A 139,754-nucleotide genomic window follows, 5' to 3' on the forward strand; every position below is an offset into this window, starting at 1 on the left:
CTTCATAGCAAGTTTAGTTTATGCAACAAACATATATAATAATAATAGACAAAACATATCTAGCAATTCCTTCGACCCCAAACCGAGAAGAATTTTTGATGGAGGCCAATAAAGCTCAGATATGCACAGCTTTCTTGAATCCTCTTCCTTGCCAACATCTACAGTGATTCTGTATATAAAGAAAAAAGAAAGCAAAGCGAAAAAAGTAAAGGGAGGGCGAGATGCATGGCGCTCGCAGTCCCCACCCATACTTTGAATTCAAAGGAGCTCGCCCATTGGCTTCAATGCAAGGAAAAAAGGTGAAAGTCGAGTGACGCACAACCTAGGAACTAGAAACAAGGAAAAGTGGGTTCGCACAACTTGTTCTTTCTTACTATCCGGTGGATTCGCAAGGAGCGTGTTTGGGATTTGAAGGCAGAAGATCGACAAGATTACGCATCTTCAGCTTAAATGGAAACATGTATGTAGGTGACAATTGATGGTGGAAAGGTGTTGAGCTGGGAACTAAAGTTTTTTGTGCTGCAATGGTGTCGTTCTTCTATGGACATTCGGTTCCTCAAGACCTCCCTGGTCTGCATTTGTTTGGAATCCGATTCCACGGCTCTGCTGAAGAAAGAAAAAGAGAGGGAACTTCACACCCGCCTCGCGTGAAAGGAGACCTGAAAGCGAGAGAGAAGGAGGGAGGAAGGAGGATGGAATCGGGGCGCGGGGCCCAAGAAAAGGTGGTTGTGCTGCCTAAGAAGGGGACACGAGGAGGTCCCGCAAAGAATGTAGGGCGAGACAGAGTTGTCCTGAGTACCTGTGCTCGCAGCAGCGGCAGCGGAGAAGGAAGAGAGAGAGAGAGAGAGGAACGCCGCAAACAGGAGGCAACAGAAGCAGCAGCACGCGCGTCCTGTTCTCTCTCCGTCGATTGAGCGAACCGAGCCGGGAACCCCCACCGAGAATCTTGGTGCGCCCCACCTTCCCTGGACGGCGACCGGACCTGGCCGGACTGCTTCACGGCGGCCGTACGCCGGGCACCTGCCAGTCTCCAGTCGCTTTCGTCAGTCTGGAAAGTGGAATCATCGCCCTTCGCTCTTCCCGGTGCCAGCTTTACGGCCCGACGGTTTGAACTTAATTGGAACTCTTATTAACCGAGAAAACCGTCAGTAAAGGGCGGACGCTCCTTCGCGTCCCCGTCCCTCCGACCGGAAAATAACTCGGTTGCCTTTGTGCGGCGATCCATCCGGACTGCTGTCACAATTTCTCTAACTAACTACAGTACATTTTATACATGTAATTTAGTGTTACGCCGTTTCAAGTGAAAGAGCCAAAAACAACAATGAGCATGTAAGGAAAATAAAGTTACCTACAACATCATTTACATTTAATCAGGGAAGGAAAGATTAGTTGTTAAGATTTGCCTCTACAATGAGCACGTAAGGAAAATAAAGATGGAAAAGCTTAAACAGCTTTTTAAGCCAAAAACAACAAGAAAACCATGATGCTGGTCAAAGAAAAAACTTGTAGAGGGCGTCTGAATGACACCCGAAAACCAGGTTTTTAAAATGTTTATGTGTCCTTAAAATTGGGTTTAAGGAAAACACGCTTTTGAAAAAATTGGGTTTTGTAAAAGAAGTGAAAAACTTGACGTTTTTGGGATCTTCATGAAAACCATGTTTTAGGTGTGTTACCTAACGGGGTAGGTGAGGGTTTAGATCCCAACAACCCTTTTAGTGTTGGACATAGAAGGAAGTACTACTCCCTTCGTGTAAAACATTTTCAGTTTATATCCATGTTACAATACTTGCTTGGTGCAACACAGAGAGAACACATATTTACATTTTTTTTTTTTGCTCTCGTTTTCTTCCACTCAAGGTGATGTCACGCTAACCTAAGGCTTACACGATAGGTGCCCCACCGGAATGAGTTTCACGTTTTCCCATCTTTTGAGAAGATAAATTAATCAATTCCTCTCTGTCGTCTTCTAAAGAGCCTGCCTCCATCCCGATGGGGACACGTAGAGAGACCCACCATGGCGCTCAATGTGGTTATTAAATTGACTTAAAAGAAAGAAACAGTCCAGTAGAACAAAGCGTTACGCGTTACCCCACGCCGATGATGTTGGAAACTGGGAAGGATTTCAAAAGAAGAATCTAAGAATAAATGGTTGAACATATAAAGCCGAAACCTTGTGAATTATGATGAAGGGGAAGAGCGAAATCTCCTCTGTGCAAGATGGCTAATCGACCAGAAACCAAAGATGGTAGATTTCAAAGAAGCCAAGGAATGAGAAAAGTATTTATCCTAGCCAGGGCGCTCGACTTGGGCGGTCGAAGTTGAGAAACTTATTTTGGTAGTTATATATACATTGTGAATAATTATACTTATCTAAAAGATGTATTTGTTATTCTAATAGAATTGGGACTTGGGTGAAGGTGGAAAGAATTTCCTGAGATCAATTTAAAAACTGGAGCGTCGGTGGAGGGGTCGCGCGCTCCGATCGATGCTTTTGCTTGGTGTGTATGAGAAGAAAGGAGAGGAGAGGCGTGACTGCGAGTGAATCATGATGTTGGTGCCCTTCATCTTTCATTCCCCACTTGAGACGTCAAGAACAGTGCGTTTGTTGTTGTTACCTCTTTGGCACCTCAACAACAACAACATAAAGAACAAATGCTTCTGGGAATTGAATAGTTAAATGAATTTGGTGCCAAGCCACATGTTTTGGAACCCTTCCCTTTACACGCCAAGCATATAAACTGGTAATTATTTCTCTTGTGGGCCTCAGTCCCACGTCCCTTTTGCTCAAGTTTCCACCTTATCTATACACACCGACTTTTTAATCAGAGCCCAAATTCTAAGAACTGACATATGGGCTTTTTAATTTTGAGCTGTCCATTCCCTTGAAAAAAAAAAAATTCAAATAATAAACCAAAATTTAAATCAAAATATCTTTCATCACCAAAAGAAAAACATTATTTTTATGAACTAAAAATCGATCGATGGGTTGAAATTTTATGGTGAGTGAAGTACAAGGCCGTTAATGGCCACGGGGCACCGACGGACCCCTTTCACATGGTCAGTGGGTCCTATGTTAGAAAACTTAACTTCTTCAGTCGTTGGTTTGATGGAGTTCGGAGAGGGATGAACCCAGCCCGTCTTTAACTTAGTTAAACTTGACATCAGCTCGACTCGTAAGTTAAATGAGTCAAGTTCAAGCTTAACTAATAGCTCCAGTTTGTAAATGTACAGCTTGATTTTGATTATACTCAGTTTAGTACAAATACATATCTTTGTAATTTCAAAAACTTAAAATCACTTAAATAAAAATATGAAATTTTTTACCTCGATGTGGATTGACGAACCACGCCGGCTCGGGCCCGAAGGTCCAGGGCAATGTGTGTACTGGTTGACTAGCCCAGACCGAGACAACTGACCCACCTGGCTCGTGTCAGTAGGCTTTGGCAGCATTTGGACAACTTCACTTCGTCCGTCAACCCTTTTAAGTCTTCCTAATCATCATTTTGCTCGCGCTGACCACGACTGCTCCCTTCGCCTGAAATTTCCCGGAAGTTGACAGTCGTTTTATTTTGTTGTAGCAAAACGTCGTTCATTTAATTTTGGTTAGTATTCCAATTAGAAGGTCACAAACAGCGTGCCATGATACTGATAACGCTATTACTCGACGATTATCGACAAAAAAGTAAAGAAGAGGGAAAACACTCATCGGAAAAACACAAAAATTTGAGGCACCTTTTTGAAAAGTTAAAATCAAAAGGTGGTCCCCTGAATAAAAGCTTCTAAAAAATTGAAACATGAAAAAAGAAAATGCCGCCGGCGATTCGGACAATGGTTCGGCAGAGCGACGAGGCGGTTTCTCTTCCATTTATTTACACCCTCCGGGGTCTCTTCCTTCCTCGCCTACACCACTCAAGCTGCCTCTCTCTTGCTTTCGAATTCCTTGTTTGTTCCAGACAAACTCATCTCTCTCTCTCTCTTTCACACACACACACACACACAAAGGAAGGGGAAGAAAATGATGCAAGAGTTACTTGTTGGAGGGGGTGGAGGGGCAAGGATGGTGGAGAAGTGTATGGTAATGGGGGAGCAGAGGAAGGCGTCGCCGGACTTGGTGGCTGCTGATGGGCAGCAGGCGGGACTGAGGTGCCCGCGCTGCGACTCCACCAACACCAAGTTCTGCTACTACAACAACTACAACCTAACCCAGCCCCGCCACTTCTGCAAGTCCTGCCGCCGCTACTGGACCCAGGGCGGTGCCCTCCGCAACGTCCCCATCGGCGGCGGATGCCGCAAAAACAAGTCCTCACTCGGCCGCTCCGCCAAGTCCAAGCCTGAAGCTGCTTCCACCACCAACACCACCACAAATTCCAAGACCATGACAACGACGACGACGTCGACGACGACAACCACCACCCCTGCTACTGCAGCAGCCGCCAACTCCGCCCTGTCTGATCATGAGCCAACCTCATCTTCTTCCAGCGTTACCGCGACCACCTCACCATCCATTCTAACGCCACAAACATCTTCGAGCATCTCCTCTTTCTTGCAGAACCCGCAATTCTTCGAGTCGACTCACAACTATCTTGGGTTTCTGAAGCCCGGGAGCATGAATTCCTCGATGGTGTTTCAAAAGTCGGTGTCGGAGGCTCAGAATCTGGAACCCGTCAGTGCAATCAATGGCGGCGGGATGTGGAGGAACGGGAACCGTCAGGCACCGCTTTTCCAGCACCACCAGCAGCAGAACCAGGTGGGGTTGGTGACAGATCAGAGTGGAGTCTTTGGTAGTAGTGGTGGTGGGATTCAGGAGTTGTATCACAGGCTGAGAGCCATGAACAGCAGCAGTTATGGCAGCTTAGAGCAGCACCATCGCGTTCAGCCGATGCTGACCGGGAGTTGGGGCGTGGACTCTACCCCGCAGTTGGCCGTCGGAGACCTTGGGTTATGGGGTGCTGCTTTGCCGTGGTCCGATTTGCAGTCTGCCGCCGGCGCATCTTTTCCTTGAAGAAGCTCCTTTAGGGGCACCGCCTCACTCTTTTTTTTTTTTTTTTTTTGGTTCCTTTACCCGACGGCAAATGTAAGCAGTAGCAACTACAGTGGATTAGTGATTGTGGTATGATTATGTGTGCTTTGTTTTCGTTTTTTCTGCTTCGCTTTTAAATCTGGTTCTTCTTCTTCTTCTCTTCGGATAATGTTAAGGGAAGGAATAGAGAAACGAAACAGTTCGGCGTCCCTTCTCCATGAATGCTTTGAAAGAATCGTGGCGAGAGATTGTCTTCAGACTATTTCTGAATCAGATTCTTTGTGGGACTCGATGCATTAGAGGTGGAGAAAGAGAGAGAGGGCGGCACGCTCCCTGGCACAATAATAGGTGCAGTAGACAGGTGAATTTTGGGGGGATGTGTGGGGGGCTCTCATCTGACATTCGTTGTCGCTTCCTGTAAAGAAAGATGAAACAGCCGTGCGATTGAAGCTCTCTATTTCCCTCTATTCTGTACGGGAATCGGGGGTTCTTTGGAGCAGAGCGGCATTTCAAGCCTTCACCGCATGCCTTTGAGCGTCATTTTTCATGCAAAAATTCGTTGTTCGGCGTGTGCCATCCGCTGATCTTACCCTACTACGCAACGATTCATGTAGAATATAATACAACATTTTAATTTTGTGATTTCTTTATACGCGGATCCTTGTGAAATTTGATTTCATGGCTGCGGTTAGAGTGAATCTGCTTAGTGTGTACCTGTTATCAGAATGTTTGTTTATGACAACACATGCACAGCATATTAAATGGTTCCTTGTCATAAAAGAGAAAAGCACGCGAAGTAGGCGCTTATTGTTTCGACAATAACTTTTGTTATATGGCATGGGTAAATTCCACCACACGCTAATATCTTACGTGATGAATCTTATTACGTGATGATTCGTATTCTTTTTACCAGTGTTTTACTGGTCAGGCTGATAGGTCAGTTAAAGGCTCAATTATCAATTTGATTTCTGTGGACGTTAATCTTTTGGACTGCTGCAAATGGTTGATATATTGCACATCAGTTGATGGATGCTCCGTTTTTCACATACATCTTGAAGCAGCCTTGGCCCTCAAGAAAAAGGAGCAATTTCGACCTCTCATCGAATCACCGAAGTATCAATTATATTAAACGACGTGACAGTGCATATCTCACGCTAGAAATAAGACAAGTGTGACTGAATTGGCCATTGTTGCCGCGACTTGAGGGGCTGAAGAAGTGATTCCATGTGTGCTTCTTCCATGTGTATGCACTCTCATCTGGCAGAGTCCTGGCGACACAGAATTGAACGTTAATTGAGTTCATGCCAGAAAAACCGGTGCCGTGAGGGATGCCCTTATGATGCTTAGATGCCGCTCAATGTCCAGTAAAAAAAATATGACTGCTCATCTCAAACTGTTCTTCCATTGGGTGCTCATCTACCAAAAAGTACTAAGCTGGTGAGACCCAGATTCGGTGGTCGGATCAATATCTGGTTCTAAAGTTGAATTAGAATCTGATTAGATTGGACTTGGCACAGACTGGCTCGTTTTCCAACCTGATCCACCCTTACAGGGTACAAACAGGAGAAATATATAGAAGTAATCTGGATCAGCGTATAATGTGGGTCTTCAAAAAGGTCATCCATGACAATTTCTTTGATTAGGTGAAATACCCATGTCAATTTTGGACCCTTGGGGTCCGTTTAACAATAGCTGCATGGATCTGCCTTAAAAATTGGAGAAAGATTGGTAAGACATTATGTTACAATGCTCCATGAATATATCCTAATTCTTGGGTCAGATTCTTGAAAGTGTGATAACTTCTTGTTGTTGCCAAAGAAGTCCTTAGAATCACAAATCATTTATATGACCAAAATAGTTTTCATGGTTTCTTGTCCTTCTGAACAGCAAGTTTGAATGCTTACTGGATAATATGTCCTGTCCAACCAAGATACGTTTATATTTGTTTCTCTTTTTTTCTGGAGTAAACTCAACCTGCTGTGACTAATATGTCCTGTCCAACAATGTGAAACTTGGGGACTGTTTGGAAACAGTAATATTTATATTGCTGTTCCATGTATCTAACATACGAATTAATTAAATTCATTAAACACTTTAAAAAGTATTTCATAGATCTGAGCCACAGTGAAAATGCTGTTCCTTCTAAATAACCCCTTGAAGGTAAATGGGCACCTTCAATTCCATAATCATGGTCACGGCAAGCTGCCCACCGGTCAAAGGCCCACCGCGGTTTCACCATGATTACCAGTAATTGAAAAGCAAAGCAATAGGCTTGTGGAGCAGAATCAGAAGTGAATGCATTAGAATAAGCAAATAGGATTCATACGTGTAGAAGAAGCAAGAAAATGAATGCTTTGGACATTATTGCACTAGAAAAAGCGATTGTGACGCAAAGACGTAGTTTAGGGGCTAGGGGCAGAGCTAGAAATTTTTAATCAAACCGTTTAAATTAAATTTTTTTAATTTTGACTAGAGCCAAAATTTTATTTTTTAAATTTTTTGTATATAACAAGTGAAATTTTTAAAAATTTACATGTAAATTAAAAAAAAATTGAAGTGGGGCAAGAATTCATGCATGCCCTACCTTGGCTCCATCCCTAAAGGGCCTGATGCTAGGATGAAGATTGTAAAAAAAGGAAGCGTGTTTCGAGGTAATTAAGGTCTTGGCTTCTTGTTTTTGTTTCTTGAGGACAGGGGAAGCACACCATTAAGGACCATGCCGGTTAGGGCTTTGCTCTATAAGAGGTAGATCTTGGGTAAAACCCTGCTATTACCTCTTAAGCAAAGAAAAAAATTTATGATAAGAAATGAAAGGTGTTGGAACTTATTCTATAATTTTCACTACTCATTTTGGGGGGCGTTTGTCTTCAGCAGACAGAGATCCATGGATTAGCATTCTGTTGCATACAATAGATTAGACTTCTGGTTCTGATTCTATCACAAAGAGGACATTACCCTGCCAAATGAGGTCCGCACCATGTCCCAGCAGATCTCATGGATGAACCTGGTGGCGGAGATGGGTTGTTAGAGAGTGAAGACGTTACCTTGAAATAAAGAAAATTATAAGGACAAATCTAAGATACATCTACAACTTCGCCAATTATTGTTTCAGTGATGAAAATTGTCTCTGGATTTCAATCGGAAGGGAAGGCGGAAGATCTGAATTTCAATTGGGAAGCAGAAGGGGGAAGTTCAGATGGGTTTCCTTTTTGCAGAAGCAATCAGGGAGCAGTCACAGCGACAACCGTTGGAGGTAGGGTGGAGCCAGAAATTTAATAAAAAAGTTCTTAAATTTTAATTAATGCTGAAATATCATTTTTTTAATTTTTATATAAAAAGTGAATTTTTTTAAAATATAGATGTAAAATTTTAAAGTTTTTTTGGTGAAGGTGAAGCTAGGGCCTATGCGACCCCTACCTTGGCTCAGCCCCTGGTTGAAGGTGGGTGGGTTGGTGGAGAGCATAGGAGCATATGGATTCATTGCAGCCAGCGGCTCATCCTACGCCTTGGGCATCTATTCCCCTGCCCTCAAGTCGTCGCAGGGCTAAGGCCAACACCAGCGTCCTCTCCCCCCTCCTCTACTCCGCCTCCCTCCTCTCTACTCCGCCTTCCCTCTAGGCAGGCCGTAGGTGGTACTCCTCACCACCGGTGAGGGAACGATCCCCACTCCGATCTGCCACAAGAAGGAGACCTGCTGCGGGCAAGAAGAAGGCTTCTGCGTGCCTTCACCGCGAGACAGAACTGTCCGTCGATTTCTGTGTCCGTCGATTTCTGTCGATGTCCGCGCTCTCGCCCTTGAGAGCGCGTGTTTGAATCGCACAAACTAAAACTTTACGGAGCGGATTTATGTCCGCCCGCTACAGGTCAGTCCTTGCTAACCGAGCGTTCCCTATATAAATCTCTAGCGTAGATAAATAAAGGATGTCCTAGTTGTATTTTTGAAAAGGCGATAGCATCTCAATGAACTTGAAAGACATGAACCATATAAGAAAGAAGGAGCTTTATCAATAAAAATTAAGACCACAAGAGGGTAGGGACATTCAAAAGACTGGACAAAAATGCTTCCGTTATTTTGCCCCTTCGTTCTCAAACATTTTCAGATAGAAAGACCGACCTAAATCTGCAAAGAGAAGGAAATTTTACAGGTCCTAGAGTCCTTAGAACATACATCGTAAACCTGTCACCCCTTCGTGACAGGAGGTCTCCAGATATCGAGAAAAGGAACGCGGCTGTTTCTCCCTTCCTAAATGTGGTGACCTCTGGCTCTTCCACACACAAGCGCATTTGTGGGTATGTTGTATTCATTTTGTAAACTCCTCTCGGGTGTCCAAACCCTTACGTAGAGTTGATGGCCAAGGTACTGCCTAGGCCAGGCCGCAGATCTCAAGTTCCACATCCCTTCATTATCAAAGGACACATAAATTGCTGTCCAAGCGTGGGGGTACACCTGCATATAAGGGACAAGAGAAGCACAAAATCATGTGAGTGTGGAAAGAAGAGAAGAGCGTCCACATATCCTGCGCTTCCTTTGAATCAAAGAGGGTTGCTTTAATACCTGGACTGTGTATCTTGTAGGAGCATCTACCAGATTATAGGTTCTTTTGCTAGCTCGTGACCACTGTCCCAAACCCATCCTGCATAAGAATAAACTGCTTAGTAAGAGATCAACTAAATGAAGAAAAAAACGAAACTAGCATGTGATGGTATCAAATTAGCGGACCAAAATTTGGAGACCAAACGACGAAGGTTTGACCACCAAGTTAGACATACCCGACGACCCAGAAATCGTAGCCATCGAGGTGCCATGATTGAAGAATATCTTCATTGTTTTGGAAAACTATTTCTACAAAGGAGTGATAAGCAGCAGATGTAACTGCAGTTCCCAGGTAGGCAGTATTTCCTGAAGGGAAGTCTTGAATACTGTTGAGACTGAACACTCCAGCTATTTTAAAATGATCGGCGAGCTTCAATGGTGTGTCCGGATTGACGTAGGAGATGCCATTGACTGCATAACGTTGCTTGCCGTTAATTCGAGGTGCAGAGTTGGAAAGGACAATTGTTCTTGAAGGTACAATCTGGCCATAGTGGAATGATCCTTGAGGGTTAGGCCTAGCTGCGCTGGCTGTCAAGTTCCATCTGTGAAAAAACATCAGGAAAATCAGCAAATTGAGGAACTTAAAGCATTTTCATTGCCATAAAAGAACCCCACAAATGATGGCAAGGTCAGATTGACATGGAAATTTACAGAGGGCTTGGGAACAATGATGAATCACGAAACTGCAACCACTCAGACAGCCAATTCCGGTCGGAATCAGGCCTCTTGTTTTACTTTTAAACATCATTAGAACAGACGATTCTGCGGGTTAAAGACGGAATCAACAACGTGCTCTTGTGAAAACCAGTGGTCAAGGCTCAAGAATTGGCCTGCAAACATCTAATTTTGCCAACACGAATTTCGTCCACCTAGCTCGGATGCTGGACTGCAGACTTTTGAGAGTTGGAACCAGTTTATTAACCGCAGAATGTTTCTCTTGAGCATAATGTGTCAAGTTGGAACCAGTTTATTAACCGCAGAATGTTTCTCTTGAGCATAATGTGTCAAGTCTTTCCTAATCTCAATATATGGAAAAGAAGATAAGCAATCACATTTACAATGTACAGTTTCAGAAATTTACCTGAAGGATCTAGCTTGGTTGAGGGACCAAACCAGTTGATAGGTAGGCCCGGCAGGAATGGGTCCTGACACGCGGGTATGGGAATTTGTGTAGTGTAGCACAGCAGTGGCGGTCAGGACACGTCGAGTAAAACGGGAAGAGGCAACAATATAATAGTCTTTAGGTGGCTGATCAGATGTGACCAAAACAGAAATTGATTGTCCAACATGTACGTCCAGAGAATCGTAGACATTTTGAATTGGATGTGCGCCTTCAATTTCCACCAACTTCAGCTTATGACCTTGAATCCTAAAGTTCAACGACGTCTGCATACCCACGTTGGAGATCCTAAATAGATAAGTTTTACCTGTCAAAACAAAGCCATCTTTATTGTTAGCTGTTCACATGCAATCTGCTGGTTGCATGCCAAATTAAGTTGTTATACCAAGAATGACTAGTGGCATGCATGGCCAGTAGGGCAACTTCCTGCAAAAATTCTACTTCGGACATCCTAAAAATTGAAAAAAAAAAAAACCTTAAAACATTCAATGTTGAAAGCTGAAGATTTCAAATAGCAAAAGGGAGCAGGTCAGATGCACCAATGACAAAAATTAACATTTTCAGGCCGGATCGACCCGTCCCAGAAAAGCATTTTTGTTAAACAACCCTATAAATAGGGACTTGGTCGCCCAGAAAAGATCCAGGTCTATATGCGCTCTCTGTGAAGCCTGTACCCAAATAAAGATAGACCGTGAGGATCAGGCCCAACAAGGAAAAACTCATTTCTGGCCCGGGCTGTGAAGAGATGATCCAGATCCAACAGAGATCTGGGTCAAGCTTCTCCAACCAGATACAGTGCTACGCTATAAATTTTGTAAGACAGTGATAAGTGAAAACAAGTAGGGCAGTCCCGTCACCTTGATCCACGTTGAAGGTGGAAGAATGTTGTTGACCATTTATAAGAACTCCATCAGGGAAAGGCAGGGCGTGCCCGGCGTCCAAAAAATGCTGCAATGTCTGGATGTACGTGAAAAAAAAAAATGAATTGGGACCCCAAGTTTAGGAATAGGTACGATATTTATTGTTGTGTAAAAGAAAGTGGGAAATATACGGACACGCAAATAAAAGAAAATTTCAGCAACAAATGAACACATTATAACCAGGCGTTTAATAAAATCTACAAGCCACTTACCTTATGGCCATACTTGTACCAGTCACCAATGAGGACCGTATTGTCCCCAGCTGGAGGAGGATAAGGAACAGGTATAAAAGGTCTTTTAACAACGATCATGCCGCCAAATCCTCCAGCAGCTTTGTGCATGCCTGTTGAGGGAAAGTAACTATAGGTTCCTATCTGGTCCTTAGGCTGGAATCTGTAAGTGTAGTTTCCTCCTGGAGGGATAGGACAGTTCGTTCCGAGGACTCCATCTTGCCATGAGTTCTTCCGCTGCTTAATTCCATTCCTAGTAGATTTCCAACACAAGCAAACTTAAGTGTTGCAGCGTGCGTGATGAGTGTAAAGAACATGCCACAGATGGCAAATGCTAGCATGTGAGACAGAGAAAATTTTACTAAGCAAAGTCTCAACAAACACCTAAATGGTAAAAAATAAGAACTAAATTTAGTACAACGTACAGCAAGATTAATCCTTCAAGAAAAAAGGAGGCCTATTGTTCCTTTCAATTATACAGATAGAACCTTTTGCCAGCATACTGACAACACCAAGGGTGAAACCTCAAAAAAAACAAGCTCCCGAAGCAAGTCAACGTGACGGAGTTGTAAACAGCCTAGACCTAAATATAAAGAGAATTGTTAATCAACTTGGGACTCAATCATCGCACACGGCACACCGCCCCATCGGCATCCCATTCCCATGGGATAGTTCTATGCCAAAATGTCATGTGGTCCTCTTTCTAAATGACCAAAACAGGGAAACAGAATCTATTATTTGGACATTGCACATCTATTCTTGTTCATACTGAAGGGGATGAAATAAACGCTCTCAAGTTGCCAAAAAAACATAATGGAACAGACTCTCGCTCTAATTAATCTGCATAAATGAAATCTTATATGGGCTCCATTTAATCCAGAAATGCTAAATCCAACATTAATTTGGCTATATCAACCATGTTAGACTAGCAGAAACTGCTTGTATCTCATAGCGCATAAGCAGGCGACTGGAATTTACTTCAAAAGATTCAGATTCCACACAGAATGGGTTGGAGGAATCAATTTTTGAACAATCAACGTCGAATCATTGATGTGCTTCAAAGGAAAACGAAAGAAGTCATAGGTTATATCTCGCGCAGGTCCTTCTGGATAACCAGTGGCACCCCAGGCCTCCGTACGCCATAGCAAGATTGATAGCGTGACCACTAACAATTTTGAATGTTGCAATTTCTTTTCTCATTCTCTTAAAAAGCAGATGAAACATATCAATTCAAGAATATGGCCAATCAAATGAAACAATTTGACGGAAAAATGTCACCAAATGCACATACCATGTGAGAAGGAAAGGCTGATCTAGCTTGTTAACGACGTTCAGGATGATGTTGTCATTAGTCATGCAGAGTAGGCGAGGACCGGGGAACTGCCCATTGATGAGGATGCCCTTCACAACCAACAATAGTTTAGTAATCAGTAAAAGAAGAACATAAGAACACCTCGTGGGACATTCAGACAGCAAATACATTAAAGAGGAGAATGATAGACTCCAACCTGCTGGGGGAACCCAAGAGGGTAAATTTTTCCATAGGTAATAGTCCATGTCAAGAATCTATAAGGGTTGTCTGCTCTGACAAGGCAGAAAAAAAGGGAATATAGAACCCCGCAAAGGAGATTGGAGAAGCTTTTTCCGCTCATTTTGTTGCAAAGAGTTCAGCAAAGTGTTCAAGTCCCTGCAAGCACATAGTGAAAAGTTATAGACTTGGGTGATAATCAACTAGATGTCAATTTACTAAGCATATAAAACATCTCTGCGAACTTCCAAACAGAGATATCATGCCGCACATATCCAGAATAAAGAAGAAAAGATAGGAAGCGAAGATCAAAACAGCATTTGCGCTTTTGGATGACTTCAAGTCATAAAAATCCAGCTAAAGTATGTATCACAGAAAAATGAGCATCGTTTGTGACACCAGTTAACGTCAAACAAAAAAAAAGAATATTTGGAATCAATATGAAATAGAATTTCATGTTTTCTTAATTCATTTTAACAGAGAAGAGAGAACGACACTGAACGTCAAGTGAAACTTCTACGGATGTACATTCTGAAGAAAAGTGCCGCAAGCAACGCAGATAAATTACTCACGAAGGTTAAGGCCTAAAAGACGAGTCTGTAAAATCTAGGCAAGAAAGGACCCTCAGCAACGGCAGGCTTTCGAAGATCGGATAGGTGATTCTCCAACAACTGAATCGCCAGGTAGTCTCATAAATGTGTCGAAAAGAAAAAGAAAGATCTAGCTTTTATTAATATGAAAAGAGCCGAAGCAGTACGAAGTGCTTCCTTTTTCTTTTACTGGGAAGTCAGACCGCTGGATCAGTTATTTAAATCGGGCGAGGAAAAGTAAGGAGTTCACCAAGGACTTAAAAGCAAGAAAGAAAGGAAAAAGCTCGTAACAGGGAGCACCAGAAAAATCGCTGGAGCTAATAAATGAACTCCAACAAACGAGCTCCCACTGGGTCTCAAAAATCCAAACAAAATCAAGGAAAAGAAAACTACTTTTTACTAGAGGAGGGAGCTTCTCAAGCAGTACAGTACAGAGAGTCCGCCGGTTTTGAAAGAAAACAGCACACTCGATCAATATCATCCCAGATCAAGCAGCGAAAGAGTTTGCTTAAGATGCAAAAAGGAAGTGAACGTCAAAGAGGAAGAGCACCGTATCTCCTACCGGAATGGCTACAGGGAAACGTCAGAGACGGCCACAGCTAACCAGCCGGTTCCAGTTCCGCTTCCAGACACGGGAACCGAGAATCTCTTGCCTCTAAAAAGAGGCGGGAAGGAAGAAGTAGGCCTTCAGAGGGCAACAGCAGATGCCAGGTTAGCGCTCCTCGCTTCCTGTTACACGGTCCCACGCGCTTTCTTAAGCAGGTACCCAACCAAATTTCTCTCTTCTTTTTCCTTCTTCACCTCTTCTTCTTGTTTCAAACCCCTCGGTGGACATCCATCTTCTCCGAGCTGCAGATTTCCGCCATCAACGCGCGCGACTATTTAGAGGCAACAGCTCTCCCGGAGGCCCCACCCACTCCCGCCTCCCCCTCGTGCAACCCGCACGTTCACCCACGCAGTCGAAGCGAGACAAGCGGCGTTTCACGTTGATCGGAGGAAGATTGGAGTAAAAAACAAACATACCGATCAGAAAACAGGGATGAACATGGAGGAGGAAGGATTTAATTACCGGTGCGTGGATCTGAACCATCACGCTACCAACCGCAACTCGTCATGTGACTCCGGCGTACTTCTCCTGTGACCCTGAAAGAGAGAGAGCGGGAATCGCGGCCCCCTGCTGTCGTCCCTTTGAGTTTGGCATATGACCCAAATGCCCCTGCTGTCGCGTGAGCTGGTGATCTCCGATCCGCAGTCAATACGAGACGGCTTCAAGCGGTACGACTCGGATCATAATATCATTTAAAAATGCGTTCTGCCGTTTTCACTAGAATATCGTTTGGGTTCTGTTATGGTTTATTCACGGTAAGCAGCACGAATGAATACGTATCGATCTAGGGCGAGTCGGTACGAAACGGAAGTAACCGAGCCACCTGATCACGCTCACGGGGAGGGGATGGGCTCCTTCCGACAACGTCTGCTCTAATCACATGAGTACCTCCGGGCAGATCTTCAATTCTTGGCTGTCGGATTCGAAAATCCAACGATCGGGATTACCCAAACAGCTACGGCTGATGAGGATGAACTGTGGGGGCCACAGGAGCGAGATTCTTTTCCGCCGTTCGCCGGATTCCGTTTCCTTCCTTTTCTTTTTCCTATCTGGAAATACGTTTTCCAACATGCGGACCAATTATAATTTGAACATTAGGTGCAGTTAGTGTTTGAAAGCCGTGAAGCTTTCTCCGTTTAATGATTTCTGAAGATTCTAAGCAGTTAATACTTCTTCCTCTCTTTCACGTCAAAACTCAGCAAAAAAGTGAATGGGAAATACATTTGAAGATCACAATGTTCAAAAGATACATCAGATAAACATCTAAACCTGTTTATTATTCAATCAAACTTACAAAGAAGATAAATTCAATAACTTGGGATTCAAACGAAGAGTAAAGAACAATCTTAAACGGAAGCGGAATCTGCATCAAAGTTAAAAGGGTGGATTTGCACTTTTCCACCCCGTGGAAGAACTTAATTTTCCAAATAAAAGAAGGTAAACTGATTTATACCTACCACTGGAGGACATACACATTCCCCTCCGCTATTGCTCTCAATCCTGGTTACCTCTTGGATCCTCGTATTCTTTTCATATCATTTATCTTCGAAAACAATATTTATCTTCTAAAGTAAAGGAACTCATGGATATCCAATGTAGTAACTATATAGGTAAATACTCCATCAATAAAATTAATTATTAAGAGTTTTTTTTTTTTTTTTTGCAAACTAGCCTTATAGTAATGATATTAAGAGTAACTTGGTGAGAAACATATATTAAGTTGGTTATTTGTTGACTTTAATAATGTTTTTTAATAATAAAAAAAATGAACTACTCTTATAACATCAAAATTTTTGATAGTAAAAAGATCAATTTTTTTTTTTACAAAAACAAGTTAAAGTAGAACATGATTCATATCAAATAAACACATTTATTTTTGACACAACCTTAAGGGTCTGCTTTTTGTTCCTTAACACAAATGCTTTGGTATTTACCAACCTAGGGTAGGATCTAAGGCCTTGGTGAAGGCGTCCCTCATTTTATGTTGCTCGTAGTAATGTTAGAGAAATTTTCTGCTCTCTCGATATATAAAATTGGTGCAAATGTCATTTCCAAACTTTATTGCCGGTGCTCTTTTCATGTACTAAACAAAAAGTTTGTCTTTTCCTAGAAATTTCACGAATTCATAAGCTATGAAAAATATAAAAATAATCACTAATTGTGCAAAAACATGATTTTTCTGCCAATTTGCTTATACATAATACACCGACTTTCTATTGCTGCAGTCACTGTACCGAAGGCAAGCTCTGTCTCTTAAAAAGGCAAGAGGTTGGTTGGGTGAAAACTTCATCTGTTTTTTGAGTCAATAGTCTGAGTCAGGAGGTAGTGAACACATCCAGAGATTTCCATTCGGAGGTAGGGTCTCCTGCCCTCCAACATATTTTTAAAAGGCTTACTCCACCCATTGTTGTTAGGATTTATGAGAAATCCACAACGGATCCATCCCATCTCCAACAACAAGAACAACTGATATTATTCTTTTGGTATTCGGCCTGTGAGTGGAGAGAATGTAAATGCATTTCTGGAGGTTTTCCTGCTGAGAAGCTGTCCGGAACAGAGGGATGATCTAGTCATGCGCAGTGCTCCACGATATCTGCCCATGACCACTGGCTTCGACCCAATGACAGATTCGTAAGCACCTCACGATGGCTGCGTGGAGAAGCTAGGGTTTCGTTATCGCCTCTGCACACTGTTTCGCACTCCATCAGTTTTTTAGGGGCCGGTATTAAGCAACTTTGAAGTTGATCATTGTATCAAACTTTAGAGGGCGTTTGCATGGCCCTGTGGCAATGGATGCCAGGTCCACCGTCTCATGTTCCAACTTTCTGATGTTCCTTGAACTTCAGCTCCGACTTCATGCCCACTAGCCTATAGAAACTCATACTCGGTGCAGATTTGTCCTGAACTCAGTAACTTGTAAGAATTCCGGGAACTTGAAGTCTTATTAGTTCTTCTCTGCTCTTAATTTGTTTTCCCAGAGAACGTGTGCGGGGGTTAAGCCCCCATCCTTTTCCAAAAAAATAGAAGATTATGCACAATAAACAATGGGGATCAAAGATCCTAAATCAGCACAGTCCTGAAACGCGTAACAGTCCTCAATGGCATGCCACACTTTACAAGACTGATTCTCCAGATTGACTGTTAAAAGATGGGTGATTTCTGCTGCTGGGCTACCTTTTGATTACAGAAATGCTTCTAACCAGCTGTGCATCGCACGTAGTAGAAATTTGCGGGAAATTTTGATTGATAAAGCTTGTTAGCTCCCCTCCCCAAATACCATCATTCGTTAGGATGAGAAGTCGAACCTGATGTTGGTCCTCATTTATTATCATCTCTAGACATCTCAGCAGCACCTCTTCCCCAGGCTTGTGGTGCCCGTCGCCTAATCTAACCACGCCAAATCTGTGCTTGCTGCCCGTAATTTGTTTTAGATAAACAATTTTAAGCTGACATTACCATGAGAATTCTGAACTGACTAAAAAACACACCTTGTCGGAGTGAGGCATAGGGAACTTATCTTTTGACATGTTACTTGAAAAGCTGAAGAATTTTAGGAGGTCGCATCCCACATGAAGCCTCTACCCGCTTGGCTCGGCAAGCCCCGGCTAAGCCCACTCCCAATGGATAATGGGATAATCATTATATATTCTCTTAGTCCCAGTCAAAAGAAATGCTAGGATGAAATGACGGGCGTTTCTTAATTCTTAACCAGGTATCAGATTTATTTAGTTGAACAGTTAGGGGTTCAGGCAGTCGTGAAGGGTAGCTGCAATTCGAGACTATGGTGACACTTTTACGTTTAGCTAGGCAACATCTACATGTTTCACAATGCAGGGTAGAAGAAGCAGGTAATAGCTCTCTTATTTTCAATGACCTCCAAACTTGTTACTTACAACATACAATAGCCGTCACCAAAACTAATAGAACACAGATATGTGGATTAGGACTGAGAGATGTTACTGTACACTAGGGAACAAACTAGACTCACAAAAAACTGCCAATCCTCCATAGCCTTACCGTCTGCAGTGGCTGATCTTGCACTTTTTCAGCATAAGTAAAAAATAGATGCAAGTCACACATCCACATGCCTTTCAAAGATGGTAGCATCAGGCTCCAAGTCAGGGCCTGTATCAGCTAACTGTAACTTCCGTTCTGTTTTTCAGATCTGTGGAATTTAGATTTCTTCAGTTGTCAAACCATCCTCACACATTGTCAATTCTCATTATTCTTGCCCTCCGTGATTCTCTCCACAACAAAATTGCAGTAAGGTCAAGATTATATGGTGTCATCCAATTGTTGGGGGAGACAAAATAGAAACATTCTCAAAGGTATGCTGAGGAGAACGACATGGAGTTGATTGGCTGCCGGAATGTGCAACATGACCAAGGTTACGCTCACTGAGAAATCATAATTAGGGTTGAGAAAAGTTATAGCACAGGGAAATTGATTTTTGCAAGTTGAACTGCATAAACCATCACCTTTGTGATGTCTGCTGTTTTTGCCCCCTACATTCTCGGAAATGTTGCTTTGTTGTTAGTAGCTCGATTGGCTCTATCCCTTGATTTACTTGCAATATCCTGTAATGTTGGGTGATGAATATACTTTAGGGATACATGTAAGTAGTGGAAGCAACATAAAAAGCAAAGAACTTACCAGCTTTGTGTTGTCTAAAACCGTCTGATGATAACTGGAAATTTGCTGATGAAGTGGGTTTTCTAAAAATGGATGCTCAAGCAACTCCATTGCTGTTGCCCTTTCCTCTGGGTTAATTTGCAGGCAACAACGAAGAAAATCCTTGCCTTTGGAACTCAGAGTTTCAGGAATAGGTGGGACTTTACTTTTCATGACATTGAACATTGCTGCTGCCTGCACAGGATACAAGATAACAGTTACAAATGAAATAAAAGTACAAGCAGAAACACAGACTGAAGAAACTTTTGTTACGGAAGCTTATATCCTTTTAGCACACACTGCAGAAGAAAGTTTTATTACTGAACCTTGTATTCTTTAGGAACCTTAAATCTTCTAACGCTGTTCAATCTTCTGACGATGCTTTTTCTTGATTATCACAGATGAAATGAAGATAAACACATAAAGATGTGTATCCACCAGAAAAGAAACTTATTAAAATGGAAAACTGTGTGCATTGTGAGCTAACTTTAGTTTCCACGGCAATCTTATCACAATTATGCAGGATAGGGTAGATCACTAGGAATGTGGTTTATTGGTGATAAGTGATGCTCCCCGTTATATAAAAATTTTAAAGACTGCAATATGAGACTTATGTCCTACCATGCTCCACAATGTCGAAAAAAGTTAAAAAGGAAAACAAGTGCAAGTACCAACATAAGCACGTCAAGATTAAAGGAGAAAGATATAAATAAATACATCCTAAAAGAAAGGGTACAATAAACGCATCAGAGAAAGTTTAGCATGGTCATAATTGGTAAACGACCAACATTTTAAACAAACCAGGACAAGGAAGGTATGACAAAGGCTTGAATGGTGTAAAGTAGTTAGGAAAGAAAACGAACAAATAAGATTGTAACATTTGACAGGTTCAGCTGTTCAGCACTACATAGAAACAGAAATGATATAAAGGAAGAATCCAACTATTGTTAATTATCAACTTTATGAACATAATACTCGTATTCTGATACAAGTAACACAAAGGAAACAACCAAAACTGCAGACAGAACAAAGCTAGTTTCATTAAAAAGTTCGACGACAATTAGTCCACAGCCTCAGCTACTGGCCTCTCCAAAGAGATGACAGCTGAAAGAATGTGATTGTGGCAAAAAGCACAACTAATAAGAATCTTCATGTGCACTATGGTTGATACAAAAGTTTTTCTCATAATGAATCACTGCATAATCATGTAACAATTAATATCACCCATAATTTTATTCAGAAGAATGATAATGCAGTGAAATTCATATACACACGTATTTTTGCATGAGATTACCCCCGGTAAATCACCCCATGGGGGTTTCCCTGTGATCATCTCAATGATAGTACAACCCAAACTCCAAATATCAACGGCAAGGTGCTGCCCAGTTTCTTTCTGCAGTAACTGGAAAAGAAGGAAACCCTGTTGGCAGAGGATGATCCAAAACCAAGGAACCAAACTAAACTCATGACAGATTGTGAAAAACTTTACCTCTGGTGCCATCCAATATGGAGATCCCTTCAAAGACAGTGGTGTAGGCTGCCCGCTCAACTGGGACAAAAAGGAATGCAATTTAGAGGAACTATAATATAACGTGAGGATTACACTTGTAATACTCTTCTTAGTCAAGTCCTAGAGGATGACATCAGTACCAACATCAAGCAGCTAAACTAACATGCCATAATATAAGTAGAGTAAAATAGTCCACCCATAGTAGGGTGGCAACATGCCTACATTCAAAATTTCTGAAACAAAATAAGGGTAGTCTATGGTTTACACTGATCATGACGTAACAAGTTAGTATTCTATCTTGACTGCTTCAATTACGTATATAAAACTTTTGTGACATCAATATAGGATATGTTGTTAAATGCTTGGCAAATCATTTAGGATTGCTATGGCAGGGACTGAATTGGCAAGGCTCAGTTTTTGGATCAGATGTCTCACCAACAACTCGAACTTGACTCAGCATTAAGGCAAAGAAAGTCTGGAACATTATGAACGCCAACCAATTTTGGGTTAGATGTCCAATAGTACAGTGTTTCTTGAGATAAATATAAGGTCTCCAGTCCTCTATATGCATACCACCTAACCATTTTTCGTTCAATATTAAAAAATATGTCCTTCTTGGTGATTACTCCCCCTGGCTTGATTCCAGTTTTACTGATTTTTCATTCAAATAGCAATATTGTTAGGTTACATATAGTCATGCCTGCATCAAACTGAAAACAGTTGACTTATATTCCTATATATGCATATTTGACTGATTTTTGAACTGTCATGAAATGTTAGCGGTTAGCACAATTGACGATTATGAAATGCAAAGAAGAAAGAAAAAAGAGGTAGCTTTAATGATATTAGGCCTCAGTTCACTTAGCCAATCACATGTTCCTGTCCATAATGGGAAGGTTGAGCAAGCACAACGACAATCAAATTCTTGCATCAGAAGTTTTCAAGTTCATCAATAATGTTGTAGCATAAAGCCAAATTTTCTGTTCACTAGCAGTTTTGTTTGTGAAGCCTCAGACTCCAAGTAGATTATTAGCACTAATATCCGAACTCAATATTGCGACAGTGTCACAGTGCCATTCACTGGCATGCCTTGTGGCTATGATCTGTTTAGCAGGTAATGCTAAAGAATCAATATCGTGAAGAAAACCACACCACACAGATCCTAGATAAATAAAATTACCAAGATTGATGAAGCTTATCCCCATATTACAAAAATAAGGAATCCTAAACACAGAGTGCAGCCTTAGATGTAATATGGGAATAACATGAAAATTGAAACCAGTACAAACATGCATAAGCTGGCCCAACTTATTCAAAATTTTCCAACTACAAATACTAAGAGTACTAAGTCAAAGGATGTACATATTTTGCCATCCCAAAATCTGCAAGCTTAACAACACCACGATCGTTAACCAATAGGTTCGCACCCTTGATATCCCTACAGAGAAACAATAAGACAGTAAAATCCGTCTTAGATGTCTTCAAGATTGAGAAATCCTCGTGCATATATATATACACATCTGAAGTCACCTGTGTACGACATCTTTGCTGTGCAAGTATGCCAAGCCCAAAAGTATGTGACGAGTGAAGTTGCGAACGACAGCTTCAGGAAGAGACCCACCAGACTCTTGAATAAATTTTGTGATTGAACCAGGATGCACAAACTCTAAATATATGTAGAAGTGGTCCTCAACCTGAACAAGAAAAATGATAAACTCTTACTCATTCCTTAACAGAGAATTAGACAGGATAAGTCTAGAAGGTACACAAGTCAATCGCATATGCAACTCACCACTTCACTTCCATAATACTGCACAATGTTATGATGTTTAAGTTGGCTAAGAGTTTCTATTTCCTGCAAAAATCACCCACCAACAATCAGATAAAACAGAAATTATTTTCCTAGAAAAAGATGCAGGATGAGGACAAAAGATGCTGGATCATTAAAAGTTCATGCATTTGAAAACAGGTGAACCTTAGACTTTGAACACACAAAAAAAATTGTAAAGCATTGCAAGGTTCACTGATTTGGACGGGGATTAAGTGCAAACCCACTCAAACTATGTTTGTTGGTCCCTTTTCCCCTATAAAGCGTTGTTAGACTAAAGCTCCAACAAAAGGGTACCAAACAAAAGTAAGGCATGAAGGTGAAAAGAAAATACCGGTTCTTCATTATTCAGAAAACAGTAGGTGAATCAGACCAAATGAAGTCACAAAATGGCAACTGAATAAAAAGTCAATCAAGAAGGTGAAAACAAAATGCCATTTCTTCATTAAGAAAACAGTAGATGAATCAGATAGGATCATGTTATTGACAAAAGTAAAATCTTTAATGAACACAACCAGTGGGAAGAAACAGTAGAGGTGAAGCCGATAACCTAAGAATATGATTCCATAAATGCTTAAAAAAATTGTATCAGAATTTACCATTCACACAATCTCCCTCCAGTTTTAAGCTAAAATATTTGTTAAGAAAAACTAAGATGATGATAAAGCATCAAATACAAGCACCAATCAGTCACAACCTTTTCCAAATGTTTTATGCTATCAGCAGAACTGGGATCATCTGGAGCTAGACAGACTTCTTTCATTGCACAAGTTGCACCAGTCTCACTGCGAAACAAAAAAAGCATGTTTGATAACTAAGGGAACAAAGCGAAGGAATGTGCGTATAAAGAGCCTACCTGTTAATAGCACGATAAACTCTCCCATATGTACCACACCCAATGATAGATTTCTTTTGCCAGGCTGTCCTTGTTGATGAATTTGGAGTTGCAGCTGGTTGTGGAGAAGAAGATGATGGCCTAGAAGATGCAGGTGGTTGTGGAGAAGAGGATGATGGCCTAGAGGATGATTGTGGAGAAGAAGATGATGGCCTACAAGATGCAGGTGGTTGTGGAGAAGAAGATGATGACTTAGAAGATGCAACTACTTGCAGAGAAGAAGAAGACCTAGAAGCTGCAGCTGGTGGAGGAAGTGGTAGCGGGTGGACATTGCTAACCTCAGGCACAACAGGGGAGCTCTCCTGAGACATTTTTGAGCTCGTTGCAGAAGTTAGTCCATTTTGAGATATGGAGACAGTTATTTTCCTTCCAGGGCTATGATGGAAAGAGTGGCCTGGAACGGGTAAAACTGTTCCCCCTATACCTTGAGGAGGAAGGCTATTAGATAGATCGTGAAATAGAAAGGGATTCTCCCTAGGATGGTAAGCGTGCAATTCTTCACCATATCCCGAAGAAGACAGAAAACGGTCTCCAGTACTTAATCTGCGAGGACTTTGGTTGGGGCTCGACAAGCCACTAGAAGGAGCACTTTTTGCAATGACATCTGGCGTGTCGATATGATGCACCTTGTAAGTGGAGTGTTGAACATCGACCTCCTTAGTGTGCTCCAGAGGATATCCATAAGATCGCGCATAAACATGAAATGTTCTCTTCTGAATTGTCGCCAAACCAAGTGAACTGTGAAAGAGATTATCCAATCAGCACTTTGTTTTTTATTAAACTATTGAGAACTTCAATACTCACTCTGATTCAAAGCGTATTATTTTCTCCAAAAGAATGGAATGAGATTGCAGATTAAAGATCTAGAATTGTTCAGCGAGAGCAGACACGATATCAGACATCCACGAAATAAACTTTTCCAGCAAACGAAAACAGAAATGCAAAGTATAATTCCAAGCTGGGCCTCTTTAAAACTAGACCAGAAAATGACCTCATTGTTTATGAGATGGTGCATTATTAAACGGTCGGGAATGGGAGTTCTACGATTTGTTGGCACCAGCACAGCAGTTTGCAATAATAGCAAAAGCAGGAAAAAAGGAAAAGAGTAGAATGAAAGTTTAAGGGTCAAAAGAATATTTCAGAAAAGAAGAACGACAAGGAAAACTGAGCTACAGGAAGAATGGTGTTTTGGTCCTTCCATCGGAAAACTATATCCATAAACCAAAAGATCAAATCTGATGATAAATCATCCTATAATAGTCTCCAAGTCGACCATGTTTTGTAAGACTGACACGAAGGTTCACCAAAGAGGAGACCCCAACCGCCAGACTATTAACACCAAAATATCCATGCTTGTTCGTAGATCTGACAAACTTCATATGTATTCGAGAACCTATCAATCGCTAAGCACACAAAATTATCGAAGCGGTATGGCTTTATTGCAATCCATCTCAATTCCGTGACCCAGTGAACCATCTCGTCACTCCCCTTAAATGTATTTCCCAAAGTAGAACAACCAAAAGATGTTTGCAATGTGAAGATAAACAGAAAAAGGAAACCAAGAAACCAGGAGTTGCAAACGAAGAATAGTCTGACTACAGAAACCACGATGAAAACATAGGGACTGATTAATTAAACGTGGTGAAAGAAATCACCTGCCGTTTTCGTAATTGCAGTCAGACGCGGAAGTACGGTGATGGGTTCTTTCTGATTGGCCAGGAGAAGGCAAACGCCAGCAACTTGAATTGGATGGCCAGGTACTACTGGAGTCCGCACGTGAGTATCCAAATGACTCCGGTGACGGCAGCGCTGTATCCGGATAAGACATCTCAACCACGGTCGACGTCTGGGAACCGGAAGCCGGTGAGGGAAGACCGGCTTCCGCGTCAGTGAGGTATCTGAGTTTCCGCTGCCTGGTTAGCCTTTTGCGGGGCTGGTTCTGTCCCCAGCCGTTTTTGAAGCTTCCACCGTCCTTGGGGCTCCATGTTCGACTGGGTGAGAAGGGAGAAGAAGCAGAAGAAGCGGAAGAAGTTGGTGACTGTATAGAATTTGAAGAAGAAGAACGACTCTTTCCGCTGGCTTTCCACCAACTCATCATGCGAGATCGACGATCATAGCTTTAGAGGGACAAGCTCGAACCTCTTTCTCTCTCTCTGAACTTTGCTTCACCTACCCCTCCAAATCTCTTCGCTCGACCAAGAAATACCAACCGTTGCTGCGCCTCTCTCGTGGAGCCGTGTGATGGAAGTGAGAGCAGAGAGGAAGGAGAAGAGGGCAAGAGGAAGAATACTCTTGAAGAATACTCTTTACATCCAATTAAAAAAGGCGAATTGATGGTCAAACGGCTTTACCATGAAACGCCCCTCTACTCTTCCCTCCCCTACCCAAGTCAATGCCCCTCGTTTTACACCCGTGGCTGTTCAACCAAACTCTTTTATATTTCTCCCATTTCCCCACACTATTACGCTTGGTCAATGCAGCAGAAGCTTCCCTGTTTTGCATCCCCTTGAAGAAGCTTCCCCATCATTTCTCACCACACTACCGCTGCTTCCTCCCCTTAGTCCACTAGAGACGCTTCTCCCACTTGACCTCCCACTGGAATTTCCAGTACCGTAGAAACAGTCGCTGCGAGGAAAAGTTTGCATGCCTTCTACGTACCTCCCAGTCTTCCACAACTGCTACAAATTGGGCATCTCCATTTTGGCAGATTTTGAATTCGCTGGTGCTTTTTATAGATTAAATTCAATTGATTTAAAACTCTACTAGCAGCTTCTTGGTATCATCTCTCTCGTCTTCTGGTTGGAGTTTGTCAATGTAAAAAAAACCCCACGGTGACAACAAATTCTTAGTTGGTGTATCATTCATCATATTCTATTATAACCCGCTTTATGATCAAGTCATCTCGAGTAACAACAGGTTATTCTATTACAACCCGCTCTTAACCAGGACAGATTAAGAGCGGTAGAAATTTGATTTGCATCTCCATCACTGTTGCTTCTGTACTATAGGAGCAGTAAGAGCAGAAAAGAATGGTGAAAGTGGCAAACTTTTTCGAAGCATTCTTCCGTTTCAACTTTGAAACTACCAAATGTTTGGTTACCTCAATTTACATTTTGTTTGCTCCCATTTGCTTTATTTCTTTCACTGTTGGAAAGGTGCTGAACTTTTCATTTTCTTGTCAGCATCTATCATGACAGTCCCTAGGCCATAGGCCATAAATGTGGCCTCCCAATTATAGAAAACGAGAAAGGGGAAGAAACCAGAGACACCTCCTAACTTTTGGAGGATTGCATAAAGCTGATAGAATTAATGTCGAAAAGGTAGTCATAGAACAACAACACTTGAAAAAAGCGGGATAGAGGCAAGGAATGGACAGGGAAAGTTCATGATTATGCAAGCACTGGAAAGAAAAAAACATAGATGAAAGTACTTCGCTTTTCGAAATAAATGTTTGTTGGAGCGAGAGACATGTCTGCCTCTTCTGTGTGTCAAAGTTTAGGACCGTCAACTTACGACAAAGGCCCATCTTGTTCGTGCTACGGCGTTCGACTACACCTTAAATTCACAGTTTCAACAAAGCGCAGACTTGATGCGAGTTTTAGAAGTTTATGGTGTGATTGTTGCATCTTTTGAGCACAGATTTCAAGGTTTTATTAGAAATCAACACTCTGAATCCCTAGGATTTATGTTTCTGAGTAATTGAACACACAAAGAGACATGACAAGGAGAATAGGTGCCGTAAAAATAATCAGTATTTTGTTGGGGAGAGAGTATATGTTATTAATCTGGAAAAGAAATGAGATGCGAGGTAACAGGAAAATTTTTATGAAGAAAAGCATTTCTATTAACAGTTTATCACCTTGGACTTCAAGCCTAGAGTCAACTCAATCAAATCAAACACGATTAACTAGGTGCTGAGTATTTATATTCATGGCTAATCATTGAAGTAGAAAGAAAGTTATTCAAAGAAGGAGAAGAAGAAGAAGAAGAGAACCCCTCCATTTAACGATTCGAGACTGATGATTTTCATGATTAAGAATGAATTTGACATGTGGTTCCATTTTTATGAAGATATCCCAAGAAAAGTGGCGTGTTGCCGTCTTGGTTTGAACTGTCACTTGTCTCGTGGGGTCTTTCATGCAGAATAATAAGAGCGTCCATGGATTGGACTTGGGAGGTCTACAGTTCAATATGACTCATTCAAAACCAGTTTCTATAGCTACGCAGATTTCAACCCACCTGGTAGCCAGCGTTAACCTGACGTTTCAAAAGGATTATAAACGTTTTTTGCGACATTTATTTTGTTTTTCAAAAAAACAACTCATTTATAAATATTAACAATTACTAAAACCCAACCTACCAATTAGTTTTTATATGAGTTTTGGAATAAGCCGATGTTGCCCAACATCTTTACTTTATTTTCTTTTCTTTTCGGGGGATTTAGTGGTTTGAAATTCTGACCAAGAAAATTTTGATTCTAAAACTAAATTAGATCTCACCTCAAACAGTAATTGGAATGAAAATTCAAGTTTCTACTTTCCTTTGTTGTGTTTGATAGTATGAAATTTTGATTTCAAATTTAAAAATGAGACTAACACTTTTAAAATTCCATTGGTTCCCAGCGAATTTAACGCCCACTTTGTTTTCAACCAGGATCATGAAGAGGAGAGATTAAGGGTTCTGGCAAAAAGGAGACTGGGATCTCGAATTTCGGCCCTCGAATTTGATTTATTTACAGCTCAACCCACGTGCAGTGTAAGGCTAGTCCTGGTCTAGCACGAGAGTCGAGACCCGTCGTTGAATCAATCAACAAACGGTTCATTCTTTTCTTTCACTCTGACTTACCTGACGATCTGACCAAGTCAATCTCCCGCCACTAATTGCTGTTAAGTCACAACTCAAGAATAACTTTCCAATGAAAAAAGTCATTTTATATTTTGCAACCCTAGAAAAAAAAAAGTATGACCTGGATTTGGATGGTGAGGATGAGCACCGGGTAGTGGTTGGTGATTTAGAATAAAATGACGTCGTATTAAAAATATAAGTTGGGAACATTATTTTTTTTGTTTTTGTTTACTGTGGAGGAAGAGCCTTTTTCTTACTGTCGATGACAAGCAAACGCGTTGCTTGGAGTTGATGATGAAAGTTTACGTAGTAAACAGTAATAAAAGTTGAGTTGGTACGTAATAAAGTTGGCAAAAATAATCGATGAACTCTCTGTCCGCATACGGGGCTGCCGAATCCTGGTTTCATATCGTCATGTAACTTCGTGTTTGATAGCATCAAATACCTCATCGATTATCGATAGCATCGTCATTGCAGCCTTATAAAACAAAACAAAGAAAGAGAAAAGATTCCACCGACCGTTTCTTTATACAATTGATGCCAACTTGCGCAGGAAGAAAAAATTTCAACCAAAACGTACAAGAAAACTGTTTACATGAGAGACTTTTTTGTTCAATAAAAGTACCCAGAGACTATTACTCCGCCCTGAGGACGTATGCTTGTTTTTAGAGCTGATTTAGAATTATTGATCTACATTCATTAGGGTTCATGTGAGTTTTCTCATGTGAAAGAAAAAAAAAAACAAAAAATAAGTTGATGTTAGGTCTAAACCTTGAATGCGGAATGGAGGGTAACACTCACAAGAATCAAACCCGAGGCCAGAGTAACATTCACAAGAATCAAAGCACCAGGTGCTTGTGCCAGCCGCATTTTGTAGACTCTTCATTAAGTGGAGGCTCTCTGCCATTAATCCATGGAGACCATCCACCATTAATGCTCTGTAATCTTAAGAGGCCGTTTGACAATAGTATTAAAAAGTATGTTACTGTTCAATGCATCTACACCAATTTTGAAATAAACACATGGGACGGTAGCATCCTGTTAGGGTTGTAAATGTGCTGTCTTCAACAATAATTAGTTTCAACCAGTGTCACAAAAAATACATTTTTTTTGAAAAAAATGCGATAAATTAAATTACTGTTTAAAACTTTAAAAAAAAGTAGTTTTTTTAAGAAACTTTAAAAACATGTTTTAACGCATTTTTAACAGTTTTTTTTTTTTGCTTTTTTCACTTTCTTATGTTTAAATGCCAAACAGTTTTTTATTTTTTGTTGTTTTATTTGTTGTAAATATACTTATCTTTTGATGTTTGTGTTATTAGTTTCACTTATTTTATTTTTTTCATATTTTTAGTTTTTTTTTTTAATTTTAAAAAAATTACCTTATTTTTCCGGTTTTTTTTTCAAACTCGTCGTATTATACCCACGAAAAACCTCGCCATTTAAAACTTCGAAACATTATTTATGACCATGTTTCAACTAGCAATTGACATGTCTCAAGTTTACCTCACCAGTTGCATCATCGGCCCAATCACAATTTGTTCCTAAAACCGACCTAATCAGATTTCAATTGAGCTCCATTCAATGGAGGAAAAGTTCTACTACAAATATTTGTTGCATTTGGACCGTGAAAAATACCAACCAGATCCAAATGATCTGCAAGCTGGAGAACCTTAATGAATATCAGTTTTTCGAGTAGGGGTCATTCTATTGACATAGATTTAATTTGAGGTCCGGATCTAAAATGCGAACTACCTAAAATATACTATTGTAACAAGAATTAAAGTTTTTTACCTCCAGATCTTAAACTTATGGTTTCCAATTATGTGGTTTATTAAGAAGGGCCTCACGTTAAATTGGGTCTCAAATTAGAATAATGGAAGGGGCCCCTTAAAGATCTATTCTTTGAAAAAAAAGGGGTTCTTTCTTGAACAGGAAAAATGAGGGCCCATTTCTGCTGCATATTTCAAACCCTTTTGAAGATGATTGTGAAAGGCATAACTTCCTTTAACTGCGGCCTGTCCTTTTCCTTTTTAGTTTGAATTGGTCTTAGTTTATTACAAGTGAAGAATTAATAAGGCCATTAAATGAGGTTGTTGTAGAATTACAAATTGACTGTACGGACGTATTAAGTTAGAATAATTTCCTTTCTTTCGTTGCAAGGGAACGAGGGAGGGTGATGTTCGAAAAGCTGACTTGTGGAGTATAGGGGCGGACTTCTGAACTCTGTGTGACTGTTCAACAGAATAGCAACCATGAAAATCGAACTAGCGACATGTTGTTTACATGCCAAGAGACTAGACCAGGCATAATTTCCTTTCTTGGGCTTATTTTTCCTTATATATATATATTTTTTAAAATGACTGCTCTTTATCAATTTTCTAATAAAAGTTGCACTTTTAGAAAAAAAAAAACAAAAAAAAAAGTATGAAACAAAGGGCTGAATGAATTTTCGCTAAGTCGAAAAAATAGAAAACAATTAGTTGCATGTCTTGTTTCAACGATCCTCCATCGCTAGGTTATATTCTCATAGTTTTAAGCTAACTTTTCCCTTTTCTGGTTAACAAAAATGCAGAACAACCCTTCGTCAGTTTCCAAGATAAATATGTCCCTTTTAAGAAAATTATAAAAGGTGGCTTATTTTTTTTTAAAAAAAAATTATAAGCAACGTGTAAGCCCAAAAACGGGCATCCCTATTTGATTTATGTCCACAAAAAAATATTTCTCAATAAACTTTTTAACAATCATTGGTCAAATTTGCAAAGATTTTCAAAGTTTGTAGGCATATCAATGCAGACTAAAACAAATTTGGCAGATGGGTCCAATGTCAGATCCGCACCAGCCTGGATTAAACTCTGGCAGATTGAGTTCAAAGTGAAAATGGCAATAGGCGAAAGCCCTTTCAATGGATCGGACATATCCAACTACCAATATGATTTCAAGACCACCTAACCAGGCCTAGTAAAGAAAACTAGATTCTGTACTTACCAAAGAAATTCAGATTCCATGTGCAGTTTCACAACTGGATCTGAATACAACTCCGATATCCAATTCGGATATGATATACTCAGTATTGGATCTTACGCTAGGCAGGCAGATCCAGATTCGATTTCATTGTCCGAACATTGGTAGATTCACACGAGACAAAATGTCCAAGTTAAGTCCATCCACCAACAAGATTTTCCATTTTTATGAACATCATTTTCTTGGTCTTGTTTCTACATATTGCCTAATGCAGATGCTTCCAAGGCTCACCTAAGTAGGTCTCTCACTGCGTACTCACATTACCAGGACCCGGCGATTTCGGGTTCGAGTCACATGGTTGTGAATCCCCAACGTTTTTTGTGAAATTTCTCCGCTTGACAACTAGAATGCTTTAGCGGTGACCAGAAGCTGATCGTAGCTTCGATGATTGCGTTTCCATTCATGCATCATGGGGCCAAGTCAATGCACTCTGAATGTAAGGTAAGAAATCCAGTCAAGTCAAGCTCATGAGATTGCCTGGACTCACTAACCCAGGAGGCAATCGAAGACAAAGGGAGCACGCTATAGGGCCCATTTCTTGTTCATGAGTCTTCACCTCTACCATTTTCACCTGCCATTCTCCTGTGCTGAAATTCCTCATGTGTAGGAGACTCAAATGCAATCTATTCATTGTTGGGTCTTTCAGGATATGACGTCTTCAAGCGCTCCTTTTAGGGCTGCACAACGAGTTGAGCTAGCTCAAGTTCGACTCAAACTCGACTCGTTTATAAATAAGTCGAGCTCATACTCGAAATGTTAAACGAGTCGAATACGAGTTGTAAGAATTTGAATCGCTTAAACTCGACTTGGCTCGACTACATAATGAATGTTGAATTATAATGAGAAAATAGTTAAACAAAGTAGCAACTAAATGAGTTAACAAGTTAAATGAGTTAAACTAAACGAATTAGACTCGTGTAGATGGGGCTGGTTCCGACTCAAAGCTTGAAGATATTGAATTAGACTGAATTTTGATGTTACTAAAATTTTAAGTTACACTTCGAGTAACCTGAGATTCATGAAATGTGAGATCTTGTGGATCATGCCCTGAATTCAAACTCCTTGAGTTTGAACGGCAGAAACATGTCGCTTGAGTTTGCATGTTAGATCCTATAAGCCATGTCCAGCTCCATATTTGAACTAATTGGGCCCTATAGCTCTTACGCAAATATTTGTTCAGTTCTTTCTCTCACCAAACTCCAGATCCAAATGAATTGTTATGGGTCATGCAACGTTCAAGACCCACCGGAAGACGACCTTCTCCGTCCATACCCTTGCCGGGAAACTTGTTCGAAGAGAAAAGGCTGACCCTGATTTCTTGGGGCGACTTTCCAACAGTCTATTGAATGAACGGTGTTGGTCTCCTGTCTCCGCGTACGACGACAACATACCCTTGTATTCAACGTGACCGGCTAACCCTGGACATGGGTTTACTCGAGAAGGATTCTTATGATTATAAATGACAACTACAAGTAATCGTACCAGCTTTTCCCATTTGCGACTTGGGTTCAAATGTGACGACCTGGTCTTATGAGCTAGCTTTTGAATTGAGTTTGACCGTCACCTGAGGTAAAGTGTAGAAAGAGAGAAAAGAGGGGATGAAAATATCCAAAGGAGAATTTGTTTTTCCACAAACTTTTTTCCCGTCTATTTGTTCTAAGATTTCCCATTAAAATAACCACAAAATTCCCATCGATCAGACATCAGGCGGTCGAACCGAGAGGAAATTGATTATGGCTAATTTTGCTTTAGAAATAAGTTTTCATGGAATGAAGTGGTTAAAACGTGCTGAAATTAGCAACTATGGGCAGAATCACTTTGTACCAGAAAAGAACTTCTAGGGCATAAGACCTGATGACAAGCCTGAAACCAAGTCAGCCTGCCAACATGATTAGGCATAGCCATCAGATGAAAATCAATGTAATAAAACCGGCAGCATGACCAAAGCATTCATTTTCATATTGTGCTTGAACAGCATCAAAACAATGAAGACCCCAGAATTTCAAGATCCGAACACCATGTTTTGGAAACGGGATCATGCATGCGAATAGAATTGAACAAATGGAAGCACTGAAATTTCTGTAGTTGGCAACGGTTACCTCCAGTTAGTTGGTGAAAAATAAACAGACTGCTGGAACTAACATGATCGATTACTGAAGCTCAAGAGTGGAGCATGAGTAATTCAGATGGAAACCACGTTGTCATATAGCGCACAATTGGTGGAGTAGTCAAAATTTGAAGTGAATATATCTGAAGCCAATTTTTCTCAGATGCATGTGTTGACAGAGAAAAGTTAACTGCCATTCTCATGAAAAGATCCAGTTGTCTAATAGACCTTCAATAAAGATGTATCTAAACAACGCAAATCTCCAGTAAATTCATTGGGAAAGGCATTCCCTTTTGGATCCCCTACAATTTATTTCCATCAAATTCTCCCAAATTGTCACCTCCCAGTTACTTGGAAAAATGGCTTTGAATCAGCATCTTTATGGAAACCCGCAGCTTCAGACGAGCCATATTACACAGGCTTTGCTATTCAACAAGTTCTGATCATAGATAAAAGATTGCAGTTTCAAGGGATGCCCCACATGAACTCCATTTTGGAGTGAGTTATTGAGCCGAAGCAACATCAACTGGTTTTGCGGCAACCAGTTTCACTAGCAGTTAATTGGCACAGGAACAGTTTCCAGATGGAAACTGCAGTTATACCCGGACAAAGCCATCCAAGGTATCAAACTATCGCTTGTCGTCCACCGAGTTGGAAGAGTCAACAGCCATGATTGGAATACTGGAAGAGAACAACCACAATACAAACATGCCCAACTTCAACTCTTAACACAGAAAAAACAATTTCTGAAGTCACTTATCAGACATCGCATAAAAACTGTCTGGGACTGAAATTGTTGAACAGAAGATCTACAACATTTCACTGCTACAATTTTTCTGAGACAATCTTACATATAGGAAATGTGTCATTTTTGCTCAAAAGCTTCAACGAAGGATCAACTTTAATATCTCGCATAAAAATTCTATCTCCAATATCAAGGTTGCTCAAATCAACGTCAATTTTAGGCAAAATATTGTTAGCAGGGCAGAGGTACTTCAGACTGGTTCTGATCTTCCTTAGTGCGCCTCCTACACCAAAGCGAAGGATGTGATTAATTCTGGAAGACATCTACCAACTTATCACAAAGAGCATACGAATGAAACAGGTTAGTGATTAGTCTTATGTATCATATAAGCAAACAAGTCATCACAACTAGGAAAATCAAACAAACACATTATCACCATGGTCATTACATTTACAGCATTATACTTGATACAAGTTTAATCAAATAACCTGTGACCCGGGTTTTGTTGCCACTTGCCAGAAGTGCAAAGAAATTACACCACGCTTGCTATGTTAGTTTTGGTATTTAAAGTTAACCTGGGTTTGGTTGCCAAGGTCAAAACACAGGCTACACGGCTACATCACGCTCCCAATGTTGGTTTTGGCACTTGGCATATAAGCACATATGCAACACCACAAAAAAGCCCTTAGCGTACATCCCCAAACCCATGCTTCACCTTCTGCAAGTAGTAATGCTCAGGAGAGTTGAACCACGGCTTCCCAGCTGACGGCCACATCCTGTCCCAATACACCAAACACTGATTCTTGACATTTTTAATTAACAGGGATAAGGTTTTTGAGAACGTCTTGCAAAGACCACAAGATCATCTTTAGAAAGGAGGGATTCTGACAACATCCTAGTTAAAAACCACACATAATTTAGTATTTGAAAACATTAAAAAATCAGAAAAGACAAAAACTCAAGCTCCCATGATCTATTATTCTCTTAGGCTCCAATATGATCCTAGGCACAGACGAGCCTAGAGAGTCAAGGTGAACTACATAGGACATGACAAATGAATCCATAGCCACTGATGCATAAGAAACAACATTCACATTCTTTCAAAGCATTAAGCGAGAAAATTGCAGGTTAGTCAAATAAGGTTAAGAGAACTGTATGGGAGGTCGATTTGAAGAGGAAACCCATGCCTCATAATTAAGGTCAAATATGCTGACAAGATATGCATAAGGTTAAATATGCTGCGATCTGATAGCATCTTAAGTTCACAGCATTTTTAGGCGTGCTGTGGGCTATCCTTTCAACATGTTAATCCAATTGATGTACAAGGTAATTAACCTCCTATTATATTAATTCTATGAAGATGTATACATTTGTTGATAATTCTAACTTCAATAGGATACATATGCATAAGAATTTTTAGGATAACGGGTAACTAAATAATCCTAATACCCCATCCAACAATCAGTTTCAACGTAGTCCAGAACAAATGTAAGCAATCCTAATTATGAAATGAATGATGAAAAAAACTTCTCTGAGTGAACAGGCAAAAGACAGCAGCATACGAGGAATTTCCTAAATCTGTCCCATCTAGGCGATTCATACAAAAATTTCAACTGCATAAATAAAGAACACAAGCAGTCCAAGCCTTTTTCTGTATGATACATACTAGTGGGCAGTTCACGGATGTGTAATTTCTTTTTGTGAACATGGGACGGATGCCTGACGGGTTTAAGAGGTCCATAAGTAGAACAAGACAACTCAAAGAGAATTTTTTAGCTCACAAGCATGCCACTTTTTTATTATCAATCTCAGCTATCCAGATAAATTCATTCAATGCCAACTAGTTGATCTTCCTGATAAATTTTGAGAAGTCTTTTACGTCCTCTCCTTTCCATAGGAAGGACAGCCAATGCATGGATAAACAACGATTTCAAAGCGAAAGGAGAACATTTCATGATTCAGATCAGCATGAGAAAGCAGAAAACGATGTTCGTATGTTCAAAAGTTTTCTGTAATTCAATCATGTCAAGCCATAACCATTCAATCTAATTACCATTACAAGACGGAAGGCGCAAGCTTATCCGAATTCATACAACTATTATCAAAGTTTGACTTCATTCTGATCAACAATAAGCAAATCAGGTTTCCCAAAATGGCAATTCCCGCTCCTTAATTCAATTATTGCAATAGGTTCGCCAGCAACTTGACCAAAGTGAATTCAGAGAAGACGTTCATAAGTGGATATCAAAAGTAATGGATAACAAAGAAACCCAAACACGGCATTTCCCAACAAAAAAAAGAATTGCAATTAAACATTCACCTTTCTTAATGCCAGGGCAATCGCTCGCGCCATTGAAAACGATCGGCACATCGACCTCCAACTCGCCACCATCCATCGCCCATACAAGCACCAAGTTCAGGATCTCCCCCGTTTCAGAATTACGATGAACCTGAAACTCACAACCAAAATCCCTCAAAGTCCCCCCGGACACAAGTTTGGAAAAGTAACCGGACCACACAGGAAGGGATCTTCACCTTGATGGGCAAAACGGTGCCAGATTCGAGCACATGAGAAGAGCCGGGGCCGGCGAGGATGCGGAGGTCGAAGGTGCGGGAGAGGAAGAAGGGCTCCTCGACGGAGCCGAGGAGGGTGAGGATGTGGTTTCGATCGGCGGTGATGAGGCGCTTGCGGGAGACGGGGAAGGAGTTATTGCGCTCGAAGATCACGGCCGGGATCCTCCCTTGCGCCCTCTCGCGAGCCGCGACTCTCCTGCCCGTGAACTCCCTCGGCACCGCTTCTATCGCCAGCTCCTGCAACGAAGACGACGATGAGGAGGAAAGGGCCCTGGACAACGATGGTTGCGCCCTACACAATGTGGCGGCGACACGCCATTTCTGCATCATCGTGCTCCCTCCCGCTCCCTCTCTCTTCTTGGTTATCGGCCGGCGAACCTCCCTTTCCTTGGGTTTAGGGGTTTAGAGACTTGGACGTCTGGGGTTTTATCTTATGTAACGAACCCATTTGATTCGTGTGTGAACCTTACATGTACCTGACCCGGTCATGAACAGTCTTGCGTCAGGTAATAAATCAAAATTACATGAACACTCATGTATTTGCAATCAGTCTAACAAAAATGATATCTGGTGAACACGGTAGAAGTCTCTACTCAACTTTTTATTTCTTTACTTTCGGTGCTTTGAGGTGGCCTCCTCTTTTTACTGTTTTCAAAACAAATTCTTACGACACTTTAAACCTTTCTAAAAGTTTTCTAACTACTGCTTCTAAATCTAAACGTGTTCTCTATTCAGCCCGAAGTGGCACATCCCAAATCTGCAGAAGAAGATTGAAGTGCACCACCGTCCACTTGCAGATGAAGCCCATCTTCCATGGCACCCGTTCTTGAAAGTTATCAGTTATGAGAATCCTTTTCTCATCCTTTTCCTAAACCAAATAGCTGGAAGGTTGTATTCAAGCATCCTTTATGGGGCGTTTGATTACTCTGAAATTGAAATCCATGGATCTGATGTGGCATGCTTTTACAAAGGTCTATACTAAAATTCATAGTTCATCAAATTAAGAATTTTAGTTCAGACCTAAGATCCTTATTTTACTTCTTTGCATTTATGAAAGGTCCAATTTAAGAATAGAGGGGGGAGGGTCCCATCTTAAGTTCATTAAATCTTAAAGATCTCAAACCCGAGGCTATCAATCAAACACCCTCTTAGTTCTGTTATGTTCATGAAAAAATTAAAAAATTAATTTAAACTTATCTATTGCAACCTGTTTGTAATAAATTTAACTTAGTAGTCTCATAACGCCAGTCAGTGCTGCTACCCTCTTGAGATTAGTGAACTGACTGAGACAAGCTTGGTCTGACATCATTGTCCTAGTCGAAGCAACGATAAAATAAATTGGGCAAGGAAGCGTTCAAAAACAGTCATCATATATAGGATGAGCTAACTTAGTAGTTTCATTCTATTTTCACAAAGAAGAGTTTTGGGGCTTTTGGTCTCGTCTGGAAAGAAAGAAAGAAATCAAATGAAGAATGAAGTCTTTAAGGGCACACGCTCATTTCCCTTCCGAAGGATCTCAAATCAGTGCCTGCTTAATCAAACAGTGGGTTTTATAAAAAAAACAGCAGTGATCTCAGGTCCACACTGCTTCTTTAAAACCTTGGATCTAAAGTCGGATCTTTTTTTTGTTTTTTGATTTTTTGTTGGGGATGGTGCTGCTGCTGAGGGACTTCAAAGCATCTTCAATGATCTCAGATCACCAAAGCTTTCAGATCTCGATAAACAAACATGTCACCGAAGATTTCAGATCTCGATAAACAAACATGGCCTAAAAGTTTCAACTCTTGCTTTTTTATTGCACTTTCAAGCAACAAACTCCTCCGTTCAATTTATGAGTGCACAAAACACTCAGATTTTCAGTGCTCATGACATACAAAGCAAACTCACAAAGCATGTGAGCTTTCTCATGGTTGCACAAAGCACTTGATTTTACCACACGCACAAGTAGGATTGTTAATATTTTTTTACTTCTGTCCAATTCTTACCCAAACTCAACGCATTTGGCTAGCCTGTTAATTGTCCAGGAAAACGGTAACCAGAGCCGCAATCAGAACAATGGTACTAAGTCCACTGATTTGCCTTCACCTGAGTAACTGAATTGAATTAGAGATCCACTAACAGAACAACATGATCAGATACATTACTCAGAAAATTCAGCATGAACTGAGCTTTAACAGAAGAAGGTTAAGATTGGAGCTCAAAGATGCATGAGAACAATGACTTGGAAAATGTTTCAGCAGATCATCCGCGTTCTTTTTCCCGGACGACAACAGTCTGATTCACCATCTAACTACCAATATTGCTATTGCCAATTAATCCTAATCCATTGGTGTCTGTGTTAGGATTCTGTTTAAATTGAGATCGTGGTCTGCTCCTTGGAAATCCTTGCTATGGTTCCTAATTAGTGTCGCAACGATACAAAACCAAATTCGTGATTACTGTTCTGGAGAGCAAATTGACAGAAACTTCTCATGTCTTTGCTTATTGGGGATTCCACCACTCAGAGATAAGGAACCAAGGTGTGGCTCAGACCAACTCCACCTAGAAGGCCCACGATTCCTTCAGGTGCAGAGTTTCATACAAGAGCTAAGCACCCATCTGCAACTACTCGGCTAGATTGTTAAGAGCTCTAACTAAAACTCGTTTCTTTTACTGTTTCATAGACTTCACCTGTGACCTGTTGAAAGTTACCCTGAAATTCGTCGATAGCAATCGAAACTTGCCTGGAGAGAAGTGCATTGAACTTTCTTCATCATTGAGTGAGTTCTAAATGAAGTCCAGAATCTGAACTCTTTGAAGATTAACATCTGTGACTTTCTAACCGGAAGTCGTGTGCCTGGTTCAACTCAAGTAACGAAGGTGCTCGTGAAAATGAAACGTTACTAGTACAGTAAACGCCCGTCAACCATCTTGATCAGACTTTGAATCTAGGCAACAAACATAGATATGCGTTTTTTTTTTTTTTTGTTACGATTTCTCTTTTTGGGTATGCAAGTCGAGTTGAAGAAAGCATCCAATTAAACAGCTTCATTCGTACGATCAACGTAAAAAGACATATGTTTCACTTGAAAGAGGTGAAGAATTCAATACTGAGCAGCAAAAACTAAGTACAAATTTATTCAACCCAAACTTGTTCGTTTAGAAAATTTTGAAAGAATCGATCGACTTCAGGTAAGAACCGACGGTTAACCCTGGAGCAATGGCAGCACAGAGTACAATTTTTAGTATAGAGAAGCGGAAGTGGGTCCGATCCAGAGCAGATACCATACGAAGTCAGATTAATTTAGACGGGTCTGCTCAGATTTAGAAAAAGATATGCAGAAGTTACATCTTGGATCAGACCCATCTTCATCAGCACCGAGTGGACGTGTGCAATTGGGGTTTCCGCTAACGGGCCCTTTAAGGAGTCAAGTTTATCTATCAACTCACAACACGAAATAATGATGCATCAAAGGAGTATACTTCAAGAAAACCAGACACAGAAAAATGGATAAAGGGGTATTCAAGATTGCATTATATAAATATATATATATATATATATGCTGATGATCAAAGTTGCCGCTTTTTACGTGCAGATAATTATTATAATTTTAGACTTCACAGTCCTTTTCAAGTTATATCTGAAACTTGCTTCTTCGGCGACTACTTTCTGTAAGAGTTAATGCGCAGGAGACACGACTTCTTGCGAGAAGAAGAAAATTTGGTATCGATCCAAACTTTTATATACGGCTATGTCAGATTCTCTCCTGATTCAAGAACAACTTTGCATGCATGCATGTGAATTTTTTACTTTGTCCGCAGGTGAAAAATTCACATAGAAGTTAAAGGGAGAGAGATAGAGAGGGAGGGAGAGATTGATCACGTAGAGCTACCATTTTGATATCGATATGAAAAGCTTTCGTCGTCCATTGGTGTTTCTTCCGGCTGGCTGATCTCATATAAAAGAGTTCTCTTTTCATTAGTTCTTACCGGTGCATGATGCACATCAAGCACCATCTTTGAGAAATTTTATCTCGTCCGATCCGATCCACAGATGAAAAAGACAAAAAGAAAAGATTTACCTGTTAAAGCATGGAAAAGTAGTTTTTAACCTTGATCTACTTTTCCGGTTACTTTCTTGCAATGTTTCCTATCGAACTATGAATGTCTATCTCGATTACCAATTAATTTCTCCCACCCACCTCTTTCTCTGAAAGCAAAGATGGGGCTAACCACCATATCGGCCATGCATTTAAGCGCTGGTTCATCCAACGGCAAGGGTTTGAAAAGGGGCAACGGATCATGAAAAAGAGAGAAGAGAGACAGAAAGTGGTGGAAGCATGCGATGACAAAAGGGACGATCTTTGTAGGAAGAATTATTGAAGGCCAAGCTGAGCTGCGACTCAGTAAGGTCCACTTGTTGGTCACCATTTGGGTTCAATAATGTGGCCAAGGTGCATTGCAACCTATCACCAACACCATTAATGTATCCCATGCTGCTCCTCCCCGTCCGGACAGGCAGGCCTTTCCTTTGATCACGGCCCGTAAAGTGACCTTCCAAAGCCCGAACCCCCACGTTGTCCCCCTCCCCTCTTGTCACTGTACCGATCAATTTCACCGCCAACCATTGAACCTTGTGGTGGTTCCCGGCGGAGCTAGAATTTTTTTTTGGCTGAGAAGCACTTTGAGTCGCCAACCCGAGTTTGATGTGGGCATCGCATGTGACTGAAACTAGATCTGCCTGCCTTCGCTGTACTCGGATTTTTGTAGGTCTGCTGACCGCACTGGCCCACACCAGTCACACTATAACTCTGTTACGTTGCGGATGCATGTCTCTATGGTGGATCTACCGTCACTGTTTTTGGGTAAGATTCTTTTTCTTCTGGGAAGGGAGAAATTTGGAGATTTGCTTAATAATTGGTGATTGATGGTGAATAAGATGGCATGATTATTGGGTGGGGTTATAGAGAATGTATGGAATTATTGAGCATTGCATGAGACAAAACAGGCTTTGTGAATGTGATTGTAGGCCAAAGTGGAGTTGATTAACAGAAGACCTCATGTTCACTTATAGTTGTTGCATATTGCTTTCATAATTAATATCATGGTCGTAAAAATGTCGGATATTACGAGGGGCTAAGAAAAGGTAAGCATAGGAAATAGAAAGCGTAAAATTCTGAATCTGTATTCTCCAGTATCGTCGTTACATCATGACTTCGGATATTTGTTGATGCCATGATAGAATCACAAAGTACTCCCGTGTGAAATTCTCGTACAAAGAAATTAATTTGACCGCATTCTCTATTCTTCTTTCATTTTTGTTGATAAAAGAAAGCTACTGCTTTATAACGAAAACTACAAACCGCAGTGACCGAATTTTCTCTTTTCGATAAAGATCGGCCATTATAAGCGACAATATGATAATCATAGTTCGGTTGATTAATATATCGTATGTCTTTTTTATGATATGAATCACAAAGTACTCCTATTTGGACATATCTGCAGACACCTCCGTGTACACTCGATCGACGGAAAAGTGATGTGTGAACATGGTTTATTATTAACCCAACCAAGTAGGAGCAGTAGGGGGCAATGGTAGATGCCATTGATGCCGATGAAGAAGGTAGAAACGATAATGAAAGATCAGATTCATGGTGGGCCGCTTTCCGATTTTTTGCCTGCAAAGAATCCGATCGTCGACGTCTTTTAGTTGGTGTGAATCCAATGCATGCATTTGCGCCCTGTTGAGATAGTAATATTCAACGTTCACTCATGAGAATGTGGTTGGTAAATCAAGTTCCTGAACTCTCGTATTATGAGCTTTTAAGTTCACGAACTGATTGGCCGCATACCTGGGCCCGGGTCAAGCACGTACTAATATTAGAAATTTAGTTGGGTACTGGGTCTACATATATAGACAATGGATCATTACATACTACATGTTTGGATATCCATTTTAAAAGTGATCTAATATTCTTGGGTCTGTATTACTCAATCCTAATGCATCTAACATGAATTGAAGTTTATAAGAGGCTTGTCATTGGCAAGACGTCATTCGGATTTTGTCTAGGGTAGTGGTACTTAAAAGCATTGTCACAATTTTTTTTTTTTTTGAAAAAAACAGGTTAAAACATGAAAAATAAGTCAACCAAATAAAATGGCAAAAAATGATTTTTTAAAAAACGCCGAAATTAAAAAAACACATTTCGAATGTGTTTATTTTCCCTTTTTTCCATTTTAGGAGTTTTTTTTCACATTTTTTAATGCCAAACTGCTTGTTTTTATTTTTTAATTTTTATTTGTTATTTATCTACTTATTGTTTGATGTTGTCTTATTAGTTTCTCATTTATTTTACTTTTTCGTAATTTTTAAGGTTTTAAATGTTTTTAAAATTTACTGTATGTTTCATTTTGTTTCAAGCTTGCCGTATTACATCTATAAAAACCTTACAATTTAAAATGTAAAAAAGATACTTGTGACTATGACTTAGAAGTCTTGTTGACAAAGAGTTTTTTTTTTTTTAAAAAAAAAGAGGATTTCCAAATGCATTATTGCATTTGAAACATCTACCATTTTCGGTCCTACATTTATCATTCAAAGGAGTAGCAACCACCAAAACTGAACCGATAATGCACCTTTTATGCAATTGTCTATCCGACCAGCTATACTACGCTCGTAGAGATGTCAACGGATCGGATTCAAATTAGATATTCCGTCAACTGTATCCATTTTTCGATTATTCACATATTTGGATCCAAAAATCGGATTCAAATACAACTAAAGAATAGTCATATCCAAATTCAAATACGACTAAAGATTAGTCATATCCAAATCCGAATCCAAATTTCGAACCTAATTTTGCCAATTTTCAAAATGTAAGAGTATTAGGTATAGAATATTTGTTTAGAAATAAATCCGACCCAAATCCGTAACTGAATCCGATCAAATATTTATGTACATCCAAATCTGAATCAGCACGGACGTCATTTCTTAAATTTGAATCCAATCCGATTTCTTAAGATTTTTTTTTTTTTCCATATTGATTGGGTTGAATATCTGATTCAAATCAGATATATTGACATAGCTATGCAATGTAGAGGCGGCAGATACACAAGAGGAAAGGGCATGGAAAACACCCAAAGGTTGAAACGCCGACTGTCCGGACGGTAGGAGTGGAAACTTGACATAACCGGACAAGATATTGTCGATGAAAATTTTTCTATTCAAATGGGATCAAACACAACCTCCAAAGACTCCAGAACGGGAGTGGTCGGGGTGACATGGATGGATTCTCTAAGATACCGTTTGGTTTGGTTGCAAGAACAAGTGTTGAGTACGAACGGAGAGTAAAGCGGTGGCCCCAAAACGATCCGAACACAAGGTACGGAGGAGGGGCAGGCGGCCCCCCCTCTTTGTCCTCCTTCCCCTGCAGAGGGTCAGCAGGTGGGTGGGGACGGCTGCATTATGTAGGGGCACTGCCCCACGCCAACCGCCCCTTCAGCTCCCTCATCTTCAACCCGCCATTACTGCTACATACGTCGCCCTGTGGGGGAGACGAAACAGTCGCAATCCGAGAATGGATATGGTTGGGGTTGTGAGAGCCAGAGAGTTTCATATCCTGCAGAGCCCATGTGCTTCATCTTATCATGTCGTAAAGCATGTGGCATCTTCTTTTTCTTTCCATCGGAAGATGAGGGACCGGAAAACTAATTGGCAGCTGATAATTGGGCTTCAATCTCGACTTCAACAGCTTCTCCTTCGGCCGCGGCTGCCTACTGAACACCATCTCATTGCCGACCTTCTGTACTGAAATCGACATAAGATTGATGGGAGCAACAATTTCAATCTTTGTTAATTTGCTTATGTTATGTCGTTAAGATGCATCATGCTGACAATGAAATTTCTTGAATTGAGATTGTCAGCCGTTCACACAGACGTGGCCGTGGAAATAGAGCTCCTTCTTTCTCACCAATCAAGATGGGCTAAGTTTGTGAAATGTAACTGCTAAAGCTGCAATTTATTATTTTTTTTAAGTAGCTTTGCATATCTTACCCTATATAACATTAATAATCCAGTTGGTCAAATAACAAAAGATTTTGATAGATGTGATCGACAAAATTTATTCAACAAATTAGAACCTCTAAAGCACACGATTTTAAGTAATAAGAGAATGTCTGATGATGGGTATCAATCAACATTTGGCAGGTCAAAAATCATGATTTTGGTCCGGAAAATAAAATTCCAAACGTGTTTTAAAAGAAAATATAAGAACTCCGTTTAATCTGCTTAATTATATCATCAGATCATTGTAGAAATTCTTTTTCTAGATTGAGACACACAATGACGCACCAAAACTTAGGTGACATTATACATTTGAGTGCAAACTCAATCTCTCATGGAGTAGATAGAACCGGCTCCGGTCGTCATGCATTCATTTTCAGGGTTTCGCCGACAGAATCATGTACTCTTGATTGCACATATCTTAATATGGGTCTGATTTTCAATCCCAATTCTCATCCTGCCAACCATGCATCACCCGATCAGTTGGCTGCAATAGAAGCTGCATCTAATGACTGAATCGTTTCCATTCACGTCTTTCTATATTAAGTTTGCTGAGGACCAGCCTTTCTGATCCAAGCTTATTTCTCGTCATAAGCAAGGGGAAATCCTGAATATAATAATTGACAGTCATCAGTAACGCACTATTTTTGGCCCAAGATTATGAACGATCATTTGAGAACATTAAATTTGCTCCTACACCTCATAATGAGATGTAAAATTGGTTCCTAAAAAAGGACAAAAGAACAACAAAAAGAGAGAGAGAGAGGGCCGACAAAGTGGCAACGCGTTAGGGAGAAAAAGGTGACAAACCCTGTGGCGGAGAATACTATTAACACTATGTGATCTGTCCCATTGAAAGTGTAAGGTTTTTATATTTTCAGGATTCAGAAACTACCACACAAAATTTTACCATCGATGAATTTAACTTTTGTACGTTATGTCTCCACCGTAAAAGTTTCATAACTTAAAGGTAAGTGATGCTTAGGAGGGTGCGTAAAAGTTGTGAACTGAGATGTATAATTTTTAAGCATTTCAAAATATGTAAAATTTGAAGTTTTCAAATTTTGAAGTAAAAAAGTGCAACCCATAGGAACTGCGGAGAGTATCAATGCTCAATTTCCACTTAAAAAATGCACAAATGTTTACAGCCTTTGTAAAAATAAGAATATATATATATATAAATATGCGTTCGCCTTGCAACATATCAACAAGAGGCCTATATGCATGATTTGTTAACTCTATGCCTATACATCGGGAGAAGAATAGTTAAAGGAAACTATCCCTTTTTTTAAAATATGTTTATGTGACGTGCCCAAGTTGAACTTGGTAGGTTCATGAATGCGACATGCTTATAAGTAACTGTTGGGGAGGTCTAATTCAGCCATATGCACATTAGATAACACATATTGGGTTGTAACAAGCTACCCTTCTTACTTAGTTGTAATGTAACTAACTCACTTTCTCATGTATATAAGCAGTCTGTAAGTAATTACAAGTGATGATGAAAATAGTAAAGAAGTAAGTGCAGAGAGAACCATTTCCATCTCTGCTAAGCTCATTTTCTTATTCCTCTTTCTTGTTGCACTCCGTTTTTACTCAGTGCTAATATGGTATGATAGTCTTGATCCTATGCAAGTGTCGTCACCAAAAATCAAGATTCTTCATCTTTATTCTTCAGCCTAGAACCAGGATCCTGAGTCTGGTATGAGAGTGGGTTGGGTTCGTTACAGTGGCATCCAAGCACGGTTCAACACTCATACCGGAAGACCCACACGTTGTATATGCCTCACTTAGAGAAGTTTAGACATGTAGTAGAGATTGTGAGAGATTTTCAAGAGCTTATAAATGGGGTTGTTAAGTGGTTGGTTATCCTGATTTGTAGCATTTTTGAGTCAAAACTGAAATTGTTAAGAGGTGGGTTAAGATCATTCAAATCATGTACATGATGCTGGGTATCAGAGCACAATTTAACACTCAAACCTACGGTCCTACACATGCATATGTGCATGCCTTACGAGGTAGATTGTAATGCCTCACCCTGAGAAGTTTAGTTTTGCATTGAAGATTGTAAGAAAGTCTTATAGAAGGGGTTGTTAAATGGCTGGTTATCTTAGTTTTGTAGCTTTTTTGGGACTAGAACCTAAGTTGTTAGGGGGCAAAAAGAGATCAGTTGGACTGAGAGCTCAAACTTGGTGTGTGAGTGGGCGGGTTTTACTGTGGTATCAAAGTTGGTTCAATACTCGGATCTGGAGTTCTACACATATAGACTTGTAACTTAAGAAAGGTGAATTGTAAATTAATATTGTAAAGAATCTTACGGGACTCATAAAGGAGATTGCCAAGTGATTGCTATCCTAGTTTGTAGCCTTTTTTGAGTTGGAACTAAGACTGTTAGGTGGCACATTGGGATCCATTAGACACAGTGGTATAAAAAATAGTTCAATAGTCAGACATGTGGTCTTACATGACAGATGTATATGCCTTACGGTGGGGTGGACTATAACATCCAACTTTCATATTGTAGTCCCACATTAAAGATTGTGACAAATCTAGAAGGGCTTAAAATGGAAATGGGCTTGTTAAAGTGACTAGTTGTACTAGTTCTTAACCTTTGAAATCAAAGCTACTAGGTGGCAAGTTGGGATATGCCAGAGGCCCAAACTCAAAGAGCCACTATCTACAACCACCTCCAGTTTACCAAAACTTAACATGGCCGAGTCAAAACTTAAAATTTGGGCGTAAATCCCAATGTGATTACTAGCAAGAATTGGCTAATTCACTTAAGCACGTAGGCATGTCCAAAAGAAACGGCTGGTTGGAAGCTCATACAATATATATATATATAAAAGGTTAGAGAATATATGTCAACGATCGATGAGTCTATCAGATTACCAAACTGAAGGTCAAGACTATCACCATAACAAACTGAAGTCAAAAAGTTATCACACGTAAGATTATTGATTAGAAGAAGTGATTATGAGTCGAGCAATATGTATCGTCCAAACCACAACTTGTCAAGCACGATATCGTATATTAATTCAGCAATCTATATATATATATAAGGAATGGTTCTCTCTCCCCATTTAAGTTTTCGTTTTAAAAAACAAATTTTACTACTGAACGATTGGTGACTTTTAGAAAGAGAAAGAGGACTGCAAACTAGTTTCAGTTTAGGAAACATGTAATTTATATTTATTTGCTAGATGCAGCCTAATCCAAAGCAAAGGTACTTTCAGGATACTACCCGCTCTAGATTACGTTGGCATTATCTAAATGATGTGATAATGAGGTGCTACTGCACTTTTACAGTCTTTCTTGTTTAAGCACAGCCTGTCAGGATCTATAATTTTCTATGATCAACCACACCACCTACCGTTCACGGTTATGCATGTGATCTTGGCATCCTCCAGAAGCTAGGTGGATCCACATTTTAAATAAGAAATTACCAACAAAGAAAAAATCAATTAGCTTATGATAAGTAAAACTATATCATAGATATCAAACTCTTGGACCTTCTGCAAGTTCAGTTGCCAATTTGCCTCCTTTTACTTACCTTGATTCGTTTTATTGGGAGGAACATCTCAAATTTGCTTAATCAACGGCATACGGTTTGCTTTCTAAGCACAAGTAGAATCAAAACAACTTTACGGCGTTAATCACAGGTCTAATGAAGAAGAATGTTAAAATGATAATTAAGCTAAATAATCTCCAGCTTGAGCACCTCCCGCAAGTGGGATGTGGGAGCGACAAAATTTTGTATGATCATGACGAGTGAGTGTCGATCACGTGCTTGGGGCGTACTCTAGGTAAGCTTTCTCTTGACGTCATTATCAAAGGAAGAAAAAAGAGAGAGAGTAGAATCCAAAGGATAAATAACGTAACTTTAAGAAGAAAGATGTGCGGCTTTGATAATTAAGCAATATATCACTGCTAGTTCGTTCCAACTTGGAGAAGGAGCATCATTTCTTATCATTTAACAGAAAGGTATTTAAAATGTAAATGTAAATTCTTCTGAAATTTTGAAAAAATAAACTTTACACATTAATTAAGTGAAAATGAGCAACCTTGGAACTAAAAACTAGGGAAAATCCTAGCGAATTAGATCAAAACGATTGGACCTTTCTTTTTCGTTATTTATATCTAAAAGCAATATATAACCGTAATCGCGTTATGTTTCTTACAGCAAGAACATGGAGTTTTTGAGTGATTCCTGCTAAGACCACAATACATCTCCCATCAAAAGCTTTTCTAGGGCCTGTCTGTTTGAGTACCCCAAATTATGTCTCTGAGAAAGTCTACCTCACATCTGTTGTCTCTAACATAAATTGTCTACTGCTACTCAGATGTGATTTGTAATGATATTTTGAGATGAAAAAAATTGCAAATGGGTTTCATTGAGCATTTTTTGAGACTGGATGTCTGAGAGGTACATCTTACTACATCTAATGATGATTAAGTAAAGGTTTGACATGCTTTTCTTGATATGGCCAAAGAGCCCAGGTTCATCAAACTAAAGATTTTTTAGTTCACTTCATTATAGGTCGAATTTAAGATGAAAGAATTTGGTTTCAAATTCATGGTTCTCAAAATACAGTATCGCCAGACGTCCCCTGAGAGCATGCTCCAAGAGACGCGCCGATGTTTGAGACTGAGGCAGTCTCATGCTGCTCTCCGAGACAGGGCATCTGGTCGCAGCCTTTAAGGCACAACTCAAGTAAGTACGCCCTACGTGAGATGGAAGGTAGCTCGCTAGATTCTCTTTGCTCGGTGTTGTCAATCTACATTGCTGATTAGACAGACTTGGATTTGTATCCGGATGCAAGGAGGCGGTACCATGATTTCATTTCAATCTGCGGATGTGACACTGAAAGACATTGGAATCGATTCAAAATTTCTCTGGTAAAATTTCAGGAAATGCTGACGGCCTAGACAAATTACGGAACACAATTTCCTTCACATTTTTGGCGATTCTATTCCCTCCACTTTTTTTCTTTTTCTTTTTTTTTTTTCACGGAGATGAGAAATGACGAAAGAGCGAAGGATGGGACGGAAAAATGAAATGCTGGGCGTCGGTAGGGCTAGCGGACAAACAAAATACGACAGCTTCCTCCTCAAACAGGAACAGGAAGAAGTAGTCCCTCTGGGAGCGGTGGGACGTAGCGGCGTCCCTTTGACCACCCTCATTCGCCCACTTGCGTGAATCTTCTAGAGAGCACGGAGCGGGGGAGGGAGGGGATCGTCTCTCCCCTCTGTTGATCTTGAAAGGATCGGTGACGTTTATCGGAGAAGCAAGAAACGGTGATTAGGTCTGTGCGTCGGGTCGGTCGATCGAATCGATCTTTGGGTTCAAGTTTTACAATGTAAAAGGGCATATATTTTTAATTAATTATAATATAAGAAATCAATAAAAATAATATTTATGTCTTGTTATTTTTCAGACTAAACCTCAATAGAACTGAACCGGGTGTTAGTCGATACCTGATCGATCCACGCTTAAGAGCGTGGAAGTCGTGAATCATGACGTGAGGGGAAGAAGACCGAGGGAAAGGGAGAAGCCATCCGACACCTCGTTGCCTGAGATGAGAAAGACCACCAGGCACTGACAGTTCTCAGGGCGCACGCGTCCCAAGGCCGCCGGGGAAGGGGGCAATTCATCACTTAAGGTTTAGTCGCTTCGACTGGAAAATGGAGCCTAACTCCTCCGGGAACAGAGATCGGCGGCAGGCGGGAGAAAGCCGAACGAACTCAACTCCTTCACCTCCTCCCTCTCTCTGGCTAGGTCGGCAAAAGAGTACGTGGACAAACCGTATGATAACCAGGTGTGGTGTCATCCCCATATCTCTCGTCCTGAAAATTCCCGCCCCTTCCCCTTGCGCCCGTACACCTGCAACCGGAAATAGCAGGTCCACCTCCTTGACATTGACCAAAACGCCCCTATCCCGGCTCTTTCTTTCGCCCCACTAGAGCGGCGTCAGTGCTCCTCTTCTTCTTTTGGCCCCGGGCCGAAGCTGAAGAAACAAAGAATATTTCGCGAATGCGACAATTGGTACTCGCTTTGCCAATTCTTCTTCTAATGAAAGTTTGGACCATGCTCTTTTGAATCTTCAGGGTGACGCCGGACGCGAACCCTGGTCCGAGGACCCTAGCCAGGTAGGGAGTGGCGTATTTCGTCATTTTCGTTGGGAAACCGGTTGTGACTCGGCGCAGTAAAAGCGAGGACAGAACAGATTGCTTCGGCTCTCGTGACGTCAGAGTTAGCGCGCCAAATCCGTCATGGTACCGAAATGACGCAACTGCCCTTGTTTGTCTTACCATCTTCCCCCTCCCCGTACGAGCGCAGGAGGGGGGAAATGGCCGGCACACAGATCGGCCGGGGCCGGTCTCTTTTCTTTTGATATGGACTGTCCGATTCGGGGAGGGGACTTGGGGTGTACCAGTGGGACGGGCGCTATAAATAGCAGGTTCAGACTCGGCCCCTCTGCTGCTGCTGTTGCGGTGCTAACGCCGGGCTAAGGATACGTCAACTCGGTTGAAGAGAGCGAGAGAGGGCGACTGGGCGTAGGAGAAGAAGAACGCGAAGAAGAGGAATCGGGAAGAGAGAGAGAGAGAGAGAGAGAATCACTCGAGCAAGAACTAAGAAAGAAGCAGACGAGCGTTTGGCAGATTGTTGAAAGGTCTCGAGATCATGCTTTAGATTAGAGAGACAGAGCTCCTTCTTCTCATCTCGTACGAAGCTTTTCCTTTTCTTTTATTCCATTCAGCGTTGGCGTTTTTTTTATCGTTTCTCTCTCTTTTTCTCTATTTTATTCGATTTTCCCTGACCGAATTTCGATGGCAGGCCAGAGCCGATTGATGGTCATTTCTTCCTATGTAGGCTGTACGAGCTTTGTCTCCTGGATAAGCGCGGTCAAGCTCTCGAGCAATCGAGGCGAGAGGCGGATCTCGAGGGCGGAAGAACACCGCCAGTGCACGTCGTTCCAGGCGAGAGAAGCGAGTCGAGACGGTTCGGAGGTGAACCGATCGGCGATTCAAGGGCGAAGAGTTTCTCCCGTTGATGAGGTAGGAAGAACCAGCAAAGAAGAAGAGGAACGTCCGGGACTCGGATGATCAATCAGAGGCGCATCTTCCACAAGTGACGGAACCGCAGTCGTTCTTTTACATTTGTGTTGCACTGATTTTCCTTCTACTGAGTAAAATATTTTGAGAGTGAAAGAGAGAGAGAAAAAGAAACTGATCTTCCTTCTGCTCAGGTAGATCTTTTGTGTGTGTGTGTGTGAGAGAGAGAGAGAGAGAGAGGGAGAGAGAGAGAGAGAAGAAGAACAAGATAGAGTTTGATAAATAGATACTTTGTGTAGAGTCTTGACTGCTCGATTCTTTCTTAGAAGAAGAAGAAGAAGAAGATGGAGGAGGAGGTGACGTTTGAGAACTAGATGCTCCGTGTGGAGTCTGAACTACTCAAGTCCTTTCTTTTTCCTCCCTTGCAAAAATCTTAATTAAACAAGCAAAATTAAAAGATCGGGAACTCTGCGTTCGTCTGATAGATTTTCCCGCTCGCAATTGCTTCGCCGCTTGACTGAGTGGTCAAGTGAATTGATCTACGGAGCTCACTTATCAGGAGAAAGCTTTCCGTCACTTGAAGAAGGCACAGAGTCCCCGGCGAGGCAGCGGATCGAATCACAGAAGGGTTTGAGAATTCGGGAGAGAGAATCTGGCATTCCTTCTTTCCATGCTCGGTACAATCTCGTCGTCAGTGCTTTCTTTTCTCTTCTACGGTCCACTTCTTCTCTCTTTTTTCTTCCTTCCTTTTCCCCTTTTTCTCTTCAGTTCTAGGGATGCACTCGTGAAAAAGAAATCTCCAAGATTTGACCCCGTAACCGACTCTGAACTGTCAATCGCCTCTGATCGTTCACTTTCCAAAATTCAGAACCGAACAGTAGCTTTTTTTTTATGCCCCATGGTAGAAAGAGAAGGCTATGATGTGAACGACTTTTCGAGATCCAACTCATTTCTCCATCTTACTTTTCCTTTCCTTTGTATGTATTAACAGCGATATCGTCTTCGAGTTCCCCCTGTGCGGCGTGCAAGTTTTTGAGGCGTAAATGCACGCCGGAATGCATCTTTGCTCCTTACTTCCCGCCCGATAATCCCCAGAAGTTCGCCAATGTCCACAAGGTGTTCGGCGCGAGCAATGTCAGCAAGCTGCTCAACGAGCTCCATCCAAGCCAGCGGGAGGACGCTGTCAATTCCCTTGCCTACGAAGCTGAGGCTCGGCTCAGTGACCCCGTCTATGGGTGTGTCGGGATAATCTCGTTGCTCCAGCATCAGCTCAAACAGCTCCAGATTGACCTCGCTGCCGCAAGAACGGAGCTCTCCCGTTACACGGCTGCCACTGGCATGACGGGCCCTCTTCCAGCATCCATCTTCCAAGCAGCAGCTATGGCGGCGCACCAGCAGCAGCAATACTACCATCAAAACATAACTGGGACGGGATCTCTGCGGATTGGGGTGGGTTTTGCTCCCTCGTCGAGAGAGCAGTTGTACAGGGACCAACAGCATATTCTAGAGTCTCAACAGATGGCCGCAGCTGCTGCAGCATTGGTGGCTGCTAGAGAACAGCAAGAGATGACGAGAAACTATGATAATAGCGAAATCGCAAGGTTCAGAAACTCAGGAAACGAACACGGCATCAGTGGAGGAGGAAGTGGTGGTGGTGGTGGTGGTGGTGGAGTGGGGTTCAACCATTTGGCTCTGTCGTCACCACCGTCATCTGGGTATATGAATCAGTTTCCGGCTGAGCAGCGGACGAGAGGAGGCGAGGAGTAGATACTAGAAACCCCATGGATGTGCAACTTCAGTGCTTTCTCAAGAACCCCAGCAGATCAACGCCAAACTCGCCTCGCCACGAGTCGATGTTTCCACCTTTTCTCGGTAAGCAACATCGCCATAAAGTCCCTCCCTCGTTCTCCACCCACGCTCTTTCGTGGGAAATAATACTCTTACATTTTAGACTTTTCCAATCCATCTTAAAATTGATATTTTATTTAAGTACGTGGGTTTTCGGAATTTGTTTTAGTAATAGCTCTCCATAATTTGGGTTAGACATCATAAAAACTTCAGCATCTTCAAGGTGGTCTTACGAAATGGACTCAGGGAAGTTGCTCAAGCACAAAGTAGCTTCCCGGTTGATAGTTGATACAGTTGGAGATTGGTCGATAGGCGATAATGGCCTTTCGCCCAGCCGGGACATTTGGTTTGCCAGCCGCGTTAGGTTTCAATCCCTTATATATGAACAGTTTCATGTGTGGTCATCTGATCTTGTCTTTTCGTTCGTGCCAAATATTTGTGCATATTAATCAATAACCTGAGCAAACGGAACTGTTCAAGAGGATTCTTCTTGTCGCTGCCAGACTGCATTCCTTGTTGCTTTATATCGATATTAGTAATTGGCGTTCCTTCAGAGAACCCAAAAAAAAAAAAGAGGGAAAAGTGAAAAGGCATTCCCTGCGAAGAACGATATCTGGGAAACAAGGACATTTGGTTTTGGGAACTGGCAGCATTATTTTCAAAAACTTAAAAGAGAATCCAACCACCTCCCCTTCTATTTCATTACGTATGAGCTCCTCTGCAGTCTGAGACTCTTGTCCCTCTCCGTAACCCCTCCCGCCAAAAAGAAGAAAACAACCAGCAAAGGTGAATAGGAGGAAGTCAAGAACTCAAAAGTGCAAGTTTCTTTTCCCCAAACTTTTTTGGTGTCTCATATGCAGTATTTTTCTTGACAAACGCGTTACATTTCGTCCCATCAGCTTACTTAATTTTCCTTAAGTCTGATTTGCAATGAATCTCTCTCTCTCTCTCGCTCTTCCTTGTTCCCTTCCCTGCCAACAAGCGTTTCCATCTAAAATCACCTGAAGGCACTGAGGCCAGCCTACACAGAAGAAGGAAGAAGCGGCACCTTTAATCACTGAGGGGAACCCTTCCCTTATTGTCTTTCTATTTCTGCCCCATTAATGGCACCCCTGGACCGTGGATCATGCGCACATTAATGTGATCTCTCCTTCTGACAGCTTCTTTCTTCGTCTTCTGTAAGACCGCCCTGCTGAGCACGACACACATGGCAGCCTACCGATACAAGTCCCTCTTTGTTCAATGGGATGAGGTTTAAGCTTTTCTATATGTGCACCTCGACCTCGAGAAACGAAGATGAAAGCCTACAGTAACAGATTGGGATATTATCATACACCCAGAACACAGACTCTCCTGAACACGCGCATTCAAAATAACATCTTTCATGTTTCCGACTGCGCCCGAGTGCATGCCTCTGTAAAGGCAGTTTTAGTAAAAGATTACTAAAAATGCATTATCTTTTTTTCTGTTTCGTACTCTATGAGCAATTGTTTCCTCACCTCAATATGTTCTATTTTCTTTCATCGAATGCAGCAACATCCACCGCAACAATCTCTCTTTCCCAGCTGTGGTGCCGGAGTTAACCAAGTACGTTTGCACTGTTTATAGAAGGCCCTGAGCACCCCCGGGACATTATAGGTGAGCCACATTGCTTTATCCTCTTGAATTTCAGCTTGTTATCTGACGAAATAAGGGCTAAAATGAGTTGCTCAAGTATTCGGTGTTTCCCTGTGGTTTCTCGACTCTCAGATGGAACGGATGTTTCCTATTCGTTTTTCATAAGATGTGTTAATAAAATCTTGTGAGTTTGGGGTATTAAAAAAGACGACGACTGTTTTGCTCTATGTAACAGACAAACACTACATGTAATTGAATAAAGCTGCTGTCTGTAAGTATTTATTTGCAAGAACTATGCAATGCAGTGAATTTAAGGAACTCAGAAAGAAGCCTATATTTTACTTCCGTAAAATGTCATTTGACAGATCTACTTTCATTTGGGGAATCAGAAGTCGAGTAATCCATTCAAAGGATCATCATGGTCTGTTGTCATAGACACCGGCATCCTGAGATAAATCAATGATTAGTTTCTGAAAATTGCGTGAGTCAGTTTTCTTTTCTGCTTCGTTGGAAGAGAGGCCGTGAGAACAATTCTATACTAATAACATCCCAGCAATTGGGGAATTGAACCTTGAAGTTGTGTAAGTGCATTTAAGCTTCAGAAAACTTCATTTAATCGGCTTGGCATTGCAGCAAGAAGACTGAATAATTTTCTACTTCTTAGAAGCATGGATTTTCTTTGCAGAGTTACTCGTAATTATGGTGTAGCTGGTTAGTCAATTTGATGTGCAAGCGGATGACGTAAAAGTATTTTTGCAAGACTGAACTTCGTTACAGTCTTCGACGGATACCATAGTTGTTCAAAATGTAGAAGGCGGAACTGTTAATCGAAGGAGAATGAGAGCACATAAGTGAAATCCCTTATTTACCTTGCTGATCAATGGCTAATGATTCTTACTAAGACTTGAAGGAAGAAAAAACCCACATTTTCCGGTGAAAGGGAAGGGAATGGTAAAATTTTTCAGAAGTCCAAGCTGTGGTGAACATTGTTTGTTGGAGAAAAGAGAACTAATGCATGAACAGGAAATGGGAAAATAGAAACAAGAGTAAGAAAATAACCAATAGCCATCGGAGGAGAACGAGAAAAAGAAAATAGATGAAGAAATAGAAAAGGATCAGCTAATACAATTCAATAGTTTGCTTGTCCATCTGAGGAGATATCTAACATTAGCTTCTTGGTTATATAAGATGTGTTGCTGTGCACATTTCAATGATTTGAGGACTCGCACACCCTGAAAGAGTCAATTCATACTGCCGAATAGTCTCTGAAGGTATGATTTTACAATAGTTTCAACATGAATCTTGATTTGCCTTTGCAACCTGCTGTGCAGCAAATAAGCCAACTCTCAACAATGGGGACATTCAAACTGATCTCGATTTTGAAACTATAGCAGAAATGCCAACATTGAAACCATCTCTTACATAGCCGCTACAGCTTTCCCATTCAAATATCTTGTCGTAGACAATCTGCACATTTTAGCTTCTCTACCAATAAACCATCTTGTTCTTTTTTTTTTAGTCTAATATTGCTGCGTTTCTCGATAACACGCTAAACAACACCAACATTGTCAGTTTCTTCCACGAAGCTTTATTAGGCTCTATTGTTCTTCACCTGTGAACTGACTCTCTTTTTTTCTCTTTTCGAATCGCGGGCAACACCAGAGGTTCCTTCTGCCGCGCATGAACTTGTCGGCTTCTGCTTTCTAGCAGTAGCCACTAGCAGTCTTCTCATCTTTCTGTATCCTTGGCATGTGTATAGAATGTGTAGTCCTTGTTGTTTCCACCGCCTTGGCCTTCAGCTCCAGCTCCAGCTCCATCACCTATCCAGGACTGGGCTTTGGCTGGGTAGGTTGTCCTTCCACGTTAATCAATCCAATTTTCAGGACCCATTTTGAAGTTCATCAGCCTAAACGTTTAGCTAAGGTCGCACAACGATCGAGTATGTTTTCTCAAAAGCCATTTAGGGTATAAGTTTCAAATATGGTCCAAGAAGGACTAATGCGGGCAATTTATTAAAACCATTAAATGGGAATATGGCAGAGTAACCCTTGAATGGGTACCCAAATGACTATATTTGCAGTATTCCTATCTATTATTTTGGAGATGGATAATTCTTTCATTTCACTGGATGATTAGGATGTTGAGATTATTAGAATTGCAACCAACCTTAGATAATCTATTTCAATTCCATAAACTGTATCGGCCAGGCATCCGAAAACTGGTGTTGAATCTCTTGTTTGTCTGCGATAGTTAACGTATGTTGCTTAAGATAGTTCCAATATATATCCACGGTACCTTTTTAAGCACCAGAAATCATCAGGTCCCCTTGGAACCATTTGCCACTGCATGTTTAACCAATTCTTATAGTGACCCTCCAGCTGCTGCAATAACCTTGGTTACTCAATATTATTCGACTGATCAAACAGTGTTTCTGGAATCACCTCTAAATTTCTAGGCAGGGAGAGCCAGATAAAGGCATCGGGAGGCATAAAATGGGCTTCTCGATACCCACAAACTCTTCCGGGTTTCCACGCGCTTTCTGTCAACACGAACCGAGAAAATCTAGGGGATGGACTTACTGATCCGACACACCACAGAGATGAAGGAATCATTCTGCAGTAGAAGAAGAAGAAGCCATATTTCTTCACCACTACTTGTACTGCCCGACAATGGCGTTCTGATGCTCATCCGTAGATGATAATAAGCAGCCATGTTCGAACTGATGAGACCAAAGGACGATGATGAAGAGATAGTGAAGACGGTCTGGTATTAAAAGGACATGACGGTGACGAAAAACATTCCAAGGGTAGCTCTCTCTTTCTCTAAAGCTTGTCGAAATTCGTGGATTTATATGTTTTAGATCAATGACGATGCGGCATAGTTCTTGCTTGCAAGATGTTTCCCAGACCAAGGCTTCACATCACCATTCTGGAGCAACTCTGCCGGACCAGTACCAATGTTATGATTCGGTACCATAGTACCGCAAAACACGGATTGAGAAAAAGCAAAAGAAGAGAGCATACTTCTATTACCGGTGGCACTGTATTGTGGAACAGAAATGAGTTACGATCTCTTCCTGCAAGTTCTTCATGGTTCTGCTTAAATTGACTCATGAGAAGTGTCACCCCTATGCACATCTATTTCACAATTATTCTCCAAACATTGGCGGTAGGTAGATGCAATTGATGGGTGGCAGCGGACCAAATTAAGAACCTTTTATGCTGCACTCGATTTCATAGAATTGACACCCAGGCTTGCATCCTGTGATGCATAAGGTACCGGTACATGACTTAAGGGTTACAACCTACAAACAGAAAAAATTTTGGGGCCGTGAACAACAGTAATTCATTAAAGCCTTGTATCGCTGAGACGATGACTGAATCAATTTCTCTTCTATCTCGTGCTTATATTTTGTTCGGTGTACGTAGAGTTAGCAAACTCAGCTACGTATCGGTGGTTCGATCGATTTGCTGGAACCAGGTAAACCTTTGGCTGAAGATTTTCTGGTGACCGACACTGCTAATGTCCGTCCGTAGGGTGCAGTCAGCGTGTTCAGGAGCGGCAAGAGAAAAATCACCTGAGAAAAGTTCTGCAACCGTAGATAGGCTACTGCCGCAACTCTGACCAGAACAGCGGTCTCAAGGCCGGACGAAACCTTTTGATTGGAAGGTCCGGGACGACAACGAATAGAAAGTGGAAAGGGAGCTTCCGCCTCATACGGCTCCTCCCAGGATGGATTCTTGAACATCTGAACTGATTTTTTAACATCTCCAACCCATGATACAATATCTTATTATATTTTTTTTTTCTTTTCAGTAACAGAGAAATCACGCTTGAGGTGAGACAGGCCTCTCTTGTTCTTCCTCTCTTTCTCGCTCAAATCTAGACAAAAGAATTCGTTGGACTTGGTTTTAGCCCAAAAATTACACCAGAGAAATGTCAAAGAAACCATATTCAAGATTATCCGAAAAACCAATCTCGATTTTAGATGTTCACTTTATGAAAATGAATCGCCAGAATCCTCCTTGGAGAAATCACTGGAAACTTTGGTGTAGTTATATCCTCACATCCCCGGCTTTCCCATGATATTGTCCTCAGAAGATGTGGGGCTCATCCATGCTTTCCTCTCTGTCCCATCGAGTTGTCTGGTCCTTGGAGCGTTCCATGTCCGAAAATATATTGAAGCAAATGGGCAAGAATCTGTTCTGTTTGGCTCCCCATAGCCAGTTGGCGATGCGGAAGGAATAAATGAAGGAATCTTTCAGGATAAGTGCCTTTGTTTGCCCATTTCTGATTAACGTATTTCTTTAAAGATGAAAGCGGTTCAGATTCAGATAATCTAGATATAGAATATGAAGCGTCAAAACTGTATCTTAGACGTTTGCATCTGCGTGTTCCTTGTGGCACTGACTGCGTAAGAGAAAGTTATCTCAGTGCCTTCGCCCTCTCTCTCTCTCAACAGTCAACCCAACTATTTTAAATGCTTCCTGTTGTTTTGCTTTATGCCTTTCATTAACTTTTCTTCTCTCTCTTTCTCTCTTAAGAACAAAAAAAACAAGAAGAAAATCTTCCCTTGTTCTTAAGGGAACTATGGTAGAATAACTCTTGAAATACTCTTATAAGCGGAGATACTTGACTCTGAATGTCGTACATTTAACAAAAAACATGAACTGCTCCTTTTTCCTAAGTTTTGTTATGATTTTGGACATGCCACTAAAGGTTAAGCAACTTTTGATCTAAACTTTTTCATTCAATTTGCATGGCAGCAGAGTCGTTCAAAGGCAGCCACATAGTGTCGTAGGACCAACATCTTTTTGGCAAGCGATGAACCGAAAAAACTTTTAAAAAGGAATAAATTCAAGGCCACAAGATCTCGAGATTGACGTCCAGAAGCCGAGCCTCATTTAAGGCACATGTTCGTTGATGTGACGTTATGATTATTCTTTAAAATGAAAGAAACCAGAAACGCATTGATTTGATTTGATGTATGAGAGGCGAGTGTGGAATATGTCTTAAAGATTGTAAAATACGGCCAAGGTTGGGATCAGAGTCATGCCGATGGGACAATGTGTGATGATACAACAGTGTTCGACTTGACATGTAACTGTCGTGTCCAAGGCATTCAAACAAACTCCTCCCCCTGACACTCTAATGATTCAGAAACCCACAACCAAGAAAGAGGAGACCCAGAAATTCAAACCTAATCGAACTTTGGTTTCTGTTTCTGCTTTCTTCTTAATTTCTTTTGGGTTGTGTTTCAGGTGAACTATATTTAAACCCTCTGACGCCTTAAATCAATGTTCATGTAAATGTAGCGCGAATGATAAATGGGTTCTCCAATAGAAGCGGATTACTGCTTGTCAAAACTTTAAAATATACAGTACAAATGTAAGAAAAGCAATTAGTACTGGGGTGCTGTTGATTTCTGAGAATTTCAACATTTATGCGCCTATATATGTTGAACCACCAACAATAGTAATGGCATTTTCCTTTGGAGACTTTGAGCAGACTGTGGCTTCATAGATGACCTACCTCTCTCTGTCTCTCCCTTCCCCTTCGAGAAGAACACTAACGTTCAGTAAATGTAGTTGCATATTTTCATGAACTGGAGAAGCTTAAACAATGAGACGTTGAGGCCCACCCAGGAGGCTGAGGCTCTCTGTTTCCTTCCACTAGGATAACGTTCACTTAATCAATTGCCATTTGTAAGCATAATAATGGTAAAGCTTGTTATACAAAACTAACTTTTGCATTTAATTTGCTAGGTGTACAGTTTGAGTAATCATTAATTTGTTGCTTGTGTCCGATTGGATCGAGCTCTTTCGTTCTCTAAAAAAGAAATGCATGTTGGTCTGATCTTGATCGACCCGTACCAGCAATAGGGCAACTTGGGCCAAATTAAAAACACTTCTAAAGTAAAAGAAATCCTCTAAAAAAGGAATAGCTAAAATAAAATACACACATTTAGGATAAATTTGGAACCAAATTGATTCATGTTTAGATCTATTAAACTTTTATCTAAACTGCACAAACCCTAGTACCTAGGTCAGTGACTTTTGGCTGAGCGGAAGCCAACTCAAGAAGAGCCGAAGCATTTTTTTCCTTTTTCCATGTCCTTAGAATATATGATTGCTTTGGGACTTGAGTGGATTCAAAGTATACCCATCAACTAAAATATCGGATTACCACTATTTACAATTCAAAAAGATAGCAATTTCACACGAATCAAACTATGATTCATGTTAGTCTGATCAATTACGCTACACCTCTTGATGCTCAATTCTTACAGCTCGGTACCAAAAAAGTTTCACTTCATTGGAGTCATCCAAAGGCTTCTAGCACCCTCCAAAATTAAATTAGGGTTCAGTTGGACAAAGGAATGAAGCTGACCAAACAAGAGGGAGCATGTTATTGAGGGATGGCCGATTTAATACCAGCATTAAAAGGGGAAAGAAAATTTGATGGGGAAATTAATGCACATCAATGTTTTGGAAGGGACAAGATGAATGGATGTGATGGGAATATTCAATGGAACTGCTTTTATTAGGCCCTCCTTCCTTTGTGTCATTGCAAGGTCAACATCCCTGCACGTGACACTCCCTCTCACACGTGACAATCTTAAGAAACAGGCTTGCGTGCGTGCGTATGTGTGTGTGGAGGAGGAGGAGAGAGAGATGGTCGCACCCTCGAAGCATCATGATAACCATCATTAATGACGCCATGCTGCCCCTCCAGACATGCAGGCTCGTCCGCAGAAGGCAGGGGCATTTTCGTACTTCGTTCCAAACCCATTCCCTCTTTTGGGTCTCGGGCCCGAGAAGACAATGACACAAAACGCCTTCAATATTTGCCTAATTACTAGTTCAGACCTAATTATTGCTGTCCAGGAACGTCAATTTTTTGACTGTTTGATATCGAGACTTGCGGAGGAAAAAAGAAAGGAAGAATGGGAAGATGTGCTAAGCAGGACCTAAGTGTTTAGGAACTCGTCGTCTTCGTAAGCCCAAGGGAAAGTGTGCAAGAAACTGACACGAATCAACTGGAACTGGAAAGAAGGATACAAAAAGTACATAATATCATATCTTCTTCAGGCAAAAAACAAGCTTAATCATATTTGCTTTTACGAAAAAAAGGCAAGCCCTTTGCTCCTTTAAGCAAAGAGAAGTGGAGTTCTAAAAGCATGAAAGCGAAGTGTGGTTCGTTTGTAGGATTGATGGAACTGGTTGTTTGATCCAAATACGACTTCGAAGTATACAAATTCACATCAGATTAACAGTTGGATGTAAACACAATATAAAAGCATTCTAGATGACACCTACAAAAAAAAAAAAATCAAGAGTAATCACCTTTGTGGAAAATATTTGTTTCATCAATTTTTAAAAATTGGTTTGCATGTTTTGATAACACCCAAAACGCACTTTTTTTAAAAAAAAAATATGCAACTCGAGGGGACGAGGTTATTCAATCCATTCTGAAAACCAAAAAAGATTTCCCAAAACTCATTTTTAGAAAAACCTGGTTTCGATGCTGAAACACACAAAAAAATGCCATTTTGGGAGCAAAATAGCGTTCTGCATTCAAAAAATTCATTTTGGACTCTAACCAAGTCCTTTCTTACTGAATCCAATCAATATATGAATTTTATTCACCCAAATACATGTAAAACCTAGAGAAAAAGTTTGTAATTGTATATTATCATCTGAAAAGCATGAATTAAGTGGTAACTGCTCTATCTGATCCCAATCCCATTCGCTGGCATCCCCTAGTGGTTTTAGGTGCAGTTTCTTTACCGATTAGTAAGATCGTATCATATGACAAACGGCGAAAAACACGGATTTCTCTTGAGGAATTTTATAAAGTTGGCATCAAATTGACGGCTCAATGCACATTCTAATGCATAATTCATGAGCATGCACACCCTTACAAACTGTTTGGCAATAATATTAGGTTGTCATTATTTCATGAATCTGCACCAAAATCAAAACATATTTTATGAATTTATTCTAATCTTTGAGTCATATTTATTTATGAAACAGTAATAATTTGTTCACGCTACCAAACGGGCTCCTTGATCTCTAATAATTCAAAGGCCGACTTTTAACAACATTGATACGAAGCTAGTAATGCCGTATGGTACTTGTGCTTAGAATAATTCATAATTTCTTATCAGAGTTTATCCGTTAAGTTCATTTGCTTGTGTGATAAACCAAGAGGATGGGTGCAATAGCAGCTAGTGTCAAATCATGTAGGCACCACTTATTATGCAAGCCAAAGTAGGGTAGCATTATAATGCTAGCTAGCCATGGGTTTATGACACTGAAACTGATTAAGCTTCAGTTTTTTGTGCCAAAAATGGAAAAAGGAAAACTAAAGTGAGAAAAAATCTTCTTTTATGTGTGACAGTTAGTGGTATGTTTAGTTCACGCAAATTTTTAAATCTGCAGATGTAACAAAAGATGAATATTAAGTCGAACCTAAATCCATACCTGGGATTCCTCATTTGGTTTTGCATTGAAAAATCAGATTTATTATTGGTGGTTGAGGGTAAGATCTTAAATCTATAGGCTTATAGCCATCCAAAGTATCATTTGTAGAAAGAAGACAAGCATATAGAACGTATCCTAGTTTCACATTTGCATCTTTGATCTCTCAATATTTTTTTTGTAATTTTTTGACACCATAATTGCGTAGATTCTATATGTTTTTCTTTCTGTCATTACTCTTATCTGAATGCACGTAAATCGAAGCATCAGATCTCCACCATTTGCCCTCAAAATTTAGTTGGTATACACATAATTGCTATCGTTTTATGATCGTGACATTCATATTCCTGATACCCAAAAACATCAGACCAAGAGATGCAAGATTTCTTGCTGTTCTGTTTAAGAACTGTTAACTTGAACTAAATTTGCTGGCGCTCAATGGGGCTCGGGTTTCCAATATTTGCTTTCAGTTATCTACCAAGAACACGAATACAAGTAAAAGATTTCTAGTAATGCTTTTCTTGAGATGAATAATACTCTTTGTAATACTTATGTTCGTCAGAAAAAAGAGTTTCCTTCTTCAACAAAAGTATCTTGCCGAGATTCCTTCACAAAAAAAAAAAAAACTTAAATTTTGTGATAGTACCATAGAAATTTGATTTCATGTACACATGGGAATGCCTGCTTCCATTCAAGCAAAGAAAAAAAATAAAAAACAGCCATGATTGACACACGACGCTGTTTAAATTCTCAGGTTCATGGAATTTTTTTTCAAATTTGAATCTTCAAGGGGCATTCAATGCTATATTTCCAGTTGAAACAAAGCGAATATCATGTCCATAAAAATAATCTGCCATGATCTGAGGCAGACTGACAGTAGAATCAATGGAAACAATTTGCAGATAAACTATTCAATTTTGTAAGCAATCATATGTCAACACTTGCACTGGAAATGAAAATTTTATATCTCCACAGGGATACCAAATGCCCGTACACTTAAAATTGATGGGTTGATTGTGTCTACTTGGAAAAACAAATAAAAAGTCTATATCCTTCTCTTACTTGTAGGAGTGCCAGCTTCCTTTCTTGTCCTCTTTGATTCACCTACTAATTAAGGCATCCAACACAGATGTCCCATTTTGACTGTTGGTCAAATTTTATAGTAGCATATTAAATTCAACTATGTACATCCCTAGCCTGTGTTGGATCTTGGTTCCAGATTCCACGCTGATCTATACTTAAAGGCGATGATGATGATCTTTTATTAACCAACCTTCGAGGTTTATAACTTCTATACAAGGCAAGATGTGCCATAAATACGGGACTGCAGGTGCTCTACGCCTCTGCAGAGCAATTTGCAGACGTTTTCAAGTTGAAACTGGACATGATGATGAGCCTCATCGGTTCTGCTATATAAGTCCATTGCTTGCGTTTATCCTATTAACTGAAAGTGCTCAACCAGAAGAAAGGGCTTTAATTTAAAAGAGGAGATCGGCCCCCACCTTTCTCTAGATCTTATTTAAGTTGGCACCAAGTTGGTGCAATGGATGGAGTAGGAACAGGTAGGTAGCAAGTTTCCGTTCAACTCTTTTTAAACAATTTGTGTTGTGTAGATGTTACATATTGAAGCACTAAAAGTAAAGGTAAGCCCTATACCAGGGTTGGGTTGACCCTTCATCCTTCAGCGGCGCAGTGGGATCTCCCCTGATCAACTAGAATTAAGGTTTCGATGTGAAGTTAGATTTCCGGGAAACCTAAGAACATTGATTTTGAGATGATCTACACAGGTTAATTTTTGAAATCTTACAAATTTGAACGTTTTGTATTTATCTATATCATTGAATTTATAAAAACCAAACTACGTACTGCTCGAGAGCTAAAGAACAAAAAAGGCAATATCGGGAGACATGGTGTGTATATGTATATATATATATATATATATGACCATATGGTGCAGCGGAACTTGAACTCATGAGGTAGGCTCGAGAGTTAGCCCTTCGCTTTATTTTGTGTTGGTCGGTTAACTCGTGAGAAATCTGTATTAAATGTTATCTTTAGTTCATAGTTCAATCTGCAGCTGTCTTAAGTATATTATTTCAATATTATATAAATGAATCATCTGAATGGTGTCGACGAACCATTTAGGGTTCAAACGATGGAACTTTAAGCTCTGAAAAACGTGCATCTTCTATAGAATCATGAACCTGTTGAAGCTCGATTGGGTCCTCCCTCTAAACACTTGTCATGATCTCCAAGTTCTGCTCAGCTCCTTAATCTTAAACACATAGTGTAGTATTTGATAGCTTGGATCTCAGATTCCAGACTGCAATAAACATGTTTTTTTGTAAGATCCTCAATTTAAACAACATGGATCTTAAATCCACATTATATATATAAGTTAAGATTAAAATCTACGAATCTGATATTCTAGTAACATTATTGATTTGGTGAAAGACTTGGATGTGCTTGTTTAATCGTGGAACTTTCTAGAATATCAGATTCGTAGATTTTGATCCTAAATTTATTTTTTTATATATAATATGGATTTAAGATCAATGTTGTTTAAAACATTGATGGCTTCTACCCAAGAAGTTAAGTGGTGGCCACAGCCCAAGGGTTAATAACAACGGGGTAAGTACTAAGTTACCAAGAGAAATCAATTATTTTTTCAGAAAAAACTAAGCGAGGGACAACATGGTAACTGGACTTGGGAGAGCGAATTGAGGTTGCCATTAATGAGAGCGCCATTACTGCGTACAGAAAGGGGGAGAGAGAGAGAGAGAGAACATAATAGGGCGGCAGGAGCAGCAGCAGAGGTGGGAGGGAATGCTCCCTCCGTTTTGTCTCCCCCCAAACTTCCCTTTCCCCACTGCAGCAGAAGCAGAAGCAGAAGGGGACGCAGCAGCAGCAGCAGCAGCAGAGAGAGGAGGTGGAGGAGAAGGACTCGCTTCCTCTGACATGTCATCGGGACGGCGCCTTCTCCCAAGTACCTAATAGCCCTCTCAGCTCCTCCCTCCTCCCACCCCCCTGCTGACGATTTGACGCCTCATATTCCTCCTTTCTGCCAACCTCGCGTGGGAACTTCGCTTGAAGAAGAAGCCATTTTACCTGCTAACGGAGAGATCAAACACAACGCGCCGGTGGCCGGACGGGAGGGTTGAGGTGAAGCCGTAGCATTAACTGTGCTTCAATTGATTCCCGTAATTAACTTGAGGGGGGGCCTCGTTTGACTGGCTGGGCCCTCAGGTCTGAATACCAGAGAGGCGCGAAGCGTGGGCCCCCGGTCCGATCAATCATCAATAGCTCGTCGTCTCCGCTTTAAAGTTTTTTTAACAGAAAGAATCCCACCAGAAGCGGGAAAATCTCCCTCTCTCTCTCTCTCTCCCCCTCTCCTTCTCGTGCCTGTACCACCTCGCGCTGTCGCCGTAATTCTTCGTTTCCGATAAAAACCCGGCGAGAAGGCGTCGCCTCTCCACTTCTCACGATAGACGCGCCGAGTTCCGAGGAGGAAGCCGGAAGCATATTTTTTGGTGAGTTCCGACCCTTAACCTTGTCATCTTCCTCGCCTTCATGTAAGTGTGCCACCCATTTTCTTCTAAGTGGTTCTGATCATGAGAATCTTGTTAGAATCGACAGATTGCAACCTTTTTCCCATTTGGTAGCTTGCTTTCCCTCTGTTGATAGCGTTATTCTCGGGGGCCGATGGCCTTTTCAGAACCCACCAGACTGTAACTTCAGAACGAAAGACGCTGCTGGGTGTTTGTCTTTGGAAGAGTTAGGTTGAGTCACAAGGCGATGACCGATCCCCTTCCTCTCGGTTGCTTTCGAAGCGAAACGAGCGACTGACTTTTTCAATGCAATAATAACGATAAAAAATTGAAAATGATTGATTGGATTGAAAAGAATGGCGTACATAATCTTCCATTCCTTCTCTTATCTTTTTTCTTCTTGTTTTCGGTTAATTAGATCGAAGGCATGGCGTCGTCTTCGAGTTCACCATGCGCAGCTTGCAAGTTCTTGAGGCGCAAGTGCCTGCCGGAATGCGTGTTCGCTCCCTACTTCCCGCCGGATAGCCCCCAGAAGTTCGCCAGCGTCCACAAGGTGTTCGGCGCCAGCAACGTCAGCAAGCTGCTGAACGAGCTCCACCCCAGCCGGCGGGAGGACGCCGTAAACTCCCTCGCCTACGAAGCCGAAGCTCGGCTAAGCGACCCCGTCTACGGCTGCGTAGGCGTCATCTCCATTCTCCAGCACCAACTCAAGCAGCTCCAGGCCGACCTCATCCGCGCCAGGGCGGAGCTCTGCAGCTACATGGCCTCCGCTGGCATCACCGAGCAGCTGCCTACTACCCTCCTCCAGGCGGCTGCCTACGCTGCCCAGCAGCACCAGTCATCCGGCCACCACATGCAGTATCAGCAACACAGCTTTCAAGCGCCGTCGACCTTGTCGGACGTCGGCATCGGTCTGGGACTGGCGGGAGGGGCCTTCAGAGAAGGGCGGCAGCAGCAGCAGATGGTGGAGTCGCAACAGCTAGCGGTGACCGCCCCCACGCCGGCGAGGGCGCAGCTGGCGATGATGAGTAGCTACGATCACGGCAATCTCGGTAGGCTTGATATCGCTGCTTACGAGCATGGAGCTGCAGCTGGCACAGGAGGTGGTTGCGGATTGGGTCTTAATGGGCCATCGACGGGGTTCATGAGCCAGCTTCTGCCACTCCGTCATCACCTGCAGCAACAGCATGCATCTGATGGTGGTGGTGGCAATGGATGCAACGGACCATCTTCCTGACGTTCTCGGTTTGTCTTGGAGTTAGTCGAACAGTAATGGAACTCTTCATCCTCTTCATTCTTTCCCGGTAAAGAGAAACGAGTCTTCTCTCTCTCTCTCTCTCGCTCTGTGTGTGTGGAGGATATTATCGATTCCTGTGCGAGATCAGGAAGTCATTTTGCTGATTGCAAGAAACCCATTAATTTTCCCCTTCCCCATGTGTGAGTGATTGCTGTTGGATTTCTCAAAGCCCAGATCCTCGCATTCAAACGCGCCCTACTAATTAGAACATCCCCATCGTCTTCAGCATTCTTTTGGCTGCACAAAGCAGAAAATACTTTTCAATTGTTCGTCTGGAGCTTTTATTTTTCCTTCTTTCGTGTTCGGACTGCAGTGGACAAGTTCATTGGTGGAGAGAAACGGCGATGCTTTTTAGTTATCGAGAAGAGGATTATTGAATTTCAATCCTCTTGATCCCCCGTCTAGCATTTGATGCCCAAAGTAGGTGGCTCGTGATTGTTCGTATCTAACAATCATCTGTATGCTGATAAATGAACTGCTCAAAGGTGAACGGGATTTCGTATTCTCACAAGATGATGATGTGATAAGAGTTAATTTGTTTCTGTAGTGAAGTAGAAGCCAACTAGTAGAGATCGATTTCTAGTCATTCTACAAAACTTCAGATGTAAGTTGTCTGAGAACAGTTGTTCATGGCGGATGGATGACGAAAACTGGGGGAAAAGAAGAGTCGTTTCTTGGTGCTGAAAGCAAGGCCTTTTTCCTTTTTATTTTTATCAATGACGCGTTCATGTGGTCTTGATACACGCTTATTTGCACTTTTCTTGCTGGTGCAAGCTTCCGGTTCTCTTTTTTCTATTCACTGTCTGTGGATTTGCTGATTCCTGCCTTCTCTCGACAGGTTTTGGAGATCTTCCAACTACACGTGAGGACGGAGTTTTAAAAGCAGGAAGAAGCTAGAAGGCGGAAAGAAAGGCCTCGCTCGGGCCTTTTTCTTGAATCTTTTTACTCCACATCTCGGCCTCCAGAGTACATATATTCTTTCATGGATGCGTTGAAGTTTGTAACTTCCTTTTCACCTTTTTGTGTTCACCTTTCAAATCCATCGCATGTTTTTACTTTGAGCTTCTGCTTTCCACCCTCGATTTCGAAGAGCTCGAGTGCTATGTAATTGCCTCCTCCTTTTGTGTAACTACACTTAAAATTAATCTTTTACCATCTTTTCTTTCGGCAAAGCATTAGTAGCATTCCATGGAAGTCGAGATACAGCAAATTAAAATTTCAAAAATTTCTATATGGCGTGTGAAAGTTCTTATTTCACAAACAGATTTAAGAATATAAGGATCGATGTACAACTTTAATTTATGGATCTCATTTTGAAAAAAAAAAAGAAACACCAATTTGGATATGTATGGACGTGTTTGAGATTGGGGGAAGAATGTCTTGGACAGAAATGTTGAGACGCTTCTGTTCCTGAGTAGATAGCTATTCAACCATTAAACACCACCTTAAAGGTAGGAAAGATGAAGACCATAGATAGCTAGTCCTAAGAAGCATATCAAGGTACACTGTCCACTATTTCAACATATATAAGCTTGTAGGCGTATGGCAGGCGACCTCCGCTTTATATAGACTGCACTATGTTAACTAAATAAAAGTTTCAGCATAATTGGATTCTTTAACCCATTTTTGTTCTTGTGCGCTTTATATATATATATATATATATCTGTGTGTGTGTGTGTAATATGAGTTGTTAATTAAATGATGGTTTACTAATATCATGCGTAAATTACTTTTAAAGTTAAAGCGATAATTAGAATTTTTTTTCCAAAAAATAAGTTTTTATGTAGCACCTTGTAATCTATCAAATAGGTTGTTCAGGTGACTTTTTATATTTTCTTAGGTCATATATATTTGCTATGTATATGTGTATATATATATATATATAAACCATTTGATTAACTAGACGAATAGTTTCAAACATGGTGCAACGGGTACATTTATTTGTCAAATTATAGATGTTAATTGATAATTTATTTACTTTTTTACATGATGCTACGACTTGAATAATTAGTAAGTACTGGATCAAACAACTCATCATCAATTGCATACTGTTTCCATATTTAATAAATATATACATATATATTTACACGCACAGACTAACTAAATATAAAAACTAGAAAAACAAAAGAGTATTTTAAATTTGGTAAATATGCCGTACTTTGTGAAGGATTGGTTAAATTGTTCAGACGACTCATAATCAACACACATAATGGGTGTGGTGTGACTATATATATATATATATATATCGAAAGAGAGAGAGAGAGAGTGTGTGTGTCAAAAGGTAGTGATGCAGCCAACTCATGAGCAGCAGGAAGGACGCGTTAGATATGGGCAAACTCGATTTGCAACAATAGGGAGCGGGGCCTTTGGAGTCTTTTAATTAGTGCCATCCTTCTGACTGACCGGAAACTTCTATGCTGTTTACAGTAACAGGAGAACTGCTCGATTCGATTCCTCCTTTTTTGTTTTTTTTTTTTATCAACGCTTGCTTTCGTATGTCGAGGGCCTAACTTACAGTAGTACATATATTTTATACATTTGTCTTCCAGTGTGGACCTAAAGCTCTTCTTGGCTTTTTTGTTCGTTAGTGGAATCCAGTCCCTTCCTCTGACCTGACAGGCAAGTGGAGACTTCGACGCCTCTCCCTTTATCACTTCTTTATTCTGTTGCGTACTGCCGCTTCGATGTGCCCAGCAAGCAGCCCTTCGCTCCGACGGCCGATCGTGAGCCCTCCTCCCCCTTTTGAGTCGCACGCATCCCTTTGAGATCATTCCTTATGTTCTTTCCGGTGATCGGCCGGTGGTTTCTTCGATGGTTTCTCTTTCAAGTTTATTGTTGCAAATCCGTTCCCCTCTACCGCTATTAACAAGTTTACTACTTTTGCTTTTCTTTTTCATTTGGGGTGTGCGTCTTTCATATATAAACCCTTCTTTTTAATGGTTTTGTGCGCAACACTGTGATAATTGTTTCGCTGTTCACCTAGATCCAGAAACAGCCCTCAACCCTTTAAGGGTCGTTGAAATAAGAAAGGGGCTTGGGCTTTTTCGATGCAACTGAGACAAATCTGACCTTGAGATTTCCTTTCGTTTTTCTGCAACTCTGGATCTGATTTTATCCTGACCTTCCAACCATTCTATGGATAAATCCTCAACGCCGTGGCGTTAAGGTTGAAAGAATCTGAACCAACTATAATTGTATTAGAAAAAAAATCAAATGATTAGGGGACTGGGTATATACTTGGGCAGTTTATCTTCTGCTACTCTTTCAAGACGATGCTTCTTTCTTCCAATTCAAAAAGCAAAACAGGGGAAATTGGGGACAGAATGATTTGCAAATTGCAACAGTACTCTAGTTTAGGAAAGAAATGAAATAAAAACAAGGGGCCATTGAGGAAATGTATAGCTATTTACGCGTGTTCATCTACAGAGCTTGATGTTTTTCCGTTCTCGTGCTTGCTCCGACCCCAGGAGAAGGTAAGGTCCCCAACTGAAATAGGGAAGCATGGTTCCAAATCTCTTTTTCTGTTTCTTCTTCCGAAATGTAACACAACAGAGGATGATCTATTTGGAGAAGCTAGGGTGGGGGTTACTTGGATGGGCATGTCAGAGCTCAAATAATTCAGATATATCCGACTGAACCAGATTAAATCTGTGGAATATGGAAAAAATTTTCAAAAGCAAAAAGAAAATTGCATCAGATTGGTGTTGGAAAATGATATCAGATGAGATTTGGATTTACACGAATATATGATCAGATAACAATCCAAATGTAAAATGACCGGGGGATGTTCTGTGCTCGTATTCAATTTTGCCGGTCAACGTTAATAGTAACTTAGATTTCATATAACATATAGTTGTGACTTCAATAATTGCATTCGGATACGACACTGTTTTTCTTCATCTGCATTCCGAACCCCATATATGACAATTGATTTACCAGATGTGCTGTTCCTTGAGAAGGGCAACCATACAAAACAGGCACAGATGGACGCAATTCAATGTTCATTAATAGTTGGCAGCTTGCAGTATGTGTAGACTTAGCAGGAGTCCAAGTATTTCCCATGCAGTTAGAATGCTTTGATGGTATAAAGTCTACTACAGGCTACGTTTTCAGGTGGTGCAATCTCTTAGAGGAGTGCGAAAAATCAGCTATTACCGCTCCCATCATGGAGGCTGAGTTTATTGCATTACATGAAACATACTTTGCAGGCCCTTTGATTCGAAGAACTTCATAACACAGCTCACGACGCTCGAGTCCATTGGGAGGCCACTTAATGTTTATTATGAAGATGAAGTTGTGGTGTCCTCCAAAACAACAAAAGTACTATAACATGTAAACGTAAGAAATTGAAGAACTAACGAAATCAAATCAACTAGGGAATACTTGAAATATGAATTAGTACCCAGGAGACGATTGTATATCCTTTCACTAAAGGGCTAGAGCACTAGGATTGTTTTCCTCCGAACCCATCTTCTTCCCCGATCTAACCAAAACAGATGCCCAATGAGTTGTCTAACACCAACATACGCCAAATGGTAGTTCGTAGATCAAGATAAGCTCGGATATGTCAGCAAAATCACAGTTGTAAACATGGGTGTCCATTAGCTCTCTCATCTCTTCATGATCCCCCACTTTATCCTAAATTAATGCGTCTTCTTCATCTCTGATCCACAGCGATGGATATTGCATCAGGTATAATCTTCGATCTGAACATAATTTGGAGGTGAACGAAAATTTAAATGTTGTATTTTGAATTAAAGTGAACCAACAATACTAAGGCAAATCTCCAGTAAACATGATGGTGGGTCGGGACTCAAAACTCATATAATATCAAACAGAGTGAAAACCGAAAGAGAAAAGACTAGAATGGCTGCCAGCAAGCTAATGGACGGTGGAGATCGTGAATCTCTTTCAAAGAAGATCCGCCGGATCATGGGGCATGAGCCCTCCTAAAAGCCCCGACCCTCTGTTCAGTTTTGCCGCCATGGTGTTCTGACCGTCCTTCCTCCTCCTCTTTTTGAGCCAATGGGGGTGTCGACTGAATAACTCTCCCAAACGGTATGAGATGGGCGGCGACGGCTGTGTCTCTTCTGAAGCCGAGGCTGCTGCCCAAAACCCTCATCGGGCCTTCCCTCAGAGTGCGTCTCTCATCTCAGTCGGCGGGAGAAGCCGACGGACGCAGTTTCTTCAGAGGAGCGAGTTACCACTCGGTGAACGCGAGCTCGCCCACTCCCGATTCCGAAGACGGCAGCTTCGTCTATCGTCAAGCCCTGAAATTCCAACGTCCGAACGCGACCAAGTTGCAGCCTCACCTCCGCAACTCCGCGAGCTTCATAGGCACCATTATTCGCCCTTTCATCAAATTCATTAATCACGAGCGGATTTTCTGCGTGTATTCGAAACTTCGATTGTTGCCGCCACCTCCGGGGAAAGGAGGCCGGCCGCTCTGGTGAGCCCTTCCTTCGACACCCGTCGACCTTTTCTTTACGTCGATTGACTTGGTTCAATTTCTTCTTTTCCGTCCAAATACCGTCCTCTTTTTGTCTTCTAACCAGTCCGTTGGTTAAGCATTTTTGAACGTCTTGATATTGACTCATGTCCACTGGTACCTTTTCGGCCATTAGTTGATCGATTGACTGTTTCTAGATTTAGTTGGTGTATTGGACGTAAACGCTTTGTGTGAGATTGCTTATGTTGGGATTGGTTGGACAGGATTTTTGTGGACTTCTACGATAAAATGGCTCGAATAGCATCACGCCATCTGAAGCCCGGAGATTTTGTCTACGTCTCCGGCCATTTGGATTACTTCACCGTAGGCAATAATGATGGTGGAAATGGGAAAGCGCTCATGTTCTACAAGGTTACCCAATACATTCTACTGATTTTCTAGTTTAGTTTTCGCTTTCCCTGTTTCGGAAGGTAGCGTTTCAAATCTTGATAAAAATTTGCTGTTGTCTGTAGGCATCCTTCCATGCAATGCTAGCAGTGTTTTTGTTCTGCACTTTGGCTTTTCTGTATGTGAATGTGTAGGTATAAAAACATTTGGATAAGTTGCAACTGCTGTCAATATAGGTTTTGATAATTCATTAGTTTTAGGTGAGCTTCGAGCGTTTGACTCAATTCGTTGTTTCTGAGTTGATCTGCTCACTCTTCAAACAGTATGTTTTTGAAATCTAAAATTTTGAAAACCTAATAATAGGAAATTAAAGCTTCATGTGAAATCTTATATGTTCTTGGTTTCATCGTTTGGTTTAATTCCTACCATGTTGGTTCTCGGTTGAGCTGCTAACTGGTAAGTGGCAGTCAGTATTAACGCATTCGTCATAGTTGCGGCCCTTTTGATGTCTTCCTATATACTGCATCATATTCCCCTCTTGAAGGATTCTAGCATCTCTGTCTTTGATGTCTTTGCAAAAGTTGAAACTATAAGCATGCATGAATGGGAGACGTACCGTTCTTGTGATTGCATTGTATGTTGGTTTTATAAGCGGAAGCCTTATGCATACTGAAACATTAATACTGTCATTATTTATGACCAGCAACAAGAAAAATCCTAGATCCATGCTTTCTCTCTGCCTCTTCCAATTTCAAGTAGGAAAGAAATCCAAAGGCATATTTCAATTTTAAGAGTTTACCTGAAGTAGGTGGGTCCTTCTATAGGTTGCACCTCCCCAACTCTGGAATCACTTTCTTGTAACTGTGGATCCAATTCACAAAACTCTTTCAACTGCTGGAATGTTCATGAGAGGTTGTTCTGACAAGCTGTACTTCCCTTTCTTGTCTTTTCTCATTGTTTGCAATCATTACCTGGTTGTATGGGCCATTTACAAATATGGAGTTTCTCCATCCAAAGGATAATCTGGCATTTGGGAGACACTTTTTCGAATGGTTGTCTGCATCATCTGTTAGTATTTTTAAAACTCTGGAGAGTGCCCCTGCATTTAAGAGACCATGGATATTGTTTCATGAATTGAAGTTGAAGGACCTTTCTTCATTTGTTTAGCTAATGCAGATAGGTGATCAGAGGAATCTGGGAGATAACATTAGATGCATCATACATAGGATTAGTAGTCGAGCGCACTAGGTGTTGGTCCTCCAAAAACAAAATGGCCTTGGCAGGCACCTAGGCAGATCAAAAGTTGTATGTGAAAGAAAAAGATGAGGAGGAAGGAAAATAAGGAGAAGAAACACAAAAAAAAAAAACTAGGAGAAAGGAGCGAAAGCACAAGAAAATGAATAAGAAAAGGTATAAGTAAAATAAGGAGAAAATAGAAGAAAAAATGGAACTTTTTTTTCTTTTACTGACGCCCATAGGCACCCCGGCCTAGATAAAAGGGTAAGCACCTAAGGTTTGACATTTTGGCTACTAAGCACACTGGTGCTCTCTTTGTGTTGTGCTGTTGGTACATGATGTGTATGGACTTGTGGGTTAGAAAGTTAGAAACTTCCAAAATGTTATTTTAGTAACTGAATTTTTTTATATTATTTTTGCACAAACATATTATTGAACTATCTTTTTTGAAATTAAATTTGTGGTGAATCTTGGTGCAATTTTTGGCCCTATTGCTTGAGAGTGTATATTTTCAGAGTATTCTACCAAATAATCCATGCTCGCTATGCAGGTCATCGTAAAGGATTGGAACTTTGTTCAACCTAAGCTTGAAAGTACTAGCCAATCAAATGTGGAAAGATTTGAGGCACAAGAAGCAGAAATAGCAAATTTTAGTGAGTTACTCTTTTGCATGTTACTTAGTATAGTGGATCTCTTTCATGTAGCTGGACAAGGAAATTTTTGTTCAGTTTTCTCAAAGTACAACAGTGTCTACAGTTAGTATCCTTGGAGAATCCAACGAGAATAATTTTGAGGTCCATTCTGGAGTTTAGCACTTTTTAGTAACAAACGAGATTGTAGCTGGCTGTTGAGGATCACAAAGTCTAGCCTTGAAATATTGAAGAGAAGATATTGTACTTCAACAGACATATGGGGATCATGAGAGAGACTTCCCTGATAAATTGAAAAAAATATCTGCACTCTCAAACTGTGAAAAGTTGAGTTTGAACTTGTCTGTATGAGGTTCAACGACTCCGAGAAACATTAGTCTATTGTCTCACGGGTGACTGTTGACAAGGGATAAGCTTGAAAATAGATGAAAAAACTGAATTCTGGTGTAACATAGGGGAACTAGCTCAAGTAGGACAAAATATATACCTATGTCACAAGGGTGCAGGTGCTGATACAGGTATAGCTGTATAGGTGCAGACACCAATACGGAGCAGAAAAACAGAAATATGTGCAGCACTCACATCCATGCCCAGCTGTGCTGAAATAGATTTGGTGCCCTTCTAGGCATGTCCGTGTGACATAGTCATACGCCCCTTGTAGGCCAGGTTGATCATATGTATTTATTCAAACAAGCGCTTACAGTAGTGGCTCCCTTTGTGAAAAGAATTAATAATGAAAACAGGTTGGATGCATATGAACATGACTGTTATAATTATCATTCTAATTTGTTAGCTACTTTGCTAATCGGGGTTTTTTATTAATTCAGTTTTAGGTGATAAGAACTGTGAAAACAAAGAAGATGATCCGCTGCATTTGTGGATGTTGTTCTTTGCTAGCCCTCTCGAATGGTGGGACAATAGGCGGGATAAGGTATTCTTTCTTTCTTATGCCTCCACCTATGAAATCAAGTAATATACAAATTCAAACTCTTGATGACTTGCAGAGGAATCCAAGGGCCCCAGACTTTGTTCACAAGGACACACGTGAATGTATATGGATTCGTGAAACAGATCCACCTTGGGTCAAGTCACAACTCAAACTTACTGACAAGAGAATGGAAGATCATGGACTAATGAATCTCAGAAGAAGTCGGGAATGTGCTGAGTGGAAATTTTGAATTTAACCGCCTGCTTCATTGGTGGCCCGTCTCAACTGGTTCACCTGCAATGGGGTAAGTTGCTCAAACTTAGTGGTGACCGTCATAGAGACTTCTTTTAGAGGCAGCTGTTAAGTTGGACTTTCACACATATTGGTGGATGTGGTAGGTTTCCACCTTTCTCTCATATAACTTTGAGAACAACAATCTTTATCAGTTAGTTCAATCTGCTATTCTTTTTGTGCCCTACCTTTTGTATAGTTTCTCATTCACCATGAGCAGCAGTATTCTCAATTCCATGGAATCCGGAGATGCAGGAGGTTTTAGTTCCCCGCGCAGTTTTTCAGAAATTTCAGTACATAGAAATCCGATGTCATCTAGTGGCAAAATGAAATGTCGCAAGCTACATCTTTTGAATCCTTTATATAAACCCAGAGACGTCATCTAATATCGCAAGTCCATGAAGGCATTTTGTGGGAATGAGGGGTCTAATTTTTCTGCTAGGAATGTAGCTCGCTCTGACAACGTCCATTTCCTTAATATAGTAGGGAGCGTGATGCAGAAGAGTAGCTTCTTGTAACAGAATTGACCTTTCAAGGAACAACAAAACGTCCTTGTTTGAATATTTTACATTTAACCGCCTGAATGAGACAAAAAAACGGTTGAAAATGAAAAATTTTGCAAGCTTTTTCATAGAAAAGGTAATTTTCCAGATGCTTTTAACCTCTCCTCTAGCCAAGCATTCTCCAGTACAGTGAATTTGTGATACGCATCTATCTTTGTCAATCCAATTTTACTTTTATCCGAAACCAATTGATTGAAGTCAGATTTTTGAAGGATGTCCGAAGAGATCCTTCAGTTCGATCGTTGTTAGTCGCGGCATGTTTACGGGTTTTGGAATGTTAAGACATCAAGAAACGAATGTCCCCTGCTAGTGGGGAACAATATCCTTACCATTCGCCGAAATTCCTCACATTTTTGAATTTCTGACTTTGAGTAGAGATGATAACTAGGCCATGAGTTTTACTAATTCAGCTAGTTGTTTTGATAGATGAATAGTGTAGCACTTTATTAACTACATCTTGTGGGGCATAAGACGCGATGTTCTTTGAGCTCCACGCCAACCTTACTGTCGGCCCATGCATAGTTAGACGGATCAATTTCGTGGCCGAAACACGGGCGGTGATTGAAACTCAATTCAAAATGTTACCAGTGAGAAGAATATTATAAAAAAAAAAGGCCTGCTTCCTCTGTGTGTGTGAGAGAGAGAGAGAAGTGTGAAAATTTCCAATAAATAGCGCAAAATTTATGGTGAGGCACAGACAATTAGGCAAAAAACAAAAAAGGAAAATAGAAGAAGCCCTTTTGATCAGAAACGCTGACGCACCACCTACGCTATGGCTGCAGTGTCTCAAAATTTCAGATTCAGCTGCTCATTAAGCCACTATGTATATGCCAACAGAAAAGCGGGACATCCACATTTCATGTCACAAAATAGAGATTAAAAGCTCAATTAGCTTACTAATTTCCAATTAGAAAAATCGAGGTATTGGCAAAACAAACCAAAAGGTAAAAAAGGGCAAAAACCAAACTCGCTCTCCTCAGAGTCCTTCCAATACATTCTTCAGTAAGCCTCTAGAGTAGGCTAAGAAAAACAATCCTCTTCGGATTTCTCATACATCTGCGATCGTTACTTCAACCTCCACACCAGGTTCAATAGTGATTGACGTAATCTGCTTTACAACCTCTGATGAGCTTACAAGGTCGATCACCCTTTTGTGAACTCGCAGCTCGAAACGGTCCCAAGTGTTGGTACCTGCATTAAATGCGATAAATGGTTGAGATCGATAACATACATGGCAGGCTACTGAAAATTTTCAAAGTGGATGTACACAAGCTGGAATAGAAGCGTAAAATATTGATAGAAATTAATGGGGTAAAAAGAAACCACATTTTAACCTGCAGGAAGCCCATAAACCCAAAATCATAACTCATGAATATTCAGTGCTGATTTAAGATTTTAATAGTCAAGATTCGCACGCGTGTTTCAAATCCTGTTAATGTAACAGGCAATAAATCTTCCTCCCAAAGTGTTAGAATCTGGTAAAATGCATCATCATTTGTTATTACCCAGATAACCGACCCAACAGTAAGCATACTTTTGTTCTACAACAGTAGACACTAGGACAATGATACACCTCTAGGGAAGCAGAAAACCACAGTCAAGCAGCTCAGTTTGAAAAAAAAAAAAAGAATGAATCAAGTGTTTTCATAGAAAGTTAGAAACCCCTTTTCTTATGTCTCCATATGTTTCATTATGTCTCACAAGAGATACTCTGTGACAAATTTTTTGGATACTTCATAATCTACAAAATACAGTTTCTCAAGGGTGCCAATGTGTATCTGTGTCGGCATCACCGTCCAGACATGTCTGCACTGACACCCGATGCTTTTGCTTGTGTTGATGCAACATAGCTTATAGGCCTACTTGTAAAATTATTCGGGTGGAAAGGATATTTGGATTAGCAAGTGAGAGAACTGTGCTAAAACAACCCAATCACTTCATCTAATAAAGAGAGAAATTCTGCACACACAAAAATTAACCTGCCTCAAGACATCAACCTTAGGAAACAACATAAAGTATCTTCATATAATATAGTAAGCTCGCCTGTCTTGTCCATAAATCTTCCAGATTAGGAAATAAGAGAAAGTATCTTCATATGATATACCTAAGCTAGCCTGTCTTGTCCAAAAGTTTCCCAAATTATTTCTGTCAATATCTATAACAACCACAAAGTAATTGCCCACAATATACACCCGGTTACTGTACAATACGAAATGCAAGTAAAAATAGACCTAACCATCGACTTAATTACACAACAGAAACTACAAAAGATAATGAATATTTTCTTCACCACGAAAATATATGAGATAATTTGAAATGAAACTATACCTTCACCACATGGAGACTTTCTGGTAGTTATATGCAACACTTTTGTGGGCATTCTTACTGGTCCCTTAACTTTCAGCCGTTTGTCCTTTGCTCCCCGAACAAGATCGGCACAAACTGTGCATATGCACATGTCAATAAATGGAAAATGCTTGCAATAATGGAATTTAATCTCTCCGAAATGTATACCACAGAGATTCATAAACAATGCATAAAAATGGAACCAAAACCAGTTGATACCTTTTTCAAGGTTCTTCACACTTTTGGATGAAAGGGTAATTCTTATCCTATGAACTTGCTCCTGTGGTTCTTCAAAACCAGCTTTCATAGGTTTCATCATGCCCAAAGCCATTGTTTTTAAGAAGCGCTACTGTCAAAGAGCCAACTGTTAGAACTCATGGAGTAGACAAAAAGAAAAAAAATAAAAAGTAACCAAAATGAATGGAAAAGAGGGCCCCAATGGGAAAAAAACTTATGAAATTAACAAAACATACAGGACATAACTTCTACACAGTAATTTCACAAGACACATTGAAAAAGACATGAAAGCCTGTTACTCAAAATCGAAGCACAAGCACATATACACAAAGTACCATGAGGAGAGGGCCCTAACCACAAAACACTTATGAAATTAAACAAGACGAAGACGTACAAGACATAATTTCTACAGCAGTAGCTTCACAAGATACATTGAAAAAAACATGAAAGCCTGTTACTCAACATGGATCCACAAGCACGTATACACAAAGCATCGTATCACGGTCCAAATCTGCAACTTCAAGTGATAGTGATTGAAAGAAAATGAGTCTTTAAGAACCAGAATAGCAAGATCAGTTTCACAAACATCACTAGCATTCAACATTCATCAAGTAGCTTTTCCCAGTAAATTTTGTTGTTAAATATGATATGCTTTCTTTTATAGACAAAACTTTTTATTTTCTACCATGTATAAATATTTAACGTCTCAAAATATACACACAAACTACCAAAATAATGCCCTGATAATTCAGAAAAAGTGAAACATAATGCACATGGCATATCACAAAATGCAGATAACCGTGTTGGATGATAATAATTTTTCTTCACACACGATTCGCTATTTACCTCAACCGGAATCCCCATGATCAATCATATTTTGAGTGGCATAAAAAGGAGAGACGGTTTTCCTCAATTTGTAAGAAAAAACTTACGTAAAGATACACTGACAAAGCGTGTTCTTAATCAATTGTTCGCTACATCATATAAAAACAGGATTTTCATATATGAGTCATCTTCAAGCATATGGTACCACTTGATCTCACACATTATAAATTGCGTCACAATGAGGTAATCCCCGCTCAAGGGTGACAACCTTCACAGACTTTTACGTCATTAATATTTTAAATACAACGATATATGAATGAACTAGGGGTATCAACAAGGTGAAAATTGGTGATTCAGGCAGATACTTCCACGGTTCCACCAATGGGGCATTACGTGTTCAATTCTACCGTATTGTGAATAAGTACCTTGGACTTGCAAAGGGGGGAGTCATATTTTCAAATTGAGGTTGATAAGCTACAGCTATATCAACCAACCATGACAACATCTGTTCCCAAATCTCAGCAAGGGTCAACTACGATAAGATTCCTATCCACTCAAGCAAATCTGCCATATGGTCTCAACAACCCAAAAAATAAAAAAAACTAAAGCCTCACTGCTCAGTGCTCCTCAAATCTCATGAGTACCCAGCCAAGGAAAAAGCTAAACACTGGTGAAAATAAACCTCAGCATCAAACAAAAATGAAGAAGCACAGGAAAGGCAAAGGCAGCATCCTTCTGCCGGGAACCAGTTGCCGTAGATTCGGATCAATTAATCTCTCACGTACCAAATTACAAACGCAACCTCCACAGACGAATCCCAATGGCATTCCGTCTTTATACTAATTTGCACTATGCACAATTCTCGCAGAAAAAACAAGAGAAGAAGAATAACACAAAGTACACACAGAGCGCAGACGAAGTGAATCCTCAAAAGCCAAAAGGATGGCAGCTAGAGATAGGGCAACTTACAGAGAGAAGGCACCAACGGCGGCGGTTCACTCCTTGAGCGGCGGAGCTTCCTCCTCTCTCCTATGCAGCGATCGCCAAAACTCGGCAGTTCTAGGGCTTCTTCATAAGACCGGACCATCCGACGGCTCATATGCTTCGCTAGATTAGGATGTAAACAGTTTCGGGTCGGATACAGTTCTTACAGCGTCCAAACAAACGAGTCGGATTCAGATTTGCGTACAGAAAGCGCAACGCAAATTCCTGTACCTGCGTACTTTTGTGTATACGTTTTTAGGTTGATTTTTAAATCGTCTAAAAAAATTTATTGACGATTCTCAACATACTGAGAAAAAGAATTATCTAGGTAAAGCAAAACATAAGTTGTCGTTCACTTAAAAAAATAATTTATACATATCGTTTTATGAATAAAGTTGTGTGGTACAATTTCAAATCGGTTCATATATTTCATGATATATATAAATATAAAAGTTATATGTATTAGTTTAAACTAAGTAATTAAATTGGTTAATTGTTCGTCTAAGAGCTAAATGCAGAATTATTTTTCCAAACCAAATGACACCTCAATTATGATCAATGAGACCAATTCATCAGCCTTATATAATGTTAGGTCGTTCATTTGAGATAAATATTGCTTGAGATATTCTGTATTGCAGATTGGGTTGTCAACTGGTCAGGGAGATCCGACAAGTGACCCGAAACCAGATCGTTTTATCAAAATGCGATACAGGAAAATGTTTTTCATTCTTAAATTGACTCGGACTTGTTTAAGTGTGAAATTGGTACCCGATAAAGTTTGGATCTTGCCGGTGTCAATTCTGGATTCAGAACCAAGAAATTCTAGTCTACACTGAGTTTGGATCCGACTAAAGGTCAAATCTGGTATAGGATGGATTGGACCCTTGATTCCAACAATTACATTTAGAATCAAGAGAATCTTTTTTTTTTTAACCATAATTTCAGAAGATAGGTTTTTGTAACCATCTATAAATTCACTGTTATAAGCCTAACGTTTCCTAGCGACCCTAGAATTAGGGTCCTGAGCAGATATTACATTGTTTCTAATGTTTCATACATCCGTTTAAAGTTTAGAAGAGATGCATAAACAACCCCAGTATCTAGGATGTATGCATAAAACTAAAATTTTGTTTGCTTCAAGAACTGGATGAAACTAGCAGAATTCATTTTATTGGCATTATGCAATAGGGAACACTTTTCAGTCACTTTAGAAATATGTGCAGGCTTTCCCCTTCTACCTGTCCAAAGGAACTCACCTTTTTCCTAACCTTAGGTCAGGACAGGTAAGGGAAAGGAGAGCCCCCCGCCCGCAGCTCCATACGGCAGGTCCACCTGCGACGAAAGAGATAAGGCTGACAATTGAAGCCCCGGCCACTTCATGGAGCCCTTGGCTATATATATATATCATCCAAACAAAAATTAGGCTTTAAAAAATCGAAAACTTGGTTTTTGTCATGCCATCTAAACATACTCTTTGAAAACTCATTTAACAAAATGATTTAACCGGACTAGGTTTAAATAAAAACCTTTTCTTTTTTAAAGAATTCATCCAAACGCTGCCAAAAACTTCACATATATTCCTTATTTTGTATATAGCCCACAAGTAGCTCTTAAACAAAATAACCTGCAGATTCGAGCTGTGTTAGTTAAAACATTCTTTTAAACTGGGCTGGTGAAGCTTTGAATTGATCATTTGGTTGATTCTGAAGCGGTTGTAAACTGTTGATGGATATTTTATTTGAAAGATATATGAAAATGTCAAAAAAAGATAGATGAGAATTTTTTTTTATTATAAATGGATGGCCACCGACGTGCAAATTGAAGTAGTGTGAATGCGGCACCCTAACACACCGAGAGTCTCGGTTGAGTAAAAGCTTTGAGTCTCCTCTAAAACGTCTCCAAATTACTTCAAATATGAGAAGTCAAATGAAACGTAAAACCTCAAAGTCGACCGGCAACTGGAATATTTTGCCACAGATTTGATGCGATTTGAACCGAGGCCCATTTTGAACCAACAATACTAGGAAAAAGAAGAAGGAATTTTAAGTGAGGAGCCGAGCAGTTCCTCTCCGGCACCTCCAAAAGCCAGGCTCCCCAATTGACCAAGCCGCCGTCTTAGTCAAAACTGTTAGGCCGACCAGTCAGTCCGCTCATCTGACCCGACCATCAACTTCTGTTTACATACTTGTTTTTTTTTTCGTTGTGACCACACCTCTATGACTATTTCTGATGTACATTTTTCCTTCTTTCCCTATTCTCAATTTACCGGAAACACAACACATGGACATTGTGTTCACAATCTTCTTTAGACATTTTCCGCCGCACGACAAAATTCAGGCTCATAAGCCGCTTTCTTTTGTTAATATATATATATATATATATATATATATACATTGGGACTCGTTAACACTTGTTTAACAATAAGCTAAAGTCCACTTAATAACTGATTCAGGATTTACTAGTGCCAATAATTGCCACAAAGTAAAAACTGTAAAATGGGGAATGTGGTATCAAAACTATTGCAACATCAGAATTATTTTCCTGCAAATTTGCAAGAGTAATATTTTAGGTGAGCGAGAAGTTAACAATCTACCATTCAGAGAAGAAGAAGGCCGAAGATCCTCCTTATTCCCCTTGCCTCCAAGATTGTGGGCCAAACTTGTTTATAAGTATGGCAAGGATGCATTTCCCATTGTTCCAGTTCTTTCGACTTGTATTTTTTCACTTCCAATGTCTTGAATGGAGACCAAATTCTAGAATCAGCAGAATTACCCTGCTGGAACTGATGAAGAAGCCTGTATGTATGTAATTTTAACTTGTAAAATCATGTTAAATATTTTTATTTTTATACAAAAATACTACATTGGAATTTATCTACGTCATGTTTTGATTATATCTAATGTCACGCCAAAAAACCTGGTTTTTGCCTCCTAAAACCAACCTGATTTTGGGGATGTCGTGGAGGCACTCCCAAAGAGACTAAAGAAAGCGCAAACAACTTGTGTATGCCGCTAAATTAATGAAAAGGAAACCCTCAATAATGTTCTTTCCCAGAAAGTGGTAAGTATATTCCCCAGTTGGCACAGGTTCCTCAATAATTAATCTAAACAAAAACTCTCCAGAGAAACACGGATCTTGCTTTCTCTCTCTGATCTTTTCCTTGCAAACTTTTTTATTCCAACGTATCAATAATCAGGGCTGGAGTTGGACATTTTAGTGGCCATGATCAACCTCAAATCAAATGCCTTCACTTTATGAACTCAATCATACGTCAGGCACCACCAAACGCCATCCGCCCTCTCTTTCTTCTTCAAAGATAATCAAAGAGGGAGAGGGAGAGGGAGTGCGCGCGTGTGCCTTTTCATGATAGAACACGAAAAGTCTCTCCAATTCGCGAACTAAATCACGCTTCCCACCATCGGCCAAACGCGTCACCAGAAAGATCGCACCCCCCCACCCCCCCCCCCCCGGCCCGCAGTAATCAATTTTCAAAGAAGGTTTTTTTTCATAATATGACGAATATTCCCCCTCGCGTTCAGATTGGGAATCGTCCTCGATGCGGAGAAATGTACGCGCCGAGGGAGGGTCACCCATCTCAGCCGTCCAAGTCATAAAAAGCAACGGCCCACCCGCGGCCACGACAACTCCCTGAAGGCGACGGACCAGAAAGAAAACAAAATCCCCACAACCACTCTCGCTTTTTCCTATCCGCAAGAAGGACGACGACGACGACGACGACGAAAAGCTGCGTCTCCTTCCTCCCCCGATTTTCCGTTTACGAATACGAGCGGCGACGGGTTACGACGCCGCGGTCGTCTTCTCAGAATCCAGAAAGATCGACGGACGCCCTGCCCTCCATGGAAAAAAGAACACGAAAAAAAAAAATCCATAGAGAAAACTTGAGATTAAATAAGAAAAAAGTCGAAAGCAATTTGATCGGAGATTGATGGATCTGAAATTTTAGACGAAGAAAATTCTGGTCCGAGTTCGCGAGTAAAGAAGAGGATAGATGGAAAGAGGAAAGGGATCTCGCTAATTCCGTAAGAAGAGAACCTGGAAATATTGATTCTCGATCACTAGCACCGGGATACCAGAAATTAACAAATAGAAAGACGAAAAGAAGGCGGCGATCGGGCCACAGCTCTGTATGTATGATCCATGCCTTCACAGCAAATGAGGGAAAAGTTTTGTGTGTTTTCTTCTTCCATATACTCAGCCAAGATGATACAGAAACCTCAGTAGCAACTCGAAAATTGAAGAGGGATATCCGAAAAACAAAACAAGAAAAGAAAGGTCGATCCGATAAAAACCGATAGATCGGAGAGATCTATCCACGGATCTGAACCGTGCCATCGGGTTCTTTCTTTTACACACAATTCTTCTCATGTATCCTGTCTCTCTTCACGCTCCTCTTGTTTTTTTTTGTTCCCGGTCATAATTCTCAGAGAAAAAGAGAGAGGGAGACAAAGGAGGAATAATTCACGATCACGATCACGATCACTCAGAAATTTCCTCCGACCTACATCCCTGCTGGTGCCCCTTCCAACTGTAGCTCTCGGATTTAGTCTCTTCGTCATCATCGTCGTCGTCTTCTCTGCTTTCGTGGCTCACCCTCTGGTTACCGGAGAACTGGAGGGGGCCCTGAGGAGACGCCGACTGTGCAGGGCTCTGCTTCAGACTCTGGGGGTTCCGGCTTCCCTGCGTAGAGTACTCATGGGGCACCCAGATTCCGCCCAACATGACAAGTGGGTTCGACTGCTGGCTGCCGGCCGGCGCCGGGGGACCGACGTTTGCCCTTCGGGTGTGCAATCTATATTTCTGAAAACCATTTGATGTGGAAAAACATTAGGTCCTTGCAATCGGAGAAGAGGAACCAAAGGAAAAATGGTGGGTGAAAGGAGTCGGAGCTCACCTGTAAATGACTCTTCACTTCGTCGTTCGTCAGACCGTCCACCTTCATCAATTCTCTAATCTGTTTGGGCGTAGCCACTTCAAGAAACCAACCGGAAAATTTTTTAGCGACAACGGATCGATGAGGCATGACATGAGGCTGAAATTGAATCTGGATAACTAAAAATAAAAGACGACGCTATTTGAAGCAGAACATTGGTGATTATGTTACCTTGAGCACCACCTAATTGTTGCAACGCATTGACGAAGCGTCTGTGCAGCTCCGGCGACCAGCATCGGCGGGCCTTCCTTTGGGCCTGCTGGGATTGCGTGCCGGATTGGACCGGAGAAGACGATTGAGCTCCGCAGTTGGGCTTGGATTCGGTGGATAAAGAGAGATCGGCGGATACCTCCTTCTCCTCTTTGGAAGCCGCGGCAAAAGCGGAATTTTCTTTGAAATGAAGGAAGGCTGCTCTGCTCCGATTCATGGAGAATTTGTGAGAATTTGCAGATTGAACAGACTCTTCATCCATCCTCTGCAGCACCCAAAGAAGATGAGTCAGTTCCTCTCGAACAGATCGACTGGAAAAAAAAAAAAAAAAAAAAACCATTTTTTGAGAAAGGTACCTCATTTCTCATGTCAGGAGAATCAAGGTGGTTGTCGCTCCACAGCTGAGCGGAACGCATCCAGTTCATCTTATCCCTGCAATCCTTCTCCTCCCTCAGGAAACCATCTCCCTTCTCCTCATCGTCCGAGGAACATTTCTTCACTGGTATGAATTCTTCGAGAACCGGGCGGCCCATTCTGCATTGTTGCTTCATCTGCTGCTTCACATTCTCGATAGCTACAGAGAAAGACGCAATAGAAAATTCAATTCAGGCAAACAGATTAGAAAAATAAACGCAAAAAACCATCGAATCCTCAGAGAGAGGGAAGGGGGAAGGAAAAGGAGGAAGGAAGGACGGACGTGAGGGTGACCTTCATTGACGAGCTGCATGCACAAAGGAAGCTCCCTCTTGAAGGCGTCAATCTTCTTCCTCTCTTCTTCCAAGCACTTGAGTCTCTCTTCCAAGCCGCCTCCGTCTCCCCCTACAAACTGCTCCATCGATAACCCAGCGCCCTTCTTCTTGGCCGGTGGCTTGTAGTCCAAATTCAGCTCGAGAGGAGATCCCATCTTCTTCTTATTCTTCACCCCCTTGTTCCTCTCTTACAGAGAAAAGAACGACCCACAGATTGAACCCGCCCAAGTGGGATTTTAACGAAAGGAAAAAGAAGGAGAGGGAATCAAAGATCCGGTAGAAACCCACAATGAGAGAGAAGAAACCGAGGACAAGAAGAAAAGATAATTTGAGAAGATTCTCTCTCTCTCTCTCTCTCTCTTATAATCAAAAGGAGGGGTTCAGAAGCAAGAGACGCTTGTCAGGGTCGTGGCGTCGCATAATTCTCCCACTATATCCCCAGAATCTCCGCCTATAAAACCGCGTCGGAAAACCGTCCTCTCTACCACCACTCCACCGGAATCCCATAAACCGATCGATCGCATATGGAATCTCTATCACCCTAGAATATCGTTCTCCCCCACCCCTATTTAAGAAAAAAGAAAAAAATTTAGGAGGCTGTCGCACAAGTAAAAAAGGAAAAAGGTTGGTGTTTTTAATGCCCCGAGCGGGTTCCGGACCAAGCAGTAGAGATTGTTTTTTCACGGGAACGCCCCACCGCCTCTGCTGTATGCCCAAATTGCCCTATCTAAAGGGAGGGAGACTTTCGGTACAACGCCTCAAGGAATGTTTAATGAGGCCATGTGCGGACCTGATGCGGACACGTGGTTCAGATTCTTTGGATAAGTGGCGGAGATTCTAGACCGGGGGCTTCTTTTCTCTGCGTCTCGGATTCGATAGATAGATGGTGGTGGACACGTGGCAACGGCATCTTCCGCCCCTCTCCCTGACCCAAGAGGTTTATGGTCCGAGTCTTTATTCGTTGCATTTGGTACAAAAACTTTGGGGGATAAGGATTCCCTTTCTCTCTCTCTCTCTCTCTCTCTCTCTCTCTCTTACATGGAGCGGATGGCATGGGCCCCAGCAATTTTTTTCATAAGATTTTATCTTATGGGTGGCAGAAGGGTAGGAGGAGATGCTCGCTAGCGCTAGACGACGAAGGAGGCTTCCTTCCTAGCCATCAGATTCTCCCCCCCTTCCAGTTCCCACCAGACCAGAGTGCCGGTATCTTCCTCGGTCCCCCGCCCGCCCGCCCATTTTACCCGAATTGCCCTCCTTCTCTGTCCTTTCCCAAGCTTGTTCTGACCCCATCCCACGTCCTCCGGATCCGTTCCCCTTGTTCTCGGGCGTGGTTGATAAAACCGTCCCCCTGTTCTCCTTTGGAAACACGAACGCAAGATCCACGCGTCCTGGCTGGCTGTGGATAAGAAGCATGCGTGTCGCGCAACAGAGGCTAGAGGTCTCTCTCTCGCATTGTTCGAAATGACAATATTGTCCTCGAGTGGGTCGTCTCCATAATTTAATGCACACGGTCAAAAACAAAAGCAGGAAAAGCTCGAAGCCGCGTGGGCGAGAGGGAGGGAAGAGTAATTTGGGGCAAGAAGTGCGGTCGCCAAAGAGGCAGAGGCAGGTGGGTGGGAATTGGGGTATGAATAAATATTTGCTTTGCTTTGCTTTGCTTTGTTGAGAGAAAAGAAAGGGGGGAGGATTCGGAGCCAGCCAGCGCTCGGGTCGCCGCGTAAGTTAGAATATGGTGACGTGGGGGGGAGAGAATACGGCGGGGCCCGCGCTGGATTCTCTCCCGCTCCTCGCCACTGAGTCGTGGGTCCCATCTGTTCCTTTCCCCCTTAAATCGGCATCTTACATCTGCTCCTGGTGGCGCCAAAACCATCGCCTGTCGGCTATCGGTCGTCCTAATCCCTGGCTCCCACTCCCTTAATTTACTAAAACACCCCTACCCTTTTTTCTAATGGACAAGTTGGTGGGTTAAAATATGCGAGCCAGGTCCAAAGGAGCTTCAGCTTCGAAACGCTCGCCACAGTTAAGTTGAATATGGTCTTTCGTGTTTTATATATCTGAAGACAATTGGGTCTAACCTACTCCGAGAAGCGAGCGAGCGATTCACCTACCAATCCATCCTCGAAAGGATAACCGTCCACTGTTTTGGGCAACTTACGGAGAATGACTGGATGACGGTGAGATGCATGAGGGTGTTTCGGTAACACATGTTGCAAGTGGAGGACGTGGCCGTTCGAGGATGCTGACTCTGACCTTTGAACGCCCGAGCGTCGTCCATTCTGGAACACTTCAGTTCCATTTAACAATTCTTTTTCCTTTTTCTTTTTTAGAAGAAGAAAACAATCCCAGGAGAGAGAGGCAAGATCTCTGCAATCTTATCTGCAAACGCCAAAAGGGTTTGACTTTTTCTTCCCCGAACATTCACGCGGCCAAAGAATCTTGTGCTCCAAAAAACCAACTAAATGACCATCTAGAAGAAAAACATTTAACATCAGTTGAACAATTATTTTCGATGTTAGATGGAAAGGAAAAAACTTTTTACGAGAGTCGATCTCCCATTATCAGAAGGTAAGCAGTACCACTCATAGAAGACTCTGAAAGCAAAAAATAAATAAATAAATAACGGATTTTGCGTTATACACAAAATCTGAAGGCCAAAAAGATAACTTACCCTTTTTTTTTTTTTTTTGTCCTCTATAAAGTGGTCCTTTTCGTATTTCTCCCCAAATTCATTCAGGGCTTTAATTTGAAAGCGATGAGCGATGCAGATGTGCTGTGTTTTATGTGTTGCCACGTTCAGTTACGCACGTGCCCTATACAGATGGCCGGCTCTTATTGGAAGGTTCAGGCTCACCCCCATATGGCAATGGCAAAGGCAAAGTGAGAAAGAAAGGTTGGTGGGGCCGGGGATGGGGAGAGGTGGAGATAGAAAATCCTTCTTGTATTTTTTTTTTTTCTTTCCATCTTCGAATCTTAATGTCAGGTGCGCTTTCCTCTCAATGAGACTCCAAAGTAAAAAAAGTTACGCCAATGAACTTTCCTAGTAAATGCAGCAGCTCAAGAGGAGAACTCCGGCCTTTGAAGACTGCATGCACGCCAATGAACTTTCACCAATTTTTCCCCATCATAAATCCTATTCTTCAAAGAGAAGAGGGAGAACAAAGCCTCAGCTGATTCCCTCCTCCTCCTTACAAGTAGTTGAAAAGGGGGAAAAATTCACTTATTCCATCCACATATCCTCCTCCTAAAAAGCCCACAAAAGGTGTATGAAAGCTTTACGTAAATGTTATTCCTCTGAAACCGGTCCATCTGATTTCTTCAGCTTCACTCATACGTTGCTTCTTTCGGAGTCCAACATCATCGTCTCCCGACGTCTCTCCTTTCTTTTTTTATGTGCCCAACATTTCTTGGAGAGCAGAGGTCAAACTGCGGCAACATCGATCCAACCAATTCCTTCTTTCGTGCACCATTATTCAATTTTAAATTCATATCATATCTTCATACGCCTCTTCAAGTTCTTCTGATTTTTGTCTCTGAATCTTCATGGATCGACATCCAAAACATTTTCATTTCGAAGAAGAAAGAATTAGATCCAATTAAATTCCAAAACCTGCATTTCACAGTTAAAAAAAAAAAAAAAAAAAAAAAAGTAATTAATGACCGATATTCACAGAAAAACTGATTTTGACTCATTTAAGAAGAGAAGAGATCTGAGATCCATCAAATGGTAACCGTACCCGACCCGGGGCTACAAGTGGTTCTGATGGGGTTTGGACACCTTGTCAGGTCCAACCCGCAGAGAAAAAAAATGTGGGAATTATGATTGTTGATCTACCCAGATTCTTTGGTTGATGGCTTTTTTCTGGTGGCGGAATCCTAGTCGCCACACCTTCTACACAACAAAAATGACCTCATGGCTTACCTAAAAACTTAGGTTGGATCCGGGTCAGAACCTGGATCCATTTACTTAGGCACAATGTCTTTTCAAACAAAAAGATTAGGGCCTGCCCCTTGTCAGGGCGGAACCCTCAATAAAGGTCCAAACCCTCCAACTGGGTCCAGAATCCTCAGATTTGGATTAGAATTGCCCCTTATGTGAACAAATGGGTTTGGTTCGGATTGGTTACACATTCCCATGTTTAGCCTCGCAGGCTCCATTCTGTTAAAACAAGGCTTGGATTTGGATTAAAAACCGGACGGGCGAGCTTAATTTGGATATCACTCGACGCTCGAACTTGGGGATCACGTTTTCAAAAGCAAAGCTCGATCCAAAGACGACTTGAGCACTCAAAACAAGAACATCCAGATCTGATTAGGTACAGGATTTGACCCTAATCACCTCGTTTTCCTGCTTCTTGGATCTACTTTATCAGATCCGATTTGTTTTCAGTCTGATATAATTAAACCCTCCTGGATTTGACAAACCATGTCTATTTCCTTTCGTCTCCTACTAAAAAAGAAAAAAGATTTAGTGTCGCGTGGCTTTTGTTTGTCATGTCTTGTGAAATATATGAAGCCGATCATATAGAATCGAGAAATATTGTGCATTGATGACTAGGATAATGATGGAAGCGAGAAAAATTTTATTCACTAGGAAAAAGTCAAGTTACGGTCAAGCTGAAGGTTCTCCTGTCCCCACTTTGTAGATATGCCCAAATAATTTCGAATCGGATCGGACAAATTTGTAAATTTCTCTGTTCCGGATTGGACGGAAAAAATCCTCTTGGGCCTAACACTACCTAATATATCGAGTGGCCGTGATTGGATAGAGCTCAAGATGTTTGGAGATCCTGCACAGTCAGTGGCATTATAAATGAGTTTCGGCCTCGAAGAATAGGGCGGACAAGATCAGATGAATAATGGGGTCCGAAGCGAAACATGTATAATAAATTGCTCGCTGCCACTTGCTCGATTCGGGCATCAATGTGGGGGCCAAGATGCATGAATTTTCAAGTTGACATGTCTCCCTTCATTGAATATTCTTTAACTTGAGCTATCTTGTTAGATTAGAGTTTCTCCTACTATAATTATAATTATGAAGTTGAGTGACCATTCAGCAAACAAGGAATGATTTTGAAATAAAACCCATGCATCCAACACTATTGATACAAATTGAGGTCTTGGATCCAATCCAATCTGTCGACGACCCTACGTGGGAGGGAAATCTGGCACATGAAAACAAATAACCGAGTCCACCATCCATCTGTTTTTTTTTTTTTATTATTATTTTGTAATGAAAAATGTGTTCTCCTGTGTTGAGATAGATATCGAATATTTATACAACACATTATGTATAATTTTCAAAAGTAATAAAGTGCATATATTCAGGTTTAGCATCTTTTGTGATCGTACACATTTTCAATGTCCGTCGAAAAGGAAAGGCGGTTGGCATGAGGGACGGGAACAGCCTCTGGGCTTCCAGGTTATCTATTTTGTTAGATTTTATCCAATTCCTTGTTTTATAAGGCTAAGGGGCGTAGTATTGCTGGTTGAATTGAGAGGTTGGTGAAAATTTGATGCTCAGTTTGAATCTTGCGAGCACTGTTCGTTTAAACAACAAAAATGCAATATTGTAGTTGATGAATGTACCACTTGTTTATTCATATCTTAAAATAGTTCTAAAACCTGAGAGTGGGTGGGGTGGAGGGAGAGAGCTTCAACTCTTGTTTAAATTAAAAAGATCATAAAGTGCGTTTCCGAACACCAACATTTAATTTTGCTTGCTTGTTTGACCGCACCCAGCATGAGATTCGTTTTCCTTTGCACCTAAGAGATGGCTTGGCATGCGTGCAAACATCAGCCGTCTAGGTCTAAACCCGTACAAGTGCATTATTTTTCAATAGATGTATATATTTTTAAATCCATAGGGACCTACGGATATGAATGGGCCAAGCCTTGTCTCTGCGCCGAATCTTGGTGGGTGGTTCAGCAGTAGGGACAAAGGAACGTGCACCATTAATACTACATCTTCATGATGATTTGGCTATGTTTTTCAATTTCTCACATCCCATCATCCTCCACAAAAACCGTAGAGATCCAAACCCATTCGTACCAGGATTTGGTCTTGGCCTGACTCCAAGTATATTTAGCTATCCGAATCCCACTTCCACTGGATATACATCGACTTATCACTGACATTACGCTTTGGGTTGGGAGCAAAGCTCTTTCTTTCCCCTTCTTTCTATCTTTAGTCGTGTAGGTGAATATATGGTTACTTCTTACAACTCGAAAGTAGTGTGTGGCATTGTTTATAGAAAAGTAACTCTTACGAGAATCAAACTGATGATGACCAAACTTTATCGGCTCATTAGCCATATTTCCAACCAATACATGAGTTCGTCGTGAACAAAGTGCGACAGCGAACATTCAGCCATGTCATAATGGTGCTGGCGCTGGCTAACAACTTGATGATGCATACGCTCACGCACCACACCACAAATGTGCATTAAACATGTAAAACCTGACGAGGACAACTATGAAAGCATAAAAAGAATTAAGAAATGCGGGGAAGCACAGCATCTCCAATCTTGATTCTATATGATTTAAAAATATATATATATACATATATTTCTGTGTGATTTTAAAAAAATAAGGAGCACGCTTTCCATATGAAGCATGGAATAAAGGCATAGGCATGAAATCAACTTCCGGTAAGGCACGGTAAGTTGAATGATGAATTGTTGTCATTGCCAACGCTGATGTAGCTCAATACTCCGATGATAAGAACGGGGGAGGGACCATCGGGCCTCTTCTCTTTTCAAGTTGTTGTTAACCTTTCACTCACCTGAAAAGCCAAGTTCAGTCTCGAAGCATCTCCCTGTCAATGTTGGTATGACAATTACCATATTAGTCAAGTACAAGGCGGTGCTTTGATACCCACGTGATAGATAATCTTATAATATAACTTGCCAATGCAAAAGCTCATTATTGTCAATTTTTCCTTGCGGGTAAATATTTTTCGCATATATTAGGCCAACTAGGAATATAAATCTCCCCATAACCTTAGATGGTAGATATGCAATGGGAAGGCATTGTTCTAACACACTCTACCTTACTGATCATATAGATCTCCAAGAAAAAAAAAAGAAACTAATATTAATTGTTTAACCTTTCCATTTCAAGCACCCGCTTTTCTGCCACAATCTTAGAAATAAGCTTGTCATTTAATGTCTTTGTATATATCTGCTCAGCTTTTGTGGGCAGAACACCAACGAATGGCCTCAGTTGAAGCACGTAACTTTGAAACGTATGAAAAATTCTTCTTTTCTATGCAGTCATTTCATGTGAAACTCTGTGCATTTCTACATTGTCCTTTTGATTTGGGAAACGTATGTCTTCCACTGTCATTTGTTTAAAAGAGAAAAAAGTGGTACTTTTATTTTTCTCCACCTAATTGAGCTTGTCACCTAAATTGGAGGAAATTACAAAGCAACTTCCCGTTTCACAGTTTATCAGCAAAGATTAGGTGAAGAGTTTCAGAAATTGTAGGGTCCATGTCCCTTGAAAAAATCGTGTCTCATCTGTGGTCCGGAAACAAGTTAGCATGATACAGAGCCCTCTCTCTCTCTCTCTCTCTCTCTCTCTGGCCGACAAAATGGGAATCCATTAAAAAGGATAAGAGAGAGCTTTATCGTTTTGCATAATGACAAGATGTCCTACCGCCTCTTTATTTGCTGAATCCCAACATGAAAAGCGTAGAGATGATTGCTTGGGCTTATACCAAGATGTGGAATCTAGCCACTGTCCCACAATAGCAGCTGCTAAATCGATTTCAACAAGTCTTCCAGTAGCAAAATGAAGTCCGCTGCCTCCGTCGGTTACGGAATTAAGTTGGAACCAAGTTCACACTCAATCGCAGGGATGCAGCTTGGACCAATAAATGTTCATTCCTATAATTACATAGTAAAGGAAACTTTCTAGCTAATTTCCAAGCAAGAAAGTGATCGGCCCCTTGCATTGCCATGCCTAGAACTTCGCCTGCGCCCCGCCGCCGGCCAGTCTTCCGGTGTTTGGTTTCGCCGGAAGAACATTTTCGAAAGCAGTCTCACAAAGTCCGTCTTGCTCTGACCGGTGATGGCGGTGGTCGCCACGTTTTAAATGACCGGGGAGCAGGTGTCAGTGGAGAGTACTTCCCAGACACCAATGGCTGCTCGTACAACCACTGTTAATTCACAGAACCGGCTGCAGGGAAGGAAAAGCGTACCCTGCGGAAAGTTCCTGGCTCCAAATGCCGGGCACGTGGCATGATTGTCTTGATGGCTCTGCGTGCTTCATTCGACCCCCGGATCAGCTGAATACGTTGCCCTGGGAAGCCACTGCCAGGCTCGATTTTTCCCCACCTCTGTTGCTTCGTGCCATTTCCCGACTCCTTACCGCAATCGTTAGAAAGGGTTGATGTTTGTGACTGCCAACAGTGGGTTATCAATAGGAATGTAGAACGACCAAGCAGAGCACCAGCTCCAGTCAGCGCTTTACGACATGAGTTCGAGCTCGATTTGGTAAGAGTACGAGCTCGAGCTCCACTACTTTAAGCCTGTCTTGTCTGATTCATAAATATTTTTTTTCCCTTAAATGTAAAAGAAAACAGTAAAAGATGGTGTCAAAATATACCGAAACTTACTAACATATCCTCGAAAATTAACAAATATAAAAGATAGATCCAGAGTCGAGTTGGTATAAATGCGACTCGTAATACATTCCTAATCGAATCAGAAAGGAAAGTAGGGGAATTGCATGGAAGGAAAGGAACTTGGCAAATGCACTACAATTTGTCGCTTCAGTGCAATCATTCACGGTATGGGCTTATAGGTAAGCCCAATATACTGGGACAATCTTCAGAGTGGCACAGGCGCCTTGGCATCTTTCTCATGGTCACGTGCCCCACTTGCCCATAAAAATGTTTATTAAGAAGTTTGGGGTATTTTTCAGCTCAGTGTAATCGGACCATAAATATATGCAAATAAATATGATTGGAATCACATATAGCATATGACTGATAGGAGATATTGCTGCCAATTTACGTTCCCACAAGCTGCAAGTCCTATCCACTTTCGTACTAACCGGATGTGTAGTGAGTCTGACTACTTGGATCCATATTAGAATCGAATCACTTGAATCACTTTGCTCAAAACATGACTGGCCAAAACAAAAATCTTCAGATAATCTTTAAAATTGGGAGAAAGTCTAACCAATTGCTATTTTTCAACATAAGAAAACGCTAAAAGGAGTAATTAACCCCGTGCGATCACTTGACTCAATATCTAACTTTCTAAGCCTAATTGATAATTAACCTTCGCTGCGGCCGTCTCCAGACTCTCCACCGTCTTAAACTGCCTCCACAAAGCTCAGATTCGTGGCTGAAGAAGCCACAAATATATTAAACCTATAAATGGAGTCAGAAACGAACATAAATAAACAGCGTTGCAGTTCGTCAATCAAGTTCCCGTTGCCATTGTCCCAAAGCACCTTGGTGCATGACCAACAAGCGATTAAGGTACGTATAAGGTCCATACCACACCCACGAACCTAAACACAAGAAAAACTGATCCACTACATTCTAATCTCACGTTCAAGCCTCTGGAAACAAACCGCACAAGTGTCATGTATAAAAATTTTAAAAGATAAATATTTCAGCGCATAACAAAATTTAAAAACTTCAATAAACCATCCTCATAAACACTTTCTGGCTCCGCCCCTGAAACAAACCAAAGGCATTTTAATACACTGAGACACTATAACCCAGAAAATACGTTCAGAAAAGTTTGAAACCTAACATCGTGAACTCACGTAGGCGAGCCATGATGCCCCATTAAATAGCCACGTGAGGCAGGCACCAACTTTCTGAGATAGATGCAAACACGAGCTATATATATATATTGGCCTTTCACAGTTGAAACATTAACATGTCAAGACACCTACAAAATTCCCCAACGCGGGATAATTGAACATGTTTTTGAAAGTCCTTTATCTCGCTTTGGCTTCGAATCAAGAGAACAAGGATCGAGACAGCCCAATTTCCACCTGTCAAACCGGTCCAAGCTGGATCATTTGGATCACCAACCCACCAATTTGCGTGTTCCTGCTAGGATTTGACGAGATCACGCGTTGTAGGCTAACCTACCAAACAATAGCACATATTCACTCCTGACAATTTTTTGTTAAACGCAGTTTGGAAGTGCCAGGAAACGGAAAACATATAGAGATGAAAGCTTTGAAACATTGCAGCGTCCCTCCTAATCAACCAACCAAAGGCATGTGGCTGCTTTCTAAATATACTTCACGACCTGAAAAACGCAATGAACTGGATAATATTTCAAGTTTAGGATGGTCATGAGAAAATTTTGTCATCTCCGTTGTGCTGAATTCCTTAATGAAATATAGGGAAAATTTTCTTCTTACAATTCTCCTTTTGCTAGGTGCTGAATCAGACTGCCAGACCAAACATGGTACTCTAGGCTGGCGAGGATCACTGGCAACAACTCCACATTCAATGGTCTGAGCAAAGGTCAACCTGCAATCTGTTAATATTTCCAAAATGTTCTATTCAAAGAGGTCTGGTGCCTGGCTATCTGAAGTCACTGTTGGAAGCCTTAAACTAAAAGGGGAAATATGATTTTCGTGTATTGCAAAACATCAATTTCAAATCTACTGTGTTGCAAACACAAGCTTTTTTGGAGTTTATTCTATTTTCCCAATAGTTTATCCTATGCAACAACAAAAAAAAAGAGCATGACGATCATTTCCACTCACCGATTGGACTCTAGTTATAATTTTGACAATGGAGCTTCATTATCAACACCTGTACCACTAATGCTCCTAAACGCTGAAAGGCATTGTGCACTACAACGCACTTTCCACTTCCTAGAACACCCTGTTCTTAACAGCGCATAAAAAGAATCGGAATAGAAGTTAAAAGGCCAGAAGCAAGAAAAGGGTGAGAAAAAGGAGGGAAGCAGAGACAATGATTTGTGTTCAAGCTTTAAACTTGATCTTGCAATCATGGAGGAGAAAAACGTGCAGTTTAATGATTTCATTTTCTTCCCATTTTTGACAAGATAAGCCTGCCCATTGATCCTGAAGAAAAAAAAGAGGATAGGCAGGAAGAAGAGCAGTACAAACAACTCTATCACGATCCCAAAGGATAAAACTTACCAAAATTTTGGCCTCTGCTGATGACCAGATTCTGTGGAGCTTATCACTGCTCTGCTTTGACAAAATGGGCAGACAGTAGCTTTGTAACAGTGAAGCCAGTGAAAGAGTCAACCTCGAAGAGTTCCTTCAACTTCTCATCACAGATGATTTGCCTCTTGTCAGCAGGATCCTTTCAAAAGAGGCACTCTCAGAAAAAGAAGCAGATACCAAGCAATAGAGGCAAGCAAGCAGTAATGGACAATAGAATCATAAAGTGCCCAAAACATTCACAAGCTCGACTTACTTTAGCTAGCAACCATTTCAGGTTCTAAGTAAATGTGCATACACTGCCCAGGAATTGAATCACGTAACGGAATCCGCGAAAATTTAGGTTTAATAAAATTGATCTACCATTGCAGAAACATGCTCTAAGCAAACCAAGAATAATGGATGAGCCTATAGCAAGTTACACATACTAATTGATTAATATATTGCACACACAATATCATTACATACCAAACTACGTTCATGGCTATTGGAGATTGCGACAGAAGGGAGGAGGGAAAAAAAAATCCACAGGTACATCCATAGAATATTTCAATCCCCTGACAACCTTCACTCGGCCTAAAGGCTCTCCTTCCAGTAACTCATCAGTCATAATCTACATGAGAAGCTAATGGTCCAACCTAAATCATTTCATGGACTAATGTTGCTTCTATAGCAATATACAGTCAAAAACACCTTTTTATGACAACTAAGACAATGTTTATATTTTTCACTGAACTTCATGAGATTCCAGTTTGTGCATCATCGCCTTACAATTTCATAAAGCAAAAATAACAAAATCCAACCAGAATATTTAATTGTATATTAGCATGGTTCCTTTTCAAATATATAATACTTGCTATTATCCATTTCGCACATCTCAACATTTATATAGTGTCAACTCATAGATAGAACTCCAGATCTCTGCAATGTTAAAGAATCTGCAGATACTATCTCCAACAAAATTTGATACATCATGTTGCTTGTTCTACCAACTCACCTACAAAAGGTGGTCTTTGTAGGATCCATCTTGATGCCACAATGAGACCCATCGGACACATGCATGCCATCATGCATTTCTCAATGCATGTCCCAAAAACCCCCTACTACCACTATCTTTTCCACCTTAGGTCTACACCATACCTTAGCATTGTAATTCACTTTTACCAGTAGACAAGTTTTGGTCAATGATTTTAGACTATGTCAAACGAGTACATGACTACATGTGTTTGGCCCACGTACCCATACCGGTATGGCAGTACGCCGATTCGGGTACAGCGATATGCGTTGGTACAGTTTGGATCAGTTCTAGGTTGGAACCGATACAAACCACTTTAAATAAACCCATTTTGCCCACGCCTCTCCCTCCTTACCTTCATATTACATCATATCTCCGGGTGATCGATACAGTGAAGAGCTTCGCTGGCCGGCCGCGACCTGCGACTGGCGACGGACGTCGGCAACAAGATGAGTTTTTTCTTTTTTTCATTCCCTTCTTAAGGATCTTTAGATTTTCCTCCTTTTGTTTTTGTTCCCCTATTTTTCGTGTTTCTTCTGTCATTGTTAGAGTTGGATAAATCTTTGTCCAGATTTATGGCTTGTTCCACAAGTGAACGTGTTCTACTACACCTACAAGTTCATCTGTTTGCCGTGCTCTCTGATTTGAAATACTCTCATGCCGTGTCATCTGTTTCTTATATTTTTAGTTATTACTTTTGCTGATTTCATTTATATAATTATGTTTGAACTGCCGTGTTTTTCTGGTTTCATTTATATTCACCAGTTTCACTGGTTTCATTTATATTGGCCGTGTTTTTCTTTTATGTTTATAACTCTATATGATTTTTTTGCCGGTTCCATTTAATTTGAAAGGCAACTGCCGTGCTGTGTTTTTCTGGCTTCATTTACATTCATCTGTTTTGCTGGTTTCACTTATATTTCCCCAGTTTCTCTTTTATATTATGTTACTTTTTTGCTGGTTTCATTTATATTGTCATGTTTTGTAGCAAGTACCAAGTGAATTTTGTGTACCCAAATTTTCTAAAATCGGTGTACCCATACCCACTTCGCCATACCCGTACCCGCACCTGTGGGACTTAGATTTTGGACCTTCAGTCAAACACCGAGTACCAAATACATCCTAGAAGAAGTAGAAACTACTACAAGTTTCTCATGTGCATATATAGCCATTTAATTTTTGGGCTGATCTGACAAAATTTCAGCACCGAACAGGCCCATATAATAAAGTCGACAGTTACAAGATAGAACGTGAAAACACACAAAGTCGTACAACAAGCAAATTATCTTAATAAAGACTGATCAAACAACAAATATATCTTAAGAATCAACCAGTATGTGTAAGAAAAAAGGACTTGAAATATTAGTAGCAGCATCCACGAAAGTTCAGCCTTGACTGTTGACATATGATAGTTACTAAAACTAGACACGTAGGCATAAAAGTAAGAAGCACACATGTTCATAGTCTCTAATAACTCACACAGCGCATAACATTAGCATGTATATAATAAAGCACATCACATCATTAGGAATATGCTAAAAACCATTTCTGGAAGGTTGATTAAAATTAAATTTCAAAAGAGAATCAGAACTTACCTGCAGTTCGTTTTCCTTTATATAAGCCCAAATTCTCTTGATCACCTCACCTCGTGATAATGCATCTTCACCAGTACCAATGAACTTCACAAGTGCATTGGAAAGGGGCAATGGTGCACTCAGATGCGTATTTCCCTTTCCAACTTCTCCTTTCTCTTTTTTCGGTCGCTTCGCTTTTGGTTTTAAATCATCTTTACCTAGTAAAGAAACCAAATAAATAACAAAAACAATGTTGGACATCTGACATATATACGCAACATCAGTACCAATACACATTTTTATGATGGCTTTCAGCTAAACTTTTGAATTTCATAAATCATAGGAAGGAAAATCACATCAAGGTCTCCAAATATCATGCACAATGTCATAGCATTGAGAAACATAACCAAACTAGGGACAGTTATGCCACATGAGATATTATTTACAATAATTGGCAAACAGAACATGCCGGTTGACACAATAACAAGAAATATGCATTAGCATGATAAGAAAGAAAATTCCAACAAGAGCTCCATTCACTTAAGGATTAAATTTAGGACCTTCAAGGTGAATGAACAATGACGTAAAGATTTTGAACTTAGTGTGTTATTGTCAGCATAACCACATGCAGACCTACCTACCCCAGCTTGTCAGTTCTCACACACACAAAACAATCAACCTACTTAAGTTTCAGACTTCATATATGATGATCTGAGAATCATTTTCACATCATAGAACTCAATACTTTTCTAAAAGAATTGTCATTCACCAACTATATCACATGGCTGTGCATGCATGTGCAGATATAAAGGGTAAAACATGGAAACTATTAAGATGGGCATAAATTATGTTTATGTTTAGCTATCAACTTATGAGTATTATATCGATATCAATTTATTCATTTTGTTGATTTACTCATGTTGTAATTTATTTACCTACTTAAAAAATTTTTCTTCATAGAAAGCAATTTTATATTCCTTTTTAAAAAAGCAAAAGGACAAAATAAGAAGCAGATGCATCAGTTAACTTTCCTTTTCCTACTTCCTATGTTAATAAGGATCAAATGGTGTACCAAAACTTCATTCTGCTCCTTCTATATAGATATACAAAAGGAAGTCCCAGGAAATAAGAGACTCCTTGAATTATTTACTTTAAGCAAAAGGCATAAGAAGCTGAACTGGAAGTTTCATATTAATAAAATTTTTGTTCTCCCAGAGCTTTTTTTTTCATAGTTATCTAAAGAAAGACAAGAATATAAAGATTGACCTTTTTCTTTGCCTTTCTCCATTTTCAAAGGCTTCTCGTTTGATTCCACTTCACCATTATCTGTGAAAATGGGAGAGCATTAACAACCTTTTGAAATGCAGGTAATATCACAATATGATAAAAAAAAATTAACGAAAGACAGCATGTCTTGATCTTAGCCAGTAATATTATGATTTGAAATGCAAGCATGCTGTGATGTGGAGATCAATGCCAGGCTTTACCTATACGAAGTTAGAAATGGCAGGGCAAGGTGGTGTCCTTACTATTTATTTTTACAATAGCATTCTTCCCACCTATAATCTAAAAGAATGTATGTGCATCCATGCGTGTGAGTTGATTAGTGAATGTGAACATTTTTTCCTAGACAAGGATCTAATGCTGACTTTTCGTTCTCTTGCAAGATAGAATGACTACATGTTGAAAGCAAAAAGTGAAAAAAAAATGTAATTGCTAGCACCAACAAATTGCTGCACAGGAAATTAACACAATATGGAAGAGATGGCAAATGCAATCCAGCATATGACACGATAGAGATGTCTTTTAAGCCCTTTAGATGGTAAGAGAAGACAAAAATATCATGCTGACCCACAAAAAAAGCCCATCAATGTCTGTTCTTGTAGGAGTGATGTGTTCCATTTGTACAAATCATGAACATACCATGCACGACAAGATATAGAGCCACAAAGAAATTGGTCGACAGGCCGGGTGCAGGTGCCAGATAAAAAACGTTGAGTCCCACCCCAACCACATGGTGCGACAGAACAGAACCATACATATAACTTTTCATTCCCAATGCAGGATCACCAAGATACTTCATTATTCAAATCGCATGAAGGTACACAAATTAAGTCTCTTGACATGCGACAACCCAAACCTAGAGAAATTGAGGTGCTTCAAAAGTTTCATGACTTAAATGAGGTTTTAATACACTTAGAAGTGTAGTTGTGAGATCATTTCCTTTCTGCTACATTTAATCAGACTCAATAAAGTGCAAGAGAATAATTATGGGAACCTCCAAGACAACACCTTGATGACTTCCGCAGTAAAAATATTTCACTAATAGAAAGATAAAAAAGGCATCCATATTTGCTTACATACAGCTAATAACAGTTGTAATGAAAGAAAAAAGAAGTCAAAGAAATATGCAAAAAACAACCAAAACCCAATAAATAATGGCAAAATCTTGACATCTAACAAACAGATTTTGAGAATGTAATATCAGATCAGCCATACTTCACAGAAAGTTGAATAAATTACCTCCTGGAGGCAGAGGATAGATGTGCTTTGACAAAACTTTGTTCATTTGGAACATATTGATAGAATCAGAATTAAAAACACTACGCAATAGTTTATCACATCTTATGTTTCGCCTGTTTTCTGGATCTTGCAAATCATGTTTACGAATATACACCCAGAGTTGTTGGACCACCTGAATGGAAAAAGAAAAAGAACAAAAGATTAAAAAAAGAGTTAACTTCTTATTTACTATCTATTATTCAGAAAATGCTTTGGGAATATTATTAGAACCTTTGTTCTTGGTAGCTTGGATACACCAATAATTTTCTGCAGCTCTGGCGAAAGGCCACATAATTTGGTAAATCCACCACCTCCTCCCCTCTTCTTCTCTCTAAATAAATATGAAAAAAAACAAAAGCACATAAAACTTCATTCCCTATCAAACAAACAGCATGTAAAAATGGCGACTTAGGTAATATAACTGCAAAAACATTATTCATTCACAATAATGAAAACTTAGAAAAATAAGGAAGGAACAAGCTTGACCAACCCATTTGATAAGTGTCTGCTGGATACTCTACCCCAGAATGGATCCAAATGCTTTTTAGTTTTCACACTCAAAAAAAAGAAGAACTGAGAAAAAGGAAAGTAAGAAGAGAAAAGATGATTCTCCATAACATGCCTTATTCAAGTACGTTGTAATCCAAATATCTCAAACCAATCAACATTGAAGTCAATTGTTTATCAGTGATCCTCTACCAATTGCTGTGATCATAAGAATGCAAAGAAGTTAATCATTAAAATTCAAATAACGCTAGCAAGAAAATGTTCTCACGTTACAGCCAAATACTCGACTCTGGACACTAGGAAATCATTTTAAAATTTAAACTAGTGATTGATAGAAAATGCTTAACAAGTTCTGATATTTCTTGGCACAGAAGAGACAGCCCTCAATAAATAGATCTTAGTAGTGACTTTCGAACTGAGAGTCTGATACAGAAAAAACAGTTGCAAAATGAAATGGTTCATTGGTAAAGCTAATTCCCAGACACATCACTTCTAACTACATATTCCTTAAATATAGTGTTCTTCGTTTAGAACTAAGCACATTTAATCGCATCACCCATTGTTATCCAACCCCTAATTTCCTTGTTGAGTTCCAACAAGACTGGTATCAGTAGCGATTTAGACGAACAAATTATATCCGAAGATATCCAACCCTTACTTACCACCATATGCCAGTGCCGATGCATATTCTTCCCTATCAGCAAAAGCAAAGAGTAATGATACTACGAATGCAGAATGCAACGATTGATCAATCATAGGAACGAATATTATCTTAACTATAAGAGGACCAGTAAGAGGGGGGCGAGAAAGATTCATCCAGGGAATGCCTGCCTAAGGAAACTAAAACGAATCATTAAATGCAACCACATCAAACACGGTTCCAAGTTCACCGCTCGTTTCTTCCGAGAGGCTTCATTCGCTTGGTTTCTAAACCGTCGCATTCTCTATTGGTTGATTGCGCTGCCAGAGCAGCGCATACCTCGGAACAGGCACAGGGTGCAAGGTGAAAGGCCGACGTCCGTAAACACGTCCATTGTTCCAAGCGTGCAGAAAATGCAAAATCTGAACTCTATGAGCAGCGGAGTAAGAATAAAAAGGAAGGGCAGATGAAACCCTGTTAACCTACGCGAAAACTTTAGATCGAAACTATACCTATTATTGAACAAAACCAACAACAACCAATTCAGAACTACGGAAACAAATTTGAGATGAACAAGACCAGAAGCACAAAAAGGGGAACAATAGCGACACTTACGGTCTTTTGCGACTCCCGCCCGCGCCCTCATCATCGCCTTCAGCTTCCTCCTCCTCCTCCTCCTCCTCCTCATCGTCGCCGTCATCCTCTCCCTCCCCCGACCCGGACGCCGCGTCTTCGGGACCACCGTCGCCTTGGCCTTCGCCGTCACCGTCATCGACCTCCTCGTCCTCCTCCACGTCGTCCTTGTCATTCTCCTGCTGGCTCTGGAGGTAGAGGTCGACCTGCTCCCTGATGAAGGCCTTCTTGTTCGTGAGGTCCACCTGGAACTCTTCCTCGAGCCTCTTCCGCACAATGGCGGTCGTCGTGGTGGACAGGTCAGCCGTGCCCAGGAACTCCCTGAGACGCTCGATGAGCTGCGAGTCCGACACCATTTCCCTCCTCCCGCCAACTCCTCCCTTTCCTTCCCTCGTCTTCTTCCTCCCTACTTGCTTGCTTCGCAGACGAGCAATTCCTGGATAGAGAGGAGGAGGAAGAGGCGTTAGGGCGAGGAACGAGCGGACTTTTGGGTTCACAAATCCGAATCGATCCCCGGGCGTTTCTTCCCGGAAATGAAAACCAGAATCATTAACTAAAAGCCCCCCGTTTCATTGCGTATTCGAATCCACGAGCCAAACTTCCATTTATTACATTCCAATCCAAGAATAAATTTCCTCGCAAGACCTTCTAAACATAGGCGGAAAGACAGGAATACTGATTTTAATAACTGGGTTGGTAGATTTCTGTAAATAGCTGATAAGACAGAGGTTAGAAGATAAATCGTCCAAGAACCGAAGGAGTAGCCCTGGCGCGCCGCCGGGACCTAATCGACGGACCTTTTGAATTGTCTCTCTCACAGATTGGATCTGGACCCTGTTAACCATCATCCAGATCCATATTCACTTTATCACCAACGAAACGAATCCATGCGCACCTCGCGAACGAGTCCAGTGCAAGTTCAAAATTTGCGGACACACGGCACAAACCGCTCAGATTTACAAAACGCGGTTTCTTTTCATAAACATGTCCACAACATATGTATCTGTATGGCAGTATATAAAGTTCACAAAATACGTTAACGAAACAAATATGTATACCGTGCTCAGATAACCTAATTAATTGTTCAAATTAAAAGATGTTATTGTATAACATTACTTTTACGAAGTCACAGCATTGATTGTTTTCTTAAATGATCAAAATTCTTGCCTTTTTCTTACATGCATACACATTAACCCGTGACACGCTATTTTGCTTATCCTCTCCAAATGTACCTCGGTTCCTTTTGTTTATCATCCGACGTAAAGTTTCTTGCCACCCTTTTTGCTTTGAGCCTCTCCATTTTGCTTCACTCACAAGGCAGGCAGGGGATATGTAATATGTTTTCGGTTATATATTTCATCCAAATCCGGATGGGGATGGAAGACGATGAAGTTGATATTCGGACCTAAGTTTGCAACTAGTGTCCAAACACATTCACGCTTGTCCTGGCTTAGGATGTGCCACAAACTGAACCGAGTGGTGGTCGTGGGAGAAGGGTTGGATAAGATATCGAGTCCACACGGGGGAACCGAACGAACAGTGACGTCTCCGGACATTGATTTACCGGTGGATTAGGCGGCAATGTGCATTATTCGGTCACCCTCGCACGCCGTAGGGGCAATCAAGGAATTGTGGGAAACGATGGAGGGTGCTTCTGAGAAAATGCCCTGCGAAATCTACAGCTAGCGAGGTTGCAATCACGAACTTGTTTTGCACGTGACCGTCAGCTCGATGGAGCCATCAATGGGCCTCCACCGATTTTCCAGTTTTTTCTACTTTCCATTTCAGAAAAATACATTTGCCTATAGTGAGGTTTAAGCACTTCAGATCTGAATCAGCCTCACTTTGAGATTCAGACCTATTTTAGATCTTTAAGTTCAGTTTTTTTTTTTTTTTTTTACAAAGATTTAATATATTTCGCTTGAACATGAATTTGTGAACTTGGAATTTTGAGTTTTGTGGACACAAAGTTTTATGTTTCCTCCTCCTAAAATCTATGGATTTAAGCATGATAAACAAGATCAGCTCTGCCGGTTTTGTAGTTACATTCTTTAGAGATAATTTGGTAATGGAACCGTTTGTAACTATTTCATAGATCTATCATTTGGACTTCAACAACTGTTTTAATCTTGAAAGTTCCACTCAACTCTTGACGGGGCAACAAATACGTGCTTAAGTTTTATTTTTTTCCAATTAACTGCTTGTAATAAAAATAGACGAGGGGGTTAAATGAAAGGGATTCAGACATATATGTGGGTTTTTGTAATTTTGTTTTTGCTGGTTTGGCGTATAAGTTGTGTGCGACTTTTCTGAAGTGTCAAATACAAATGAGCTGATTGTTGGACTCAGCTCACCTCTTGATGACAAAGACAAGTGCCTCTCACATTTGGCGTGTGTTAAAAGAGAAATTGACGTCGTTTTATACTCAGATTCCGACCCAGTATGCGATTTAGGTGACCAAATTTGAATCTGAATCCGGGATGTGTTGGAGACCTGTTCAGCATGATGAAAGGTAAAGATCAGATGAATTCCAAGTCTGAACATGGGTCTAAGCCCAAATCCAATTAAAAAAAAAAGGTTCCGAACAAGTCAAGTTTGGTAATTGGTGAATTCACAATTTACGTACTGAATTCATGAGCATCTCCCCGGCTTTTCAGATAATAAAAATACCGAATTGAATATGCAGGCGATCGTTCCGGATTTAATGTAAACTTCCAGAAAGTATGGTCATTAGTTTGGTTCTTATAAACATCCTTTTTCTAAACTATAAAAGGTGGCAGACGTTACTTTAAATTTGAAAGGAAGTAACTGTGAATTCGCTTAGGTCACATGCAGCTTTGGAACCTGATGATCGAAGAAATGAAACCGAATTCAGCTTCTCATCTGGATGGTAGGATTCCCTCCCACTCACTAAGATAAAGAAACACACACATAGAGTTTTCTATTAAATTTATAGGGGCATTTGACAATATAAATGTTAACACAATGTTTTATGAATTTGTTTTAACAATTAGGGTATATTCATGCAACACTAAATTTTAGTGGTATTTTAATCTACTTTAATTTTTTTTGAAACAGATTCACGTAATTTTATTTTAGTATTCCTATTATCAAACACTGTTAACAAAAGTATATCTTATGTTGCACACGTTGTGTCATAAATATGTTATGGGGAATTATTATCGCATATCAGTTGCAAAGATCACAATAGCATGTAAATGTGCAGAAAAATGATATATTCCTTTACCGCACAAGCGAGAAAAAAATAAATCAGTGGGTCTTTTAAATTGCTACAATATTAAAAGATTCACGTGGGAGAAAGGATGTCAACTCTCTCGCTTCCGGCGGTCACTTGCATTCACTTGCGGCACGAGATAATTAATTAATGTGCATTACTTTACGACTTATAAAAGTAAAAAGTTAAACGCTGAAACTATGATGTTATTTTATGAAATCGAGGTTGGGTTTGGTAGTCTCCAATCTAATAATCAAGGCTACACAAGAAAGTATGTTTTTGGAGAGCCTCAATTAAAGAGTATGAATTTTGATTTCATACTATATGTTAAAAACCATATATTTAAAATAGGATGAAGGGAATCGGTCAAAAATCTCAGATCATCGCAGATTTTAGATCTATAATGAAACACACAACCTGATAATCCCAACATGCATTTTTAGGTTTTAAATGAGATTATATTCGTGCATTTAAGAATTACTAAGAAAAATTTGAAAATGCAACAGCAAAAAAGAAAAACTATGCAAGGAAGAAGTACATATTTTGCAATGAAGTTCATATTGAAACTGGCACGAGCAGAGCAGCTACTAATTACCATCAACCTCGATTGCCTACAAAATCCAAACTTTACTTTCTCTCCCCGCTCGAGTTTAATCTTATTCCCCTGCACCTGTAATCATACCGTATCTTTCGACGCGCAGGGAAAATCTTTAGTGGAAGCCTTCCATCCTAATATCGATGAAATGTCCTTCTGCTTTCCTTTTTATTCAGAAGGCGATTGATAGGAGAACCAGCTTTTCCAAGTGTGCGTTTTAAGAGGAGGTGCAACCCATCGTCACTGATTTCTTTTTCTGAGAAAAGTTTTCGCTGTTACAAACTTCCTGTACGATTTTTTTCCGGCCTCTTTTGTTCCCACAAACAAGTCCCAAGGTGAAAGAAAGCCTCCTCCCAGAAAAATTTTCCCATGTAGGTAAAGATAGGGCTGGTAAATAATCAGAATGAAATATTATAGCGATTTACATGAAAGCCAACATATGTTTGGTCACAGTTAGCTCTCACTTCGGTTCCCAAGACCTTCCAAAAATGCCTTTTCTACCAAACCAGCAAGGGGTGGTAAATCTGTGCGTAGGCACCATGTAGGGGTGGGCTTCGAGCTGAGCCAGGCCAAGCTCAGGCTTAACTCAACCTACGCCAAGGCCAGGCCCCATTCATTTTTAATAAAAAAATCAATAAATATATATTTATAATATATATAATATAATTAAATTAACTTTTGAAACTGGGCCTTGGGTTCACCTCGATGTCTTATATTTTTAAATTACATATATAAATTATGAAAATTTTAGCTTAAATTACATAAAAATTTTGAAAAATTATATTTTAATTTCTTTTAAAATTTTGAAATTATAGTTTGACTTTTGTGTCATACTAGCCAACTTTTAATTGGGATTAAGTTTGGAAAACTGGATGCCCGCTTTGCAGTCACCGGTTCACACCTAGGATCAGCGGGGAAGGAATCAGCAGTAGCAGCTTTACCATAAAATCCGGTCATCGGCGGCCCGTTCCGTCCAAATGCATTTAGCATCTAGCAACAAGCACAAACTAGTTGGTGCATCTCTTCCGCTATCGTGATGTCTACAAAGTTCCCTCCACCATATTATTATAAGTATTTTAAAAATTATACAAACATTCCGTTGTGAGGCAGGGTCCGATATGCTTGGCAGCTTGTGACTGAATCCTAACTAACTCATTGATAGGATGGTTGGAGTGTCTGAATGTAGACTGCATTTTTCTCTCTTTTCTTCCCTCGATCTGGAATAAAAGTTATGTCATACTCATACATGCCGCGCGGGCATGGTCCTCCAAATAGAGCTTGGTAAACATTCAGTGATTCTCCTAGAGATTTGCCACTGAATAATCCACTCAATAGTGGTTGTAAGGATCTTCTGGACTTACATTAATGTGCTTCATCATGGGGTGGCGGTATGGCACATCGGCTTCGGCCAGCAGCTGGTAGGCGGCTTGTTGCTGATTCATGTGGCTCGGCATCAACTCCTCCTTTGTTGAGGGGAGGAAGGAAGTTGGAAGAGGCTTCAGCTTTCACTCAGACGGACGGTGAGATTCTCCTCCTTTTCACCGGAGAGATGTATGTACAGTACATGTAGTTATGGCTTGCAAGCAATGAGCTTGTGCGGCACATGGAGCTAGTTGAGGTGCTATTCCTTATACCCCAACATCTCCTACCATTTAAAACTGTAAACCTTGCCCGTTCAATGAGCTAGCTCAAGTCCAGCAGATCAGCTCATTTAAGCACGGCACACCACAAAAATCAGGGTCAGCTTTCATCCCCACGAAAAAGAAAGGAAACTTGAGTCACCCAATTTGTGGGTTTCTTTAAACAATTCCACTAAGTTTTGTTTTCATTATTTTCCTTTTTGGCCTTTTTTGGACACTCAACTTACTCAGGAGTTGCTTCCTTTATTACGAGAGCAGGTGTACGGTGGGTGCGGGTGCAGACATCTAGTTATGCAATAATGGGGATAAAAAGTAGATGACCTAATGCAGCCAAACCTTTGGTTGCATACCAAGCTGGCTCAGACTCACGTCACAGCCCAGCGGGCCAGACTCGAACCCCGACCTGCAGACAACCTGACCTGATTCTTATCGTGTTTGGGCTGGGCCCCCATGGCCTTATCAGGCACTTAATTGTTGAACCAGGTGGGTCCATGGCCTTGTCAGGCAAAAAAATCTATCTTGATATGCAAGTTTTTAACTATGTTTTGCTTGTTTCTCCCTCTCATAAAAGCTTTCATCCCGAGATGTAAATGGAATACTAGTTCAATCAACTGCAAATATGTTCTCACCATCAATCTATAAACATCAACAAGCTAAGCGAATGTTTTTAGATTTTTAGATTCATGACCAAGTTATGGCTAGAATTGCTGACAAATCATATCCAAGATCATATGGCTTTATGATGAGTTGGGAGACAATAAATCATACAACAAAATTATAATAAAAATACAAGCCTGGCTATGTTGTTGAGTCAACTCACAGAGAAAACCCTGTACAATAGTTGTATATTGTTCCACTCAAACGAGAATACATTATACATGGTTGGACTCATCATTTTTAATAAATTGTTCTCAAGATATCTACTAGATAACATTTTATCGTGTTTCCGATTCTTCGTTTCTTTAAACCAAGAGCTCCGTTTTTTGCCCAATCCGTTTAGACAAAAGAAAAAAAAAACTATCACGACGCCGCTGCTGATAATGGATAACTCCCATGTGATAAAGTGACAAAAACGCCCACGGTTAACCACTGCAATCAAAGTCACCGGCCATTTCTCTCGCACCCTCCACGAGTAGGAATAGCAACGTCAGCAGTCGCTGCTTCCCGAAAAAGTAGCATGTCGTGCGCGCGCGTGACTCCTAACCGTCCCCCACCGGGTTTCCATAAATACGCGAGGGCATTCACGTCATCCCCCCTTTTAAATTAAATTGTAAAAGCCGCCCATAAAGTATCCTTCCGTGGAATTCGTCTTAGAGAGCGGCCCGAGTATTTAAACTTGTCTTCACAAAATTTTAATTGCGCAAAAAAAAAAAAACACTTTGGTTTTTTTAACTGAAATATGAAAAAGTAAAAGATAGATTTTGATAGTTCGAATGATGGCAGAAATTCAGGAAACATAGAGGATGTAAATTTTAATATTTGATTGAGAAATCAGATTAGATTTTGATTAAAGAAATGACATCCGATCAAATTCAGATTTAGTTATCATAAATATCCGATCGAATTCAGATTCATGTTCATATCGGATTTAGTTTTAAATAAGTTTCTTATATCCCATGCTCTTAAATTTTAAAAATCGTTCAAATTCAATTCAAAATCCAGATTCGAATTCAGATATGAATCAGATCAAATTCAGATTGTAAAATTGGATTTTAGAGTCAAATTCAAATTTATATGTAATTTGTATTTCTTCATGTTTGAATCGAAATAAGAGTCCGAACATGTGAATACCGTTAGGAACATATCCTGTTCAGTCACTCCTCTATTGTTTTGTATAGACGGCTTATGTTCCCACTTTTGCTTCTATGATCTACTCTCTACATTTTTTTTGAATCATACTATCTTCACAATTTCTTTCTTAATCAAAACTGTGCTCTTTTAATCGTTGAAGATCCCTAATCAATGTACGTGAAGGTCTGCAAAAGACTGTCGTTTTTGGGTTTTCTAAGAACTTTAACTATACAAGATGATCGGCCTATTCTGTCCAAAAATCCAAATGGGTTTTGAGAGGATAAGAAAAGACACATGCTTTTAACTATAAAAGTACAAACACATTATTATTGAGAAGAGAGATTTGGCATGGATTTTCCTTTTCTTCTCTAGTGGCATCGATCTGTGACTTGATTGGTCGATTTTGCCTTCTCAAAAGCAACGTAATGCTCCATGAGTATATATAGTCATTCTTTCCTAGTGAACTTTATGTACTAAAAAATTGAATCATAAAAAGTATAAAACATTTTCAAACTTGACTATATTAATTCTTCATGTTTGGGTGACACAACATTTTATGTGAAAAAAAAAAAGTTATTCACAACCTTTTGAAAATGTCGTTTAATCGAGTTTATGTTGCCACCTGAACACACCTTTAAGTTGTGTTTGATTGCCTCACGTCTTAGACCAAGGGCAGATTTTAAAACCTCCCTCAGATTTACGTAGCAAATTCAACCTCATATATGAAATGCGTGGTTATTTTTAAACACGTCTTTGGATACAATCTTGCTTACTTTTAGTGACAAACGATTAAAATATAAAAATTCTAAGTTTCAACTCCATCAATCCGCAAACACGTCAATTAGAACTCCCCATCAATAAGGAAATAGTTGAACACTGTAACTGTTTGAAGAAGGTAAGCAATCCATAACCAATAAATGAACCTAAAAGTGCAACCCTTTTCCCCTCCGGAGCGAGCGATGGTAACCACAAGTTGGGGAGAAGGCCTCGACTCAACTAATTACGTGTCAACCTAACTAACGCAACCGTTTTTCGTAGAAAATAAATAAAGATGACGAAATTCCATCGCAAGTCCCCGAGGGCAGAAACGCGAGGCGGGCGGTTCGTCAACCGGCTACAGCCAGTAAAGCCACGTCACACGATGACGCGGCAGCAGGAGTCGCGTGGTCAACCGGCAGTAAACAGCTGCAAAGAACACAAGAATGATCCCATTTCTAGAGAGTGTGTGTGTGTGTGTTTGTGCAGAGAGAACGGATCCGAATCTGTCCCTGGGGGTGGAAAAGCAAGCAGGTCACGAGAGGGATCTCACTTCCTTTCTTTCTTCTCGCTCTCGCTCGGACTCGTTTCGTTTGCCCTGGAGCAGAGGGAGAGATCGTTTTCAGTTTTCACAGGTGAACGCTTCACGGGGTTTCGGATCCGTATCGCTCCTTTTACTTATTCTAGTTTCTCGGTCGCTACTTTAGCTGCCAGCTTGATTTCCACGCTGTGTGCTTGATTTGCCGAAATCGGAATTTCCGGCTGGTTTCTCGGCGGAATGTGGTGGAGCGGGTAGGAGCAGGTGTTCGCGGCTCTGTTCATCCACCTTGCCTCCGGCGACATGGCTCGGCCTCCGGCTTCCCTCGCACTTGGAATGGATATGCCTATCATGCACGACAGCGATAGGTACGAGCTCGTCCGGGACATCGGCTCCGGGAATTTCGGCATCGCGAGGCTGATGAGGGACAAGCAGACGCAGGAGCTCGTGGCGGTCAAGTACATCGAGCGCGGCGAGAAGGTAATTTGGTTAGGTTTTTACCTTTTTCTTCTTAGCCTCCAAGATTTTTCTTTCATTGTGTATTAGTGTCTGAAGAGTGCCTGGTGAATTTCGTGAACGCCTGGTCAGTTTCCAGATGAAAATTCTCATTCGTCGTTCAACTGTGCTGAGACTGGTCCGTCAGATGAAAATTCTCGTTTTTCTCGTCTCCTATATATGGTCCCAAGTCCTCCGACTTCCGAGTTTCTTGACCTTCACTAAGTGTTTTTTTTTTCTCTTTTGATCTTTACTTAAAATTTATGTTCCTTTTTTCTTTCTAGAATTCTATTTTCCGCTTGAGCAGTTGGTGAATTAGTTGAGAGGTTTCTAGAAAATACGCTTTTAACATCCTTGCAGTATGGTTGAAATTTCAACTTTGTGTCGTGCGAGAAACTGTCGTGCTTTAAGATTTTTTCATAGTAAATTCTGGTTCCCGGCAAAAGGTGTATTTTCTAATCTCACGGTGCCGTTCTTTTAACAGATTGACGAAAACGTGCAGAGAGAAATTATAAATCATAGATCGTTGAGGCATCCAAACATTGTTAGATTCAAACAGGTTGGTTTATTTCTATGCGGGTTTATAATATTCTTTTGGATGGACTTACGCTGATCTCTCTCTCTGTCTTTGTGTAGGTTATATTAACACCGACGCATTTGGCGATCGTTATGGAGTATGCAGCTGGTGGGGAGCTTTTTGAGCGCATCTGTAATGCTGGACGCTTCAGCGAGGATGAGGTTGGTTACCATGTGTTTCGATTCTCTTGTTCTTTTTGGCTGTCGGTTCTTGCATAGTGAAGCCCTGTTTTCTGCAGGCTCGGTTCTTCTTTCAACAACTAATCTCGGGCGTTAGTTATTGCCACTCTATGGTAGGAACATTTTTCTCTAGCGCCGTTCCAGTCAAACGGTATATTTCTTCTAATTGCTGCTCCTCATGAAGTGGTTTCTTTTGTTTGCTTTGTCAAAAAGCAAGTTTGTCATCGTGACCTGAAGCTCGAAAACACCCTCTTAGATGGGAGTGCAACTCCTCGCCTGAAGATCTGTGACTTTGGTTATTCAAAGGTAGAGCTACGTGTCCAATTTAGATGGTAGACATGCATATATAGGAAATTTTGTTTTAACTTGCGTATACACGTGCATATGCATTATTCTCTTGTTTATGCCACCTCAGGCGTGTGCTGTTGTGCATGTGGCTAGCATATGGCATGTCCACTTTCAAAGTTTGAAAACCATCATTTTCAATCTTCACCGTTTTTTATTTTACTGATTATAACAAGATCTTCCATTTAACATCAAAGACCAATTTTTTAGCATGAAGCTATAAAATTCTGTAAAAGTTTGGGAGTGGTGTTCAAGCTTCTACATGATTTTGATTTTGATTCTTATTTCTTAGTCACTTTAAAATCGGTTAGTTTTTGGAATTCTTTTCAGTCATCTGTGCTGCATTCACAGCCAAAGTCTACTGTTGGAACTCCTGCATACATTGCTCCCGAAGTATTGCTCAACAAGGAATATGATGGAAAGGTAAGTTAAACAATTTGTATGCCATTTTCATAAATAGAAGAGTGAGAGCGTAATGCTATTTCTACTAATAGTGCTACTTCTGCCTCTATTGATAGTTTTCGTGTGGCTTTCAGGACAATTTGTTCAGCAAGCTGCTTATCACAGTCACAGGTTGCCTACAATATTTTCAAAACGTTTAATCTTTAAAAGAACTTTAAAGTTGACGGTGTCACTATATCTTCAAAAGATCACAGTGGGATTTACATGATATTATCATGACCATATTGTGTTCAACAGCTATTTTTGTTGACTTCTTCTTGTGAATTTGCCTTGGAGCTAGTTGTTCATAGATATTCCATGTCATTGGTGGCTTATTTGCTATGATTCATACTGTGAATTGGTAGGTCTAGCATCTCTACTCCAATCCAATTGATTGTATTCAGTTACATTTTGAATTTTGAGATTTTTTTGCATTGATTATGAAGCTTCTAATATGACCTGCAATCTTGAATCTCCAAGATACACGTTCGAGTTTCATGTGATAGCGTTTTGTTTTTTACCCCCATTTAGCATATTTTATCTTTCCCAACCTTAAGCTTCATAATTTGTCCTTTTTCTGATGGCTCAACTTCCATTTTATTCTGCGGTTGAATTCTGCTGTTTTCATTTATATTCTGCTAAATTGTGTTATATTATCAAACAACTTTTCTCAACATTTGTCTTCTAAGCATGACACGTTTTCTTCTTGATTTAAAGCTCTCTGCAGTGGATTCTTTATATCTACAATCATATGCCATGCTACATATGCATAGCAGCATAAGCTGAAGCATAAGACATGATTAACCACTGACAATATTCAATTTCATCTCTGAATTCATTCTCACGCTGCAGTCATTACACATACCAAAATAAGTAAAGTAGAACAAATTTAAAGGCACTTCTATCTTTAAAAATCTTGTAGAAGTTGTTTAACTACGTCATTGGTCTGAACAAAGTTCCAAGGATTGTGCTTCATATTGAAGTTGGCAGAAGGTGGCCAAACTATTCCTAGGCATGGCCATAGGCTGCATTGTCTAGCTTTCCATCAAAGAAATATTCTTTAAGATATGGTAAGCTATAATGAATATTTCTCATGTATTTTCTCTATCTTTTTGGGTTTGTGAGTTCCGATTAGGCTGTGCATGTGTACTGCAAGTCTAGCTGCCTTGCTTGTGAACCATGAAGCTGGGTTCAACCCCAGCTTGATTCTGTTACGAATGTCAGTTTCCCTTGATGTATAGAAATAATACTACTGAGGAATGGGAATGTTTGATTTGGTTTTCAGTTAGAGCTGAATTTGGTAGGGAAAAATCAAGCTCATCTCGGCTTGAACTTCTCCCAGTTTGTTACTACCTTTACTTCCATGTTCCAATCAAGTGCTTTAGTGTGTTGCTGTTATCGTCTTTGTTTGGTCCCTATTTTTCCTTGCGGTGGTTCCTTAAGCGGATTATTTCTAATTTCTTCATTCTGACCCTAAGCAGATTGCTGATGTATGGTCGTGTGGGGTAACACTCTATGTCATGCTGGTAGGCGCCTACCCTTTCGAGGATCCTGCAGAGCCCAAAAATTTCAAGAAGACTATACAGGTTATTACTTCAGTGACTACTTTCCACTGAATCATTACTTCAGTGACTACTTTCCACTGAATCATCTAGCCTAGGTTAGCAGGATGACATTAATCGACTCAACTGGTTTAGTTTTCTCTGCCAGAGAATTGTGAATGTTCAATACTCTATTCCTCAATACGTTCACATCTCCCCAGAGTGCCAGCACCTAATCTCGAGGATTTTTGTCCCTGATCCAGCAGCGGTCAGTGTAATATTTCACATGCTTCTGAGGAAACTCATTGTCCTTTTCGTCAACTGGCTTTTGATATTTGTGAAACTGCCGGGACTAAAAGACACTTGTATACTTTCCTTTGCAGAGAATTACGATCCCTGAGATCCAAAAACATGAATGGTTTCTAAAGAATCTTCCAGCAGATCTCATGCAAGAACACAGGATGAACTTTGAGGAGCCAGATCAACCCATGCAGAGCGTGGATGATATCATGCGGATAATATCAGAGGCTACAATCCCTGCGTCTTGCGATCGGGTCGGCCAGTTCCTACCAGGAACTTTCGAGCTAGATGACGACGAGATGGATGATCTAGATTCTGACCCTGACCTTGATGTTGACAGCAGTGGTGAGATTGTCTATGCAATGTGATCGTATCAATGTTACGGATGGCACAGCTTAAGCAGTTATTTTGCTATTCACGTTACGCCTTTGAAAGCAAGGGCCATTAATCACCGTATTATGCAGCTTTCTGGTTCGCTTGGTTGCATGCGTAATGTGTTAGAATTATTTTGTTCTGGAAGTTAGGCTGCATGCAGAATTTGGTTTTATCCTCGGTGCCTTTAATGTGCGGTTGCTTCACGATGATGGTGAGAAGGATCGGTTACTCTAATTTTTCTTCTGTATATCTCCATTGGGTCTTCATGCTCGTCTTCTTATTAACAAGAAGCGTATATTTATGGAGACTATTGATATTAAAGATAATAAAATTAGTGTTAATGGCTTGATCCGATTTTGAAGCCTAAAATAAAGCAACGATTGGGGGATTTGCCCAAAATCAGATGGTCCAACATCTAAGGTTATCATATCATTAAGGTTCCTTGAAATGGAAGTTCATATGCTCCAACTTGGGACATATTCTACTATCTGCATATACTCATCAAAAGTCTATGTTAATAGATTGATTTTTAAATATATTCGGTACGCCATTTGAGCTATTTGTTTCACAAAACTCTTCATACCAAATGAGAGGAAGCCTCGCGCAAATGTACACTATCAACCTAACAAATCATGCAAGGTTCAAATTAAGCTAACAAAGATGTGATGTATTCAACCGAAAGAAATAACAAATGATGTTCAATGCATATAATTTTGTCCTCAATACCTTAATAAGACGATCCAAAATAATTCTACCCCCCCCCCCAACACACATATATATATATATAACCATATTACCACATAAGACTCTTATTTATAACAAATTTATAATTACATTACCTAAAAGGAAGTTAATAAGTTGTTTGGCATGGCTAAATTCTGGTATACTTTCCTGCTACTAGAAAAAACACGTCCCCTTTTACCATGAGTGTTGTAGCAGGAGACCAATTTTCTACACTTATATTTAAAGAATTTCATGAACATGTATTCATAAAATGTAATGGACTACGTTTCAACAAATTCTTTATGTTAAAAAAATATCTAAATAATACTTATGAATAAATAAACTGCCTAAAAGGAAAAATAACGCCTCATATCTTAAGTAGCATATGTTACACGTGCAACATGCTATGATTCGGTGAATCTCCCGCTTCTTGAAATAATTTTCCTATATGCACTAATTAGAGTGGGACCAATTCATTTTTTTTTCCACACGGGTAATTCTAAATTTTAATGAAGAATTTCATCTAATTAAGTTTAAATAGTTAATTAAGAGAATGAATTTAATTAGTTGTATGAGTTCATGTATGAATCTAATTTAATGTGGGACTGATTCGTTTTCCTTTCACGAAACTAACTTTTCATGGAGAATTTCATCCAATAAAGCCCAAATGCTTAATCAAGCGAACAACATTCTCCCTATGAAATTATGAACAGAAAGGTAAAACTTAAACCATTACTCTTATTATGGCAAGTACAAGGGGTTACTGTAATCTCACCATGGTAAAAGTTATAATGCATAAAGGTACTAAGTGATTACACAAACCAAAGACAAGTTGATAAGGCACATTTGGGTGCCACATCCCTTATGTTTGGAAGTGTACTCCTCCTATTTTACCTTCAATTTTTGAACACGATGGACTACAATTCAAATGCGCTTATTCTTATAACTTCTGACTGCTAATTAAAGACCAGGAATCGATCATAAAGTTTTACAAGATGCAACATGGCCCATGTTGCATTACAATCTACAAATCTCAAATAAAAAGAATAAAAAGCTTTTACTGATCTTCTGTAAAACTGGTTCTATCCTCCATGGTACCTAGCATTAGTTGTCTCTTTAGTGAGTCTGACAAAGAACGGAGATAAAATAGGAGGTGCCTTCAATCAGAATGATCCTCTAATTCTCAACAGCAACGCCGACTATCAGTTATTCAACAGTTACCGTCGGAAGGCCCCTGCATTTGGTGCATCCCCTGCATTGACAACATTTTTGGGTTTTTTTCGTGCATCTTTTCTCTTTGCATAAGGTCCTCCCACAGCTTACTATGGTGGGTCTCTTTCTGCACAAAGGTAGAGAAATAAAGTAAGAAAGTGTATGCATATGTGTGACCACTGAAGTGTTAATAGGGCTGCTTTGAGACTTAAAAAAAAATCGAAACATTATAATAACAAGGAGTATTTTTAGGCATTATTCCCAAGGCAACGACAAGTGCATTACATTATGAAAATGATGGGAAGGCAGCATTGCCAAAACGCTGATAATTTTAACTGAAGGTAGGGCTTGGATAGAAAGAAATCATGTGCGTCCAATTCCTAATTTATTAAGCTAACTTATTCAAACTATGGCTGTTTATGTGCATATTCGAACAAAAATGGGAAAAATTGGGTGCGCTTACAATTTTTTTCTTTTTTTAAGCTTCACTTTAAGATTCTAATGTATCTTTATGCTTGTCATGGTCTGTAGCCTAAAAATCAGTTTCTGAATTACTTTATCTAGATGTTTATATAAGTTGACATAAGTTGCGAATTGTCAGAAGTTTGATGGTATTGAATTTTGGTTCAACAAAAAAGTTCTTCTGTACGTCCCAAGAGCTGATTGTAAGTTTCAAGCTATAATGGTCACATTTATGTGACTAAAATTCCAAACAAAAAGGAATTATTGTACAAGGTTATTAATGCATGGCACTGGGGTCATTGGCTCATCATCATTTGCCACTTCATAAGGCTTCCAGCCCCCACGAATGTAGTCTGACCAAGCTTCACAATGTCAACCCAAGACGCTGCCAAGATCAACATCAATAAATGGCTATTAGAAAATGTAAGGAGGTGGTATTACCTGAAAGCATTGAGAGAGCGTTTGGTAGCGGAAATACCGGCCCTTTCAGTTGTCTAGTCACGAATGAAATTTACCAAATGCTTGATGGATGGAGGAGCAAGACGACGGTTTCTTCGTTGATTGGGTTTGTTTTCTCGTGCATCCAATGGGCCTTTTGTTTTCAACCGAACCAGCCGCGTCTCAAATCTCTCGATTTTCGTTCGGTCTGCAGGCATGACAGTCGGTTCCCCACCGTCAAACTTGATCGACACACAATTGGGGATCATAACGAGGGATCCAAGAACCAACAACCGCCAAGGCCTTTGTTTCGTAAGTACTGCACCTCACCCAGCTAGATTAAGCTTCGTTTGTCTGGTTTCATTATTTTCTATTTCCTAGCGGAGGAGAACCTTGATTAGCAACCCACACCCACATTCCTTTGCTGTTATGCTTCTGCTTTGTTGTTACTGCATTGCTTGGCCATTCCTTTGAAGCTGAAAGAAGCACTATCAACGGGGAAAAAGTCATGCTCCTTTTCCCGTTGTAATTATAATTTTTAGATGTTACCCTTTTTTGTTCATTTTGTCGGTGAATAATAAATCCGATCATTTTGGGCTAGTTTCGTTAGCAAATGTTTGTGCCTGGCAATCTTTTTTTCCAAGCTAATAACAAACAGTGAAATGGAATCCCTGACATTAAAATGCCCATCAACCACACACAACTTCTTTCCGGAAAAGGGATGCAAATCCTTACTCACTTGATTCCAGGAATAAAACTGATTTTAATCCTGCTGCTGCCAAACACTATGAGTAACCAAGAAAGAAGTTGATGGAAAAAGAAAAAGAAATCATCAACTAGAAAAAATGAGGAACCCCCCAAAAACTTGCCTCGTCATCATCCCTAGATTTGTCAAATCAAGAACGGAAATCCTGACAAAACCCTGATTAGATTAATAATGGAGAGAGAGAGAGAGAGAGAGATCATGTTTTTGATGTGTTTCTCATTGAAACATTGGCTCCATCAGAAGAATGGACAAGTATCCAGCAAGTAGCGTTGCCCAAGAGATCATGCCTAAAACATGCTAGGGACATGGAGAAGAATATGGGACACGTAAAATAAAGTAACGAGAATGCTATTAAAAAGAAGAATATCCTACCATGGTGATGGCACCATTTCTGAAACAAAACGTGGAACAGGTCTGGTAACACCATCCCAACAGTTGAAAATCATGCAGCGACTGGTCCGATGGGTTACGATAGAAGAGTAAAAGTCGTCATGTCATATGGATGAAGTCGCAAAGGAATTGCACTTACCTACTCTTCTTAGAGTTGCCGGTGTACCGATAAAAATACAATGACAACCCAGGTGAAGGGCTCGTGACTGGGTAACATAGGAATGCGAAACAGCGACAAACCTGATCCTGGCTCACTGGTTTCACATGAAACAGAGGCAACCCGATCCCTGCTCACTGCTTTCACATGCAATGAGATTTTTATTTAAATTGTTAACAGAAAGTACATCTAAGCAAACATAGCAACAGTTTCCACAACTAGAAAGCTCCAGTGACACACATACATACACAAGAAATAACAAAAGAGAAACAAAGTCGAAATACTTCCCAAACCTCGAACCTGAACTTAAGTGAGAAAATTCAAATTCACTTCCTCTTTAACCACATGCAGTTCCATATCCTTGAGCATACATTTGTAAGGTTCCCACAAGCCCGCTGTATCTTCATCGCAAACAACCTCCCTTAGACCTTCCATTTGCTTCACAGATGCAGGCAGCTCCGTCACCTGCAAACACCACCTCATGTTGATCTTTCTCAAACCTGTCAGGTCACCAAATTTATCAGGGAAGCTACTGATGGTTGCACAGTCAGACACATCAAAAAATCTGAGGCTCTTTAGTCTGCATAGCGAGTCTGGCAAGTCTTCCAATGATGTGCAAGCGTGCAGGATTAGAACCTCCAGATTGCTTAAATTACCAATCCTCTCTGGTAGCTCAATTAGATCAGGGCATTTTGACAAACTCAGCTTCTGAAGTTTGATGATCTCACATAATCCAGGAGGTAGACGCACCAAATTACTGCAATAGTCAATCTCGAGTTCTGTGACCTCTGGAAACATGTCTGCAATATCCAGTCCTGAGTTGCAATTGGCCTCATCAACGTCACAAAAAAACAGTGATAACTTTTTTAAGGCCGGCAGTGGCACTTTAATTGCAGAAAGGGAGGAGACCAATATCCTCTCTAACCTGATTCTGCTAAGGTTTTTCAGAGAATCCAACTTTGGCAGACCACTTAGATCTGCGGGGCTCAAGCTATGATTTGCAACAATTAGAACCTTCAAATTTTCCATATTCTCCAAAAAAGGAGGCAAGTAATAAGTCTCAGACATGAAGTTCAAGATCATGACTTCAGTGTTGGGAAGTTTCATGTCAAACCAGCTTGAAGAATTCATCTCACCTACAAGGAACTTAAATTGAACATTATGGGAAACAAAGATGTAAGATCCTCATAGTACAAGGTGTGAAGGATAAACTATACCTGTGTGCATGGAAACAACCTGTCCCAGAAAAGGTTGATAAGTGTGTTCCTTCCAGCTATTAGGAAGTACATCTTCTCTTTGATTCATTAACAGTCTGGCATTTTGGTTTACATGGGTGCCCTTAGCAGAATACATGGCCAAGTCTCTTAGTAGATCATGCTGAAAAACAAACAGGTCATTGAAGATTCCATCCTCAACAGCATCATTCCTACATGAATCACATTCTTATCAGAAATATAAACCAATATGGGGTTTCATTTAGCAATAATGAATGCAAGTTGCTCACCTAGTTCTTTCAACAAGAGTCACCAGATATCTGGCAGAAAGTTTTAACAAAGCCACATAGGCTTCATGCTCACTTAGGCCATATAGTTCAATCCACATGTCGATCAGGGAAGTTGCTGGGATCTTTTCATCCTCAGGAAAGCAGCCTAAGTCTGCAAAGCATTTGCGAAGTTGATCATCTAGAGAAGTTAGCGTGGTTGACAAGCAGTTGAGTAAGTCTTTGTGGTCATCAAAAACTCTGTCTCCTTGCCTAAGCATTTCTACTGTAGAATGCCAGATTGTCAGGGGTTTATGCCTCAGTGAATGCCCTATCACTTCCAGGGCCAGCGGCAGACCTTTGCAGCCTCTCACTATCTGTGTATATACTCATGTAAATATCTAGTTGGGAACAGTATTGGATAGAGAACATTAACCAATGCCCTTTGTGTTCTAATGCACAAAGGTGTTCAAGAACACTCTATGGGCAGATGCAAAAAGAGTACCCAAAAACATACACATCTGTTGGAAGCAGCATTGGACGAGACCAAACTGATTGCCTTGGGCTGCAATTCTAAACCTGCACTAGGCCGAAAAGCATTGGACTAGACCAATTGCAAAGCCCCACTTTCAGAGTTTAGTTCTGTATTGAAAATGGTGAATAATTTTTAAAGGCTTATAAAGGGAGTTGTCAAGTGATTGGTTGTCTTGGTTCTCAACCTTTTTTAATGTTAAACCGAAGCTGCTAAGGAGCGGGTTAAGATACACTAAACCAGGTTGTGACATTTGATAACAAAGCCGGTTCAATAGTCGGACCTGGGGTCCCACACATGTAAATGTGTGCCTTAAGGAGGGTGGCTTATAACGTCCACTTGCAGAATTTAGTCTCAGATTGAAGATAATAAGGAATCTTCAAGAGCTTATAAAGGGATGTCGTTAAGTGATTGGTTGGTCTAGCAAATTCGGTTCCTTTTACAAAAGGGTTAAGAACTAGGACAACCAACCACTTAACACCTCCAAGATTCATCACAATCTTAGATACGAGATTAAACTTTTGGGATGTTATGCCAACACTAGCCTACATTCCATAATTCCATATGAGTTGCAAGATAAATCCTTGCTCAGGTCTGACCTCATATGTCCTCCTTTTTGGTAACTGATTGGATATAAACTCTCCCTTATCCTCCTTTCCCTCTAGAAAAAGAAAAGAAAAAAAGAAAAAAAAACTTTGCATATGTGCCTGCACAGGAACATGGAATATGTATATGCACATACAAGGAGCATATTTAAGTAGATAAGGATCCATGCAGGCAAGTCTATAACCATAATCCAAATGTATTATAGATTCAAACTTAGTTTACAGCACGCCAGATGAAAATACCTGGTAGGCAAACTCCTTATAGGTGTCACCGAAGGCATTGTCTTGAACAAAAGCTGAGTGACAGAACAAGTCCATGGAATCCGACTCTTTCAAAGTTCTTAGAGAATAAGTAGAATCTAACAGTTCAAATTTTGTCCGTGATGTGATCACTGTTTTCAGATTTGGAATTCTGAATATAAGTTTCTCAAGAACTGACTCAGACCAAACATCATCCAAGACCACCAAGACAGGTTGCAGTTCTGTGTAACTCAGAATGTCTGACAGCTGCTTCACTGCATCTTCCTCGTTGAAGAACCTAGGCATATCTTTTGCTTTGACCAACTGTCTCCACATCCTTTGGAGGATTCCAAGTACATCAGGTGAATTTGAAACGGTGAAAAAAAAGATTCTGTCCTTAAAAGTTTCTGAAAAAGGAGAAAAAAAAGGCTAACAGTAACTACAAAATCTTTACATATCAGATCTGTTCCTTGTAAAATACCCACAGATAGATGTCACATACCTGCTACGGTTAGGCAATATTGGGAGCGTAGCTGAAATGGAACCAGAGTGAACATGCGGACATACAAACTCTAATGAAAATGGCCCACCACCCTCACTCTGATCTCTATCTCATCATAGTTATAACAGTTTCATGCATCCAAACTGCTGGACAGTATGGGGAAGTCAATTACTAAATAGTAAATATTCATTTTTCCCTCTCTTTGGTCCTAACAAAGCCCTATACGCCGCTTTCATTAGCACAAAATGAAAAGGAAATCTGGCAAACTTGGCTTATGAAAGATCAATATGTCAAAAGCAAAATATCATGACAAATGGAACCCAAGTCCTAAATTTTTCATTCATTGCAACTCGTGCGTCCCAGTTGCAGATATTTCTATTGAAAGAACAGAGATAATAAACACAAATAAATTAATTTACCAACAATTAGTTCAGAAGTACTCTCATAAATACAAAAATCTACAACCAAGGGAAAAGGAAGCAGAAGATGGGAAGAGTACCTCTAACTATCTTGTCTCTGCAAAGCATTGAGGCCAAGGTTGTTTTCCCACACCCAGGAAGACCACAGACTCCAACAACAGATACATCTTTCAGAAACAGTTCTGTTTGCAACTCTCTCAAAGGCCCTTCCAAGCCAAACACTTTTTCTGGAAGTCTGGGTGGCCCATTAGTAGAATTACTTAGATCCACAACCATGCCTCTCTTTCCACCTAAGACATCTAATTTTTCGTCTAACCCTTTCAATGAGAAAAGTTTCTTCAAGTCCACCCATGTATCGGTTTGTGAATTCGCCTGTGAAAACCTCAAAATTTCGGTCTCCAGCTCAGTTAATCCTTTTGCATACTTGTGCTTCTTCCAAAGATTAAAACAGCAAAGCTTGGAACACTTAAGAACTAGCTCTTTACCTTCTCTCAGTTGGCAGCAGAGACCATTCATATCTTCTCTTTGATGATCGGTCAACACCATGTCTAGTCGTTTCGCTTCTTGAATTAGAGGACTTAGAGATTCCAATGCATATTTAAGCCGCTTCATATGGTCTTTAATCTCTGGAATACGAACTTTTGCCTCCAAAACAGCATCCAATAGCTCTCTAACTGCATCGGCTAATGCTGCGCCACTGCTTAAATTGGCCATCGCAAGATGAATTTGTAGCAATGCAGCAACAAATATACCTGCACTAGAAATAGAATGTTGAATAATTTACCGTTAGCCACTCCCTCACATACCATCAACCATCGATGAATTTTGTTATAGACTGATAACGGAAGTACATAACTTCATGAGAATAACACATCGGTCTTCCCCTTTACAGAGCAGACAACAAGCTACAGACAGTTATTCACATAATAAATCATTTTGTTATAGTACCAATTATGCGTATATGATCGACAACTTGGACAACCAGGAAATTAGCCGTTAAAACTTGCAATCGTGGACCATAAAATTTGACGGCTCGTATCTTCTGTTAGAGAACTTCCATTGGGCATTACCGTCTGTGCAGTTTAGTTTCAAGCAAGGGATATTTAACTTGCCCTGAGGTGAATCCAGATGTCAAAAGACAGCTACGACCGCAGACAATTAATGGTTTGTTGGACGAGACCGAACATCATGCGTCTCAATCTCTTAATACAAAGACCGAATTTCAGCGACTAAGTTCGTAATTAAGACAGTCGGGAAAGATGAACGGGGAAAATTCACTAATGGGACAAACATCCAACTCCTATAAAAGAAGAAATTGTTAAGATGCACAACGCCAATAAATTAAACCCGATAACAGCCTGCAATCATTCAAAGCAGGAAAACAAATACTGTCTGTTCCTTTACATTTAATCGTCCAAAAAACTTGGTTGTCAGATGAGTAGAAAAACTATTGCACGAGGAAAGACGAAAACAACATTTAAATTTCCAAAAAGAACAGCCAGAATTTCCAAAAAGCCCAAATAAGGCAGAAAAATAGTTCCCCATATAATATCACTCGGAAATAATAACTCCCAAATTTCAAGAGAGAACAGTAATCAGCAAACAGAAAGCTAGGAGCAAGACCATTTGTTCACTCGAAACGCTAGACCACATACCTGACCTTAAAACCCTGGTGTGCCGCTCTAGCGTAACCCTATTGAAGACCTAATGTTCAATCACCACCAGGAAAAGGGATATCCTCCATCTTTCGAAATTGCAAAGTTTGGAGACAAGTAAATGTGAACGGATCTCAGGTCTGTCATTTTGTTGCATATGCTCATCCATAGTCTTAGACTTTGCAAGCCCACGCCTTCGGAAAGAGGCTTTATGTGCAAACCAGCAAGTGGATAATTCTCGCAACAGGCAGGATCGCTTACAAGATCAACATGAGGCCTATCTAGCTTAATCGGCGACGGCGGTATATTGGCTCCAACGGTCGAGAATAGACTACAGCGATGGAATGGCTCCAACATAAGGCCTACCTAGCTTAATCTGGTTGAGAAAGGAATAATCCTTCGACGAATCCCGCCCGACTTGCCGGACCTTCCTCGACGTCTCTCGAGTAGAAAGGACTGGAAAGAGGCTTCACACTTATAAGAACTTCACAACCCCCCTTTTATCAACTTGTTTCCTTCGCCATTTCCTAGTACGTTGGCGGAAATTGGGTACTCAATGCGGAGCCCTCCATCCAAGAGAGAGAGAGAGAGAAAGAGGTTGGAGAAATCCTCAAACAGATATTAGATCTAAAATTCACCTCTTAATTCTTATAAGAAGTTGGAGCTATTACTATTTTTCCATAAGTTATTAGAAATTAACGAGACATCATACAAAATGAAGGATGCCATGCACCAAAATAAAAAAACCTTGTTCCTATAAATAATATCGTTGATGAAGTTTCAAATGACCTGGTAAAACGTAAACAATCAAATTCTCTAAATGGTACATTACTTTTTGTTTTTCATTTTAATTGGTTCATGAATCAGGTCTAAATTGTAGATATATTTGTAACATGAATGATGAATAGGTCTGAATTGTAGATATATTTGTAACATGAATGATGAATTAGGCTTGAATTGTAGATATATTTGTAACTTCAATAAGAGGCGCACATAAAAAATCTTGAGACACTTAACAAAACCTCATGAATAGTACTTTCTTAGAGAGAGAGAAGGACAGAAAAAGCAGACCGAATGAAAAAGCATTAACAACAGATGCTTAGTGATAAGAAGTTAGTGAAGTACAAAACGAGAAAAAATAAAAGCTAACAAAAGAAAACAACGAAAGATAAAATATTAGGAGATGAGGAAGAGGGAGGAGGGAGACTAAACTGCGGCGGATGCGACCAGTACAAAGCTCAACCTGAACTCAGACCGGACCTCGTACCCTGACGAGTCTCTCAACACGCTCCAAAGGAGTGAGGGAAAAAAAAAGTTTTGAGAGAGAGAGAGAGAGAGAAAAAACTTCTCTCAATGAGTGAACCTAAAGTTCAGCATTACTAAAAAAAAACGCCAACTTCCAACAGTAAAGTGAAAAGTTGACAGTTACCGGCCAGGTCCACTAAAACCATGTAAATCAGAGCGTGACCAAGAAATGAACAGACCAAACCAACATAACAGTGAAACGTCATAAGGTACTCTTCCATCAGTTGCAAAGTGCCCTCTTATAGGTTGTAAAGTCAGTTTTCTTTCTTTTTTGTGTGCAAAGGAGGTATTTAGGCTTGAAATTGCAGGCCTGCCGTCCAGGAGTCCCACAAAATCACTGATGTTCTCATGGACTGAAAAAGCAACGTGGTCGTTCTCCTTCGTCTTTTTTACTCTTGTTTGCTCTTGTTGGAATTTCATTTGAGCGCGTCAACGTGGGTCGCCGGACCGCAGGCGCTGCACATGTGTCGTTTAACTCACAAGAGGCCACGCAACTATCACAAGTGTTTCTTTCAAAGCCACCTCAGAAAAGTGTGTTTCTCTTTTCCTATTCCATAGAAGCCCGGAGTTCTTTCGTCCCTACCCTTTGTGCTTCACCGGGATTTCGTTTCAACTTTTAAATAATGTATCGTCTATGTTGTATACACCAACTACACCCAGTCCTAAGAAAGCAAGAAAAGGAAGTGTAGACTATGTAATGCAAGTTACAGGTATAGCCAACTGTTTTTTAACATAAAAGTTACTGTCCAGACAAAAAAAAACTGCATTTTTCCTTTGTGGTTTAACCACATTTTAGTACCAGGTAACACAACAGAGCTGAACACTTTCTTTACGAAATTAAGTGGAGAGGTGGGTAGCTCCGACCATACATTGTGCTACTTTATAAAGTAAAATCTAAAGAAAATTTAGGACAATCTTTTCAAATGATAAATTAATAATATTCAAATAATTTCACTAATTGATATATTGATTAAAAACAAAGACGTAAAATAGTTAATACTATTTAAATAATTCTATCACGCTTCATTGCCCTATTGGATTTGTCAATTATCTGACCCGACGCTAATGTCAGAACATTATAACGATGATGTTCTCAGCACAACCAGATGCAATAACGGATAATACTTGCTTACATGCACTTGCACCATGTTGGTGAGCAAACCAATATGACACTACTACTGAAATTTACAACATAATTCGTGGTCATATTTGATCATATAATGGGATCTCTTGGTTCATGACAACTGACCCTTGGATTCTTTGATTCATGGGACGGAAATTAAAAAAACACACTCAATTTCGGAAAAAAGGTGATGACATTAAACTGCTTGGATTACATGTAAAAAATGAAATTTTAATTATAAATTCAAACGTAAGTAAGCTTTAAATGCGGCACACTTCTGTTAAGTTTTTAAACTGCGATGCTATAAATTATTGTTAGTTGTAAAACTCATAAGTGATTTGAGCGCTAGTTCATATCAACAGAGCTTACCAGATTTAACCAAGCAAAGCTGAACGATTGAGATTGTAGAAATATATTTTTACATAATCTTGTAGACAAGGTTTGTATAAGATCCCAAGACAGCATCAGGCAGTATCTTGTTTCAAAATATTAGCAATCAGAATTCGACGGTGTCCGAACCGGTTTTGGAACCAAAGCCTTTTCCAAAAATAATGAGAATCGGAACCATCTAATAAGATTAGTGTTGCTTTTAGACTGGAAAATAGAAAAACCTGAACTTTTTAAACATCACGGAAGATAGAATGAACGAAAAGTAGACAACTAGAAATGAACAGTTGAATATTTGCAGGTATTGGCCCGAATCAACTGATTGTCATTTTCTATGCATCGTATCAGTCGCTAACTGACAAGTCATCGAGATCGAGGTCGCGAGAGAGAGAAACGATAATTGCAAAGCTGTTTGTTGATCGCGTACCTGCAAAACGACCGATCGATCAGCGGTCCTTCGCCTTGCTAGCTCAGACTTTTTTCCTCGAACAATTCGCCCAACGCTGACGCACGCAAAGAGATGAAGGAAAGGCTGAGCGAATGAATCAATCCCTTTCTTTCCCAGCCCTCTTTCCTTCATCCCCGGACAATCGTTTGCTTCCCGCCCCTGCCATTTTAAATAGGTTTAAAAATGAGTCGGATTCGAATTTTCAACGAGTCATATTCATCCACAGAGTCAGACATGCAATTTCATGGCCTCTTTCTTGGATCTCAACATCTCATTCACTCTGTCATGATTGTAGATTTGCATCGCATTTTCGACCTCTTAATAAATATGCCAGACTTGATTTGAATCACTCATTGAATAAATCCAACTCATATGCCTCCAAGGGATGAGGCTCCACCACCCACTTTCAGCTCAGCACATAGCCAACCTAGCGGTTGTGCGACTCACTACATTAGGCGCATGGGGCAAGATGAAGTCTAAGCATGACTTTTTTAGATTGGAAGGAATTTCCTTCAGTTCGCCTTTTAACGTGGTAGCAAGGTGGTCCTCTTTCAAAAGACATCTGGTGACTTAACGAGCTCTTTTCCTAGACCGTAAAAAGTCTTCAAGCATGTTTGATAGCCTCTTTTCGAGAGAGACCGTGGAAAGAACCACTCACCTTACATTAGAAAGGTAAAATTTTGATGGTTTCTTTTTGGGATCTCATAGATCAAATCAGCTACATGAAGGTATGGAATCAACGACCTAAATAATCCCCATACTAAGGTTTGGTAGCTATCTATTTCTCTCCCTCTCTCAAGTCTTATTTCCGTTTTTTGTTCTTCTTTTCCTACCGTTTAACATGGGTTTTTAATGAATCGAACTTGTAGGCCCATGATATGCGGATAACTGAAAATGAAAAAATCAGTCCTTCTTTTTATAAAAGGAATTCAAGCCAAAGCATTTTTCATCATAAGCAAGCTGTGGTTTAAGCACAGTTATATGTTGGATCAAGTAAACATCACAGTGAAGCTTATTGGTGTAGGTGTTCAGATCTGTATCAAAGGTTCTAAAGTCTATCAGATATTGTACATATTTGCCAATGAGGTCAAGCAAATAATGTGCTTTAACATTAAAAAAATGTTGTCCGTTGCTACTCAGGTGACCCATAAGTGGATGGGACAGCGGAAATGCTATAGCGTTTGGATGGTAGTTTCCGAGATGCTGTGGTATTTGTACATCGTATTCGAGTCTCTCTCTGGCATTATTCCGCCCTCTGTTGCCGTGTTGCGCAGTGTCTACGCAGCCCTTTCCTCATAATCAGTCGCGCTATTACACCGTTTCCTTCTCCATTGCGTCGTTGCAGGGACACAGCCTATATTCAAACTAAAGACGACTTCTTGTACGCATTTTAACTTCAGTTAGGATGTTAATGAATTGAATTTGAATCAATGTACTCATAATTATATTTATTTTTTCAGATATTCAAATAGTCAGATTCAAATTCAAATTAAATAGAGATCCAAACCAATTTTGCAATTAGAATCCCTTTTTCACAATTATATTAGAATCTGAATTTTGAACCGAACCTGGCCAATTTTCAACATGCAAGAATATTCAATGTATGATATTTATTTAAAACTAATTCTTAAGAATCAAAATCGGAGCAGACGTTGTTTCTTAAATCAGAATCCTATCAGTTTTCTTAATGAGATACTAAAGTTTGTTCCATGTCTGATTTTTTTAGAATGGTTCGGTCGATCCACATTCCTATCTTCGATCTAGCTAACTAGTTTTTAAAGAAGGACAAGCATTGCGATGCAACTTATGCGCGTTCGAAAATCTTTCTAAGCTAAAACTCCACTAAGAAAGTTTGAAAAGTCCTCCAGAATTTTTTCCTATCAATTTCCATCTCTTTCCACTTGTGGCCGCAAAAATAAAGCTTTCAGTTTTCAATTACTTTTTAGGCCATTTCCAGGAATTTTTTCATTTTATGGAAGACTGAATAGTCTGAATTGGATTGGAGGTTGGAAGTTGCTCGTCAATTTACAGTGACGTCGAAAGATTTTAATACGACTGAAATCTATAGAGGACTGCGGGCCACTTCCACCATTGTTAACAACATTTATTCTGCACCTTCGAGGCAACTTCGGTTGTCCTCCAAGAATATATATATATATATATGACTGCGCTAGAGGAGGCGAGTGCCTCTCACTAGAATGTGGCTCCACCACTTTATTCAGCCAACACATAGCTAGACAGTTGATTTGGGATGCATTAACCGAATGGGCAGGGCGTAGATAGGTAGGGACTCCATGGGGAATATACCTTGTGGAACTAATTCTTTGAAAAGTTTAAATTAATGGTTAAAGTTGGGTGGATCTAGGTCTAGTTATATTAGACAGCTTCGCCAGACCCACGTGACTCCCCTATGGCTAATTGAAAGTTTGTTAACTATATGGTTAGTGCTCCATAAAAAAAGAAAAAATTCTTGCTTCGCCGCTATGTATTGGACGAGGTGAAGTCTAAGCATGACTTTCAAAATTCAAGTGACAAGAAGTTCCTTATTCTCACCTCTAAGCAATTTCGTTGTTCATGAAAACGTAAACGTTTGCAAGCCATTTCCTATTGACAGCTCATAGATCAAAACCTTACATTACAATATAAATTTGAATGAAGATGCCTGCATAAGAGAAAATCATTATGATATTGATACTGACTAGCAATTGTGAGACCCCAACTCTTAATTGTAAGGGACCCGAAAGAAGCATCCCTCCTTGATGAAACGCAAAATTTGTAACCCCAACTCTTAATTGTAAGCGGCCCCAAAGAGAAGCATCCCTCCGTCTATGTCTATGCTGATGATAAACATCGAGTCAGGCTGCTCACCGCGACCATACCTTGGATTCTCAGTACATACGTAGCGCATGTCATGCATGCATTATCAACAGTGGTGGAGGCACGTTGAAGCATGGCCTTGCTTGATTTCTGACCACCAACTGCTAACTTTAGATGATGAAATGTCCCCAGGTGATCATGAGAAGCTTCAACCAACTTTTCCACTCCACTTCTTACAAAAACCAATCTCAGCGAAGCTTGACATTCGCTGGCGGACGGTAAGGACCTTAGTCGTGGGACAAGCATGGTCGTGCGTCGGGGATCGAACTGGTTAGCAACTTAGCAAGCACCAACCACGTCCAATATTATGGGCCTACCAAGGGCCGGCACTCGGTCCGGCTTCCAGCGAATCTTTGGGCCTACGGTGAAAACGATAGGGCTTGGTGCCGAGCCAGGGCTGCCGGGCCAGGTCGGCTTGTTTCAACCGGACACGTTTGAGTTATTCAATTAAATGATCAGTTCAGCTTCAAGTTGATCCTTTACCTTGTGCACCCATCTGGATGGATCAACTATTTTCCAGCCAGCGGAGGCCCGGCGGCACTGCCAGCGACCGCAGGAGGAGCCATCGAAAAAGGGCACGAAGAGGAAGGGGGAGGCATCTCCCAGCCCGATGCCTCTCAGAACGGTAGCCGACCGGCTCAGTGGGGGCTTCGTCAGGTGGAAGTGGGGAGTGGGAAGGGGGAGAGAGAATGAGAAAAAGTAAGACAGAAAAAAAAAAGTAAAAAATTAAAGCTTCATCTAGGCTGTCCGGTCAAATGGTGGACGACTCTGATGGGTGGTCCACTGGACAGCTACAAAAATTGAAACAGCGTTCAATTTTTCCAGAGAAGTATATCAGTTTAAGGATGACCATTAAAAATAATTTGATATACGCAATGCCTTTAGCTTTGGATGTTTTGATATATATATATATATATATATAAGTGAGATCCACTATCGACAGCATCATGTGACCAGGAAACTCAAACCTCCCGCTCAGATGGCATACTCAAAGATGTCATAATCAAATTTCTTTTGAAATATGTTCGACGTAGGCCATGAACTGCATTTGTAGACATGAATTTTACAGCAGAACTCCCATTCGGACGAGAGTTACAAATACATCACTAGGGGAGACACATTGTTTTACAAAAGTTATGAAGCACTCCAAATAGAAATTGAAGTTTTCGTTTCTAGATGCTTGACTTAAATCAGTTTCGAAAAAGTTTTCAGTCAATTAGATGATAGGTAAGATGGCCATTTCAAACTGCTGCCAGAAAGGTTTGAATAAGGCTTATGAGGACATGTGGGAAAGCGAACAGTTCAGATATCCTGAGATATAATGGTTACTGAATTCGACTTAATCAGGTTCTTTGTAATCAGATGCTGATTTGGCCGTAATTTTTTTTTCCAAGTTCGAATATCAATCCGACTAGCATAAGATCTGACGGTTATATGTATTCCGGCTAGATCATTATCAGATTCTGACGAAATATTGGGCTCCAATCCAAATTCAATTACAAAACTACATGCCGAATCCAAACCCCAAATGTAATTCGATATGGATATCTTTAACCACATGACACTTACGACCAACCGTCTTTGGAATTAAGTTTTTACAAAGATTTTAAGTACATAAAGAAATTAGAGACCAACAGTCTTTGTACTGGACAGTCTAGAACGATTATACAAGAAATTTCAAGTTCACATCTTCTTTAGGAACCTGAAACGTTACATTGCTGAGCACACGCTCAAAAGGCCTCCATAGATATGCAGTATCCTCATCACAAACAACTGCTGTAAGTCCTTTCAACTGTGCCACTGATGTTGGCAGTTCCGTCAGCCCTAAGCACCATCTCATATCAATTCTTTTCAAATGCTGCAACTGGCCAATGTTGTCTGGCAAGCTCTCAATGCTCGAGCAATGAGACAGATCCAAGAATCTGAGGCTTCCAAGTTTACATGAGGAATCCGGAAGGCCTTCCAAACTTGAACAAGAGTGTAACCTTAAGACCTCTAATCTTCCTAATCCACCTATTCCCTCGGGCAGTTCAAATAGATCAGGGCAATTTGTTATGCTTAGTTTCTGTAGATTGGTAAGACTGCATAGTCCAGGAGGCAATGTCTCTACACCGTGGCAGTAGTCCAGTTCTAGCTCCGTTAGCATTGGAAAGTTGCTATGAATATCCCAATGAATGACTTGACTGACCTCACAGAGCACCATTACTAGCTTCTGCACTGTCTGCATTGCTTGTGTAAAAGTAGAAAGAGGAGGGATTAATATTTTCTCCAGTCTAATTCTGTGGAGATTCTTCAAAGAACCCAATGCAGACAGGCCTTGTAATTCTGCAGGGCGTGTGCTATGGTTTGCACTAATCAAAACCTTGAGGTTTTCCATTATCTCCAGAGATGGGGGCAAGAAATACGAGTCAGCTGAGAAGTTCAGGATCAAGACCTCAGCATGAGGAAAAGGTATATCAAACCAGTTCCCGGGACCCATTTGACCTGCATACCGACAAAACAGGATTCTTATCTGTCATTTGAATTTGAAAACTCAGTGAAGTTAGGCTTAGGTTGCTCATCCTTACCAGTCTGAAAGGAAACTATCTCAGCCAGGGATGCTTGTTCCTTCTGTCGCTCTGAGATTTCCAGAAGATCTCCTTCACTCAAGATAAGTCTTGTCGACTGACCACCATTGTTCACACGGCAGGTATAGATTGCCAATTCTCTCAGAATGTCATGCTGAAAAACAAAGAGGTCACTGAAGCTCCCATCTACATCCCCAGCTTCGCACCTGCAAAGACCTTGAATTTTACATTTAACATAGAAGAACAATTTAGATCTAAAAACTACATAGAAGGCAGACATTTACCTTGTTCTCTCAACAAGTGTAATTAGGTTTCTGCTCGCAAGTTCAAGCAAAGCAACATATGCATCATCCTCAGTTAAGCCATGGATTTCGATCCACACGTCAATGAGAGAGGCTGCAGGTATCTTTTCATCTTCCGGAAAAGTACCCAGGTCCATAAAACACTCCGTAAGTATTTTACTCAAGGAGTTTAAACTGCTGCTCAAGCATCCCAGGAGATCGCCATGCATCTCAAAGATTTGATTTCCTTGCAGGAGCATCTGTGCTGTCTTGCGCCATTTCCTGACAGGTTCCTGCCTCAGTGAGCCTCCAATTACTTTTAGTGCCAGTGGCAGACCTCTGCAACCTTTCACTATCTGCAGCATGACAAATAGTTAAGTCATGACTTTTTAAAAAGAAATAAGAACACCACTAATTTACACACAAGAACACATTTCTGTTAACTGAAAAAAAAAATCATGAATGCAGGTGCAGATTAAATTGTTCAAGGACTAATAAACCATGTCATCGGGTCTAAAAGCTAAGGCACCGAAAGAAATAAAAAGGCATTAATATAAAGAAAAATGCTGAACACTACGTCTTGTTTTACCTGTTCCAGCTGTTCCAAAAGCTCAGGATCCAGCTTATCAAGGGCTTGATCAGGGGCGAAAGCTGATTGACAGAACAGATCCCTGGCACCTTCTGGTCCCAACATTTGTAAAGGATAGGCTAAATCAAGACCCTTAAAATTGATTCTTGATGTAACTAGTGTTCTGAAGCCTGTCCTTCTGAATACAAGCCTCTGGAGTACTGATTCAGACCAAACATCATCTAGAACCACTAGAGAAGGTTTATGCTTTCTCTTGCTCAGACTGTCTGTTAACTGATCGAATGCATCATTCTCATTAATAAAATCGGGTATGCAACTTGCGTTGACCAGCTTTGCCCATAGTCTTTGATAATCTCTAGCAAGTTTGGCATCTCAGATACTGTACTGAAAACGATCGCCGCAAACTCAGCTGGAAATTGAAAAGGAGAAAGAAATTAGCATCATTGAACTTCACCAACAGCCATTTCCTTGCCTATTTGAAGGCAAGTTGAAATATAAGTTTGCTGAAGTGACAAAGTACTATACCCCACAACCTATCGCACAAAAGTGTCTATAAGATTTTTCAAATTCAGGTGGCCACCTACATTATCCTAAATGGAACCTTGTAAATATAGGAGAAAGTGTCACATGAAGGAGGGGGCATTATTAGACACCATCCCTCGAGGGCATTTAGGTAGCAGGAGAAAGGGCATCAGACAGAATGAAAAATCTAGCAAAGCAGGTGAAACTTTTGGAAAAAATAGTCAGACCCCTCCAGGGCTTATTCTTTTTCCTGCATGTTTTGCCGTTAGACTTGCAAGGTAAGTGAAGTGTAGCCTGAAAAATTAACCTGTATTTGTTTTCATGGTGCATGAGTGGGTGAAATAAAGGTCCCACCCACCAATTGACCATTAATTTTGTTGCTAGGCTACTAATTTGTGTATGCAATCAGACATGTAGATATATATAAACACTTACTTGCAATCACATGACTCATGTCTAAGATGTTCAGCCAATATAGAAGGCAACAGGGGAAATTGTACCTTGCACTTTGTAATCTTGACAGAGCTTTGCAGCCAAGGTCGTCTTCCCGCATCCTCCAGGTGCACATATTCCAATAACAGCGACATTCTCAAAGAGGAGCTTCCTTTTTAACTCTTCCAGAGGAACACTCAAGCCAACAATTTTGCTTGGAATCTG

General features: G+C 40.5%; 13 protein-coding genes across 30 annotated transcripts in view; 5 read left to right on the forward strand and 8 right to left on the reverse strand.

Moving 5' to 3' along the window:
• Positions 1–3,880: 3,880 nt before the first annotated feature.
• On the forward strand, positions 3,881–5,662 carry LOC116250844 (dof zinc finger protein DOF2.4-like). Its single transcript, XM_031624795.2, has one exon. It carries the CDS (start codon positions 4,016–4,018, stop codon positions 5,000–5,002), a length of 987 nt encoding a protein of 328 aa, XP_031480655.1. The 5' UTR covers positions 3,881–4,015; the 3' UTR covers positions 5,003–5,662.
• Positions 5,663–9,005: 3,343 nt separating this feature from the next.
• On the reverse strand, positions 9,006–15,184 carry LOC116250875 (L-ascorbate oxidase homolog). 2 transcript variants are annotated; one of them, XM_031624847.2, is made up of 9 exons: positions 15,072–15,184; positions 13,393–13,571; positions 13,176–13,285; positions 11,867–12,137; positions 11,592–11,691; positions 10,696–11,041; positions 9,791–10,156; positions 9,576–9,654; positions 9,006–9,467 (listed from the first exon to the last, which is right to left on the reverse strand). In XM_031624847.2, exons 2-9 carry the CDS (start codon positions 13,534–13,536, stop codon positions 9,264–9,266), a joined length of 1,620 nt encoding a protein of 539 aa, XP_031480707.1. In that variant the 5' UTR covers positions 13,537–13,571; positions 15,072–15,184; the 3' UTR covers positions 9,006–9,263. The 2 variants fall into 2 exon arrangements, with proteins under 2 accessions (XP_031480707.1, XP_031480706.1); XM_031624846.2 differs by lacking the exon at positions 15,072–15,184 and adding an exon at positions 14,565–15,046.
• A 3,261-nt stretch (positions 15,185–18,445) lies between these two features.
• On the reverse strand, positions 18,446–26,233 carry LOC116250593 (mitogen-activated protein kinase kinase kinase 5-like). Of its 2 annotated transcripts, none has more exons than XM_031624336.2 (11): positions 25,169–26,233; positions 23,475–24,251; positions 23,316–23,403; positions 22,583–22,645; positions 22,321–22,484; positions 22,153–22,228; positions 20,770–20,829; positions 20,575–20,682; positions 19,263–19,475; positions 19,088–19,186; positions 18,446–18,970 (listed from the first exon to the last, which is right to left on the reverse strand). In XM_031624336.2, exons 1-10 carry the CDS (start codon positions 25,609–25,611, stop codon positions 19,115–19,117), a joined length of 2,064 nt encoding a protein of 687 aa, XP_031480196.1. In that variant the 5' UTR covers positions 25,612–26,233; the 3' UTR covers positions 18,446–18,970; positions 19,088–19,114. The 2 variants fall into 2 exon arrangements, with proteins under 2 accessions (XP_031480196.1, XP_031480195.1); XM_031624335.2 differs by having other exon boundaries at positions 18,446–19,006; positions 25,169–26,231.
• A 7,964-nt stretch (positions 26,234–34,197) lies between these two features.
• LOC116249817 (uncharacterized) lies at positions 34,198–37,218 on the reverse strand. Of its 2 annotated transcripts, none has more exons than XM_031623100.2 (3): positions 36,769–37,218; positions 36,554–36,683; positions 34,198–34,516 (listed from the first exon to the last, which is right to left on the reverse strand). In XM_031623100.2, exons 1-3 carry the CDS (start codon positions 37,135–37,137, stop codon positions 34,314–34,316), a joined length of 702 nt encoding a protein of 233 aa, XP_031478960.1. In that variant the 5' UTR covers positions 37,138–37,218; the 3' UTR covers positions 34,198–34,313. The 2 variants fall into 2 exon arrangements, with proteins under 2 accessions (XP_031478960.1, XP_031478961.1); XM_031623101.2 differs by lacking the exon at positions 34,198–34,516 and adding an exon at positions 34,646–35,009 and having other exon boundaries at positions 36,769–37,217.
• Positions 37,219–51,289: 14,071 nt separating this feature from the next.
• On the forward strand, positions 51,290–55,664 carry LOC116251542 (protein LATERAL ORGAN BOUNDARIES-like). The gene is made up of 4 exons (XM_031625875.2): positions 51,290–51,574; positions 51,723–52,581; positions 52,896–53,776; positions 55,286–55,664. Exons 2-3 carry the CDS (start codon positions 52,575–52,577, stop codon positions 53,669–53,671), a joined length of 783 nt encoding a protein of 260 aa, XP_031481735.1. The 5' UTR covers positions 51,290–51,574; positions 51,723–52,574; the 3' UTR covers positions 53,672–53,776; positions 55,286–55,664.
• Positions 55,665–66,659: 10,995 nt separating this feature from the next.
• LOC116250899 (protein ASYMMETRIC LEAVES 2-like) lies at positions 66,660–69,852 on the forward strand. Of its 2 annotated transcripts, XM_050076952.1 has the most exons (4): positions 66,660–67,014; positions 67,099–67,382; positions 67,819–68,704; positions 69,536–69,852. In XM_050076952.1, exon 3 carries the CDS (start codon positions 67,828–67,830, stop codon positions 68,635–68,637), a length of 810 nt encoding a protein of 269 aa, XP_049932909.1. In that variant the 5' UTR covers positions 66,660–67,014; positions 67,099–67,382; positions 67,819–67,827; the 3' UTR covers positions 68,638–68,704; positions 69,536–69,852. The 2 variants fall into 2 exon arrangements, with proteins under 2 accessions (XP_049932909.1, XP_049932908.1); XM_050076951.1 differs by having other exon boundaries at positions 66,660–67,382.
• Positions 69,853–73,595: 3,743 nt separating this feature from the next.
• On the forward strand, positions 73,596–77,825 carry LOC116249872 (protein OSB1, mitochondrial-like). Its single transcript, XM_031623179.2, has 5 exons — positions 73,596–74,146; positions 74,410–74,557; positions 76,320–76,422; positions 77,247–77,350; positions 77,424–77,825. The coding sequence occupies exons 1-5, from the start codon at positions 73,758–73,760 to the stop codon at positions 77,595–77,597; spliced, it is 918 nt and encodes a 305-aa protein (XP_031479039.1). The 5' UTR covers positions 73,596–73,757; the 3' UTR covers positions 77,598–77,825.
• Positions 77,826–79,073: 1,248 nt separating this feature from the next.
• On the reverse strand, positions 79,074–82,712 carry LOC116249758 (40S ribosomal protein S20-2). Of its 2 annotated transcripts, none has more exons than XM_031623008.2 (4): positions 82,579–82,712; positions 80,767–80,896; positions 80,530–80,643; positions 79,074–79,392 (listed from the first exon to the last, which is right to left on the reverse strand). In XM_031623008.2, exons 2-4 carry the CDS (start codon positions 80,876–80,878, stop codon positions 79,250–79,252), a joined length of 369 nt encoding a protein of 122 aa, XP_031478868.1. In that variant the 5' UTR covers positions 80,879–80,896; positions 82,579–82,712; the 3' UTR covers positions 79,074–79,249. The 2 variants fall into 2 exon arrangements, with proteins under 2 accessions (XP_031478868.1, XP_031478869.1); XM_031623009.2 differs by having other exon boundaries at positions 80,767–80,893; positions 82,579–82,695.
• Positions 82,713–86,767: 4,055 nt separating this feature from the next.
• Positions 86,768–89,122, reverse strand: LOC116251567 (myb family transcription factor EFM-like). The gene is made up of 5 exons (XM_031625912.2): positions 88,463–89,122; positions 88,111–88,328; positions 87,716–88,019; positions 87,506–87,582; positions 86,768–87,411 (listed from the first exon to the last, which is right to left on the reverse strand). The coding sequence occupies exons 1-5, from the start codon at positions 88,656–88,658 to the stop codon at positions 87,091–87,093; spliced, it is 1,116 nt and encodes a 371-aa protein (XP_031481772.1). The 5' UTR covers positions 88,659–89,122; the 3' UTR covers positions 86,768–87,090.
• Positions 89,123–98,346: 9,224 nt separating this feature from the next.
• On the reverse strand, positions 98,347–107,135 carry LOC116250627 (upstream activation factor subunit spp27-like). 6 transcript variants are annotated; one of them, XR_007572869.1, is made up of 8 exons: positions 106,592–107,131; positions 105,061–105,160; positions 104,791–104,962; positions 103,534–103,593; positions 102,289–102,485; positions 99,652–99,820; positions 98,899–99,370; positions 98,347–98,783 (listed from the first exon to the last, which is right to left on the reverse strand). XR_007572869.1 is itself a non-coding variant. In XM_050076919.1 (7 exons), exons 1-6 carry the CDS (start codon positions 106,963–106,965, stop codon positions 99,695–99,697), a joined length of 1,023 nt encoding a protein of 340 aa, XP_049932876.1. In that variant the 5' UTR covers positions 106,966–107,135; the 3' UTR covers positions 98,347–99,370; positions 99,652–99,694. The 6 variants fall into 6 exon arrangements, 5 of the variants coding, with proteins under 5 accessions (XP_049932876.1, XP_031480257.1, XP_031480256.1 ...); XM_050076919.1 differs by having other exon boundaries at positions 98,347–99,370; positions 102,289–102,479; positions 106,592–107,135; XM_031624397.2 differs by lacking the exon at positions 98,899–99,370 and having other exon boundaries at positions 98,347–98,611.
• Positions 107,136–115,086: 7,951 nt separating this feature from the next.
• On the forward strand, positions 115,087–119,758 carry LOC116250793 (serine/threonine-protein kinase SAPK10-like). Of its 2 annotated transcripts, XM_031624728.2 has the most exons (10): positions 115,087–115,261; positions 115,334–115,644; positions 116,144–116,218; positions 116,296–116,397; positions 116,475–116,528; positions 116,629–116,721; positions 117,091–117,183; positions 118,683–118,787; positions 118,912–119,010; positions 119,126–119,758. In XM_031624728.2, exons 2-10 carry the CDS (start codon positions 115,468–115,470, stop codon positions 119,408–119,410), a joined length of 1,083 nt encoding a protein of 360 aa, XP_031480588.1. In that variant the 5' UTR covers positions 115,087–115,261; positions 115,334–115,467; the 3' UTR covers positions 119,411–119,758. The 2 variants fall into 2 exon arrangements, with proteins under 2 accessions (XP_031480588.1, XP_031480587.1); XM_031624727.2 differs by having other exon boundaries at positions 115,087–115,644.
• A 3,948-nt stretch (positions 119,759–123,706) lies between these two features.
• LOC116250576 (probable disease resistance protein At4g33300) lies at positions 123,707–132,264 on the reverse strand. Of its 7 annotated transcripts, none has more exons than XM_050076963.1 (6): positions 132,241–132,264; positions 127,424–128,095; positions 126,426–126,829; positions 125,070–125,422; positions 124,783–124,991; positions 123,707–124,701 (listed from the first exon to the last, which is right to left on the reverse strand). In XM_050076963.1, the coding sequence occupies exons 2-6, from the start codon at positions 128,055–128,057 to the stop codon at positions 123,872–123,874; spliced, it is 2,430 nt and encodes an 809-aa protein (XP_049932920.1). In that variant the 5' UTR covers positions 128,058–128,095; positions 132,241–132,264; the 3' UTR covers positions 123,707–123,871. The 7 variants fall into 7 exon arrangements, with proteins under 7 accessions (XP_049932920.1, XP_049932918.1, XP_049932919.1 ...); XM_050076961.1 differs by lacking the exon at positions 132,241–132,264 and adding an exon at positions 129,004–129,600; XM_050076962.1 differs by lacking the exon at positions 132,241–132,264 and adding an exon at positions 129,004–129,600 and having other exon boundaries at positions 127,424–128,100.
• A 4,532-nt stretch (positions 132,265–136,796) lies between these two features.
• Positions 136,797–139,754, reverse strand: part of LOC116250388 (probable disease resistance protein At4g33300) — a 3,096-nt gene continuing 138 nt past the window's right edge. The window contains exons 1-5 of the mRNA XM_050076667.1: positions 139,598–139,754; positions 138,576–138,984; positions 137,990–138,342; positions 137,706–137,911; positions 136,797–137,622 (exon numbers count right to left, since the gene is read on the reverse strand). The exon at positions 139,598–139,754 is cut by the window's right edge and continues 138 nt beyond it. Coding sequence (XP_049932624.1) covers positions 136,802–137,622; positions 137,706–137,911; positions 137,990–138,342; positions 138,576–138,680 — 1,485 coding nt within the window. The 5' untranslated portion in view covers positions 138,681–138,984; positions 139,598–139,754 and the 3' untranslated portion in view covers positions 136,797–136,801. The remainder of the gene's footprint in view (positions 137,623–137,705; positions 137,912–137,989; positions 138,343–138,575; positions 138,985–139,597) is intronic.

Source organism: Nymphaea colorata, chromosome 3 (assembly GCF_008831285.2).
Source record: "Nymphaea colorata isolate Beijing-Zhang1983 chromosome 3, ASM883128v2, whole genome shotgun sequence".
In the NCBI taxonomy this organism is placed as follows: domain Eukaryota; kingdom Viridiplantae; phylum Streptophyta; class Magnoliopsida; order Nymphaeales; family Nymphaeaceae; genus Nymphaea; species Nymphaea colorata.

Bases quoted from the DNA above. Each gene is read 5' to 3' on its own strand.
- LOC116250844 (XM_031624795.2), top strand. From the start codon at position 4,016: ATGATGCAAGAGTTACTTGTTGGAGGGGGTGGAGGGGCAAGGATGGTG.
- LOC116250875 (XM_031624847.2), bottom strand. From the start codon at position 13,536: ATGAGCGGAAAAAGCTTCTCCAATCTCCTTTGCGGGGTTCTATATTCC. The intron at 13,286-13,392 runs GTTGGAGTCTAT...TTGGTTGTGAAG, and splicing joins CTCTTGGGTTCCCCCAGCAG to GGCATCCTCATCAATGGGCA. The intron at 10,157-10,695 runs GTAAATTTCTGA...GTTTTTTCACAG, and splicing joins AACCAAGCTAGATCCTTCAG to ATGGAACTTGACAGCCAGCG.
- LOC116250593 (XM_031624336.2), bottom strand. From the start codon at position 25,611: ATGATGAGTTGGTGGAAAGCCAGCGGAAAGAGTCGTTCTTCTTCTTCA. The intron at 23,404-23,474 runs GTAGGCTCTTTA...TTTGTTTCGCAG, and splicing joins GTTTATCGTGCTATTAACAG to TGAGACTGGTGCAACTTGTG. The intron at 19,476-20,574 runs GTAATCTCATGC...TATCCTGTGCAG, and splicing joins CATGGGGTGATTTACCGGGG to GCAGCAGCAATGTTCAATGT.
- LOC116249817 (XM_031623100.2), bottom strand. From the start codon at position 37,137: ATGATGCAGAAATGGCGTGTCGCCGCCACATTGTGTAGGGCGCAACCA. The intron at 36,684-36,768 runs GTGAAGATCCCT...TGTGAGTTTCAG, and splicing joins GCACCGTTTTGCCCATCAAG to GTTCATCGTAATTCTGAAAC. The intron at 34,517-36,553 runs GTGAATGTTTAA...GCTTTGGTGTAG, and splicing joins TTGCCCTGGCATTAAGAAAG to GAGGCGCACTAAGGAAGATC.
- LOC116250899 (XM_050076951.1), top strand. From the start codon at position 67,828: ATGGCGTCGTCTTCGAGTTCACCATGCGCAGCTTGCAAGTTCTTGAGG.
- LOC116249872 (XM_031623179.2), top strand. From the start codon at position 73,758: ATGAGATGGGCGGCGACGGCTGTGTCTCTTCTGAAGCCGAGGCTGCTG. The intron at 74,147-74,409 runs GTGAGCCCTTCC...TTGGTTGGACAG, and splicing joins AAAGGAGGCCGGCCGCTCTG to GATTTTTGTGGACTTCTACG. The intron at 77,351-77,423 runs GTATTCTTTCTT...GATGACTTGCAG, and splicing joins GGGACAATAGGCGGGATAAG to AGGAATCCAAGGGCCCCAGA.
- LOC116249758 (XM_031623008.2), bottom strand. From the start codon at position 80,878: ATGGCTTTGGGCATGATGAAACCTATGAAAGCTGGTTTTGAAGAACCA. The intron at 80,644-80,766 runs GTATCAACTGGT...GCATATGCACAG, and splicing joins TGTGAAGAACCTTGAAAAAG to TTTGTGCCGATCTTGTTCGG. The intron at 79,393-80,529 runs GTATAGTTTCAT...CATTTAATGCAG, and splicing joins AAAGTCTCCATGTGGTGAAG to GTACCAACACTTGGGACCGT.
- LOC116251567 (XM_031625912.2), bottom strand. From the start codon at position 88,658: ATGGGATCTCCTCTCGAGCTGAATTTGGACTACAAGCCACCGGCCAAG. The intron at 88,329-88,462 runs GTCACCCTCACG...CTTTCTCTGTAG, and splicing joins CATGCAGCTCGTCAATGAAG to CTATCGAGAATGTGAAGCAG. The intron at 87,412-87,505 runs GTGAGCTCCGAC...AATGGTTTTCAG, and splicing joins AAGTGAAGAGTCATTTACAG to AAATATAGATTGCACACCCG.
- LOC116250627 (XM_031624397.2), bottom strand. From the start codon at position 106,965: ATGGTGTCGGACTCGCAGCTCATCGAGCGTCTCAGGGAGTTCCTGGGC. The intron at 103,594-104,790 runs GTAATTTATTCA...CCATTTTCACAG, and splicing joins CTATCCTCTGCCTCCAGGAG to ATAATGGTGAAGTGGAATCA. The intron at 102,486-103,533 runs GTCAATCTTTAT...TTTCTTTACTAG, and splicing joins GGAGAAAGGCAAAGAAAAAG to GTAAAGATGATTTAAAACCA.
- LOC116250793 (XM_031624727.2), top strand. From the start codon at position 115,468: ATGGCTCGGCCTCCGGCTTCCCTCGCACTTGGAATGGATATGCCTATC. The intron at 116,398-116,474 runs GTTGGTTACCAT...TGTTTTCTGCAG, and splicing joins GACGCTTCAGCGAGGATGAG to GCTCGGTTCTTCTTTCAACA. The intron at 117,184-118,682 runs GTAAGTTAAACA...GACCCTAAGCAG, and splicing joins ACAAGGAATATGATGGAAAG to ATTGCTGATGTATGGTCGTG.
- LOC116250576 (XM_050076963.1), bottom strand. From the start codon at position 128,057: ATGGCCAATTTAAGCAGTGGCGCAGCATTAGCCGATGCAGTTAGAGAG. The intron at 126,830-127,423 runs GTACTCTTCCCA...CTCCTTTTTCAG, and splicing joins CAGAGACAAGATAGTTAGAG to AAACTTTTAAGGACAGAATC. The intron at 124,992-125,069 runs GTGAGCAACTTG...TGATTCATGTAG, and splicing joins ACTCTTGTTGAAAGAACTAG to GAATGATGCTGTTGAGGATG.